This window comes from Cuculus canorus, chromosome 7 (genome assembly GCF_017976375.1).
Source record: "Cuculus canorus isolate bCucCan1 chromosome 7, bCucCan1.pri, whole genome shotgun sequence".
Classification (NCBI taxonomy): domain Eukaryota; kingdom Metazoa; phylum Chordata; class Aves; order Cuculiformes; family Cuculidae; genus Cuculus; species Cuculus canorus.
The window spans coordinates 17,715,775-17,855,028 of NC_071407.1; the positions used below are offsets into that span (position 1 = coordinate 17,715,775).

General features: G+C 39.3%; 1 protein-coding gene across 5 annotated transcripts; it reads right to left on the reverse strand.

The window, feature by feature from the left end:
• Nucleotides 1-5,032: 5,032 nt before the first annotated feature.
• On the reverse strand, nucleotides 5,033-72,700 carry PCGF5 (polycomb group ring finger 5). Of its 5 annotated transcripts, XM_054071653.1 has the most exons (11): nucleotides 71,969-72,032; nucleotides 59,162-59,279; nucleotides 39,820-40,082; nucleotides 29,477-29,573; nucleotides 25,590-25,645; nucleotides 25,405-25,464; nucleotides 21,413-21,561; nucleotides 19,966-20,064; nucleotides 18,544-18,633; nucleotides 16,577-16,636; nucleotides 5,033-14,688 (listed from the first exon to the last, which is right to left on the reverse strand). In XM_054071653.1, exons 3-11 carry the CDS (start codon nucleotides 39,929-39,931, stop codon nucleotides 14,641-14,643), a joined length of 771 nt encoding a protein of 256 aa, XP_053927628.1. In that variant the 5' UTR covers nucleotides 39,932-40,082; nucleotides 59,162-59,279; nucleotides 71,969-72,032; the 3' UTR covers nucleotides 5,033-14,640. The 5 variants fall into 5 exon arrangements, with proteins under 5 accessions (XP_053927628.1, XP_053927631.1, XP_053927630.1 ...); XM_054071656.1 differs by lacking the exons at nucleotides 59,162-59,279; nucleotides 71,969-72,032 and adding an exon at nucleotides 72,591-72,700; XM_054071655.1 differs by lacking the exon at nucleotides 59,162-59,279.
• Nucleotides 72,701-139,254: the final 66,554 nt, after the last annotated feature.

Here is a 139,254-nt window from a genome sequence, read left to right on the forward strand (position 1 = left end):
AGCTGAAGGCCACACCAAGAAGCTGCCTATCTTCTGCCATGGCTACGATACCTTTTTTTCTGTCTGTAATTGTATGGTAATTGTATGGGCTCTAGAACGCCCTTCTACTTTTTCCAAGGTGAAATTCTATAGTAACTAAACACTAGCAGTAGCTGGAACTAGGACTAAGCGTCCTAGTAGTAAAATGTAAGGACATTTAAGAGACATAACCACGTCTCATATCTGCTGGTCACTTATTTTAACCTGAGGCACAGCTTCACAGCAGTTAAGAAGATGGGCAATATTAAAAACATATTTCTTGGTGAAAGCTAATACACTTTGAAATATTTTTATATATATACCCCCCCCCCAAACATATTGTACACAACACAGCATGGTTTAAAGCTAGCCTGGCTAGCAATGACCCGAGCTAGTACCTCAGCTCAAAGCCCACAGCCTATCTGCTGCCTGTTTCCACATTCATTGCACAGAGCTGCTAATCTCTTGAGCAGTGCAGTACCAATGCAGCTGTGGTCCTTGTACTCAACTGGTTGCCTCATTGCTGCTCTGTGGGGTGCCTGTCTGCTGTTCCCCTGCACTGGCACACTCAGCAGTTTCTCCCACATGGTGCTGTCTTTGAGGCTACATCTCCAGAAAGTCTTGGCCTCACCTGCTCTCGTGCAATTGAGTGACAAGAGAACTGAATTTCTTACAGGCTATTCAATGTCAGCTTTAGCTGGTGGTCTCCTGTGACGAGCAGCAGGAGATACTGGAATACAGAAAATGACTGCACAGCCCTCTGCCATGGAAAGACAAGTAGTCTCTCCTACCACATCTGTCTGCTTCTCAAAAAACCAGCAGATACTATGAGTAACTTAAAAGAATTTAGCTTCCCCTCAGCTTCTTTTAGCAGTGATTATTGTAGCTTCCTTATGTTGGGAAATGAGCCCATATTAAGGCTCGCAGTGATAAAGCATTTTCCTACTGTTTCATGATGAAAACATTTTTCTACTCCTGATAATTTGTTTGCCATAAAATAGGCCTTGATCAGGAGCTGCAGGCAGAAATAAAGAGAGTTCTGAGGCTGAATGCAGGTGGTAAGCAGTTCACCCCATGCAGTCACTGAAAGGGTTCTCCTGGGCACTTTTCTCCAAAGCCAGAGGACAGACCTGGACAGATTTCAGGGTGAATTCTGATTTCACGTTACTGTTACCTTGAAAACTTATCTTGCAGTTGCAGCTGAATGTAGTATTACTTTCTTGCGCTAAGTTGCTCTATTCTGCTTTCACCTATGGCCATGTTGCCATGGCAAAGCCATTCCAGCATCTACATAACCTACTAAGCACTTCAGATTCCTTTGACATGGTAGTCATCTATTTTCCAGGCAATTTTCTTTTTCTAGATAGACATGGAGAACATGCTACCAGTAGGCCAATTCATATTTCCTATGAATACAGGAACAGCATCACTAAAATCCTACGTACATGTGTTGCATGTTACACACCTGAGTACTCTTTAAACACATGCCTGTTTATAGGGTCAAGCATTTACATAAAATTTCTCTGGTTTCATGCTGTCATCATGATGCAACACAATTTCTTGTGGTTTTCATAGCTACTACAGAACATTAGTTATACCAGTGTTTGGTTGAAATAAAGAAGAGTGCAGATTTTATCCTTCGTAGTACCACTTCTCTATATAAGCTATAGCGTTATTTGTTTATTTATTCTTTTATTAACACATTTTTCCACTAGCCTATCACAATGACCAAATATTTTGAGTTTACATGTCTGTGGATAAATGAAAAAAAAAAAGCCAAATTAGATAGGTAATGCTCTGAACATGCACATTCATTTCTTCAAATTATTAACTAGAGAGCTCCTAAAAAAGCATATATTCGTAATTAGAAAGACAACTTACACATTGCTTACCCTAAGCAGATTAGTAATGTTCTTCCATTTATTTCTAAGGTAGTCTGGAAGCACCTTTTCACTCTAAGAAGAAAGATTCTGGCAATTAGGAGAACATGAAAAGATTGCTGCAAATTACAGAACTATTTACCCGTACAGATCCATGCCTTTTTTTTTTTTTTTGATATTGTTCCAGAGATTTTCATTACCAGAGAACAACAATCTGAGCTGAACATTTGCAGAAACAGAACGGGTCTAGAAGAGATCTGTAAAATTGCTATTTAACATTATTCTGGATGCTGCCTGCTTCCAAGAGGTACCCATTGGTAGTATATCCCTTTCTCTTTCCTTTTTAATGGATTCAAATACATTTCAGAACTTAGAAAAAATGAAGGCTATCTAGATAGTAAATTCTGGATGCTGCTCCATAAAAAATCTATGGAGCTATTTAAAATATGCAGTATAAAACCTAAGACAGTTATATAATAAGATTTACAATAAAGAGTAAGAAATCCATTATGTTCAGCTATGCTGGCAGTTCTAGTGTACATCTAAGAAGTGCCATTTTTTGCAATACTAAAATTCTTACATCAGGGCTGGTGACAGTCAAATTGCTCACATGAACCGGATTCAACTTACTGCACTGGATTTTCTGTGGACTTAGGCAAGTAGCCTCTTCTATTACAAGTAAATAATTTATTTCTTAACATGACTCATGCATTATCTGTCTCAGAAGAGACTATTAGATCTGCTGTTCAAAGCTGGTTTTCTGCTGGGAGTTCTTCATGAGTCATCAGGTCGTTCACAAATTCAGCGTTGTAAACCAGCAAAGCACAGGAGCAGCAGTGAACTTCCTGAGCCCACTTCTTATAACCATCAGAAATGTTGGGTGCAGCTTAGGGGCATGGTGAGCACACAGAGCGCTCTATTCATGTCTGCATTACTTTTAGTAGTTAAGAGGGAGAAGCGTGGGAACAGAACACCTTTTAGAAAGCAGTCAAGACAAAATCATACCACTTTTGAGAAAGACATGGACAGAAAAATTCAAGGAAGAACACTGGCTATAAACAATCCCTGTCTATTCTACAGATGTACTAGGATATTAAAATCTGTAGAGACTACTGGCAGCAGGACTTGTCTGTGAGGGCACTGATGTATGGGGGCACATGTTGTGTGTGCATCTGCAGTAACCAAAGGATGAAACTAAATCCAAAGAATTTAAACAGTCTCCAAAACTGATAAGTATATCTTTTCTTAAGACTAGATTCACTATTGTAATTGCCTTCCACATCTATGAATGCATTCACTGTAGTTATTTGTGTACCACAGGAAAGGACAGAACTTCATCTATAAATAGTTTAGAAAAGATGAACAGAGTGTTTTTGAATATAGGAATGTTTTCTTTTCCTGTGTTAGTTTAATGGGATAGATGCCAACGCTATTATGAATTATGAATGCAGCAGTCGTCTTTCCAAATGAAGATGTTGGAAGTCTGCCACTGGAACAAGGTGCTCATATTACATATTGCCAGCAAATTTCTGTTTCTATAATGAAAACTAGATTACTAAATCACTTTTCTTCTGAAAAACATTACTCTTGCCTGTAATGATGTTGCATAGCATATTCTCCTCTAGAATAAAAGAGTAAAAAATAATCAGGATAGAAGGTAATTTGAATCACAGTTCTAGCAGAGAAATTCATATGCCGTGCCCCTGATGTAAACAGCTGTTTGCATACCACCTACCTTCCTCCTTCAATAAAACATAATCCAGATTGATGACTCATCAGGCATTTGTTACCAGTACTATGCATGTTTTTTTCCCCCCATATTTATTCTCTTTAGCTACCTGAAACAAAGTAATTCTTTAAAATAATTTAATCGTTAACATTTTATATGGAAATCTTGCTTAAGGAAACACCGCTCCCTAACTAGAATCAGAATTTTGCACTTCATTACAATTCAGTTTCTGTTCCATACAGGACACAAAAGCATTACATAAAGTTGGGGGTTTCCCCCACCAAGTGATTCTAAGGCTTAAGAACACTTACTGAAGAAGGGAAAGTATTAGTACACAACATTTGACAAATCTGGAGGTCAAATATTCAACATGAAAAGAGTTCAAAGAAAGCTAGTAAGGCTGCACTGCTTCTGCTGCACAGGTTACACAGCAGCCAGTGGTGCCACCTGACTCTGCCTCCCTATCAGCAAACGCGGTATTACTAACGAATCCCATGGAAAATGTGTTTCGTTTAATCCCAAGCACATATTGCAATATCCTATATATACCTTCATATTTTGTGTTCATAAGCAACTGTTATCGTCTTCTTCTAACACCTAGAAGAATTTTACAAGAGGATGTAAAATGCTGTTTGTCTTGGGTCCCTTTAGTTTAATCAGCAATCCTTTCTATCATTTCCAAATCTGAAACCCATCTCAGATCTCACGCAATGGTTTCACAGTAGCATCTCAGATAAAAGGCATGAGTTTTCTTGAAAAATACCTGTCATTCCATTGCTTTTCTTTGCAATAACTCAGTATACAGTAGGGAGACTGTTAGTTCACACCAAGGGCTCAATTATAAGGATATCCTCTAGATTCCACCTTGTGTGCATATTTATTTTGCATTACCTTAGGGTTAAAAAACCCGAACAACATAATAAAGGGTAATCAGAAGGCAGGTGTGCAGAACAATAAATACTACTGAAACCATATTAACTTGGGAAAAAAATCAAAAAGGGAGAGACCAAAAAGGAAAAAAAAATCTGACATGACAAAACCCAGTGAAATTAGGTTTAAAAACTTGTGGCAGAAACTCTATGGGACTGTTAAGCACTGAAATGTACATTTTAAAAAAAAGCCTCAAACACATCCACACTGTGTAACCCAACTGGTTATATTTTACAAACGTGGTGCTAAATCTGGTCAACTTTAGTGTCAGGCAGGCTTTGCATCCATGAAAATGAATGGTAATGCTCTCTAAGGCATTAACGAGAACAAACTGGGCCAAGTGAGTACCTTCTGATTTTTCTAAGACAAAAATATTACTGCATTCCATTTCCTACTCTGCATTTCTATGAGTTGACAGTACGCTTGCATGATTAAGATGCAAAGCTAGTGTTTTAACTCAAATATTGTTACAAATTAGAAAGAAGTCAGATAAAACCAGAGATTTTTTTATTGCACAAAATAAATTATATAGAAACAATGCAACAAAACAACTCGTATTGTAGGCTGCACAACAGATGTTACAACATGAATATATTTATTGCTTTGAGAAAGGAGCAATTCAGTGCTAGTAAGCAGATTAGTTATACTTCTTGCTCATCTAGATTTTTCATAAAATTAATCCAACTGGGCTAGAGGCATCTTGCAGCATACAGGTCAGACCAAATTGTCTTTTGTTATCAGCGGTTATAAAGGTGCTGTGAACATTCTTGACATTAGCATGAAGCGCTCAATTTAACATCACTGGTACTGAGCCATACAGGTAGTTACATAACTAGAAATCTCATTACATATCAGATATATTTATACACAAGAGTCTAAAAGGTCCATTTACATGAGCTGTTGTTCTAAACCAAATCTTGCTTACAAACACAGATGCAGCTTCAAACAGGCACACTTCAGTCAACACCAAGAGGCAGGACCATGGGATTTTGCTCACCCTCCCCACCCCGTGGCAGAAATAGCCCTCCCTAAGTGGAAAATCGCTCACTCGTGCTAACGCAGTAAGAAGTGTCTCATTTTTTCAAGGGCCATGCTCAACTCCAAAGGTTTTTTTGCACAGATTAAAAAAAGCATTGCTTTGGTAAGACTGGGTAAAATTTACAGTGCTTTTTAAAATACTACAAACCACAACATATTTGGTTCTTTAAAAGACGCAAGTCTGCAATACTGGTATTGCACTCATAGCTCAAATGGATTTAAGGTTTTAAAATGCGTTGTGGACCCTGAGATGTCAACCCCAAATGAATTCATACAGAAATCAGCTCTTAACAAGAACTATAAAAATGGACCATATTCAAATAATAAAACTCATCAAAACCTGATTACTTACAGTACTTTGTGAAACATGCGTACTACTGAGACTGCGGCATTACATGTATTTATAGTCTGAGTTAAATTCTCCCCTACTTTGACAATTATTGAGATATTTAGCTAGCTGAGTTTATAACACTCAATTCCACTGCTAGCATACACGCTCAGCACTGCAAAACTTATTTACTTATGGGAAGGTTAACATAATAAGATTAAATTTAAACAACATTAGCCATCATAAAAGGAGATTCAGTAAGTGAGTGGGAACTCTGGGTCATTTCAAGTTGTAGCTACAAGGATAATTAAAGAAAGTAGCTCCACTGAGGTTAAGCTGAAGAGCTTAATTCAGCACCAGGCCCACAGAGCAGATCCCTGCAGAATCCCACTGAAATCAGTAAATAGATCTTTGATTGTACACTAATAACCACAAACAAATGTGGTTGTCACTTTTTACTGTACTTCAATAAAATTCTTTGCTTTACTTTTTTTTTTTTTCTTGAAATCGTGTTAATCGACTATATTGAATCAAAATACAGTTGGGTGAGGTTTCAAATATCCACACAATATTACAAGACAGAAGTTATTCTGAATGAAATACTATTTTTATGAATGCTCAGAAACTTGCAATCATGTTTCATGCATGGACTCAAAACTAGTTTCCTTTGGAAGAAAGTAAGTATTAAACTCGACTAATCTGGCATATATTTTCACCCAGGGAACTGTTTTTTTAAAAACCGTACATAAAATTCTGTCACTATTTTATGAAGATGTTTATAATTACAATAAGATGCAACTTAATAAACAAATATACCCTAAAACATCAATTAAAACAAACATCACAAAAAATTTTTAAATTTTTTACAATTACTATGAAGTAGAAAAATGATATAAGATGGGATGAAGCTAATATCAAAGATGAAAAACAGCACCACCAGTATGTTTTGCAATTAGCTTTCCGAATGGACAGAAAATATATTATCAGTCAGATACAATTGATTAAGTTAAGGTAAGAAATGCATTTAGCCCAGCTGTACTAACTATACAGCTTCATACAGAATAAACATTCCATAAATCAATAGAAAATGCATTTAAGCACAAAAAATAAAAATACGTAAGTGATTCTCTAAGCAGCATTTTGTCTTCTTGTTTTTCAAAACATTAACATAGATAGATATCGGACTGATTAAATATCTACAAGTGCTTTTCCTTTACAAAAATACATATATTCTTATTAGTAGGATAGACTGTCATTAACAATGACCTGTGTTTTTTTCACTTCAATTTGAATGATTTATAAGCTAAATTTTACAACCACAAAAAGGTTTATTTTTAATATGATGTTATCACTTTTGACAAAAAGCTTAAAACATTTTATATTTTAAAACAAATTAGCAACATAACATCACAATATGTTCTATGAGCTCCTAAGTACTGTGAGGGCTGTTATATTAAAAACTGTTAACTACTATCAAATGCAAGGAAGCATTAGAACATTATTACTGCTCACCATAGGCTCCTTTCATATCCTAACTTGGATCACAGCTTATATAAGGACACTTAGGCCCCCTTTCCCCCAAAAAATCCATTGAGAGTAACTCCTTATAGCCTATTCAGTAGCCTGGAACATCCAACAATTCAGGCTTTGCCTTAATTTTAAAGAAGAGTAAAATATTTTCCTTTCAATAATTAAGTCTGCAATAAGGGGAAAAAATGACGTATTGCTTCATGTTTATACTGAGAAGCTTGTATTTGAGAAAAATATATGATCAGTAAGTTTTTAGAATGAAATATTATTTCAGTCAGCTAAATAATTAAATTGTCCTATTACTTTCCAGTTTAGTTAATCACTATGCTGGGAAAGGAAATATCAAGACATTTGGATTTCTTTATTCTTTCTATTTTATACTACACAAGTAAAATAATTGACTTCTGGTTAATCAATGGTGTCATGTCAAGGACAGCAACGCCATTTGCTAAAAAAATATCTATAAAATCTGTAAAACATACTTCTTATCTTCTCATTAGCCTCAAAGTCTGTCCTTTCCACCCTCCAAAATATCACTGAACTACAACTAGAAACTCCAACAGTAGCTTGGTGAATATTTTGTGCTTTGGAAGGTTTACAGGATTGACAACACACTGAAGTTGTTCATTAGTTCACAGGCCAGGTATAGCAGACACATCAGTAATGCAAACCTTTGTGCTTTTCTTTGTGAACATGAGCTGTAACTGAAAGAGCTACTCTAGGTCTGCTAACTCAGCTTTATGCTACTCCTGTTGTTTTTTTCCTTTTCTATTTTGTTGTGGAAACTGCTAGATGTGCCTAACCCTTTAGCTTGGTGACACAGGTACCACCAGTTAAGTTCAGCTTGACTGATTCCAGGTGTAACTCTTGACCACTGCACTCCAGAAAAAGCATCAGTGCCTTACTCCAAGTCAGTTTTAGGTGGTTTTACCTTTGGTATTAAATAGGTCCCTTAAAACTACTAGGCAATTAGATTATCCATAAAAATAGTTTCTTTTAAAAAAACTTCTTTTATGAACAAACTAAATATCTAACAACAAAGAGTAATTTTAAATCAATTTGTAAGTGATATTTTTTTCAGTAAAAAGGGAGCATGTTTCATTTTACCACACCAAAATTCATGAGACAACAGCAATAATGTCGACTATACTCTATATAATACTAAAGAGAATTTTAGGAGTAGAATACCATCATAAAATATGTGCCTTGCACTTTGTTAATAAACATCTTTATTACAACTTCATTTGTAATATAAACCCTCAGTCCGTTAACTAGCAGCACAAACATTTTACTGTTGCAGCAATTTTATATATTCTATAGCAACCTGCTCTCAACTCTTACCTTGCTTTCCGCTCGCTATCATAAGAAAAAAGGAAAATGCACAGTAACTACTGTCCACCTCATCCTGTCAACGGTTGTGTTACTAAACCTTGCTAGAAGCATTTCCTAAAGACTCATGTAAAATTAACTTCAAAGAAAAGTATGCCTAATGGTTTAGATAAACATGCAAAGTCAAACTAATGCCTCTCTTTGGTTAAACTTAGTAATGACAAAACCTTCCACTTGTAGACATTTTTCATTCCAGAATGCCGCCTTCATCCTGAGCCTACACAACTGTGTCTCTTTCTGTTTGCACAAAAGGAAGCCTGGGCATTTCCACCTGTCTACAGAGCTCTTTGTTCCACCGCCCCGCTCTAGAACTGTATAGATCTAAACTGCTTAACAGAGAATGAAATAACATCTTAACTGCAATAGCAAGCTACCTGAATTCAAATGATGATTTATGGCACATACCTTGAATGGAAAAATCTGTCCAGAATTCATTAATTAATCAATTTCCTATTCTAGAATCTGATCTACAGACAGTGTAGACACTAGTTTTAAAAAAAAGAAATAAAAATCAACAGCTAGATCTGCTATGAAGAGAAATACCATTATAAAAACATCTTTTGTAGAACACTCCTAGAGAAAGATGTTTCTGCTGAGGTCTGACTACTCACAAGTAATAAAACTAGTGGTAAATGAGCAGTTGCAAGCTTTTCACATTTTCTTCAGGGTGAATCAACTCCCTTGTGTCTTAGATTTAATCTTGGAACATGCTCTAGTAGGTTGCAATCCTTCCTCAAGCAACGTCTTTAGCTGCACAACTTGTGGAAGCACGACCTTGTTCAAATTGTCTCTCCAGGATTCAAAATGCAGGACTGTGAAAACTTTGCTGAAATCCATGAGAGCTGCCTGATGAACCAAACCTACGAGCCGATTCCTCTTGTGCAATTTCTCCTTTAGAACTCCTTAACATTTCTACTTGTCAGGCATAAATAGGGTGGGGTATGGGAATAGGCAACGGATGCATAAGAACCTAGAATTAATTACAGCACAGAGGGTGCTCAAAAAGACATTTTAACTGAGATAAATAATGAAACAGCATAGCATGAAGTAAAGAGTGGGGAATATCCTGCATGATATATGCATTTTCAATGGAATCAAATAGTTGTCTTCAACCTGCCTAGGTTAAGTGAAGAAACTGGACCTAGCTCTTGATTTAAGCATCTCTATGTTTATACACTTGCTGTAGATAGGCATAAAAGTCTTGATTGCCTCGTTTTTTTTCCAGGCTAAAAATTAGTTTGGGCAGTCTATGTAACTGACCAGTATTTTATGCAGCCCCTCGATCAACAGTGTTTATTTTGAGATTTAAGACTGGCTTTGAACAACTATCTGTTCTCTAGTATTTCTACCAGAAGTTTCTACCAGTATTTCTACCTGGCTGAGCTTGATGCTATTCCTTTTGTTGCAAATTTTCCCAGGAATACTTTTTCCTGGGGAGTGAATGCCTCTTGGTTTCTTCAGTAACATGAAAATATGAAAAAAAGACCAGAAGCAGAACAATACGACTTGGTGATTGGTTCAATTAAAGGATTAAACCCTGGCCTGTTTTGTTATTTCAGAAAAAAAATAAAAGAAGGAAAAATTTTTACTTTTCTCACAAAGACAAGTCTAACAATTAAACAGGAGAGGTGAGATGGAATTCTGGACCATCACTTTGTCTGCAGTGGAAAGCAAGAGCCTAGATTCTATCTAAAGGGAACATCATCAATTTCTTTTCTTCTGGAACTGCTTTTGATAACTGCAGAAGAGAAAAGTCAAGTTAAAATTGTTTAGGCGTAAGAAGAAAACAGACCAAGACCCAGAATTCAAGGGTTCCTCGTGTAGAAAATAAAATAATTTCAATATGAAAGTAATTCTTTTAGTATAGTTTCTACTGAGACAGGTTTTTAAATTTTTAAATTATCTAACAGAACACATTTCTTTCTTTGCTTGTTTCCCACGAAAGAAAGCTTCTCAATACAGCATGTTTATAAAATATTCTTGCTGAAAATAATATGGCCACAAATAAAATACAGAAGCAAATATTACCCTGCCAAATGCAAATAATGGGCTTGAAAGGTATTCTGTATTAATAATCAGGCACTTTGCTTTATATAACATTTTCAGTAAAGTCAAAATAATATTTTTAGAAGTTTTCTTTGCATAATGACTGCAAGCTAGCCAAGTACGCACAATATACTTACAGCGCTGCATACTCCTAGGACCCAAATCCTAGAAGCTTTCATATTAACAGTACCTGCTATAGTGACGAGTCACTTCGGGATTATTGTAGTAATCTTATTTGGTATTTAATCCAAATAAAGAAAACATTTACAGGACTAGGCCCTTAGCTACCAGCAGCGTGGTAATGCATGACAGAAGATACATTTCTTGATCGATCATCCAAATTCCTTATCATTTGAGATATTATAGGATCTTGCTTGTTAATTCCAGCTTACAGTTAGTTACCAGACAAACGCACCATAGAGCTATGCTTAAGAAAAGTTACCCCAGAGTTAAAAGCAGATACAAGTTTTTCACTTGGGGGCAGGATTTAAAAAAAAAAAAAAAAAAAAAAAAGCACCAAATAAGAGGCAGCAAGGTTAGGTACTAATGTGGAACTTTCTAGGTCTTACTCCTCTGCAGCTAGGTACTGCCAATACAGGAAAAACAAAGAAGCACAAAGGCAGCAACACTTATTTTATATTCCTATTCTTTACAAACATGCAGTGGTGACACTTTGTCATGTAAATGCTCAGAGGGTGCGACTGTATACAGTAATCTGCTCTAGGATGGCATATGGTGCAGTTTTAATGGAATGCTTAGGTACTCATTTCACTTGACCCCATCTTTGGCACACAGCAATCTGCACACGCATTCTTGTATTCCTATGCTGTTCAGATATTCTTAATTGGCACAAATGAATTAGATACATGTATCTGCAGACACATGGCACAAACATACGATACAGAAGAGAAACTTCCTGTAAAAGAGGCAATGCCTGTTATACAAGCTGCCCAGTTAAGATATGTATTTCACCGACACTTCACCGCTACAAAAACTATTAAAACTAAAACAGCACTCAGGTACCGTGCCATCAAATTAGAAATGCATAAAGTGTAGGTGGCTAGACCATATGCATTTAATGCCATGATTTTCAGCTGGGAACATTAAATCATTTCTGTCAGTAATTTCCATGCCTAAAATGAAGATTGCCTTCTGTAATCTGCATTAAAAAAATGCCATAAATTACACCAATGTCCAATTCTGATCAAGGAAATTCATGGTTCTCTGAATTGTGAGCACAGAAAGTCACTGAACAGTCAAATCTTCTATCAGTTTTAATTCAGAAGTGAATACAAAGTAGTCCTATTTCAGGGGGTCCTGTTAGGTGAATGCAAACTTCTGTACAAGATAATTGAAAATGGATTAAAAATGTGTTCTTTTCTTTTTAAAACAAATCTGTTCAAATTTGGTAAAATGTTAAGTGCAGCTGTTGAGAAAAAAAATTGTCCCCTGAATCAAGCAGAAATTTTGCTTAAGAGTACTGCGGTTAGTTTTGTGATAAACTGAGACATGCATTTTATCTCAAGTGATACTACATTGAAAATTCTGGTATAAAAACACGTGAAATATATAAAAACTGTAAGGTGTCATTTGTATGTGCATGTAAATATTTACAAATCATAACCTATTTCTACCGTAGAAAACAACTGTATATACACTAAAGAGAAGAATGATTTGCAATTAGAACGCATGCTCTGCTCTTCCAAGCTGCTCCATGAGGAGAACTTCTATATACACAAAGAATCTATTTTCCTCTAGCGACTCTGCAGAGAAGAGCCCTCCCTACACGGAGTATCTTTTTTTCTGTCAAGTAGCACATCACAGACTGGGTGGGCAAAGAGACGACCACCTCCTGCAGCCAGCACGTGCACCCCTTCCCGCTGCAATGCAAAACCTGTCCCTATACCAGTCAGCACACTATGCCTGCAGAAAGGAGCAGCAGCTTCCTAAACGCTTTGCTTCCCCAGGTTCATTGGCATCTGCACAATATGTGCAACCTTGACCTGCAATGGCAGGTTTCCTAAACAGACTGCTACCGACAGCATCTTTATTTCTGTGTCATATGGGCTTTGGAGTACAATGGTAGAATTCAACCCAACTATATACGGATTCCTCAAGTCATCAATGTTAGAACTCCTACTAACATTAAAGGGGCCAGATTTAATCCACAACATGCTTATTTCTCCTACAGAAACGTACTAATGTACATGAACAAAAATTTACAAAGGAGTTAGAGCCTTGCAACTAGCTGTTACACTTGATCCCAAGACAGAATTGTCACTTCGTCTTATGATTAGTTCACTCTTTAGTTATTTGGTTCCTTTTTGCTGTATGCAAAAGGCATAAGAAAGTAAATAGTTATCTACAATGCTCACAGGTGTGTATTAAGTAGAAATTACATAAAAGCACTGAACTGTAAGTATCTTCACAAAATTTGAAGTGAAAAACTCAACTGACTTTTAAGCAGAGCAAAGACAACAGAAGACTACAGAAAACATATGCATTACTATGCTCCCTGCAACATTACCAGAAACCTCAATAAACATTTTATACTAGAACCATTATGCTCGCAATACCTAAGGCAACAATCACTCTTTATCCAACACTACCAGGTCTTAGGAAAAAGAAGACCTGAACAATTATTTTGGTCAGACTGCTTATCTTCAGTATTGCATTACCTCTAATTTTATGGAAATAATTTTACGATGCGACTTTAACTAATGAACATTTCTACAGTGAATTCTAAACTCCAGATAGTCAGAAGAGATATATAATTGAATTAAAGCTATATATTGTTTTTGTCTTAGCATATTATATACCTCCAACCAATCTTTAAAGGAAATGCTTACTACAAAAGGCAATAATTATGTAAAAATTTGCGTTGGTTGTAATCTTATAGAGAAATGTAGTTGTTCCATAGACATTTACATTATTTTCAACTTCATCTTCATGAAGGCTATATTAGAGGAAATGTAATCTGACCAGAAGCCATTTTCCAAAAATAGCTTGTATCCCAAATTCCAATTTTTAGGGAAAACATAGAAAAGTGCAATCACAAAGGCTGCGATGCTTTTAAGCAATATTAGCAGAATCTCTTTAGAAGATTTAAAATTGTTGTTTTGAATTGCCACATTCTACATCTCCTGTTAAGGGTAATTAATCTTCATCCACGGCAAAAAGACTGTTACACACTCATGAGTGAGCTATACCTGGACCCATGAGAAGCTTATCAAGAGAAAGGTAGTGGCCCAATCACCACTTTTCTAAATATATTTTCTATACAAAATACTTTCAAGATATAATCCTTAGTTATTTGTACAGTACTCTATGATTTAAACAACGATATTCAGTAAAATAGTAAGTGTGTGAAACTGCAACACCAAATGGAATGAGCACTCTGCCGTTTTTTAGAGTAATCAATAGTAGGACCAGAAAAAATTTCTACCACGCAAGCAAAAATATTCCATAGCTTTTGAATCTTGACTGTACACTTCATGATTTTGGCTATGATTTGCAGCACACTCGTAAGATACACAAATATCTTATGCACATTTCAGTAGCAGAATGGCACTTGGCTTGCTCTAATAGAAACAACAGAGATGCAACTGACAATTTTAAGAAAGACAAAGTCCTTATTTGCATGCTGAAAATCTGGTTGTGTCCCCCTAATCCAGGCACATCCATTCATTGTGCAATCTGTCGATGGGTAAACAAATAGTGCAGGATTCATCTCTGGGGTCTGGCCCTTTGGTCTAACCGAAGTCAATTCTAGGTCGATACTGAAGTACCATAGGGTAAGACTAAAAACAAAAGCAAGAGAAAAACAGCAACAAAAACAGACAAGAGAATATGAAGATATAATTCATAAAAATCACAGAAAATGCAATTAAAGATTGCCTTAAGAACAGCCATATCTTATCCCTAAGATGTGTGTATATGACAACCAGTTTTATTTACACAAAATAATTCTATATATAACCAGCGAAACCCAGACCTGTACTTCAAATCTATATTTAATCTCTAAGTCAGTCAGTTGCAGTTCTTTGCCATTAAAATAAAAAACCTATAACTGCTTTTATGTATTTAATTATTTAAATGTTTTATGACATATATACTTGGAGTGCTCAAACAACCTCTCTCATTTCTGTGTTGCTGTGTTTGAGGAAAAGCAATCTCCATATACAGATGATGAATTTTGTTTGATTTTTATATATACTGGGGTTCCATGGCTACACTAGCTAATGGGAATCAGGCTACTCTGCTATTAAAAAGGAAAATAAAAGACCAACAAATCAGGTAAGTTTGCTGTCAGCTGATTTTCTGAGAGATGAAGGCTATCTTCTGCCCTAAATCCAAACTCCTCAACTTCAAACCTAGTGATAATACTTTTTTATTAGTTCTTACTATGAAAAACTGAAAGCAAATCAACAACTTGGATTCCTGAACACACAAAACTGTTGTGGAGTGGGAGGCAAGAGTATGTGGGTTTCCAGAAAGTGCTGTGGAATACATGGGCATTTCTTGCCAGAATTTCTGTTTTACTACGTCTTAATTTTTCAGTCTGCCAGCACTTCATTTAAGTCTGATGTTTTCCTCTTAATTTCAGTAGGGTACTGCATGTTTTCTGTAGCATAAAACCTAGGAAAACCTTACTGTCTCAGCAACTGTATGGTCTTAACTACCTCTCTGCCACAAGGCAGAGAAGTGTACCTAAGTTAAGTCTTTTTTAATTGCAAATTTAGAATTATAAAGAATTATTACAGAAGCTATCATTAAAACAAGAACTCTTTTACTGCATCCTTCAAATGCAATACAGATGAAATTCAGTGACTAAAAAAATAAGGATACTATTTCAGAGACCTATACAGGTTAATAAAACTTCCCATGCCACAGTAGTGAAATGATCACTGGAACTAAACATGATTGTACTTCCTTAAGATTTCCAAACTGGAGGGCAGGGAAATCAAAACAAACCTAGAAGTATTCAACAGTTGCAGGAGCATTGAGGAGAGAAGACGTGGAGCACCCTGTGTAGTCTGTATGTGCAACTAACCAACTTACATTTGTAGTATCATAAATTACTTGGTGTCTGATTTTTTGCATAGGATAGGACTGCCATATTATTTAAATGCTATTTCACATGTTCTTCACTTTGATTATATAAATTGTCTCTAAAAGTATACAAATCTAGTTGGAAGTGCACACAAGCAGAGACAGAGCAGTCACCTCACTGAAATTGCCATATAAACCAGCGAGGGGCAGTGTTTTTGCAAACAAAAATCACAAAACAGTATAAATAAAATGCACTGTGCTGGAACATTAATTGAAGCAGGTATGACTGCAGTAGGTCACTCACATCTGTAGTGGTGAGTAACCCTCTATTATTATAATTAACTTCAATTTTTTGCTCAATCAAAAAAGTTGTCCAGTCTAATGATTCTATCATTCTATGTAGTAGACAGGTATGGTTGGAGTGGATGATCCCTAAGGTCTTTTCCAACCTAATGATTCTATGATCATTTCAAACTTCTAAAGTAAGTTCTTGGAATGAACAAAAGTGCTTAGGCCTTGCTCATAGAGTTTTGGCATTTCGTAGTCACGAATTACAAAAATTCCACAACTCGGAGTACAACCGAAGTGCTGACAGGACCTTAATGACTTGTATGTACCATCGTGAGTGCCTCTTACCTGATAAAAAGTGCCATCCTGTGAGCTGACTTGCGAAGATGAGCAGTTCTGGCACCGAAACTGCGAAGGAGATGATTTTCTGATCAGATAAGAGGCATCCACAGCTGGACATACACATTCACCACTTAATGCTTTTTTTGTCTTTTTTAAATTTCCAAATGTAAAGCTTAATATTAATTTACTTATTTTAAACAGGAAAGGCTTCTCTAATGAATAAATTGATATCTTCCTGTTAGCACTCTACCTCACTTAAGGTTTACAGGTGTCCAGTAAAAGCTCATGGTGAATAGCACCAAAGATGCAGGTAATGGATTTACTTCATCTTCATCCAAAAGAAGAGATAATTAATTACTATCGCAACTTCTCTTTTATAGCAAGACCCAAAACAGTTAGGGAAAATAAAATCATAGAAGTCCAGATGTTATTTGGTTTATTACCAGCATAATGTAATTTTTACAGGCTTTATTCTGACTTCAGAGGACTGATTTAGAACTACATAAAGGAAAAGACGAACATATACCTGACTACACTACCTGTATGTAAACACAACTTACAAATTTAAACAAGAGTTCTCAACTCTTATATTCACTTAACATTAAAAACTATATTTCTGAGATGTTTGAAAATTTTTAACCAGCACAAATAATGTCCTTTTTTGTCAAAATGATAACTACTGTTGCTTCCAAACCAATGAAACTGCCAAAAGTCCATTTGTAAGCAAGGGCTGAAGGATTAAATGTCATGAAAGAATTTCATTATCACTTAAAGCTGCTGGCCTCAACATTTCCTAGTAGCATGGCCAATGCTAACAAAAATGTAAGATGGCAAATCAAACACCACTGGTTTCAAGGCAATATTGGAAAAAATACCATTTATACTTCCCTTACTGGTGCAATATCAGGATTTCAGCTATCAAATCTCAGTGCAATATTACTTTCAAATTTAATGAATACTGGCCTATACATTAAATGCCATAATTCCTATCAAAATCTATCCTTCCCCTCCTCCTCCAGATTAAGGTAAAACTACAAGAAACTTGTGAATTGTTGACTCCACAGTGCTCATAACCCTCTGTCTTCTCTGTCCATGCCCCCTGCTTTTTATTTCGAGTACTAGGAAGCTTAAAGAGTACAGTAAGTCTGGAATTTTCTACAGATCAGTACACAAACATATGTTAAGTGTTTAACCCTAGCTGCGCTCCAATATAGTCTTCACTGGTAGTGATGGACAACAAATCTGTATATACTACAAAGCAATAAACAGCAAAGAATCATCAACAGTCATGCATAAATTAAGGTATAAAAGGAAATAAAACCAGATATGACTCCTAACAAAAAAAACTTAAATATACAGGCAATATAAGGGCTACTAAATCAAACCAAATAGCAGACTGGAAAGAAACGTCTTTCAATAAAGTTAAATATTGCAATTCTAAAAGATATGCACGCAGCAAGGAAAACCCATTTAGCTGTGTTACCAGGATGTTAGTGTTACACAGCACATCTAGAAAATATGAGTGCAGTATTAAGAGAAACAACAATAAATCAATTACCTTTCTACTATAATTTTTCAGCGTCACTTTCAGTTTACTGATTGAATAAAACTTAATAAAGAACTGCTGGATACAGATTCCCAAAGCATCGTAATTCAAAAGGTCACTGAAAGCAAATTTGGAGAAAAAGAGCAAGTGCCTGGGTTTTCAGATATTCGACTTAAAACTCAGCAGAACTTGCATGTAAACTTTGTATACCTGCTATTTTTAAGCTTCAGACTCTACACAATACATGTGCTGCAGGGCTTCACTTATAGGGTTTAATAGAAGAAGTCCAGAATACATGCAAAATGTATTTCTAAACACAAGTTTTTTGAAGGGTCAGAATATATTTTGGACCAAGCTGTGAAAGTATGCATGCTCTCTATAATAAACACACCAAAACATCATTTATTAATAATGTAACAGCATTTACGTTTTCGCCTCTTAGTCTCCATCTTGTCATGTAGATGAATTCCATAGTATGATCCTTCCCCATGATCTCTCCATTGCATAGTACATCCAGCTTAAAATACAATACAACAAACAGTAAGACAAAGGGATGCAAAATTTTAACGTCTAAATGAACTTTCAAGTGAATCTCAGAGTTAATCCCTCAACTCCTATCATGACGCAAGAACTCTATCAGACATGTATATCAAACCTGTACAAACACAGTATACTGACAGTCAATTATACTGCTACTTTTAACAGGAGTATTCTATGTTGTATTTTCACTTTTGGGTTTTCAATTGAGGTGTGGACAGAAGAAAGTGTGCTAAACTAGGAAGGAAAACACTAGCAGACAAACAATCCCTGTATTTATTAACACTACATGGTATCTATTTGAAGATAAAGCCTTGTGCTGTATTTTGAAGGCCTTCTTGCTATGCGAGTGCTTTTTCAAACCCAAAGACTAAAAACAAGTACTGTAATTTTCATTTAAAAAAATATATTATAAAAATATATATTATAAACTAATTAAATATACTTTTAAAGTAACTATAAATTACAAGGAAAATGTAGTTCTAAGTATAGAAACAATTTTTTTCTTAACTGAAGGCAAAATTGGAAAAAAAAAAAAAGATCTTATTGTGAAAAATGAGTGGTTAAACTGTATTATAGCATCTTACTTCTACCATCCACTGAAAATGTTTGTAAAGTATTTCCTTACTATAGCTGGAAAAGACTATATCCCTGTGATTACAATATCCCTATCTGTATCCCTGTGAAGCGGGAAAGCAGAACCAGGAATATCACAGTTCCCAACTCCATCCTGCATCACAACTTCTATTGTGGTAGGAAGTCCCCTCAGGGAACAGTCCTGGCCAAGATGAAATCACTCATGGAGCAAGGACCCTCTCTCCAACAAATTCCACCTAATTGGAGCTAAGGCGCAAGAAAAGTATCTGCATTTTGAAAGACATGGTATTGCTCCTTACTTCTTCATAATTACTGGGTAGTTTCTCAAATCTAAAGAAAATGCAGAGTAATTTGTTGTATGTCTAGTTGATGTCTCTTTTCCCCAGTGGCTACTAGCCCAAAATTGTATTAAGTGACTTATTAGTAATTTATTTTTTTACACAAAACTACCAAAGCCTAATGTGTAACTGTTCCTTCACAAGAAAACAATAAACTGAAGTTACTGGAACTGTAGGAGTTCCTTGATTAGCAACTTCAGTCACTGTGATAAAAAGTTAACACTTCTCATTTAAGGGCAGAAAATTTAAATTGGAATATTGAACAGTACTTGGTGATTGGTCTAAAAAATTATTCCTCGAATTCAAAAGGATTACATTTCATAAAAGCCTAGTACTTTGCAGGGAAATAAACCCCAGCATTTTTCTTTCAAACTCACCTCATAAGAACTTGGAAGTTTTAATTTTAAGCTGAGAAACTTTTTGATAGTTCCCACGGTCACTCGAGTAGAACAGCGGATAAATTTCTTCATTAAACCCTAAAGCAACAGCAACAGAACAGAAAAAATACATTTTGAAGCATGTAAGCAATCTTCAGTGAAAGGACAGCTGTAATTCATACTTTTTTCATCCAGTAACCAGTTTTACTGCACTCTCCTCTAATTCACAATGGCACCACAGGTTTATTTTTGTTCACTGTTCTGCAAAATTTACAAGATGACAAAATTTACAAGATTACCATTTACAAGATGACAAACAAGTTCATCTCTGGTTAGAGAAATTTCCAAAAGATACAGAAGGGAGGAAAGAAAAAACCAAAACAAACAACACACCAAAGTCACTAAAAAACCCAGAAGAAATTAGATAATCTAAGTATCTGCGTCAGCAACACCGGTGGTCAAACAGATGTTCCACTACTTAGAATTTCTTACGCCCCTGAGAGAAAAAGGAAGTAAAAATATCCTCAGATAATCTAGGTAAAATACAGGGAAGCTCCAAAACCTGAGATGTGATCTATTCTCACAGATTCTTTGATCCAGAACCTAATAGTTTTGATTCAATAGGAAAGCTGGAAACCTGGCACACCTATGTGGTGATGGGAGATATGGATTTCTTACTGTATATAGCATAAACAAACAGTGGTCACACATACATATGTTTACTTGCACAATCAAAACTTTCTCACTGTGTAAGAACTTCCAAAATTATACATGTAACGTAGCACACAAAACATAGTGTATTATTAGACAATGGTTTTTAATGCTTTTTAATTCTTGTCGTCTTTGTAACTGAATAAAACTTTGTGAAAATCTAAGAGAATTTCTAAACACTTTCTTCTAGACTTGATACCATTACATAATCTTCCTTTCAGGAACTGAAATCAAATACCCCTAACTCTTGTCAGAGCAGTTGGTAGGTATTACTTTACACATTCTACAGATGGAAGTGACCTGTCAGGTTAACAGCTCAGAAGATCAGGATCCCGGTCATTCAGTGCACAATGTATCTGAAAAGCAGGTTTTTGCTGGCATGGTAAAAAGCAGGAATCCTGAGAGTGCGCGGCAGCTCACATACTACCCTCCTGAGTATCTCTGTGGTATGTGGTAATCAGTCCCCTAATGCAGTTATATACCATCAAGGCCGTACACTACAAAATCATAATCCACAAAAAAGAAATCCACTATCACAGACGAATTTCTGTATGGAATTGTACTTTTTACAAAGTTCCAAGATGCATTTGAATGTCTATGCAAAAGGCCTAAGTAAGTGTAAAGGGGAGGTCACCACATTAAAATTTACTGTTAATGGTTATAAAATAAGATTTGGTTCCTGTAAAATGTTAATCTGTCAACAATAACAGCATCATGGATTATCTCGACTACTCACTTTGACTACGTTATCTCCTGACTGCCCATTGTTGCGTAAACAGTCGAGGCAGATAGCAATCTGTGGGTCACTCCTGTGATAGTCTTTATCTTCTTCATTTTCATCACACTCCTCATCTACTTTGGGTTTATCAGCTTTTGGGCTCTCATCTGTAAAATATGAAGATAGTATTATTTAAGTGTAAAAATAATTAAAAGTCATAGTAACAACAAACATATTTAAAGTAATACTCCATTTTCAAGAGTATATTATTTCTTTCAATTAGACATACACAATTTTAATTCTGTGCATTCTTAAATTGATCCATTTACAAATATCTGAATATAAACTTTTACTACTGAAATTTTAATGTAATACGTAAACAACAGATTTCCAAGTGACAGAAGATATTTAGGCCGGTGGACAACTAATGGTTATGGCTGTCTATTTCTGTTTGTGTTCAGTGATCAAAACTTTGCAACTGTGTATGCATCAAGATCACACAACCATGTAAACCTACTCAGTGGTGCAGCAATTCACTGCCAAAAATAACGCCTTGAAATAGACAGTGGAATAACTAATCCCAACACTTGTGTACCAAAGTAACACGGCTAATCAATTCATATTAACAGAGTGCCACAATAACCCAGTTGAGGAAAGTCTCTGATAAGTTATCATGAAGTAAACTAAGGAAAGATAAGACTCAACTTTCATCCACTTTTTATCTGGTCATTTTAAAAAGTCCAGGTGCCTCTCTCCAGAAAGACTTTATAACTAAATTGTCATACACTTACCTTATTCCCCTTTAAAAAAGCAAAAAATATGAGAAAAGAGGAATAGTCCACTTTTTTTGGCAGAGCACGTATATTCTATACAATCACATATTCCATGTTATGTCTTTTCACTGATACTGTTACATATTCTATTGATTTTTGGTTTAAAAATCTAGCCCTGTGGAAAAGGTAACATCTCCTACAGTTTTCAAAGGTATTCGCATAGCTGAACACCTGAATACTAAGACCAGGATGTACATGTAGGGAAGGCTGCAACGTATGTAAATAACCATACAATGAATCACAAAATTGAGTCATTTTTTACAGATCTGGAATACAGTACACAATAACCCTACTTGTTTTCTTCATAACCTCAACTAATATTTGGTTAAAACAAAGGCTGCTCTCTGTTGGAATAAAACTTTATCACAAGTAACTTGAATAAACTACATTTGCACTTCCTGAAAAACTTTCAGATCTAATTCTGATGTTTTCCTACACTTACCACAAACTTTTAAAGTTTTAGAATTTGGATAGGAAGGTAGAATGAAAACTTCAACAACTATCAAACTATGCCTAAGTTTCTAGATGCAGTAATTAGTTCATTCTGTTTAGTTTACATACTCAAGATGAGTTTTAAGGTACATTCAATTACTTCTACTTCATACAAATTTGAACTATTTTATAATTGGAAAAGATTCGTCCACAAGTCCCTGCTAACTATTAATACTTTAGTTCAATGTGTATCATACACACATTCTGTTCCTATCATCTCAGTAAAGGTTTTACAGTATCAAACTACAGATTACTTTTTAGTTGCTTTTTCTGAAAGTCTAGTGAGTGAACTTCTAATCAAGCAGGGGCAGTCTACCCGCTACAAGCATTTGTCTGACGAGTCTGCCTAGGATTCACAGATTCTTCAGCCATGCAAACATATCCACAACTTTCAACAGTTATCATTGCTGAGTAATGGAGGAAGATTTAGTTATGCAGTCTGAAAAGTCTTGAAAGGCAAACCACTTAGAGAACTAGGGAAATCAGCAAATTTCCGATTATAAAATCAATCCGGAAACAGGTACACACACACACACACACAAAAGGTCTATTCTTATCAAAATTCAAATGTGCCTCCACATAAATGGCACTAGACTATTTACTAAAAAATCCTTGTAGACATTAGAATTAATGATATTTGTGCAGGCAGCCTCCAGAAATCAATGTAATGGTTTTTTAGAAGCATGTTATTAAAGTTTGATATGATAGAAGTTAAAAAAGAAAAAAAGAAAAAAAGAATAAAAAATTTTGAAGTCATCAAAATGGACACACTTCTCCACGACAAAAGCATTAAGTGAAGAACAGAAGACAGAAAGAACAAACCAACATCCTATCCACCTCCACTCATCTTTCCTTAAGGCATAAATTGGAGTCTTCTTCCCCCCCCGCCCCCCTCATCTTTCTGGCAAACTTTCCAAATTGTCTACTGCCTGTGCCTTTTTCAGCTATTCAAGTTAAACTGATCACCAGAGAGTGAGTCGGTATGAAGCTGTTTGCCCTCTTCCTTCAAACTCCTCTTTCTCCAGTTTAGACTGGGGAGGACAAATGAAGATTTTTCTCTCCATACCACATTACGTTTCCCATTATCACCCATCAGCTCTATTAACCACTCTATCAGTGGAGTCACCAATGCCCGAGATATGCTTTGTTGATCAGGGTTTTTTTTTCTTCTGATATGTGAAAATTTTAAGTCCTGGAATTTTTTTACAGATCTTAGATGCTAAGGTTAGTAACTGCGTTGTGACCTGTGGTACGAGACATAGCTAACGGACTCTTTTAAGCTAGGCTGACAATGTGATTGTAGGGCATGGTACTGACAATTAAAACAGTGCCTTCTTACTGAAATTATTTTCACCAAATAATTTATTCTCAGGCAAGATTGCTCATACTTGTTCAGGTCAGAAAGTAGTTTAAATGCTCATAGTTTGTCTCAATGAGTTGTCATGACTTTCAAATAGTTTGTAAAGCCAAATTTCCATAAGCCAAGGATTTAGTCACTAACAGAGCTAGACATCTGTAGCTACTTAAAAGCATATTTTGAGAGTTAAAGCCGTCCTCTGATTCACAAAACAATCCAATCACTCATTACACTTAATAACTGATCCCCATTAGGTTTACTATTAAATGACAGGAGGAAGGTAAGAACCAGAAGAATAAATTGGTTAAAAGTCAGTCACATTCTACAAATTTGCAATTTATGTTTTTTTTCCTATGTATGCAGAAACTAGTTTTCTAAACAGTCACATGTCTATATTTCATAAAAATATTTTCTAAAGGTTTTTAAAACTGAATAGGTATACACTACATGACATATTGTAGTAAACAAATATTTTCATCTAAACTGTTCTGCAGTTCTTCATTTAATTATGTAACAGAGAAGAACCTTGTCCCTTATAACACATGCGAAATGTAAATCAACAAAGCTAGTGAGAAAGAAAATGAAATGTTATGAATTTGAAAAGAAGGTATTATAAACAATCGAGTGCAGAAGAATATTACAAGACATTTACTTGACAGTGATCCTTTACTAAAAATAGCTAGTTCTTTAGCTGAGCCTTTCCAAAATTCTTAAAAATGCCCAAATCAAACAGGCTATGGTATCAAAACCTTGATGTCAACTTAAAGAGGCATAAAACCAGTTCAAAGTAGCCCTCGCTTAGCAATCTCAATACTGAGCTTTCAAAGTTCATGGGTCAACTACAAAAACTACAAAAAGAAAAAAAATGGAAAGAAAAAGGCATTTTGGAATCTATATAAAACAATTATTTAGCATGTGTGGAAAACTGTTTTACTACTTGTCATAACTAATTCCTGACAACCTCCTACTCGACAGCTGGTCAAATTCAGTAACAGAAAATAATCTGTAAAAAATCTCAAGTAGCTCTGCATCTTGCTGTATTAAGAAAATTAGGATTTCAAGTAGAAAATGTCATAAGTGGTGTAACTGAGACCTTTGGGAAATGCAAATAAAAGTAATGGTAAACCAGCAAATGTTTGTAAAAAAACTGATTAAAACACAAGCAGTAGTCCTTAAGGGCCCAGACTACAGCTGCATAGATTTGTTAGGAGCACTATCTTTTTAAATTCTGCAAAAACAACATACAGGCATAAGTGTTTGAAGAAAGACGGCTTAATGAGCAATGTTACTTAACGCTCAAATAACAGAAGGAAAAAAAAAATCATCACCTTGTCCATTTTCTTGAGGCTTGTTTTTCTTCCAAAATTCAATCTCTCGCTGCAGTTCCTCTAGTTAACATCAAAAAAAAACCAGTAACGTGAATTTTTAAATCAACACTACAGGTATATAATAAAAAATACCATAACCCCTCCATCAACCCAATCAGGTACCTGAAACCAAATCAGAAACTTACGTTCTCGAAGTCCAGGCACCAGCTTAAATATAATTTCCTCTAAGGTGTTATCCAGCCTTTCAAGGGGGAAAAACAAAAATTCACATGAAGAAGAAACTAGCACTTCAAATATTTTTAGCCTTAAAGCAACAAAGACTTTCGACTGATAAAGTCAATGGCATATTTTCAGTACATAGTACATTGCATAAAATCCAACTGATTTTAGCTTGAGAGACAATATGCATTAGAGCTTATCTTAAGCAACTCTCAAATGGATTTTAGAAATAACCAAGGAATGTAATTTTTAATGTATCAAGACAAAAACTGAACAGAAGAGAAAAAGCATTTTTCTCCAAAATTGTCATCATTTTTATTTGTGTTACATGCAAACAATTACATTGATAAAAAGAACAAACTGAAAAAGTAGTATCCAGTTTTAAGGTCCAGGTTGTGAGTAGTAAACATGAAAATTCTGAACGGCATTATTATGTTAAGTGTTCATATGCTTTGGTAACAAGGTTGTTATGAAAAACTTGACAGACTATTCCCTACTTACTACAACACAGACAAACCAGTCTTGGCAGATAAAGACAACCACAGAGCATCCAAACTGCTCTAGCTATACAGTTCTCAGTATGCAATCTAATTCACTTAAGCTATTTAAATCCACCATGATTTCGTCTACCAGATGACAGCCCACAGCATAGGCATATCCTCTGCTAAGCTCATATTAGTGCCCGGAATAGCTATTGCAGGTCCTTCTAGAGGATATAATGCATTTATCTTTGCTGTTGAAGCTAAAATATTTTTCTTCCCTTTTCTCTGACTTTTACCTATCCTATCCATTTAATTTATCCTCCATTTTCTAGTTCCACATCCTTGCCATATCTCACTTCTCCTCCGGCTTCCTCCATCTCTCATTCTGTTTCCTTTTCCTTCCTCTCCTCTGCCCTCTACACCTTCTCTTGTGAACTAAACTTAAATGACAGGGGAAAAAAACCAGGAAATTATAAAGATTCTCATTTTCAGATGAATCTCACAGTGTTCCTATTATCCATGCCTATTAGAACTTGAACAAAGATTTGTATTTCTGTGACATGCATCAAACTCATTCAAAATGAAACTACTTTACATAACTCCAAAGTTGATTTCAGCCATTTAATATACTTCTTGTAAAGGTGAAACCAGAACGTTCACATTTGAGACACGCGTCCTTCCACCCCTACATCTTCCAACCTCCAAACCAGAACATACTGAAAGAAAAACCAAGCATTTATGTCAGCTTTGTATAGGTTCTTTTCTCACCTCTTCTATAATACTGAATGAGCTATAAGATCAAAGCTATTCCGTGATAACGGCTCACTATCTGATGTGAAGCATATGGTCTTTTCCAGCCCTAATGATTCCATGATTCTATGGATGGAATCACAGAATCATAGAATTGCTAGGATGGAAAAGACCTTTGAGATTATACAGTCCAATATTAAATCATCTCTCTAAACACTTAATCTACCCATCTTTTAAATACCCCCAGGGTATTTTGCAACTCAAACTCAGACTCAACCACTTCCATGGGCATCCTGTTCCAGTGCCCAATAACCTTTTTGGTGAAGAAATTTTTCCTAACGTCTAACCTGAACCTCCTCTGGCACAACTTGAGGCCATTCCCTCTCATCCTATCGCCTGTCACTGGGGAGAAGGGACCAACACCCACCTCACTACAACCTCCTTTCAAGTAGTTGTAGACAGTGATAAGGTCTCTCCCCTCCTCTTCTCTAGGCTCCCCTCCTCTTCTCTAGGCTAAAGAACTCCAGTTCCCTCAGCTGCTTCTTGTAAGACTTGTTCTCCAGCCCATTCAACAGCTTCATTGCCCTTCTCTGGATACCCTTCAGGACCTCAATGTCCTCCTTTTAGTGGGGGGCCCAATGAAGACAATCACTCAGGAAAACTTGCATCCAAAGTAGCATGCTACCAAGAGAAAAGAAGAAACCTGCCTTCATGGTATAACCGATTGAGACCCAACTGAATACTGCTGGTGCAGAATTCTGCTAAATCAAGAAAGGGAATTCCAGCATTTAACACTCCCTGGATTTTTCATTTTAGAGCTCCATGTTGAATTTCACACTTAGGCTTATGATTTCAACAGACCCCAAGTGCTGCCAACTAAAAGACACATCTAAAAAACCTCACATAATTATGAAGTTATTCGGAAATGAGTTTATAAAGTAGTTTATAAACTTTATCTTAAAGACCTCCATTAACAATAATATCCTGAGTGTTCAATGTAATTCCTAAGAAAACAACTGCATTCTTGTGCAAAGATGGAGTTGGTCTCTACAGTCAGCGTATTAGACGCGTATTAACATTATGCAGGCAACATCCAAAAAAGATGATTCCCTTACACTGCTCATATGCTCTTCTGATTATTCGTTCAGCAAATGCTTAAAACTGTTTCATAAAACACAATCGGCAAACTACTAGCTAAAAGCAGTTTGTTGGCAAGTAAACTGTTTTACTCTAAAAGGAGTTTCAGGAAATAATCACAGAGAAACTAGCTTTTCCCACATTTCTGGCTTGTGCTCTCAACTTTTCTCACCCTTCTGTCATTTCCTGCTTAAAGCATATTATTATTATACTTAACATCTACTAGATGTGTCAGAAAATGCTTTTTCAACTCCTGTGAAAAGGTCCTGTCAGAATAAAAGAACTATTTCTAAAATGCTTTTGTTTTCAGCTTGTTAGTAGCCTTATGCACTCTGTATAGCATCTTCAGTTATAGCCGACACAGCACCTCAGATACTGACAGGAGGTCAGGAAAATATTTATGGTAAACATCTACATAAAGCCTTTTAGCTCTGCCCTTCCAGAAAACATTCGGATGATAAAGACTTCAGCTAATTACACTATTTTGAGTTGCTGAATTTAATCACTCTCGCCTATCCTCTTGGTGTATAACTCTTGGCATAACAGATGCACAAACATATCCATCATAAAAATCAATGCAAAAATGGCAAACTGTTGGAAACACAAGAACATACCAACCATAATAAAATAAATATCTACATCTGGAATTTAACACTGATGTGAGAAAATTTCTTCTAACATTCACAACAGTATTACAAAGTAATAATATTGGGGTAGGGATTGGTGGATGGAGGGAGTGCTGGGAGTGATGACAGGGAGTAGCTTCATTGTTTTAGGAAAACATGACTTTCTTCCACTCATGATGGTGTTATTTGGATTCTCTGCACCATACTTGTAGGATGGCTATCACCTTTCTTCCAACATAATGTCACTAAACGAAAATCCAGAACTTTAAGAAAATTAATTGTTTAAACACAGATATGTTACTGTAATATAAAAAAATGCAAACTTGCAAGAAAGGGCATTTTGAGAGTCAAATCTTTCTTTGAAGAGTGTCTTTTCTTTTGTTTGACAGCAGATTTCAATTCAGATTGGTAGACCTACACCCTGGAAAACATTGTTATTTGCATGATTCTTTTTCTACATTGCTCTAAGAAGAAGAAAATTTTGGATGCAGTTTGGAATGCCCAAGATGTCTGAAAAACTGGAACTCTATAGTTTAATTTCACATAAAGAATAAAAGGTATCTAGATAATTTGTGTCTAAGGGAGGTATTAAAATACTTATTTTTATATTCCCAGCCTTTCTGTGTCTTTCCCTTATCTTTCCTCCTTTCAGTATATCTGAAAAAACTCAATTTACAATTTATTAGGAGATGAGAAACTGACAGAACGTATGGCCAAGAACAGCTGATATAAGTATTTTAAAAATAAACAAAAAAATAATTACCTTTCAGGATAAAGATATTAGAATTACTATTAAGATTTTTCTTTAAAAACTTTTCATTGTTTCTTTTCAGGAAGTATTGCACAATATCATCTTACCTTAGCATTTCTAGTGGATTGGTCTCATGCACTTGGTTGCCACACCTGGGACAGTCATTGCTGTCTTCAAAGTGTTGAACAATACAAGTCTTACAAACTGAGGGACAAGAAAAAAAAAGAAATAAACCCAAACAACTTAGACTAAGATCTAAACACTACTGTGTGAACATGACCTAATGACACCAGCTTACCACTTTATGAATGAAAGATAAAAGAGTACTATTTTAAAGCAAATAACTACAATGCATCTCATCCACTTCTTGTTCCTCAAAGCCATAGCTCCTCTGCCAAAACACAGAGTTCAGCAGCACCAAGTTCAGCAGAACAGGTTAGACAAGCATTGCTTTAAAGTATGCAGTATTTTCACTACTTATAATTTTCCCAGCATCACAAAATTCAAACGCCATACCATGTAGCACACGTAAAGAGCAGGTTCTGAAGAAAGTGCATGCTGGGAGCTCTAGCCCAGCAGAGCCAATCATCACTTCAGATGATTTGCAAATGACTTAAGCACATTATTTGCTTTCCAACAGTGCTGCTGGCAACTGAAAATATTGTTGTAAATACATCTTGTGAAAGAAATGTTCACGGATATTGTACACTGGTTCAAAGTGGCTATGTTTCCCTTTGGATACAGCCTTCAAAAAGCAATGGTAGAACTTACAGTAAACATTCAATACTCGAATCTTATAGTGAAAAATCAGGATCTTGACTACAGCAAGCATAAACAAACCCAAAATAATAACAAGGTGAATTTAAAATCCATTAACCTGAAATTAAACTAAACAAGGTGCTACACTACTATTGCTTCCAAATGATTAATTGCAGACTGTAGATTTTACTTCCAGTAATAAGAAAATAGAAGCCAAGTTGATGAGAACAAATATACCTTCTATTATTATTACAACATTCTGAACAGAGATAAACTCTATCTTCTGTTTATTATTACTTCACCTAAACTGAAATAACAACTGCAAATTCATCAGTAAATGGACTGAAAAAATAAATGGCCTGCTGCAATTGCAATATGCTTTCTGCTGAAACACTGTAATTTCTTTCATCAATTACCTAAAGAACTAAGAGCACCTCTAAAACAATCTGCAAAATCCTAATTATATCATGATCTTTAAGGAACCTTGAAATACCTTTAACAAATGTCACCTAACAAGCAAAGCCTGCTGATATTGTGCACACATTCAACTTCCACGCAGGTGTTTTTTCCAGCATCTTTAGAGAACTAACTTAAGGACATTGACTTCATCATTTTGGTTGGAATTACAATTAACTTTCCCTTTTAAGTCTGACAGACAGACTTTGGAGCTCAGTGGCTGGCTCCAGGCGCTCTCCCCAAGCTAAATGGCTCTAGCAGAGCCGCATGCAGGGCAGATTTGAAATGATCTAGGAAAATATGCTCAGGCAGCCCACGAGTCCCGCCAAACAAGCCCAGTAATTGGGATGCAGTGCTGTCCTCTGCATGCAGGGACCCCAAAGCAGCTGAGAGCATTGAGGCTATGAGGGCATCATTCAGCTCTCCGGATATGAGTGAATTTTTTCTAATCCTCAAGTTGTGAGGTACTTAGCGCAAGAACCTGTAATCACAGAACTCTTCTTATATCACAGATTTTTATAATTTGTTAAATTACTAGACTTAATTGTTTTTTGCACATGCATTCCTTAACACTTCCACTGGGTATGTCATCTAGTTAGAGCAGCAATGTGATGTTGTGTACCTACAACATTTCTTCACTTTTCCATATAGATTTTAAAACTAATATTCCTAAAAGTAAACATCTTACTACTACGCTTACAGAACATAAAGAAGACCTCATGCCAACCCAACAGAGCATTTAAGAACATGCTTAAATTAAATCACAAGTCCTAGTAACTTTTAAAATATACATAGTTAATATTTCTCTCCTCGTTCATGTGACTGAGAATCTCCCTTAGAATTTAAAAAAAAACCCCAGAAGTTATCCTTGAACTTGAAAACACAGGAGGATTCTCAGCTCGAAGTTTTTCTTAAGCTGTAGAGACTGCATGCGTTGAACCCAGGGGCAAACATCACAAGGTGGAACTCTTCAGCTGACCGGTAGCTCCTCAGCCATCCCAGCTCCCTTTAACTATCTGAACTAACTATCCTTCTGTCACCCACCTGAAGTACAAAGCAGCACAGGGAAGCAACTGAAGGCATAGTTCAGTTCCTTTTCTAATCAAAACCCAGCCACATATACACAATGAAATAATAGGGAAGAGGCATAGACAGTAAAATATATACAAAAGTCACCTCTCCAAGAGTATCAATTACCATTCTCCTTTCAATTAGCACACTGGCAGGATAAGGGTAGGGCTTTCGGATTTCAACTAGCTATGCTAAGATTAAATAGAGGTTTCTTAAATTTCTTCACTTACCTCTACTACAGACATTTTTATCTGTATTGTTTGCTTTAGATACTAGAACAAATTCTGGGGTTTGCACTTTAAAATCCATTTTAAGGTAAAGTATATAGATAAGAATATGACATTGTTCACCAAAAGGTGTCACAAATCTGATTTGCATGTGCTCCTTTTAAATGAATAACCTGATTCTAATAACAACTTCCAGCACCTTCAGAGGTAAGAGCGTACCCTCATTTCAGGCACACAGCCCTGGAGGGGAAGTGGTGTTGGACAGTAATATAGTAATATGTAATAAACAAAAAGCCCTCTCACCTGTAGCTAGGTAACAGGGTGCACGCTTGACCCCCTGCAGTCAGAAAGTGTGACAAGTAGGTCTGAGTCACAGATGAAGAAGCAGCAGCACTTTTCTCAAAGTCAGATTTTGTCAACGGGCATTACCGTAAGACATAATGCTCTGTAAAAACATGTACTATAGAACAAAAAAAAAACCCCTACAAATGTCCAGACCTGAATTACTTGCAAGTAATAGCCACAAATGCTATTTAAGAGTGTTGAATCTGATTAGTTGCCCAAACAACATAATGTAATTATAAAAAAAAAAGCTCCAGCTAAATCCTGAGCATGCCATGTCATTTGAATGGGGAAAAAAATAACTCTGCCAATAACACTAATTAAAATGAAATTCTGATGCAGTGTTCATGAGAAAGCTAGGATGAAGTGAGCTTTACTTTCTGAAAGAGGGCATCCTGGTATCACATAATCCATTTACCTTGCTTTTCCTGAGAAGTGAAAAATGAGCATCATAAAAAGGTCCCAATCTGAACACATGACAGGAAAAATCAAGACAGAAGACCAAGTTGCACAAAACCATGCTGGAGAAGACCTTTAACTGATAGTAATATGTATCATAATCGTAGAAATATAGGAAATATTTCAAAAAGAAAACCATATGCAGACATAGTAACTAAACTGCATTTAAATTTATGTCATGCAACTCAAGAGATTTTTAGAAAGAAGGTAGTCTAGAAAAGGAAATATTTTCTTGAATGGAAGTAGGTAACATTGTTGAAAATCATACCTTCCCTGTTCATTATCACAAGAGGTGCCTTCTTATTACTTATCAAAAAAAAAAAAAATCAGGACACTTTTTGGGCATGATTCTTCCATGCTATTGAAGAAGAGCATCAGAGCAGTTAAATATAGACGCACCAGGTCTGCATGAAGTAAACCAAAGGACTAAAGAGGATTAACCTATTCAATCTGTTGTCAGATACAGTAAAAGTCTGAAAAAATGTCCTAGAATAAGCACTTCCTGGATGACTTCAACAAGAATGAAAATAACCCTGTTATGCCAAGCTTCTCAAGGAATCTGAAGTGTGCCACCTGCTATCTAACCATCCTGATATCCACACTGTGCTGAAGATGGAGGTGATACACTAACTCCATCAGGAGAGACTGCAAAGATTAGTGGTGGACGATGACAACACTTAGGAGAGCCACAAGGTTAAGAATCCTCTGCTAATCTCAGAAATTCCATTAGTTGGAAAAAGGCTAAGAAGCTAGTATGATGATGAAATTGTGAAGTAACACAGTGGCGAATAATGGCCACACTGAAATTCAGCTGAAAGTCACAGAGGAAAGTAACTTAAGGGTTTGATTTACTCTAGACCTTTTCTGACTTAACTTCAAAGAAACTTTGCTTAGGGATAACTTTTTCAATGGAGAAACACCAGTGAGACAGGGTTCCTCTTCTGCTAACTCCTATAATAAAGGAAGGGGCTGGTCTTTGATTTTTCTTCTGGTAAGCCTCCTAAAACAGCAGCATCTCTATGGAATCAGTCTTTCTAAACTCATACCAATTTTACACGATTGATATAGAATAAAAAAATCAGAAAAAGTGTATAAATGTAATTGGTATTGGTCAATATTAATTTTGGAACTGATAAGCCTAACTCCTAACCTTCTCTTATTTGGGAAATTTTTAGCAATGGAGACTCTAAGAGGATTAGCACAACGATTCTTCAGAAGGAGTACCAGAGGCTTCGTATCAGCACTATAGTGGTTTCTTTTTTATTCTGTACGCAATTAGTACTAACTTCCTTTAGAAAGTATTTCCCTGTGTTTTAAGAAAGCTACATCTGAAATTCTTTGAGGAGAATTTAATTCCCTTCACTTGCTCTTGAGATCTCTGCTCCATCCATGTCACAGAATTTCTTGATGAGATGACGACCCTTATCTGACTGCTTCCAACAAGGCTCGTTGATTTGTCTTGTAAAGATATTTGAAACTTGGCTTTGCTAGGCTTTTTTTGTTTGTTTTCCAAATTGAAGACAAATAAGACCTATCTGAGAAACAATCTGCATTTACACCTGGAAGAAATTTGAAATTATTACTGTTTAGAAGAACTCTATGCCACAGGGTAGGCAACTAACACACCTAGTCAGATGATTGACTCCCCCAAACCTCCAAACCACTAAACACTGCTAAACATAAGGTCTGCTAAAATCCACACTAATGTAACTTGAAGAAATATGTAGAATATTAACCATTCTATGGAAAGGAACTGAATTTGTCAGTCTGAACATGTGCTTCGTTCATGCCACTTTTTGAGAGAAGTCATGCCTGGTCTAAGACAAAGACTAATGATTAATGACGAGCTTAATCTCCAGTGTAAGAGGGGTCTTTGAGTAGACTATACACAAAGCATCATAAGGAATCAAAAATCTTAAGTCAGTCCTATACGGATATAGTTCCTACTCCAACAAACATACAGCTCTGGATCAAAGCTTCGTGCAGCAGCTCAAATCATGAGATCATCTCAATACCGTGAAAAAGCCCCCTTGAAATTGTAAATCAATACTGTAGTCATTTAAAACAACTTTTGCTTTTTCTCATGTAAAGCTATGGTGCTATGAGGATTTGCCTGTCAAAACTAAATGTGATTTACCAATAGCAATATAAAAGTCAAAATTACACATAAATTCTCGCACTCAAGAATAATGAACTGATATGTGATACTCCTAGTAGGAGTAGGATCATCACCCAGTATTTTCAGATATGATAGGTATAATCATCCTCTGTTATTCTTAATATAAAACAGCGAACATCTTTCAAAGCCTATCACTTTGAAGTTTTAGAGAAATGGATGTCTAAGTCTTGTGTGAAAAACATAGGGAAAAAGGGAATTTTTAAGCACAAATTTACTTCACCACTTAAGGGACAGGGGGACAAACTCAAAAACCTTTAACACTTCCAATACAGATTAACAAAATAACGTGGCTTCATTTGCTTTGCTGTAGGTCACAGTATGACAGCAAACAAGCAAAGAAAAACAGCTTAACCAAAATGTACACGGTTTGCAGAATTCTGAGGTATTTGCTATATACAAGAGTGAAATGAGGACCTCAATTTCATGGTTGCACTATGACACTTTGGATGAGCCACTATAAAAGTCAAACTCACATAAGATTATTTACTACAGCTGATAAAAGTACTTGTGTGGCATATGCTAATTGGTTGGCAAGCATAACATACCACACAATGCTATGTTTTCCAATACAGAGAGTTCACACATTCTGTACTGCATGTCATCGTATTCAAACAATAAAAGTACGTATCTTCCACGTACCTACACAACGTGTTCAATGAGAAGACTCTCCCTAGATTACTTTTAAATACTGATTAACAAGGTACCTAAATAAAACTTCATATTGTTTTTTTAAACAAAATATTCTACAAAAGAAAGCATAAATAATTAACTGTGGGACTCATCCTTTGAATTCTTCCAAGGATCTCCTCTCTCAAAGTTAATCACTCTGATCCACTGAGCAAAGGAGGGGCACAGGATAAGCACAGCTAGTGGAACATCAAACCTATCTCATTGATGAAACAGACATAACAAGGCATTTGGTACGTTTAATGAAGTGTTTAATTACCTACCTTTAACTTTCTTTAAAAGCACTTACTTTAAGGGAAAGTACCTGCATAAAACCAGGACAGAATACTTTAATATACTTACCTACCCTGCATGTGAAACTATCCCACTGTTACTTACAATCACCAGACACAGTCAGACTGGATCCCTTTCTGTTAAAAGGGAGAGGTAATTGCAGCATATGGCGATCAAGAAAGACTTTTTGGGTTGAAATCTGCTATTTCAAAGTAAGACAGATCTGCTAACCTTTAAGATCTGCTACATGCCAGGAGAAGGAGAATGAAATCAGCTCAGCTTGCTTGTCTGAGGGTGGCAAGTTTTGCTGCTGAGCACACTGCTGGCTCATATCCAGCCAGCTATTGACCAACACCCCCAGGTACTTTTCTGCTAGACAGCTTTCCAGCTATTTGTCCCCAAGCCTGTAGTGTTGCATGGGGTTGTTGTGGCCCAAGTGCAGGACCCAGCACTGAGCCTTGTTGAATCCCACACAGTTGGCCTCAGCCCATCGATCCAGCCTGTCTAGACCCCTCTGTAGAGCCTTCAAGCAGATCAACACCCCCACACAACTTGGTGTTATCTGCAAACTTACTGAGGAAGCACTCGATCCCCTCACGCAGATCACTGCTATTAACCAGAACCAAGCCCAAGACTGAGCCCTGGGGAACACCACTTGTGACGAGTCACCAAGAGCATTTAGCTCTACCACTACTCTTTGGGCCTGGCCAACCAGCCTGTGCAAGCTCTGAGCAGCTAGTTTTTTTTCCCAGGAGAATGCTGTAGGAAACAGGGTCAAAGGCTTTACTGAAGACTAGGAAGACAACATCCACAGCCTTTCCCTCATCCACTAAGTGGGTCCTGTTGTTATAGAAGGAGATCATGTTGACTAAGCAGGACCTGCCTTTCCTAAATCCAAGCTGACTGGACCTGACCACCTTATGCTCACCTTTAAGAAAGATGGGAAGGATGACCCACGTAACTATAGCTAAACAGAGCTCCACAGAAAGATGGCAGATCACATCATGTCCCTTGGAATCAGTTTCCAATCACTTAAAGGACAAAAACTTAATCATGAATAGGTGACATCAGTTTACCAAAAGTGAATCATGGCTGAGGTTAATAGGTGATCTAATAGCAGGCTATACCATTTGAATAGCAGTTACAGGAGTGAGGAAGCCCAGCTCTTCTTGATAGTGGCAAATATTATAGCAAGGAACAATGGTCACAAGTTGTTGGCTGGTAGAACATTCAGAGCAACTTCTTCACTAGGTAAATAGTGTAGCACAGGAAATGGTTACTAAGAGAGGCTGTGGAAATGCCACACTGAAATACACAACTCAACTATAAAGAGCCATGGCTTGACCTGGTACAGTGTTGGCAGCTAACCTGCCTCACAACCTCCAGATGTCACTTCCAACCAATACTTCTATGATCGTGTCAACAGATATTTTTTAGAACACTAAAGAATGTTCCTGAGGAAAGTTTATTTTTCAGGTTTTAGAAACACCCACTTTACTGAGTGAGTCATGACAGATAATGGAACATTCCCTTTATCTCACACCTAGCCTTCTTCAACCAGTAGTTCTTGAACATCCCTGACAACTGTGGAACAAACTAGAAAAAAGGTCTCAGTCTGTAAGACAAAAAACATTCTGTTGCAAGTAGCAAAAGAGAAAAGAAATACTGAATTTGCAGAATAATTAATTATTTTGCAGTAAAATAAGCACTTCCTTCCCCGCAGAGTTTGTACTGCAGACACCTAAGCCACACTTATTCTTACTGTCCAACATTTCAAAAAAATCCCCATCAGAAACAAATCTTATTAAGGAAGCACACACTCCTCAGAGCAGAACTTTACTTCTTAACTTTTTTAAGCAATATAGAAGACGTGAATTAACCACTGATTTGCTTACTATTGATCACATTAGTTCCTCTATGATCACTGGAGAACATCTTTGTCAATATATGCTTTTCATCTTGTCCGAAGTAATACAGTGTACTCCCAGTAGCTAATGATTTTATGCTGCTTCTTAAACTGTTAATATCTGCAGATTTTGATTGTTTGTACACCACCATTTTGAATTACAGCAATTAGTAGCACAAGACAAATAACAAAGGACAGTTACAACAGTTGTATCTTGTGGTAACTATTTAGATATGACTGAAGAACCATACCAGTACTTAAAAAAAGTTGAAATATTTTCCAAAAGCCGAGTTTAAAATAATTTATCACAGTGTCTTTCTGAATTCTGCCACAGAACACCTTTTCTTCTACAGACATAAGACTTCCATATCACCACTTTAATTTTTTCACTTTTCTTTCCATCATTGTAAACTTCATATTTTGGCAACTAACCTGCTTTAAAGAATCCCAACCTTCTTTCCTGCAGTTCTACTTAATGACCTAAAGATGTGGCAGCTTCTGTGAGGAGACCTGTGCAACTATACAGCAGCTCAGAAAAATTCACATGTGCTAATCTGGAGAGCAGGCACTAATAAGCTGTCTCACTGAAGTGTTCATAATCTACAAGTGAACAAAAGAAACAGATGCTGCTGAGAAAAAAGCGCTCCTTCTGCCATTATTGTTTTGTAACCGGAGTGAAAGAAAATAAACAAATAAATTACCCAAACAGAAAGATACCATAATAAAAGCAATTTTTTTTCGAGTCTGAGCTTATTTATGCTGCAACTTTTTTCCCCTCACTCCAACCTTTTAAAAGTTATTACGTTTTTTTAAACTTCAACCAAACCAAATAAATAAATAAATAAACTAACGCTCATTTCTTTCTATTTTCTTTAAAGGGAAGGATGATTTAATACTAGCTAATAGACCTCTGTTTTATTTAAAATTCTTATAAGGACCCTTCGCTTAACTTCTCTCCTCCTGAATTTAAATTTCTTTACCAAGTAACCCAAACCAGAAGAAGAATACTGCCATACTGCCACAAAATACATTGTAATCCTCAGCTGCTATTCAACTGGAAAACATCAGTTCAACATTATTTTTTCTCAAAAAAAACTAACAAAAAATAATATTATTGTAACGGTAAACAATATTATTTTTGTACTATGAACAACATATAGGAATGATATTGTTTAATTCTGTATGTGCCGGACATAACACTGCAACGTAAAAATTAACAGTGAAGATAACAACTGCAAGAACAACAGTGCACAAAAATGACAGGAAATGCTTTTATTAAAGGTTTTAAAATGGAAAATCTACTGTGCAGTTCCCCTTGCTCTTCTTTTAGAAGAGTTCAAATTTTATTTGGAAAGTTGCCAAATTCTCTACAAGGTTTGAGAAATCTCTCTTCTATCCCAGAATAAAGGTAAAAAAGTCAAGCATGTAACTAACTTAACTTGTGCAAGCGAGATGACCGAGTTTGATAGGACCATTCATACACTTTAAACAATTCACGCACACCAATGTTTCAGAAGTATCAGGAGCATAAGACAATCTGAATAATTTTTCCTGAGTCAGTTCCATTCCAAGGGACCTACTCCCTAAATGAACATTTTACCAGGTTTTGAGCATCTCTACGCATTGTGGCATGGGAACGCGTGACAGAGAGGTGCGAGCCAGCACTGACCAGCGCGGTGTGTCCATCGTGCGCACTGCCAACAGGTACAAAGGCTAAGTTTCAAAAGCATCGTTATGTTATCAAAATACCGCACCCAATTGAATGCTCTTCCTTGAGATCGGCCAGGCCACAGCCATACACGTTTGGTGCCAGAGCCGGCACAATCACCACGAGCTTAGCGGAAAGAAAAGGGGTATCTTCACTCTGTGCGTTAGGCAGAGTTGCTGTGCCCTCACGGTGACTGAGATGCAGAGCAGTATCCAGGAAACCCCATCAGAAACCGCACAGCATTTCATGCAACACTTCAGAAGTAAACAAAACCCAGCGCAGAGATCAAATCAGACCCTTCCAACCCAAACTATTCTATGACGTAACGCGCCAAGGAAGAATTATCATTCGGAAGGAGGGACATTTTGCAAAGCACTACTTACAGGTGTGGAGGCACTCGGTTACTGTGGTCGGCTTGATGAGATAGCCTTTACAGATATAACAGGTGATGTGGGGATTGAAATCTTTCACCAAGTGCTTCCTCTGAGTAGCCATTCGTGGGGCGGGAAGCGCTGGCGGGGCGCAGGTCGGAGGCGTCGCTGCCCGGGGTTCACAGCAGCGGGGCGGGCGCAGGCATCGGCTCCCGATCCCGGGGGGTCACGGGGAGGCGGCTGCGAACCGCGGCGCCCGGCGAGGCATCTCCTACCTGCAACACACGTGGGGAGAGACGCGTGTCAGCCGGGGTCCGTTTACGTAACGGCAGCGCTGCCCCCCGCCGCGGGATCGCCAGGCGGGCGGGGAGGAGCGGGGCCCCGCGCTGCCCCGGCCCCGGTACCTGGCAAGGCGAAAGAGAAAGGGAAAGGCGCGGCGCTGCCCGGCGCGGCCGGTGCGGGAGGCGGGACGGGCGCGCAGGCGCCGCTCCGGGGCGGGACCGCGGGGCGCCCTCGCCGCGTTCCCCACAGAACAACTTGTGCCGCTGCGACTCCCGCCCGGTTTCCGCAGCCTCCTCCCTTCCCAGCCTTTAAAGGGCCGGCGAAGGCGCCGCGCGGAGCGGTCCCGCGCTCGCCCTCGGCCCTGGAAACACACCCGGAAATTATCCATCACCTTAAAGCTGCTCTAAGGACATTTTTTTCAGATGCCCTATTTCTAGAAAATTTCTTCCGTGCTCCTTTTAATGCTGAAAACAAAAACATAAGGAGGCGTTTCCTACATCAGCTGCGGTTCCATCGCATCACCTGTGACCGTGCTGAGCCTTTGCTTCTCCATTCGGACTCTGAAACAAACCCTGCGGCTGCTTTGGCCCCTCCAGTGCGGTCTCCCTCTCACCCCTGGGGAAGGGCTGCAACATCAGTAAAGGCTTTAATACCTTCAGCCCACTCCTGCCCCCCATTCCTACCTCTGGACCAGCCGCCCTTCAGTAGGTCTCCCTTTACATGAATTCGATCTCCAGGTGTATTACAAACTGTTAAAGTTAGTGGGGAACACCCGATCAACCCAACCTACGAGGAATTCAACAGAATGTGCGTAATTTTTGCTAATAAAATGTTCACCTTGTATGAGATATTTCTCCACAACACGAAGAGAAGTTCATAAAGCTAAAATTCTTTCAAAGCAGCAGTAACAGAAAGTTGTGTTTTGATGGTTTTGGCCTTAATTGTTAACCTTTGCTTGCATTATTATAACATAAAGCACACACTACAGAGTCACAAGTTAGAGAACACTAAACTTGAACAGAGAAAGTAGACAACAGCGACTATATATATATCATGGGAATATTTTAATTAGTAGCCACATTCTATTAGTTTAGTAGAAGTTGACATTTTTGAGAATAAGTGGCCCCGCTTGAATGTGGTCTGGGCTCAATACAGCATTATCTAACTTATATACATGCATTTAAACCAGCAACTGCTGATGTTCTCCTGGCCGCTTCAAAATGACTATGTATTATTGGCTTAAAACTAAACCTATTCTAAGTGAGATTTCAAAGCACAGTTTATCAAGTGCCCCTATAGAAAAAAACCCAACATTCTCTAAACAAATGTAGCAGCTAGGCTCATGTTTAAACAATAATGGATACACAATGTTCTACCCAAGCACAGTATATCACTTATTACACTGTGTAGTCCATACAGTAATAATTGCACAGCAGTTGTGATACTGGCAAACACATGCAGCTGGTCTAGATTCCCACAAGCCCTACCAAAGTCCTTCTTTTAAGGAGCTACCAGGTAAATGACAGCCTATACAATTTCCTGCCTCATCTCTCCACCATGTAGGAGCTTGGTCCTGCTGGTACCAAGCTGTACCTACAAGATGTACCTCTTAACTCTCGTCGAACACGATGAAAGTTGAGGAATTCAGCACCTTTCAAAACCACAACATAGAGAACAAATGAGAAGCAGTGCAGAAGAAGCTCCCATTTCATTATCAGAAGAAAGTAGTACAATAAAAATCCTTAAATGCTTACTCCTACTTTGTATCATGATGAAGAAAATTATCTTAATAAAGGCTTATGAATTAATTATAATTTCAAAAATAGTTAACTCTTAGCATTGCATTCACCAGGTCTATTTTAATATATAGGGCCATATAGGCGATGTGAGCATTTTGACCTCCTTATAGCAGTTAACAGAAAGTTAGAGAAGAACAGTGTTTGAATGAAACAAGGTGGTTATTTTCGCATTATGAGAGAAACAGGATTAACAAAATAAACTGAGCTCATCACAATAAGTATATATTGCATATGAATGGTTGGACTCGATGATCCAAGAGGTCTTTTCCAACCTAGTCATTCTATATTAGCAACAGCAATCGTGGTACTACAGAGAAGATTACTATAGACCTCGACTCAGTGGTGAAAATACAGCTGCTGTCATTTTCCCATATTTCTTAAGCCTCTGACTTGCCTATTGACTGACTTGTTCTCAGTAGTTCTTGGAATGTCCTCTAATACAGTACTCGCTTTTTTTAGAACTAAGCTATTGTTTACATATATGAGCTCATCTACACACACAAAAAAGTAAAGACAGCTTTCTAAGTATTATCAAATTAGAGTAATAGTTTGCTGAAACCCCTGAAGAACTGGATCATCCTAACCCAAAGAAGAGTAATTCTTTACAACTTATAACAATGAAATGTATCTTTTTAAAGAAACAGCCAGGACATATAAGAACTTATGAACGCCAAGCATTTCATTAATTTTAGTCATTAATGCATCTCCAAATCTTTTTCTTAAAATACTAGTGTTTGCTGTCATTTCTCAAGTAGATTCCAGAGACAAAATAAACATTGGTCAATACAGCAAAGTTCTTAGTAACATTTGAAATGAGTGAATAATTCTGATTCTGCAAGTAGATCCATGTGAGTGCAACCTTACATCCCTATAGAGACAGACTGGAGTGTGTTTCTAGGCAAGTCTCCAACTACCTTCCAGTTATCCTAAGAGTTACTTGTAGATGGAAGAATTACTGGGACACATCTCGACTGAGAAAAAATTTTTAACAAATCCCTTCTTTTCTTAATAAACATTGTTGTGCAATCTGAATGATATTGAGAGGAAAGCCACAGCATTCACCTTTACTGAATATTGAGTCTCTAGATATCTGATGGAAATGTCATTTTATGACATTTTAAAATCTTGAAAACTTCACAGAATTGCTTAGGTTGGAAAAGACCTCCTGAGATCACCTAGTCCAACCCCTCTGGATCAAGCAGGGTCAGCCAGAGCAGACTGTCCAGGACCATGTCCAGCTGAGTTTTTAATATATCCACAAGTGGAGACTGCTAGGAATTAGACTGCTTTTAACCCCATCTCTTATTTGTGCAAATGATCTGCAATAATGCTTTGCATTTCTGATGTGAGGGCTTTTTTCATGCCCGCTGAGTTCTATATAAGATGCTGTATATTAGCACATTGTAGCACTTCTGGGATATATGCAGCATTTCTTTCTTTATGCTCACTCTTTAGGACATTCTATCATTCTATAATTCTTAGATATTCTACAATAAAGTAGCAAAGCAGGTTGCAAATGCTAACATCTGTTATTGTTGACAAATAAGTAAAATTGACAAATGCATTCAAAATACATTTAAAGAGTAAGGCAAAATTGTGTCACAAAAGCATCCCAACTTTGTTGAACTAATTTCAAGCAAATTTTAAAAAGAGAAACTGTAAAGTAAGTTCCTACAGGTTTTATAGTACTTGGCTGCTAGTAAAGGAGAGGGAATTAAATTAGCAACTCTACCAAGGGGAAGATGAGCAGATCTGTGCTGTTAAACATCTCCTTGGGGCACTGAAATACCGATCAGACATAGCGCACGCTGTCTCTTTCCAGTTTGCAAAACACAGAAAATAAGTAAGAACAAGGCCATAGCAGCGGGAGAAGGCGATCACCGCTGCAATCTGCAAGGAAAAAAATACCTCAACTGTGAAATAAAATTGACTAAAAATTGTCACTAGCACGAAGGAGACAATTTAACTTCAGCCACTCATATGCCAAGGTTGAAGTGATAAAATAACTGGCTTTGAACACTTTATTAGCTGACCATTAAACATACTGAGGGAAGATCTTGTGATCAGCTTGACATATCTTTCTGTGAATAACAGATTTAAGAACTGTGGTTACCTTCTTCAGGGGTATTGCAAATCTAAAAACACCCATCTATCACAGCACAATTCAAACTATTCATCTGAAAGGAGCTGTAGATTTGAGTGTGATGGGCATATTTTTAAAAAGTATTTTCTTTGTGTTGCTTTGATTATTTTGTCACTATTGTCTATTTTTCTTTTGAAGAATAGTTTTAATAGGCATGATTGTACACATCAGACAAAAACATGTCCAGAAACTTCCCAGAGACAGCTGGACAAACTTGTAAGATACTAGTGGCCAAATCCTCTATGCAGTTACTGTAGTGTCCCAGCTGCTAACTGTGATTAGCTGTTGCTTTCTGGTTTGTTTCTCTTTAAGTACAGTAAAGGTACAGTATAAGCTGCCATGTAACCAAGCTGATTCTTTATCTACTTGACAGTGACCTTGACATTATTTTGGCCTCAAAAGCAGTTCTTCATTATGGTATAGAGCCCTGCATTGTGCCAAAACAGTATTTTCTATTCTCATCATACGTAATTGATTTTTGGTGACAAGGCAGAGAGAGAGAGGGCTTTGAACCATCAGAGATTACTCATAGGGAGTGATGCAACAGCAGGAAGGATACAAGAGGTGCAGTCAAGAGGCTTCCATGTATCCATTTGATTCTATGCTCAGTTTCAAACCAATGATCTGCAGCGGGGACAGGAACTGTAGGTGACTAAATCACCAGTGGTATCCTCAACCCCTCCTAGTTTTGTCTTATAGCACACTGTAGTTTCTATGCAGTTTGGTCTCCTATAATACAGCGCCTTTAGTCTTTTACAGGGTATTAAAAAAATGTTCTGTGGTTTGTGGTATGTTTTGTAGGCATAATTACATAGTTGCCTGAGATTGCGGGGAACAACAGAGAATGACCAAAGTAGTCTTTTATGGTCCTATGTTTTACCTAAATTTATAGCAATTCTTTACACTTAAAGCAAGTAACGCTCACACATTTTAGTAACAGCTTAAAGAAGACACAATTTGAAACAACCCACCTTGGTTCTGAATCAGCTGCTCTCCATGCACCACAAAGATCTTGCATCCCCAGAATTACTTTTTTGGTCTCTGGCCATTTATTTTACTTCCACTGCATAGTTTATTAGACTTTCTCTGAACTCATGGAAACCACACCTGTGTTGCCATTTCTATTACTGTATAATCTCTAATACCACTTAACTACTTTACCTGTATTGCTATCTGATTACATGCTTCTGCCAGTTCAGTTTCCTTTTACTCTTCTCTCTACAATAGTATCACCTGCTTATTCTGTGGCTTTTCCAGAGAAAATCTACTTGGGAATTAATGCTATTTCAAGTCTCCCTACTACTTCACAATTTGGGGCTGGGGGGAAGAAATCAATCAGTGACAATCAGAGCCATGTTATCAAAAAAACTGTACTGGTGTAACATGCACAGGCCAGCCTGAATATGGTGCCGTCTGCACAGGCAAGACTATGTTTCCCCCACAGGTTTCCCAGATCAGCTGGTCATGGAGCAAAACTTTTGCCAAGTCTCTGTATGTAGCCTTTCAGAGAAAAAGTACCTCCATACCAGCATAATCATAGGTTTCAACTTTTCTAATCTGGTCTCAATTAATTCTATGGTTTTCCACAAGACATCCTAATAGCTATTTGCTATAATTAATTCACCCTTAAAAAAAAAAAAAGAAAAATACTTGGTTTTGTTGGCACTATATTTCTTCTTCCATTCTATACTGCATTTTATATTTTTCTTTACTCTTTTTTTTTCCCGTGAAAACATCAAAGCCACTTAGATCAATCAGATACAGCTACGCTAAACAATAGTGTGAAGTGTTTGAATAGTTTTATAGGAGTGTCATCTTTCAGTCTCTGGGAAATAGAAAACAAACTATAAGAACCCTCCAATGACTCCCACTAAAATTGTTACTAACAGATTTTGTTTCTTACAGTTGAAAACTGGCAGGAATGCAAATCAAATCATATCACACATGTCAAACAGCTTCACAATTATGCAATCAACTTGCACTGCAAATTAAAAACAAGACTTGCTACGAGATCTTAAATCAAAACAAATTTAAAACCTTAATAATCTCAGCAAAGGCAATCCTCAAGAAATGTCCCCACGCCCATTTGCTGGTTTTGCAGAACCAGCAAACAAAGAGACTTGAAGGAAATAGAAAAGTAGCAACTGGATTGCCTCATCTTTTACAAGATAAATTAATGACATTCACAATGTCTTAGGGAGTTAACTACCCTACTTCAATCGATTTTCAACAGGAGTTCTGTTTCAGCTCTCACAAGAATGAAACCTTTAACTTAGTAACACAATGTTGGATGGAGTCCATTTCATTTGGACTGCATGGGAAGACTCTCATTCATGGGAACCATCACTTTGTCTGCCAATTAAAACAGTAGCTTCATTGGAGGAAACCTAAGATAGACACTTGTAAATTTCATTTTTTACTTGCAAAATAGATAATGCTTTTTCTGGATGAATTAAGAGAAAACAGAGGCCAGCCCAAGACACATCAACCCTAGCTTCACATCGTCATATGATCTTATTTTGACAGCAATTTAGCATATACATAAAGTCAAACTCTGTGCAGCAGCATGTTCCATGTGATCCAGCCCATCCAATCATATGACCATAGTCACAGCTGAATTTGGCCTGGTTAAAAAGATGACATTATCTCCACCCTTCCCTAATATTAAGCAAAAATAGGAGCTCTTTACCTATTTTGGACATCTGTAACAGTTCACATTAATGAGAGTCACTCCAGATAACAATTTACCAAAAATATTATCTTGAGATATTAATAATTTTTACCCTATATACTAATGGGAAAAGATTAAGCAAACCAAATATTTTTCACTGATTCCTCACTCGAATAATACACCAGTTCTGGGGAAAGATAAGCTCAGGATTCTAGCCAGAAGCTATTCTGAAGTGAACAATTGCTCCTCAGCCCACAACTTGGCATCATGTGCTATTTCTGCAGTCACATTAGCTTACGAAGGTGACAGTGCTGGTTTCCCAACTTTAGTCCCCTGACTGCAGTAGATCATGAAAGTTTGTGTAAGTGGTGCCTGTGTCTGACATTATCATCACTGAGTTCTAAAGACAAACATATAAACCAAATCTCAAGTATGCAAAGAAAAGTTTGATTTTTTTTTTCCCAATTACAAAATCATGGCCTTCAAACTCTGCCTGCATGTAAACAACCTATTCTGGGTTGATATGCATTTAATCAGACTAAGCACAAAATCAATCAAAAGCTGTGAGACTATGTCTACCATCCCTGCATCTTGAGCTTCCTCTCTGTGATGTCTGGAAGTCTGCGTTCAGCATGGTGCTAATGAGACCATGTGGCTTTGAGCTGAGCATGCTATGGAAGTTTGGCGTCTCTCTTCTCGGGCTTTGGGCAGATCCTCCCACAATACAAAGAGTATACACAATCCTGCTTTGTAAAAGCTGTACTGTCTGCAGAAGTTCATTCTCACATTACTAACTTGTTGAGTCTCACCAACAAGACAGGATCATGGACTGCTTTGCTAGAAAATTCTGTAGGAAGAAAATTATGGTAAGAAATGCAGGCAATACTTCAAGAGATTACAAGCTTTTGAGTCTAAGAAATCACAGGCAAAGCCCTTCTAGAGATGCAGTTGTTTGAATAAAACAAAATAATGTCTGGTTTAGTCCTTAAACAACTAATAGCATTTACTGAAAAGGTCTGACAAATGCTCAAATTGGATCATTCTGTGGAGGGTCTTGCTTTATATTTAAAAAAATTAAATCTTTATTTCCTCTTCCAAAAAGCTGTTATGTATCAAGAATCACATTCTTGCTAAATTCATTACATTCTCCTGCATGAGTACCCATACTTAATTGGCAAGTGAAGTGTGTTTATACTTTATATTTAGGCCCCGATTATATAAATACTGTCACATTGTACTGTGTACATACATATGGAACAGTCACCTCCTTATATTTTAGAAAGGTGTATACAAGCAGAGATTGTGCATCATTGTTAACTGTTGTTTCATGCCTCACTGCTATTTCTAATCTGTATCACACAAGTTTCAACTCCTATAGTTGCCATCAAACACTAAGAGATTCTAAGAGAGGAGTGCTGTCTCAGATATAATACCTCAGCTGGCAGCTGCCTGGTATTTTTTACAGTATCAACATGTTTTTGAAAACAAACAAACAAACAAACAGAAACCCAAGACCCAAACCTTTTCACTTTCAAAATTTTTCACAACTGGTAATGAGCAGAGTTGCCTGTTAAACACATTTCAAGAAGGTTTTTCTAAAGCAGATGATAAACTATGCTAAAGGTATCATCAAATATCTGACATTTTTACATTACTACAGCCTGTACACACTTGGCATAGTTTTTTTAGATGCGACTATTTTCTTCTGCACCGCGAGAAGTTTATTTTCTAGAGGCTTAAAGCTAGAAGGTTTCACTTAGCAATTTACATAGCAAATTTCACTCCATTCCCTAATCTAATATCCTTGATAGGCTTTTAAGAATAAAGGGCATAATATTCTTAAAATTATTTCCCTTTATCACAAATGCATAGATGAGAATATGAATTTTTGACAAGGTATTTGGCTTATGGGAACTTGTTGATACACATAACACATAGCCTGCTCCTATCATCATCATGCTGTCTATTTAATAATTCGCATTTAAATACAAGACCTTAGTTGCCGCAGCTCAGTAGGAATAAAATTAAGGAGATTTACATTTTCCTGCTGAGAAATCTGCAATGCTGTCTAATGTTTTATCCTTGTGTCTTTTAAACTTGTCAGAAACACTGGTGCCATCTTAACCTTCCATCACTCAGGAACTAAGATATGTATTTTGGGGCTGTCTTCCCCTAAGCATCAACTTACCAAAATCAAGACAAAACCCATTGTTACAAAATACATCAAAAAGAGATACTTTCAGAGACTGCAAACAGAGACCGCCAATTTACACTTTCATCCGATGTATTTTAAATCTATTGTACACATTTCTTCATTGCATCTGTTGGTTTCTGCATTTGTATCACCGAAGCAAATCCCCCATCAGCTTCCTTTGTTTTTAAAAAAGATCAGTGAATAGCATAAAAATATAAGAACAGTTGAAAACGTTCAAGGTGAGGTATTGAAACTGCTTTTGGATAATCTTAGCATTCCTCATTCAGTAAGTCACTTTTTTGAGGGAGGAAAAGTCAGCTGCTCCATAGTTTGTCTGGAGTCTAGGTCCATCTGTCCAAATCTTAGAAACACAATTTTTCCTTAGTAACAAGGTCAACATTGTTAACTTCAGAGCAAACATTCTCACTCTGAACATGACATCTCAACGATGTTATTGTCCAAATCACTGGCACTGATAGAAACAAGAGCCAGTTTAAATGGTACTTTGGTGCCCAAAGAATAATAAACTTGTAACTACTTACAAGAACACTATAAGTAATCTATTTAGCATAGACAAAAGATGATGAACATCCCCACTATTTTGATAAGTGTCTCTTCTTCAAAGCCACCATACACAGTAACGCTAATCTGAAAAGATGCAAATATTGACAAGAAAAAGTGAAAGGTAACTGCTATTCTACCACATAATTTTCTCCCTCTGTTTATAATTTTATCATACAAAGTGCTTTAAGAGCCACTAAGATGATTAAGGGATCAGAGCATCTGTCATATGAGAAGAGGCTGAGAGAACTGAGGTTGTTCAGCCTTGCTCGGGGAGGTTCTTATCAATGTGTATAAATAACTGACAGGGAAAGTAAGACAGAGCAAGAGAATTCCTAGTATTGACCTGTGACAGGACAGAATGAAGTGGGCACAAATTGAAACATGGGAAATCCCATTTAAACATGTGGGGGAAAAAAAAGTCCACGGTGAGGGTGGACAGATGCTGGAATTGTTTGCTTGGTGAGGCTGTGGAGTATCCACCCTTGGCAATTTGTCTAGTTGACCCTGCTTTGAATAGAGGAGATGGACTACACAAACAGACAATGAGATGGACTGCCAGTCTCAAAAGGTTATGATCAGCAACATGAAGTGCAGCTGGAGGTTAGTCATCATTAGACTACTCCAAGGATTGATAGTGGGACCAGTACTGCTTAACTTTAATGGCCTGGTGATGGGACATAGTACACACTCAGCAACTTTTCAGATGATGCAAAACTGAGGGGAATAGTTAACACACCCGATGGTTATGCCACCACTCACGAGGACCAAAAAAGCCTTGAGAAATGGGTCTACAGGAGTCTTAGGAGTTTCAACAAAGGAAAATGCAAAGTCTTGTACTTGCAAAGAATAGCCTCCGCACCAGTACATAGTAGAGACTGACGGGCTTGAAAGCAAGTTTGTAGAAGAGGACATTGGTGTCCTGGTGGACATGAAATTAAACATGAGCTATCACTGCATCACTGCAGTAAAGGATGGTAACAACCACCTGGGCTGCATTATAAAGGGTATTACCACGGGTCAAGAGAGGGCGTGAGGTACATCTGGAATGTTATGTCCAGCTGTGGATTCCCCAGTAAAAGAGACATGAACACACTGAAGAAAGGCTAGTGAAGGGCCACAAAAATGACTTGGGGACTGGCACATCTATCACATGAGGACAGACTGAGAGAGCTGGGAGCATTTGGCCTGCAAGAAAGAAGGCTCAGGGGAGATCTTATCATTTTCTATACATTCTTGATGGAGGGTGGAAGGAGGAGTAAAGAACACTGAGTAAGCATCTCCTCAGTGGTGTCCAGTGAAAGAACAAGAGGTGCTGAACACATATTGAAACACAGGAAATTCCATTTCAATATCAGAAAAAAAAAAAGTTTGTGAGGTTGGTTGAACACTGGAATTGGTTGCCTAGAGAGGTTGTGCAATATCCATCCTTGGAGATTTTCAAAACCCGAGCAGATAAGGTCCTTAGCAACCTGCTCCAGCTGACTCTGCTTTAAGCAGGAGTAGTCGGCAAGACGATCGCCAGAGATCCTTTACAATCTCAACGATTCTGGGATTCTGTTAAACATTAATACTAACCAGAATCACTCAACAGGTTTGGAATATGCTCGCTACTTGCAGTTCTAGGCTACCTGTGAACATAAAGTGTTAGTAATTCCAGTTGAACTGTATTTGGGCTGTATGTGATGGTGAATGCTCCAGTTTTCTCTCACAGCCGTGACATTGGTTGCTGGTGAGTGTGCAGCATGGATGCTAGGGATACACTCAAGCATGCACTGGCTCTGTCACCTCCTAGTCTTCATTGTCCTGTGGGATCCACTGCGGTGAGCACCTTAACATAAACTAAACAAAAGCCACTGTTTTCTTCTTAAAGATCAGTACAGATCAGTATCATTATATCAAGCAGCAGCTTTGTGTCCATTCCCACTTTGCTCAATCAGATGCATTACTTGGCTTTTGAACATCTACAGCCCAACTCTCACACCGGAGAATATAATTTCAGAAGTGGATAATTCATGTAGGAAATGAGCTCTCTGTCAGAGGTGGTTCAGGATGAGAACGGGGGTGACTACATTTGGGTTCTGGGCTTTGTATTACCACTAACCAGTCCTAGAGAAATCTGTGCTGATCTGTATTCACTCAAGCTTTAATTATGTTTATTTCTTGCTTTTCTTAAAAAAAGCAAAGAAATCATACTTCTTGGGAATTCTGGGGCAACTGTCAACTAGTGTTCCCTAGCAAAACAGCTTTGCTGAGCAAAGCAGCCATAGAGGCACGCCTTCTGATTTTCTGTGGGTAAAGGAAGAATCTGTGTATTATGGGGCAGGAAGGGCCAAGGAAGACAGGAGGAAAAAGCTTGCTTCCACAGAAGGCATTCCATAGGTTGACTGAAGAATTCAGTAAAAGAGTAAACAAAAATCCGATCAAAATAAAATATCTTTTTTTGAAAGCAAAAAAGCAGATTACTTTTTAATCTATCTACCTCCAGTAATTATGGAAGTGAATGTACAGGATGTACATCAGCATTACCTAGCCACACAAGGGTCTGGGGCAAGCTGGATCCCATTCACTGAAAAATTCGACACTATTTTTATTGCTATTTAACAAAGCTGGCTAGATTATGCTTAGTGCAACTATATCCATTCAGCTAGCACACCTTCAGCTGCAGTGGAAACACACTCTTTGAGAGTCTGTCTGGTCTAAAGCCTCTCCAATCTAAACTGTGTGAAAAAAAAAAAAAAAAGATGCATTACTGAACCTGTTTTATACAAAGAGCAAAATATTTCTAGCTGGTTTCCTTATAAATTTCTGATGTCAGCCACACAGAGAGACACAACTGTTTGGGAATTAAACTTCCAACTCTCAAATTCCAATACAACGTGTTAATCACGTTATTCTTCATCTGAATGTTCATCTGACATGCATTTAAACCAGACACCTAATCTCTGAGGTGAGAGATTTTATTTTGAAAAAAATATTCATATTGAACACTTAACCTACATATTGCTCTTGATATGAGCTCCTGAAAGTAATCCAGATATCTGCAGTTAGCTTTAGAACAGGATTGATAAGGAATTAAAAGGTACATCTCAAACTTTCAGCATATGGAGGCAAGCATAACATCTTGCAAGCTAACATATTTGGATTCTTCAGAATTTCATACCTTACATAGAATGTGTCTGAGTATTTATAGCTATATAATCTTATACACTTACAAAATGTGAAATTGACATTGTGTTTTAATTTTATTTTTGCATTCAGTTTTAAGCAAGAGTTAATGACTCCTTAAGATGACAAAGAATGAGACCCATCAACTCATCCTTCTTTTCATATTAACAAACATCTCATGAATGTGAATATCGCTGTTTACATACCCTAATCCCACACAATACCTATATGACTTCCTGAAACAAGTTATTTTTATGCCTCTATGATGTAATTAAATGTACTTTTAGCTACATGGTGATGAAGCGGTTGTTGGTTAATACACATCTAGTATTGATAGAGTGTTTCACAGTTACACATTCATTATTAAAAAGGAAATAAAAATGCACAGTTATGCTCATTTCTAAAGCAGCAGTTAATAGTAACAATCGCTGAAACAGAAATACTGTCTCACTTTATATTTGTAATTAACTGAAAGTATTTTCGGTTGCAAATAAAAAGACCACTATTACAGATTCAAGCACATACACATATTATACTCTGCAGTGAAGTTTAAAGAGAACATCTCCATCATTGCACCCTTTGCAGCATGGCTAGAAGTGTACTTGCAAACTACTCCTATTCCACCCATGTACAAATACCACAACCTCACAATAATTAGGAAGGAAGATGTCAAATACCACCAGTGCCCACAGTGCATTAACAACTCTTAGAGAACAAAGTGCCACTCCTGCTAACACCTGTAAGCATTCCTACGTGAGAAAATTCCAGCACCTCATTGCCTAGTAAAAAATGTTCTGGAAGCACGTGGACACTACCAAGAACTGAAGTGGTTCTCTGGTTTACTGCTGTACTGCAACTCTTATTCTTGAAGCCACAAAGATTGCACTATAATCCCATGGGTGATTCATTATCTTTGGTTAATGACTCATTGAACTAATAGCATATGAGCAGAGATGAGGAAAGAATAAAATTTTCAGGCAAGATTCAAACATTGTTATGTAAAGAAAACTGCTTACAGGAGGAATGCTACACTGCTTACATCCCTACGGACTCCATGTCAACAAAAATAACAGGAACCTTTTTGCTCTATTCCCAAAACAGTAAACCTGAAAAATCTCTGTAGATTCCAGCAAAAATTTTAGTTTCACTAGAGACTAATGCCAAATATGATCCTTCAGATCTCATTTCCCTACAAAAGAAATGCATTATGGCAGACAGGAGTAGAGGAAACATAAGACATTTACACAAAACATCCAAAAGACTCCTGCACAAGAAAATAACACTCTAGTTTGAGGAAGCTGAGCATCATGCAATGCACAAAACTGTATAAGTAGCCTGTTTTCTGCAGTAAAAGGAAAGACACAGAAGACTTACCAATCTACGTACAAATCCATGTCCACAACAAACTTAAATTCTTATTTTTCAATTCGTTCAGGTCTTGACCACCTTCAGTGGGACACACTGCTTAAATACACACCTTGAGTATCTTTGATGTGTGTATTCCCTTCTCAGTTCGAGTTAGAAATAATCATAATTTCCCTCCACCGTGAGAACCATGAAATGGGCTCAAAAGCACTGAGGATATCTATAAAATACCCTCTTCTTTCTTTCTGGTAAATTTCTGTTCAGATGCTACCTATAGCTTTTGTTAGTTTAAGTCTCAAACACTTCCTAGGTCATCCTGCTAAATAACTGTGCTAGGTCTGGCTAGGATAGAGTTAACTTTCTTCGTAGCAGCTCATAAGGTGCTGTGTTTTAAGTTTCTGATCAAAACAATGCTTATAACACACTATGTTCTAGCTGTTATCTGACAGAATTTGCACAGCATCAAGGCCTCCTCTCTCTCCCGCTACCCACTGCAATGAAGATTCAGGGTGTGCAATAGGTTGGGAAAGGACACAACCAGGCAGAGGACCTGAGCTAACCAAAGAGATATTCCATGCCATATAATGTCATACTCAGCCATAAAAAGGAAAAAAAGAGGGGAAGCTACCTGTCCCAGTGCTTGGGAACTGGCTGGACATCAGTCTGCCTGTGGGAGGTGGAGAGTGATTGCATTTGCTTCACTTGCTTTGTTTTCTCTCATTTTCCACTTATCCTTCAATTATTAAATAATCACTTTCTTATATCTCAATCCGCAAGTTTTTGAGCTATTACTCTTCCTTTAATCTTCCTCTATCACACAGGAGGTCACAGAGTGAGTGACCAATCAGCTTGTAGTGCTTAGTTGCCTATGGGGGTTAACTACAAAACCAAAATAATTGACAAAATTAGTTATGTCCAACCTTTTTGTCATGTTGTCCAGTGATGTGTGAGTAGGTATTGACAGCTTATGCACACTTGTGACATGACTAAGCCTGTACTTGTATTATACCCCCATGGATACTGTCCTATTTCACCGTGTCCAGGTACAGATGTGCATTGTATGACATGACCAACACCTTTGAGCGATGGAAAGAATGTGGGGGTGGGCTGGATGCCAGATGAACTACTTACCCAGCCACCATTCAGCTTAGTCTGTAGTTTGCCTATATGTCAATCAGCTATACGGTAATAATTTTGTATAACGCTAGATATTGATTTTGTGTTGTCAACATGAATGCTTTCAACACACCTGTCCAGAAATAAACATAAGAGTCTACCAAAACATGGCCATCTACTGCACACGCTTCTCTCTTTGGGAAGAGAATATGTTAAAAGCATGATAGATGTTAGGCACATAGTTTAATACACGGCTGGAAGATGTTTGATTTATATGGCAATAAACACAGAAGTCATCAAAATAATAACATGATCTTATAACAGACAGATATTTATATCAGGATATTATTTTTACTTTTAGAATGGGAATATACCAGATACAATTGACAGTAATTTTGGGTGCCAACACACTGATACTTGCTACTTTTACTGCATTCATAGTAAAGCACCATTTGTATTACTGAATATTCTTAACGTCCTCTCACTAAGCACAAAAATGCTATGTCACATCAAAAATTAAAAAATCCTCTTAGAAGTAGATTTTCATACAGAAATTTAACTAGTAAAATAGAAATCAAAATGCACAGGCTATAGCTTAGAAGTTGTTGCAAGCAATTTTCCCTATTGACTTCAGTGGGATTTGAACCTGTGGCTTTTGACTCTTAAAACAAACACTGCATCACTGTCACACAGGTGAAAATTGCCATGAACACTGGAGTGTACAGCAGAACTTGTGTAACCCACTTGCTATAGCAAAATGAGCATATCTTCCAGGAGCTTAAAGATTACTGTACTTCTGAGGCAAGCTCTTTCTTGCACACTACTGGAATATAGCACAAAGATGACAATGTGGTTATTAACAAGGATATTTATCAATTAGAACAAAATATTTACTTGCTTATAGTGGTAAGAAAAATTCTGCCAAAATGAAGAGAAGAAATCCGAAAGATGGGAATCCTGACTTCTTAGGACTCCTAAGCATCTGCTAGCTTTATTTACACAACATAAACCCTTCTGTTACCTTAGTGAAGCCAGGGCATACAGCTCCACACAATGTTTATTTTCTCTAACCTTATTTGCAAAATAACTATGAGACCTTCACTCAAGTCTGGCTTTCTTCTTTCTGAAAGAACTCTTCTGGAACGTTGACCTTGGACCTTTCTGCACTTTATTCAGTTTGCTTTTATAATTTCTTAAAACAACACATCTTTTCTACATTTATTTTTAAAGAACATAAAAATATAAATGGAGAGGGGTTTAATACAGAACAAATAGGAAACCGTATTTTTAAAGAAAACCAAATGGCCAAGCACAGCTTACTTTGAGACCAACATGTTACACAAATACAGTACATGCTCTCCCTTGTCCTCGAGGGCCATCTTTTGCAGAGCTATAGAGCTAGCTACTGCTTTACTTTCCCTACGGTTTGTGAATACTAGCCACCACAAAGGAAGATAAAAGGTCATTTAAAATTTAAATAGCTGGGTATTTTACAAGGGACCCTGTCATGCCTTTATAAAGTGCTGACAAACCATAGTAGATATACTGTTCTTGAAAGCTCCTCATCTGCCTAGTAGCATCCTACTGCCTTCTCCATATACATGTGCTTTTACTGAATTAGCAACCTGAATTCTGGAGAATTTCAGGTAATTGCATGCAGGACATTCTCTGGCAGGGCTGTATATAATTAAACATCTAAATGTTACAGTGAAGACTGACCACACAACCTTTACTGTAATACAAATTAAGTCCAAAAGATCACTGTGATCATCTAATATGAACTGCATTAAAAAAACCCGCAAACCACAGGACTTCCCTGCATTAATTCCCACTTGATGTTCAACAGATTACTTTGACTAAATCACCCGTCTTAATTTTCAAGATCACCAGTGCCAAGGAATCTACCACAATCATTAATAGTTCCACTTAGTAAAATAATAATAATAATAAAAAAGTCCTTAGTAGTAGTGTGAACTTTTACCACCTCATTTGCAAAGCTACAGTCATTTGACTTTCTTCTAATCTGCAAGACTGAACCATCTGGTTTTGAACATCAGTTACTCTATCTCAAATTTCAATTGGTTTAACCAAAGATAATACTAAGGGGTGGCTTGATTCCTGGCTAGAAGTGCCACCTTAGTTTTACTGAGCTGTCTCTCACGCCTCCCTGAGACACAGCATGACTCCCAAGTCCTGTGTCATTTTTTCAGGTCTTCTGTATACCCTTTCCTACTTTTCTCCATCCTCCTTGAACTGCAACTACCAGAACCAAGCTCAGTATTTGAGAAGAAATTACAGCGTTAAAAAACACAGAAGCAATGTAATTCATTGAATGCTGACTATTCCCCTTACCCATTCATCCAAGACTACCTTCATTCTTTTGTCTCCCCTTGACACTGGCAGCTGATTATATCATGACCCTTCAAAATTCTTTTAGAAGTCTACTTTGTGAAGGAACAATAAGGCATTCTGTAAATAGAGCCTACAAATAGTTTCTACATAGTGATTTCTCTTTTGCTATTTATCCTGTTCTCAAATTTTATTATCTCAGATGTTCAAGAGATCCAGAATATGCCCATGGAAGTGTATGAGGCTTCTACTTGAACTCACTTAATGTCAGGGAGCTTAATTATATTTACGTAGAATATATTGATTTTAGAATTACTCACATTTTTTTTCTACTGTTCCTCTCACGAACACCTAAACAATGCATATTTACTTATACAGTTTCAAGTGAGGAAAGAGTTGGTAGGATATGAATGCCTACCCCCCATATGCATTCTGTGGCTTCCATCTCCTTTGCAATGCTTTTCTGACAGTTAAGCTGCACTCTAGTCTTAAAATTTGGATCAAAAGTCTATTGTAGGGAAATCATAACTGTATTACCTTAAGAATATTGCTAGATTATATCTCCATTTCATTTCTGCTGATGCACAGGTTCTTATTCAAGGTTTTGTGTTATCTAGTTAAACTACTTTTGTAATGAGTTTCTCCTGTCTCTGCTCCTTTCTTCTTGTGACCCTGAACACAAAACTAACAAACTTCTAACTGCAGCATTTTATATCGGCTGAAGTCAGTACTTAGCAGCAGTGAGATCGTAACTTGGATCTCAGTTCAGTGGGCGCTAAATGGGTGTTTTTATAGAACAGCACCTAGGATATGGGCCTAGAAAACATAGACGGTGATCTTCCAGTCTTCTATCTTGCAATGACAAAGGGAAATCATTTGAAATAGTACCAGACAGTCCTTCTACATAAGATTAAAATAATTAAGCCTTTTCTCTAGGATTGGGTAACCAATTCCAGCCAGTCAACTTGAAATGCAAGTATACCTGGTTTTAGCCTAACGAGCTTTTACACAGGCAAATTCTGGAAATAATTACTAGTTAAAAAAATGCAAATGTAATGCTACAGAAGTGGAAAAAGAGCAATTAAAGTTTTCTAAATTTAAATAAGCTTTTTGGGTTTTTAAATACGATTTGATTTCAAGAGAAAAACCTTTTTTCCTTGCTTCATTCAAATTCAGAATTTCCACAATAAGCATAAAAGATTCAAATTGTGGCCCTTTAAATTAGCAGGAATGCTTGCCAGTGCCTTCAGTGGGAATATGGTGTCAGAAATAGACCAAGGTTTTCTCTAGGTGAATGCATAGAAGATTTCAACATCTCCAGTATTAAGAAAATGAATTGCCTTTTGATTTCATATTGTGGAGATGGAAGAATGCATCTCAAGAGTATTTACATATGGTTTTCCTTCTGATATCTTAAAGAGGAACCAAAACATACTCAAAACGCTTTCAACAGTGGCAAAAAATTTTAATACTAGGAAGTTGTCTTGACTTTGTGGCTAGTTTTCATACAAATAAGTTTTCTTACAACAGAGTAGAAAACAGTCTGAACCCATTTAAGCATAGCTTTTCTGGTAAGAAGTAATCTTTGCCTGGCCACCACAGACTCAGTGGAACTATTTTACATGCAATATTCTATATTAAGTAAGGTTTGTCTTCCAGAACAGACAGTGACCTGAATTCCAAGAAAAATATTTAGAATTTCATACCAGAACTTGTACTCTAGATTCTTCTCCACAATCCTTCTGTGATTTCTTTTCAATGTATGCAAGTTTCTTCTTATTCTGAACTTTATCTTCTACCTGGAGTTTTGATCAGTTCCTTGTGCTTGTGAGATAAGCAGAAACATGCAAAGAAAAAAAGAGACAATGAAAAAAACCAACCCTAAGTATGAAACCTTACTATCTCAGAAACAGAAGTGTTGCAGAGAAAAACACAATCATAAGACCTAGAAACCTGCAAGTGAAAAAGAGTGCAAATGAATGTTTACACAGACAGCAACTTCAGCCCCCCAAACTGAAAATATTTAGCACCCACCTGTTCACAGAAAACAACTTTGCACTCTCAGTCATTAAGCCCAGTAGTCTCTTGTGCAGGTAATTGCAACGCAGTTCACTCATGCAGGGACCTCCTGACTATGAAGGTACTTCAAACTGTTACCCTGCAAATATACAATATGGTCTACTGCCTTTCCTCTAAAGAAGGAATACAGCCTAAACATCTCCGTCTGCATCTGTGCATGGTTCAATAAAAAGTACAAGCGGCTAAAGCAACTATTCTGTCATCATGGTTTTTTCCTATGTTAGCAGCGCTCAAAAAAGTTCTGGAGCTCCTACTCTATGCTCCGCTTCTGGGTATCCTAATCTTAATTTTAGTGCATAGTAAGACAAGAGCACCAACTGCACAGCTAACAGTTGGATTTCCCTGCCCTGCTTAGCTATATAGATTACATGGAATTACTGCTTTCTTTGGTATAGGTCCAGTGGCTGATACGCGCAGAGCTGGAGACTTCCAAGTGAGCGTTGCTCATGATAACATGATAAAGTGAGCCATGATAGAGCACCAAGTTTTTAAGGTCCTAATTAAAACCTGTGGCGCCCACAAGATACATAGAAACAAGGGATTAAAAAGCAAAGTTACTATAGTTTAGCAGCTAAGGTAACATATGCGATACAATGTAAAAGTATGCAACTCTCCTGTAAGATAACAGTCACCATCTTTCAATGCCAACACTTAACTCCTCCCTTTTACAGCCCTATCACACCAAGTTGTCTGATCCATTCTGACCTATAAAGCACTCCTGCAGCACAAGCTCCTGAGACATCTATCAGTACAGGACACTCAGCAATATTTATGCATTTCTTACTGGTAGGAAAACACAGGAATCAACATTTAGCTGTCAATCGCCACTCCAATAAGCAGGATCAGTAATATCCCACTCATTGGGGTATAAAAGAAGAGAAGGTTCTGTACTGTCTGGCTTTAAGTATTGTGGGGTTCTATCATTCTACAGCTACACTTGTTCTTTCCTGAACTCTGCCTGCCTCTTCCCAGAAACACCATATTCAGAACACACCCATAAGATCACTACCACAGCTTCCTAAATAACAGTTTGTTTGTTTTAGTAAAGTATTTTTAATGAATCTTGTTTGTTTTAGTGACAAGAAAAGTTGCAGGCTGAGTCTCCCAGCAGTGAGATAGGTCTGTGCTGTAAGCTGCCTAGAAACCATATTCTGGTGTTACCATGGCACTGAGCCACTGTTAACATACTCCGTCTTGATATTATCCTAACCATAGACAGATATCTTTTCAGTTTCTTCAAATTCAAGCCGCAGCAGCTTACATCTGCTTAAAATCACAGAGATGTGTCCCGATACATATTTAGTTTAAGGAATAAAATTGCATCTTTGTACCTTCAAGCAGCACACCCAAGTACATTATGGAAAAAAGTACCTGCATGTCTAGTGGCTCTCCCTGAACTAATTTGTCTGTTGTAGTCATTTGTCTAAATACACAACTTATAGGCAAAACCATTCTCTTATCTCCATGAAACCAAACTCAATAGAACTCCATATCTAGATGGGGCCCTCTGAAAGTAGTACAACTTCAGTAAAAATTAGCAACGTTAAAGAATGTGCGTCTTCATACACATGAATGATAACATGGATTTTAATACTATGTATGTACATTTCCTACCAAACAACTTAGTGTAACAGGCAGTTATTCTCTTTTTTTAATTCTCTGTTCTCATACAGGTGTTTGAAGTCACACACACACACGTCCACTCACTCCTGTAGTATTTCAACGCTCCCCAAAAGAATCTTCTCCACAACCTATTTAACAAGGCAACATTGCTAGCCATAACTTACAGATACAGAAACGAGAGACGTATTAGTCTATGTCCAAAGTGTTCAAAGTATTAAGGTTCAATTTTTCAGGACACTCGGGACTCTTCACGGTAAACAGCTCGGTTTCACATGATTTTAGCTGTACTGGCGATGTCAGAACACTGGCAAATTTGGCTACATGTGTCTCACAAATATTAAAAGCTGAATAGCTGTCTATGAACCCAAGACCTACATTACCTGCCCAGCATGAAAGAGTCATTTAGCACCCAAGATGGGAGATACTGGTTCTCCAAGGCAGCATTCAACCTCCCTAACCTCATACTACTCTTTGCATTCCTCTCAGCCCATTCTACACCTTGCTGTAGACAACTCCTACTGATAAATTCCTAAACACTTTACAACTGCACAGTAAACAATGGGGTGTTGGGGAGAAAGCCTTTTAAGAACAGAATTCAAGAGCACTACAATGGATAAATGATGGTCACACCAACAGCCTAAAATAAGAAATATCCTAACATTTTAACCCTAAATAGCTAAATTTTATCCAATTTAACCTAAAGTTAATACACCTTTAAACTAGCTATATCAGAAGTCTAATTTTTATAATTAACAATGCCCAAAATACTGCAAATCTACTTCAGAGTCAGTATGACTCCATGCAGTGTGGGTTGTCAGCAACTGGACTTCTGCATCCACTAAACAGACCTCACGTTTGAAAAACCAGAATCAATACTGAAAAAACAAGCACTGAAGCGAAGGGACGTTGTTTGTCTGCTGCTCTCTTTGCTATTTGTTGATAGCAGAGATAAAAGAGGCTTAGGAAGTATGCTCTCTACTGGTTTGGGATTCCTGCCCTCCTTGGAGGAGAGGACCCTTGCAGTTTTGGACCCTTACCTCCCCCTGAGTAGATAACTTCCCCCTTCCAGATAACTCGGCATCCATCTCCACATTTCCTTGTGCCTAGACTTTTCCAATGGTTTTCTGGCTTCCTTTACCCTCTGATACTTGCAAACAGAAACCACTTGTAATTCATTGCAAAGCAGTCACCTCTTCTTTCTCCTTCATGACGTCTGTGACTCTTAACAGTCACAGCAAAGCTAATCTCCTCCTTCACGATACATTGAGATTCAAGGAGGAATGAAGATAGGCAAAGTTCTACTAAACTACTTGGCTGCAGACGCTGTCTTTTGACAATTGCACCGTCAAACTCTCACCAGCCTCTTCTATGAGCATATATAGACTTAGATTTTTTTTCAAAGGCTTGTACTTTAATCAAACACTATTCTATTTTCACAAGAACAGGAAAAACTACATTCATAATACAAGGGCAATAATTAAGACCAATTTGAAGTCCTGGCTTAATGAAAAGGATACAAAAACTTGTTTAACTGGGCAAAATGACAATTTTTCCCTAATATTGTTCTTAGAATTATTTAATCACTGACAGTTTTCTAAGCAATTCAAGGCAGGGTCAATGGTAACTTAACTGTGGTAAGCACAAGCAATACTTGTGGTTAGGCTTTCCTCTATCTACAGCCATATTCACTACTGGCATAAAGTCAAATGCATCAACTGAAGTTTATATTACAGTATTTTTTATTAGCCAAGGCTGAAGTCCTAAATTATTGGTATTTTTATGGATTCTGCCTTGGATTCAGGAGATATAAGACACTTCCTTCGAAAACATACAGTAAAATTGACATGCTAAGCAGCTATCATCGCTGGTAGGGAAGACAGGAGATTTCTGTTCTGTCATCACATTATCTATCAATGTTATCACATATTATCCTGTCCAAAAAAAAGGAGGGAAACTGTAAATACAAAGGTCAAATGTTTGGCAGATTTTTGGCAAATATTCTTCATTTATCAGAGGTGCCTGAGAAATCCAGGTACAGGACAGCTAGATGGGGGAAGCAGGGAGGGTTCTCCACTTTCAAGAAAGAAGTCAGATATGGAGTCTGCCCTTAGTAGTCCAGAATCAGAAAATATCAAACTTCCTCCAGCAATTCATGCCCCTGTGACCCAAACCCACTTCTAGTTCAGCAGGCTAGTAAAGTATGCACAAAACGAAGATCAGAGATTACCTTAAATAAATACTAAAGAACTATTTTCTTAATGTTCACTGTGGTATTCATGCGGTAGTTCAGTGAATGTAATTGCCCATGTATTAGCAAGACCTGCAGGTGCCAGAATGAATTGCATGAGAATGTTTTTCATCAGAAAATCCACTTCTCACTTCTCAGTCCTGATCTCCAAGTCAAACATGGAAACAAATGTTAATAAATCTTCTAGATATGAAAAATGACAGACTTAGTGGAGAAACTGCCTCTACCACATGAAGACACTCCAAGTAAAGCATTCTGCTGGTAACAATTAATTTTCTTCCTGACCACGATGGAGCACTACTTCCCAATTCCTCCCTATATTAATATCTCCTTTGTTTTACAGGTGATAACCACACTTTTGCCTCAAATTAGGCACTTGATTGCCATAATTACAATAAACTTGTCCTAAATCTACAGTTAACTGAACAGCAGAGCTGATCTAATGGGCCAGTTGTACCAAAAAAGGGAAGCACCATTCTGGAGCTTGTTGATCCATCTGTAAATCCATTATTGCAATGGCCTATCAGAAAACTTGCCTTTATTAGTTTCTTGCCGGGTAAGTTAAAACTTAATTTATTTTGGGGTCCAATGATTGCCAAGGCTCAGAAAGCACAGGAGATAGCAGCACTTCCATCATTCAACAGCAGTGTCTATAGATGTCTTCTAAAGCCACACCCTTAGTTCAGGGTTTGCTACTATTGTTTGAGGCCTGTATGCACAATAGTTTGTGTGGTTTTCCTTATTCTATTAGTAGACGTAATAAGAGCTATTACACCTTGAGAAAACAGATATTATGGAAAACCTCCTCTGTTACAAGTTTGTCACGGATTTCATCCAGCTCCACACTGAATTCACTGGAAAAGGTCCTCTGCAATTAATGGAAATTTTGAATGGTAGACTAATTCCATGTAAATTCACATTCTAAATTTTCAGCAAGGCATACACAAAAGCTAAACATCAACAGCACATTTTAAACACTTTGTGAGGAACCAACTGTCACTCAGTAAACTATTGGAATAAATCCATTTGCATTCTGTGATCACTGTCCACACAAAACACTTGCAAATTTTGGTAAATATGTATTTGGGATAAAAGCATGAAAATTTACTTTGTCTGTGATATATCAAAAGAGTTAAGATGGAAAGCTGAAAAATATTGGTTTGATTAAGCAGCTCTTCAAAAATCACTTTGTATGCAGGGAAATTCTACAGCAAGAATCAACAAAGAGTACTTAGTCAAAATATCATTTATGTCATACAAAGGGTCTTTTGTCTCTGCCGCTTGTACCGATGATTCTTCAAAAAAGTAAACAACAATTTTATAAAACCATGGAAGAAAGAAACATCTTTAACTTCATTCAACCCACACGTTGGCTATTTAAAAGCTGATCTTCCATCTGAATAAAGAACTGTGTCTTCATTATGAAATTAATCAAGAGACCAGTATCCTACGTATTCCATTCTTCTTTTTGTGGGAGGAAGTAGATATAATTGCACTTGCTTTAATTAGCAGTGACGCTTCTCTAAGAATCACTCAAGACTTTTATCTCAAGATCAACTACTTTTTTGTGGCAGAAAGATTTTATCTGTCTGTCAGATTTGATCACTAGTAACTAGCACTGAAATCTATCTTCAGAATATTTAATTTTTAGATTCTATTACTTTCCCGTGCTTTGTTAGGACGCAAAGATTTTAATAGATATAACACAAAGCAAAAAAAAAAATCTGAAAACTTCTATCTAAGACACTTAGGTAAACACATAATGCTGGCACATTTTACATCTCTAAGAAAAGTAACAATGTCTCTCTTGGGGACTCTAAACACATACTGGGTTAATCTAATGAACAGACTTTTCAATCCAAATTGAACTAATAAGGCAATAGCATTTTACCAGTATCCTTAAAAATAAGAACCAGAAGCAGGAAGCACAATGTGATGCCTTCTGCTATTGAAAGGAACTCCACTGTCTTTTCTTTCTTCTATGTAGAGGTTCAGATTCAGGAAATTAATATCTTTTTATAGTTCACGTCATCAGTATTACATTGCATCAGCAACTGCTAAGGAGATTGGGCGTTAAGAGTTGGAGAGCTGCTTCTAGGAATCAAGCCCTGCTATTGACCAAGGCCAGTAAGCGCTATCACAGTAGTGACAAATCTAAAATAGGAATTATGACCGTACTAGTAATTTCAATCTGCAGGTACTTCTTCCCTGCATGACAAATTCACAGACTATGAAAAATGCAGTGACTAAGAGAATGCCAAGACTGGAAATTGAAACTGTTCCATAACAAGAACATTTTCATAGGTTAGGATGCTCAGTGAAAGCTACAAAACAGCTGGGGCAAAATACGTTACAGATTATGTTCTTGTCCTATATAAGGGTTTTTTTTTTTTAAAAAAAGTTCTTTACATATATTATGCCCATTTTAAAATGACTGAAAATAAAAATGAAATGTCTATATGGAGGTGAAAACATAACAATTAATCCAAGTGTGTTCTCATACATCCACACTATCCATATGAATACATACTAAAACACTTTGGTATCTTATATGATGATAGAAACTTTTTTAAAAAAGGGTTAACGCATATTAAAATGGTCCATTGTATAGTTCCAAAGAGAAATCTCAGCTGACAAACTAACTTCTGGAAATTAGTTTGTCAGCTGCAGCCACTCGGAAATATATGTTAATGTCTCATTAAAAAGTCATAAAATCATCTATATGATCATACAGCTACTAGTTCACAGTTGTTGCAAACTAAGTTGGGTATCTTCTTGTTTTGTTTTGTAAAACAGAATTCATTATTACTTACTGAAACTGCTACAGAGCAATAATATTAGTCCTAAAAAAGCAATCCATGAACACTAATACTTTTAAAGACCACTACAAAGAGAAATTAATATAAATGTACCAGGTAACACTATATAGAAAATCCATCTATTTCCTATGCTCTGATACAGTGCCAATGTGAAATCACCCTTGTAATTACAAGGTGAAGATAAATCGCCTCACTGTCATCACGTTATAACTATGGCTTTAGTTCCTCCTGGAAGAAGTCAATTGCAGCAATTTCATCTCTCTATAATCAGTGTAAGCAGCTGTGAAGGGAACCAGGATATACCAGGTTCAAAAAGAACTGTGTGATTCCCAGTCCACAGCTGAACAAACCTCTACTCAGGGTACCACAAGAAAATCACCAATAATTTATTTTTTCTTTTAAAAAAAAGCAGAACCAGAAGATACTATGAAGATTAGAATCAATTTGTCTCTTACAGAAATTCATCACATTTGAGAATTTCTGTGAGATTTTTCCCGCTGAACTATGTTAAACCAAAAGTGAAGTCTTACATTTCTTAGGGCTTAATTTCGTTGTTGGTGATGCTCATGGTCTCCCTCACTGGAGTGTCACACGAGTCACAAAGATGTGAATTTATATTTGTTATTCTCTTTCATTCACACTGTTGTCCATTTGGAAACATATTTTACTTTTAGTGTTGGTCTTTGGACAAATGTTCTACTAAACTGGCAGGAGTTGGGTTTCTTGGCTTTTTTTTTTTTTTTTTCTCTTTGCACTGGGATGGAAACACAGTAAAGATTCAGGCAAAAACATCTAAAATGAGGACTATTATTTATTACTTATTTCCATAGAGACAAGAAGCCAGATAAGCCAGGATACTGAAGTGCTGCAAATTTTACCAATACAAAACTAATGACAGTGTTCCCTGAGAGCCCATAATACAAAAACTAAGCCGTAACAGGTGAACTGAACAAGTGCACACTATGGAGTTGGGAAGATGGGAATAAGAAACTGGATGCGAACAATTCAACAGCAATTACAAACTACAACCCTCCCTGCAGGTATCAGATTCTACTCACTGATTCAGCTGCCTGCGATCCATAAGCATGGAGCTATAGATTTTTCTGAGGAAGTGGATAACTGCCAGAAAGTTGCCAAAACCAAAATATCTTTGTCAGAAAATAATTTTGTAATGCTGCCATATATGCATAGAATGAATCACACAATGAATCAGGAAGAAAACACAGCTTCAACATTTAGGTCCCAATACGATTTCTTAGTACATCTCCATGAGTGATTTAGTAAGCAGGAAGGGTTCTTTTTGATAAGGATATGCTTTGAGTAGAAGTGGTACGACTACAAAGTGGTTTCCCTCCTTGTGGAAGAAGCAATACTGAAGCTGTGCACAAGAGGTCACCAAAGGCACCCTGCTTGCAGCCTGGATAGCTGGTTCCTCAGCGCCCATTGCTCAAGGCCAGTGTGGTACACTCTCCAAAACAACTGGTGCAAACTCAACTGTCAGTGAAGATTCGATGTGCAAATGCAGTTCTCAAACCAAAACAGGTTGCAAGAGCCTGAAGCCTGGTGCCTCCCTCTTTGAGACACATGGGTCAGCAATGTAACAGTGCCCTAAGGAAGTGAGGATCCTCCCATCAACTTTTACTCTTGCCTCTAACCTCTCCTGAGAAAGTATGCCTTCTCCTCTTTTTCTAGTTAGGTCTTTTGTGAAAATAGGATTATTAAGGCATATTAGCAGGCTACTGTTTTGATTTCAGTCAAACCTCAAAACACATACAAACCAACAAAAAACAAAGCAAAAAAAAATTATACCATAACAGGAATGAAATGACCAATTCACAGAAGCAAATGGCCAGATGTTAGGAAAACTGCTGAGACATGAATGAATTCAATTATTAATAATGGGATAAATGGTTTCAGCTTTAGGTAACCAGTCAAAATTATTTGTTTCACATGTAAGAACTAGCAGTGACAGCCATTGAGACTATGGCGCTCAAGTAACACCATATATCTTTCATTCCAGAAGTGTCCTACAGTTGTCTGTAGACAATTTTTATAAGCAATGATTAAGATAGTGACAGTAACATCGATATTTCCCATATGCACACATGCAGTTAGATATACAGTCTTGTCACAGCATGGTCGAGTTTCCTGACAGTGCTACACCTGCTCTGCTCGTTAAGGGCTTCAGTCTAAAGCCTGTCAAGCTGGTACTTTTCATGGCACTACATTTACTGGAATAAATGCAAAACCAAAAACACAATAATCAGTGGAATAAGCTTCACTGCAGGAAATGTCTTAGGCGCTATCTGCCAACATTCAAGAACAGATTACCTGTAACTCTGACATACAAAGCGATGCACCTTGGTAAAGTATCAACTTTTAATAACTATTTTTTAAATATTTTAAATATTGAGACTAGCAATAGAAAGTAAACTTCTTCCCAGACAACTAATTCAGATGTTTTAACTGATGATTAGGGGAGCAAACAATCCCTGGGCCAATGTGTAGTTGGTGCAAGTTTTCAACAGTTGAAGAAAGGATTCATTTTTCCAACAGCAATATGTCTTTCTACAGGAATAGTTCAAAACTTGGCTTGAGACGGCTACATCTGTTCAGAAAGGGTCTTTAAAGCAAAAACTGTGAAAAGGGAAGAATCTATATTTTTTTTTTCCATTGCAATGTTAACCATTCATTGATAGCTGGAAGGACATCTGAAGGTGCTGTTGGCACCAGTCTTTCAGAGCACAGAATCTGCAAAACGGATGATAACTCGAACAAGTTTTTGAGCAAAGTACTAGTAATTTCAAATACACATTAACTGTATCTCTTTTTTTTCTTTCTCATAAAAGGCAGTGTAAGATTTGATATACATTCATAAATTTATCATGCTAGGCACAAAGTCTACGTATCCAAACATAGCAAAAACTGAGATACAAAGTTCAGACACTCCACTTTTATCTGCACTGCCCTCCGCTGTTCTCAAAGTTCTACATCCTACAGTAATCTGCTTACAATTCTAAAAATGGAGCTTCATACAGCAACCTTAAACCAATCCATTTTATCTCACTTTATTTTGCACATTCTGCACACTTAAGAGTGAAACCTAGAATTTTTAACTTCTACTTTGACAACTAGAGCACATAGAGAGCAGGGGGAAATGGCTAAAGCAGGCAAAGCGACGAATCAATCAACTTCCAGTATTATTTGCTTTACTGCTCTCAGCTGAGGTCTGGGCACATAGAATGCCATACCCAGTATATGTTTCTATCTTCCTTGTAAGGAAATTAAATAAAACCGATGATTGCTACTTGACTGTTGATTCAAATGCACAAACAAAATAGTATTTTGTCCTGTTTGTTAACTTGACCACCCAATATACCTAATTTAAGAGTATCTGTATTACAGCATATTCACACTCTCATGCAGTCTTAACTTGGTTTACTTCAGAATCCTGACAATGAGATGTTAAAAGCTGCATAAGGAACCCTGAAGTAACACAGGATTTCCACACTTAGGTGCTCCAATCCTATAATTAAGGCCACAAAATCATTATCGAAGTGCATCCAGTTCAAGGCAAACAAAAATCGTAACATACCCCCTCTCGCCTACAGTAATAAACACCTAAACCAACATTTCCCATAACTGATTTATTCCTCCATCCCTGTTTGAAGAACAGCTAGAGGTACAAAACATGGGCAGCAAGATAAAGGATACCTCATGTCAAAGGAGACAGAATGGTTTACCTGTAAGATGTGCAAAGATATTCATATACTTCCAGATCATAAAAACCAAGTGCTTGTATGGATAAGACACTACCTCCCTGTTGTAAACAGTGGCTTAATTTCTCGACGATGGCAGTTATGCTGAGAAAAAAAAGAGGAATTAATCTTGTAAAAGTCATTTGTTCGGCCTTTGTACAGGGAGAGACAGATGTGTCAAAAAACATGGAGGATGGAAATACCACTTCGGAACCAAGTTAGAGTTGAAAGAAAAAACATATGTAGCACTCAGCCCCAATGCCATTTAAGCCAGCAACGGGCAAGAGGATCAGGTACAGAAGTCTGTTTAGGTACAACCTGAATGTGTTTATTAAATAAAGTGGCTTAGTTTGTTTTCCAAATACATATTTATAAATTTTTACTGTAGCAGAAACTAACTATTTTTGCTTAACAAAACCAAGCAAAACAAATCCCACAATAAAGGCGTTTAGGATCTGTCTCCGGCTTCAGGGTATGGACAGCGCAATACCATTTTGGGATTTTTCTGTTTACATTTTATTTTAAGTTAATACACTTTGAGCAACATAGTTACTTAAATCTCAGCATTAACACCCCCCTTTTGAAATGTGGATAAAATAGAAGGCAGCAAGTTGATACAGAATCATAGACCGGTTTGGCTTCGAAGGGACCTTAAAGATCATCCAGTTCCAATCCCCCTGCCATAAGGCAGGGACACCTCCCACCAGACCAGGCTGCCCAAGGCCCCATCCAACCTGGCCCTGAACACCTCCAGCAATGGGGCAGTCACAATCTCCCTGGGCAACCTGTTCCAGTGTCTCACCAACTTCACTGTGAAGAATGTCTTCCTAATGTCTAGCCTAAATATTCCCCCTTCCAATTTAAAGCTATTCCCCCTCATCCTATCACTACGTGCCTTTGTAAAAATTCCCTCCCCAGCTTTCTTGTAGCCCTGTCAGGTGCTGCTCTAAGGTCTCCCCGGAGCCTTCTCCTCTCCAGGCTGAACAGCCCCAACCTTCTCAGCCTGTCCTGGCAGCGGAGATGCTCCAGCGCCCCGAACACCGTGACCATTCAATCCCTGAGCCAGGAAAACAGCAATTGAATGTTGCAAAACTTTCGCAGCTCACAAAACAGCCGCGGGAAAGCCGGTGGGTTTGCAAGCACCGTCTGTACTTCTTACACCCCATCGCGTGTCAGAAACTGACACCGACCTTCCACTGTGTACGGTAACAACCACGGCTCCCTCACGGCTGCGCGCGTGTGTGCATGAGAGATGATTCACTTGCTTCTATTCCATGGAACTGATGATTCATTCAATCGTCTCCAGATCATGTTGACACACTAACCACGCACGTAAAGAAAGCGAAAATCAAGTTCTTAAACTTTGCCATGCTCAGACATTTATTTATTTATTTTTTTTTTGAGAAACGAGAAAATGGAACGGGCGGAGCGGCAGAGGAGAGGGAGCGACGCGGGCTGCGGGGCAGGGCAGGGAGCGGTGCGGGTTGGGCGCGGAGCGGGACAGGGAGCGGCGCGGGTTCGGCGCGGGGCAGGGCAGGGAGCGGCGCGGGTTCGGCGCGGGGCAGGGCAGGGAGCGGCGCGGGTTCGGAGCGCGGCAGGGCTGGGAGCGGTGCGGGTTCGGAGCGCGGCAGGGCTGGGAGCGGTGCGGGTTCGGTGCGGGGCAGGGCAGGGAGCGCGCACACGTGCGACCCTGCGCCCCGCCCGGTGCGGGACCCGCTCCCGCCACGGCTTACATAACCGGCCGGAGCTAATCGCGGCTCATCACCCGCAGGAGTAGACGCGGCTCGGCGGGCGCCCCCGGCAGGACTGGCAGCGGCTCCCGCCGCAGCGCCCAGGAAGCCGCGAGCATCGCGGGGCGGCACCGGCCTCCCCCGCGGCGGAGCCGAGGAGAAAGTTCCTCGCCGGCCGCCGCCGCGCCTTTCGAGCCGCGTTCAACAACTTGTTCGGGCGCACGACCCCCCCCGCCCCCTCTGCCGCCCTCCTTACCTTCCCCCCCGGAGAGGCCGCGGGCAGCGGGGCGGCAGCGCGGGCGGCGCCGGCTGGGCGGGCGGGCGGGGGCGGGGCGGGCGCGCGCGCCTCGCCGGAGCGGCCGGCGGGGGCGGCTGCGGGGCGGCGCGGGGAGCGGCGCGGAGGGGAGGGGAGCGCGGCGGAGGAGTTTCCCGGGGCTTGTTTACGCATCGCCGCCCCGCGCGGCGCGCGCGCTGCGCTCTCTGATTGGACACAAACTGGGGCACGGCGCGGCGCGGCCAGAGCCGCCTCCCGGCGCCGCGCGGACCGAGCCCCCGCCGGGCTGAGGCGCCCCGCGCGCCCCCAGGGCTGCACCGCCCGCTCCGCGCCGTCCGCACCGCACAGAGCCGCGCATGCCCCGCGCCGGAGCGCGCATGCGCTGCGCCATCCGCGGGGGCGCCGCGGGGCAGAGCGCTTTGTCGGCGCCCGAGGGGGCGGCGGGGCCGTCCTGCTCCGCTGTCCCCGGGGGCCCGGTGCGTGCGCGCCCGCGGTAGCGAAGGACGGAGCGGCTGCGCCTCGGGGCCGCTCTCCGCGCCGTGCGGCCGCGTTTCTCTGCCGCTTCGCTTTCTCCGGCTCCTGCCCGAGCCCCGGCGCTGCTCACCCGTGCGCAGAGCGGCCCGTTCCGCTCCTCCGCCCCGTGTCCGCGGGGCTCCGGCCGGGCCGCGCTGCGCCTTCGCGGCTCGTTCCTGCTGCGCCAAGTGTGACTCGTACCTTATCATTCGTAAATTCCCCTGGAAGAAATAATTTTAACCGAGGAATTAACGAGAACGTGGCGCGGTCGTATGACGTTACTTATGTGTGTATTCTAATTAAGCAACTTCTCACGGTGCCTTTTGCTCCTATCCCACAGTCCTCAATGGCAACAAACGCAACGTCAAAATTTATGCCATAATTGCTCTTTGCAACAGGAATCCATAGCTTACACTCTTGCTACACACAAGAAAATACAGAAATTTCCCTGACTCATTTTCAGATAATAAGTAAGCTGCTCAATCGAGTTTTCGTGGGACTTGCTGGTAAGCAGAACCAATGGTCCCTGTAACCTGCTTCCCACGCGAAGTTTGGGATAGGGCCCCTTTCTCGAACCGTTTTCCCGCAAGCCAGTAAAGCAGTTGGCCACCAGCAGGGCTGAGCATTCACCTGCAAGTCGGTGCCTTTCATGAGCTCAACTTTAATTCTTACATGGGAAGTTGGAGAGCAGTTTTGAGGGGCTCACTTTAACCTCTCCATGATGCTTTCCAAGTAGCGTTGTGTTAGAAACAAACATTAGCTAGGGAATAGTTCTCTTGTGCCCACTTACGTGGTTTTTTTTTTCCTTTTAGCCACTTAAAGCCTTCCTGGGAGCGCCAACCGGGATATTTGACTTTAAGATGCTTTAGTGTCATCTGACCGGGTTGCAGCATCACATTTATTTAGACATCAGCGTGCACTGTCAGTAAGTGGATATTCTGAGGATTTCCCAGGCAGACTAGTGTTCATCTTGACTGTCAGGTCAGCTGTTTGTTATAATTTCGTTTGTGATAATCAGCCCGATTTGTGATATCAGAGCAGTGCACTTGACGCCTTTGAGTTTGTACGCAATGGGGGTCACACAACGCACAGAGTATTTCTAGAGATTAAAAGAAACTTCACTGAAAACAAACTAGGCTGTCTAAGCCACTGCATCAGGCTCACCAATAACACAGACATATCTGATTCTTTTTTGCCTGGTCTTATCCTTAAAGGTTGGGGGGGGGGGGGGGTGGCAAGTAAAACTTCTGGCCATAAGCTTTCATTTGCAGAAAATAAATAGAGAAAATTTGGATCTTGAAAGAACAGTGCCAGAGAGAGGGAAAGTGGTTATCACGGAGGTCTTTGTTTATCTGAAAATAGAGCAGACAGAGGACAAATTCCTTCCTGTACATGAATGTACTCGAGCACTCAATGATTTTACTGGGAATCAAATCCTGCATTACAACTTCTGTGAACTGCCATGTTTCTGAGAGGCATGATAGTACCAAGTTGTAACACCTAGAGAGAGGGCTGTTGGTAAGGAACAACTGATGTCTACGCTTGAATCATGGAAGAAACCATACCAGAAGATAAAGATACTCAAGACATTGTTACAGTCAAAGATGGAGCTGCCAGGGATGGTCTATACGTGGCAGGCCAGAGCTCAGAGCAGATTAGTTTTCTTTACTAGGACAGCAACAATATCATACAATAAAGCCAGTGCAAAATATGATTTAGTATTAAGATTGTTATCTCACCAAATGTTCTGTCTACCGAAATGATGGATGTAGGTTTCCCATTTCAATGTTTTCTTCACAGCCAATAGGGCCACAGATTTAAACATAAATACATGCATATAATTGTAAATTTAGGTGAAATCTTATCTTCTTATGTGTTTGTTTGGCTCCTAGGAGACACTGAACAGCTAGAGACTAGTAAAGTACAAGAGTTGGCACCACTACTTCTTACCATGTAAGACATAAAGGTCTAAATATGTTAAATGGCTGTGAAAACCTCTACTACAGCTTCCAGTTTCATTTTGTATCTTAGACGATAGTGGATTTTTAGTGTAAATACCTTTTACAGCTTCACAGTAGGCTTTGCATACAGCAAAAAAGGGTTTGTCTGGTTCAAAACTCAGTTTTCTAATTATATTTCTTTCACTTCCTCGGCTGACGTATTTCTGGTAGAGTGGGGAGTCTTGAACTACTCCCTGGGGCTTTCTTCTTGATCCCGAGTTTTTTAATACGTAGATGTTTCCACAAGTTGGTGGCTTTTATACGTTGTCAGTTAGCTATGATTAGAGCAACAGTCACATCTGGATCTCCTCTTCTGATGATGCAACTTTGGAAAAGTGGTATGACTGTGACACTCAAGTGTAGATTATGTGGTTGGGAAATATTTTTTTAAATTAAAAATAAGTCAAAATGTTTTACTTTTTTCTCCGTAGATACTACATTTAGGGTTTTAAGTTAACTTATAAGTCATTAGCAGATTCTGCCTGTCGAATAAACCCACATAATTTCCAGTGAATGACAAGTCATAACCTTCTGGTATATGTTTATCTTTCAGATCTCTGCCTCTCAATTTCTAACTTAATATACATAAGTCTCAGTAGGTGCCTTCCCTCTCTCCTCAGGAATATTGTCGGTGTGCGTTTTTCTATTTCCAAAGGTTAGACAGGAATTGCAATTCATGGCTTTAAAATATCTAACATTAATTATGCAGCTTTCTTATGAGCTAGGACTTCTTGCCAGAGTGAGTGATTAATTCCTCTCTCCCCTTCATCCAGAATTTGACTACTAAGCTATCTTGTTTAGCAGAACTCTATGGCACTCCATGACTACTTCCAGTTGAAAAGAGAGCATCACCACTCTTTATTTAGAACCACTGCACAATTTTAAATACTGTTTCACACTGATTTTGCCTTTCAGGCATTTCAGTTTCATTTGTTCTACACCTTACTGTGTCATATGCTCTCCATGCAAGGTTATCAACTGGTCAGCTCTAGGCACTGTAGGGTTTTAGTTTTACTGAGCACAGCTTAGTGGTAAGTCTGATTCCAGAGGATCAGTGAGACTAAATTGTGAATTCTGCTTTTAGGCGGATATTTTCAATTCGAGCATTCTTTCATTTCTGTTGTATAAATGCCAAAACACACTGACATATGAATTACACGGCAGCAAACGAGGACTCTTTTGCCTTTGGACTGGACAGAGAGAGATTTCACTCAGTTGCGGAGGGGAAGAAAGATGTGTAAAGCACCTGCTCAGCCTGGCTTCAGCTCCAGCAGGAGGAGGGGTTGCCAGATGATCTCTCTATCTTCTGTCATCTAGAATAGCTGCCTAATTATAAAGTCAGTACAGAGCCTACCACAAGAAAATTTAAGAGTTTACATTCCCCTCAGGACAATGCTGTTGAGATCAGTGGGTAAATGGCATGTTTCATATCATTTATTGGTACACTGTAAATGTGTAAATACGTGACGAACATCATCTACCTACCAGCCAGTGTCTAATACTAAAGGCAAACATCCACAGTGTTGGAGCAGAGCATAAGCACAGCTACAGCAACACAAGAGCCTAGACCCTTAACAGGGCATTCATCACTCCCACACAGTCAGCAGTCTCTCCATGGACCTGTTCTAGTGCTTTTGAGACAACTCTTGATCTTGTCTCCAGTCACACTGTTCCATAAACTTTCTCTACTTCCTTCTATTTCACGACTTTTTTTTTTTTTTTTTTTTTTTTTAAACAAAACCATGCTCTATAGTTTGGTGTTATTGTGAAGCATTTTACTTTTAACATCAGAGAAAGGTGTTTCCTGGCAGTAGTTTTAATTTTGTCATTTTATGCAATAAGAACTACGGTGAAATTACATCATATAGGAGACTGTTACAGTTTTGTAGGCAGGGTGAAATACCTGTGAGTGACTATGGGCAATCTCACTCGAAAAAGGAGAAGGGTATGGTCAGATTGTCTCCTGGTAATGAACTGTATTGTTTCCCCATAGAGCAGTTCTGCTCATAGAGATTTGCAAGAGTAGATTTCGATAAACTAAACTATTAATGTTCTGTTTGAGCGGGTTGGCAGTACAAGACTGATACCTGTGCTCAGTAATCACAGTAGCTGTTTCGGAAGAAGTCTGCCTCCTGTCAGTGAGATCAATTACTGAAGGCAGACAATCCTTTAGCAGAGCACACCAGACAGTCACTTCTGTGCTGCTGAATGGAATGAGTGAAGAAAAGGAGGCTGGCAGAGTAAAGTCTTCAGGAATGCTTTTCCTCTTCATTTACAAATGGGGAGATGATCGATCTCCTGCACCTCCCTTCTTAGCTCACAAGTCAGTTGAAAGAAGTGGGTGCTAAGGAGGATATTTGTATTTGGGTTACACATTTTTTTTCTTTAGGGTAATCAAAAAATGTTAACATGTAAACATTTTTTGGTTACCCTAAAGAAAAAAAAATTCCTGTCTTGAGTGTTTATTTTCTTTTGATGATGCTGATTTGAGCCGATGTTGAAGTGTAAGAAAGTGGGACTAGACTTCAGATGCCTAGGAACCAGGTTTTAAAATTTCTACAGTTTCTGCTGAGATACCATGAAGAGTCTTGCTGGCACCATGAACAGTAAGATAAATTAAAACTAGTCAAGTTACACCAATTTCTAAATTAGGATTCAAAGTCCTTAAGGTCACAAGTGTTACACTTACTATGTTTTTTCATGGTCCCCACTGGGACACTGTCAGCCGACAAGGGAGGGTGCCGTCCTAGACCTGCTGTTTGTGAACAGAAAAGGCCTTGTGGGGTATGTGACAGTTGGAGGACACCTGGGACAAAGCGATCATGAGATGACAGGGTTTTCAGTTCTAGGTGAGATGAAGAGGGGGGTTAGCAGAACAGTCACATTAAACTTCCAGAGGGCAGACTTTGGACTGCTCAGAATGCTGGTTGGCAAAATCCTGTGGGAGACAGTCCTTAAGGGCAAGGGAGCCCACAAGGGCTGGGCGCTCTTTAGAAGTGAAATCCTAGAAGCTCAGGAGCAAGCCATCCCCATGTTCCAGAAAAGGAGATGGTGGGGGAAAAAAACAGCTTGGTTGAGTAGGGAGATCTTGAGAGACATCAAAAAGAAGAGGAATGTCTATGACGTTGGAAGAAGGGACAGGCTTCTTGGGTGGACTACAGGGAGGAAGTGAGATCGTGCAAGGAAAAAATCAGGAGGGCTAAGGCCCAACTAAAAATCAAATTGGCTAAGTCTGTGAAAGATAATAAAAAATCTTTCTACAAATACATTAACAAGAAAAGGAGTACTAGGGAGAATATTCAGTCCCCATTGGATGTAGAAGGAACAACAGTGTCAAGGGATGAGGACAAGGCTGAGGTACTTAATGCCTTCTTTGCCTCCGTCTTTAATAGTAAGGAAAGTTGTTCCCTCTGTGTACAAACCCAGGAGTTAGAGGAGCAGAGTGAGGCTCCCATGATCCAAGAGGAGGGAGGTAGAGACCTGCTTGCCCAGCTAGACGCCCACAAGTCTATGGGGCCGGATGGGATCCACCCAAGAGTATTAAAGGAGCTGGTGGATGTCCTTTCCAAACCCCTTTCCATCATCTTCCAGCGGCTCTGGCTGACTGGGGAAGTTCCACTGGACTGGAGGTTGGCTGATGTTGTGCCTATCTACAAGAAGGATCTGCAAGGAGGATCCAGGGAACTACAGACCTGTCAGTCTGACCCCAGTGCCAGGGAAAGTCATGGAACAGGTGATCTTGAGTGCTGTCGTGAAGTACATGCAAAAGAACCGGGTGATCAGGCCTAGTTCACACGGGTTCACGAAAGGCAGGTCTTGCCAAACTAACCTGGTCACCTTCTATGAGAAAGTGACTCCACTACTGGATGAGGGAAAAGCTGTGGATGTAGTCTTCTTGGACTTCAGTAAAGCCTTTGACATAGTTTCTCACAGCATTCTGCTTCAGAAACTGTCAGCCTCTGGCCTGGACAGGTGCACACTCTCCTGGGTTGAAAACTGGTTGGATGGCCGGGCCCAGAGAGTGGTGGTAAATGGGGTTGTTTAGCCTGGAGAAGAGGAGGCTGAGGAGAGACCTTATCGCTCTCTACAACTACCTGAAAGGAGGTTGTGGAGAGGAGGGAGCTGGGCTCTTCTCCCAAGTGACAGGGGACAGGACAAGGGGGAATGGCCTCAAACTCCATCAGGGGAGGTTCAGGCTGGACATCAGGAAAAAAAAATTCACAGAAAGGGTCATTGGGCACTGTCAGAGGCTGCCTGGGGAGGGGGTTGAGTCACCTTCCCTGAAAGTGTTTAAGGGAGGGGTGGACGAGGTGCTGAGGGGCATGGTTTAGGGAGCGTTAGGAATGGTTGGACTCGATGATCCAGTGGTTCCTTTCCAACCTAGTGATTCTATGATTTGAACATGCTAGCACTAAAAGGACAAATATATTTTTAAGTTTCATTTGTATGTCAGCTAGAATGTGGGAATAGTTTTTTTTTTTTAGAAATGTAGAGAAGAAAAAATAGTTCTGCTTATGCAGTGCTTATTTTCAGTCTAGCCTGTGAACCTTGTTGGAAACAGGCAAGTTGTAGGGGGTTTATATATGTAATGTGGAGCAGATGAAGTCTCCAGGTAGATGACTAGAGCCATGGATACTGGAGTTTTCCTTTGCAATGGGATACAACAGTATAAGGAGAAAAGGAAGAAAAAGATTTGTATGGCAAATCCATCCCCTAGATCAGAGATCTTTCTTAAGTTTCTTTAAAAAGAAACATCCACTAAGAACTCTTCCCACAGGATAGAGCACAGATGGATTGAAAATTTCCCATATGAGAAGGAGCTCTTCTAATTATTAAGGTTCAACCTGTTCCTTAGTGAATACTTAGGGTGACATAGCACACAATATAATATAAAAAACCCCATATTTTTTAGCATATTTTTTAGCAGAACATATTTTATACATTTTTTTACCCCCTCTGCATGTAACTGATAGAACATCACTTGGAACACAGAAACAATCCTTATAAACTTCCTCCTAGCCATTAGGGATCCAGCAGTTTTTAATCACGAATGATTTTTAAAACTGAGCAGTCCAAACAGTTACTACTGAGAGCTTAAATTATTATTAGGCAATATACATATATTCTGTAAATGAGCCAGTGAAAGATTTACTTATCAGCCTGTAGCATACTAGTATATTTTCTTGACAAACATAGAAAAGAATTTCAACCAAAAGATAAGAAAGCAGAATTTGACAGACTGCTCTTTATCCTTCTAATCACAATGGTTAACAGGCTATTTTAGTTTATCAAATACATAAAAATTCTCCCACTATGTGAAAATTTTCACTTGTTAAATCAGGAAGAGTCTATAGCTGCAAATCCTTGCAGAAAAAATACAAGGCTTTCATAATTTGATTTTTCATGTTCAAAACCAGGTAATGCACAGTTCCATAATGGCATATTGAGCATTATTTATTTTTATCTCATTTTATTTAATGAGATGCATAATCTCTTTGTTTTTTAATTCTGCAGTTTATGGGTGAGTTTATAGAAAACAAAGTGGTTTAGTCACATGTTCAATTGTTATTTCTCTTGGCTTCACTCTGCTTAGGCGGAGCTGCCACTGTCTTGGCAGCTGGGCAACAGCTTCATGGTAGGCAATGAGAGTAATCACAGGTGGCTTTTATTTGTTCAAGGCAGACATGTCAACACCTTGGACTGCTATATTGAATACTTCAGAAAGCCTTAAATATCCTGTCCTTTCAATTAGTTTTCAGCTTTGCATGGGGAAAGCTGGCATAAGTACAGCTGCTGGGAAACACAGGGACACCCTGACATTCCTCAATAAACTGCATACAGGCAATTGTCAGTAAATTAGTCCAAGAGAGCAGGAACAGAATTGCAGAAACACTCTGCCCATCAGATTAATGAAAAGAAGTTTCTTGCCAGAGGGGTGTGCCTGAAACAACCACCTCTCACCTCTGTAAAAACTAGGGGAGGGAGGCCATACAAAAGTACTTTTCTCTTTGTGTACCCCCTTCCTGCTGTTTTAAAAAATGAATTAGTTTCTCTGTAAGCCAAAGAATTGTTTTCTGAGCAACAGTACTGTGGCCGCCTGTTCCCTACCCATTTTTGTCCTATAGATTATTGCTGTCTCTTTTCCCAATGCTCCCAGGTCCCTGTTCCCCTCCCAGCCACAGCACAAGAAGCATCACCTCTTACCCTTCTGCATCCCTTGCAACTCTCCCTCTTAGAGCTAAACACATCAGGGACTACGTGACCTTTAATAGGGGTAGCATTAATCTGGGTTGTTCTCCTCTGAGTAGTTGCTTGTTTTCACTAAGTTTCCAGGAGCTTTGTGTTCCCTAAGTCTCTCTGTGTGTTAAATACTGCTGAAACTCATCAGTAAATTCAAACACTAGGGAAGAGAAGACAGCAGGTGGACAAACTGTGGGACCGTAGGTCTTAGTACCTTCAAACACCTCAACTCAAACCAGCACAAAACAGCTGAACTCCAGTTAGTTCTAGCCTTCAGTAGTTCTCAATACTAACCCAAATAATTTCCTATAATGCTGGTTAAAACCCACAACTACGTGTTCAGTAACCTTATGATAAATATATTGGTATTTTAAGTAAAACTCAAAGTTTTTGAGGAAGAGCTTTAAGCAAAAAAGCACATCCTTAGTGAGAAATCAATGGAAGCAGGTGGGCATCTAAACCTGACATTGAATCTATTTTCACACAACCAAAACAGCCAATAGGAAGAATCCACAAGATGAATTGGTGAATCTGAAAATCTTTACACCTATAGATTTTATGTAATGGAAATTTCAAGATCTCATCTAAATTTCTGCCAAATTCAGGATCCATATGCACTGCTGTGGAGTTAATTTGAAATTGGAGTTTAAGGTGTTACTTCTTCACTGGTATATAGCATGTTCAATAAAGACAAATTCATAGTTAGAGAGATGAAAGGAGAAAGAGCAGCAGAGCATGAGGAAGCAAAGATTGGAAAGAGAAGAGCAGCAGAGAGAAAGAGGATGCACGTCAAGTGCCTGTATAATTTCTCAGCTGCACTGGCAGCTTCTCTGCCCATCACAGAGTAGCTGCAGGTAGTATCAGCAGCATGCTTTTTCATGCTGTTAGGAGACTTCATTCATAAAGTCTGGGGGGAGAAATCAAGAAAAAAATCAATGCCACTTTTTCCATCTGGTTGCCCACAAAATCACGTGAATGAAATCTGCCAATGATGCTAAACGGCTCACCAGGCTGGATGACTGTAATTACTGCCGTTCCCTTTTTCCTCCCTCTGTATTTAATTTATATTTTTTGTGCTACATTCTGTCCAGCCCCTCATATCCTTAGTTACTGATAGAAGTCACCAATTTTAAACACACTAATTAAGTGCATTATAGAGAATCATGTCAGAAAAGAGCCTTCATATTTGCTCAGATATAGATAACTGGTGGAAGAGTAAATAAAAATGTGGATGCACAAACCATCTGGTGAACTGCACAGTGAGAAGGGGGTGGGTTCTGTCTACCTAGGATGATATCCCGATTTACAGTCCTATACCCCTATTGTGATGCTCTAATTCACGGAGCCATCTTAGAAAACCAAGGAGAAAGAGAACTATTTAGATATAAATCCATGCTTTGCAGAAGGCTTTCTTTCCTTTAAAACACTGTGTTATGTCTATGTAATTTCCTAAAATAGAAGGGAAACTATCGAATACCCTTGAAACCTATATAAAAAGCCCTCAATACATTAACACTGAGATATGAAATATCTAGTTCCTGACCAATTTTCTTTTTTCCTAATTGGAATTAAATTATTTTCATAAATCCACCACACAAAATAAGCTAGTCAGACCTGCTTCAACGACTGATATACACATAAAGCTTCATCAACTGTATTTATTTATATGCAGAAATGCAATAAAGTCAGATCAAAAAAAAATCTGAAGACATAGGTAGTTTTGAATGTGGATGTTTTCAGTTTCAAATAATTTTACTAATATTTTGAGATTTGTTTTTACAGATGAAGCTGAGTAATTAATTTTGCTGTGACTGCAGCACTTCAGACTTCAGGTTTCAAAAGCTCAGACATCCCTAGCTGGGCTCTCATTCAAAATTAAAATCTTGTATGATAAAACCACATTTTAGTTGCTGTTAAAGATGAATTCTTTTAGTTGTCAAGCACCAGGCTCAAAAATGAGTCACAGAAATTGGTGAAATAAATAATAGAATAGCCATCTAAATGAGAACACACCCTGACCAGTGGTAGTCTTTAGTGAAATCTGACTGCTTATCATTTGATGTTTCAATATCTCCAAAGGCCCTCTTTCATTTTTTTTTCCTCTGGAACAGCAGTTCTTAAACCATTAGATGGAGCACCTCCCTCTTCTCTCTGCCTGGATGAGCCCCTCGGTTATATACAATCACCTCCAACGTGGCCCCTACTGTACCACGACAAGGGACTGCGAGAAACTGTAAGACTGGATGTAAAATACACCACCTCTCTTATTAGAAAAAAAAAAAATCAATTACTGGTCTTCTATTTATTATCACTTTGACTCAGGAGATTCTCTGAGTTGCAAAGCCACTTAGAGTGACAGCTGGCACTAGGTGTGTCCTTGCTGTGGTGTCGTAGCTGCCTCACTGGGTGAGGTGAAGAAAGAGGCGTACTGATGTGACAGGATACACTTACGCTGGCATTAGCTTTGCTAAGCCTGTTGGGTAGATAGAAAACTCCTGTCTCCTGCACAGGTTTTAGGCATATTTCATCAGCCCAAGTTTAATCCCTCCTGCCAGCATGCCTACTCTAATGCCATCTTTCTTTTTGGAAAATTTTCTCCGTCTTTTCTCAAGAGCTTTTACCACAGCCCTCCTAGGTAAGTAGACCTAGGGCTGTGAAGGGTGCTGGATTGTTAGCAAGAGAAGTCAGATTTCTTTATCCAAAGATCTGATGTCAGTCCCACATGATATTCGGCTAGAGAAGTGACATCATAACTGGTAGTGATTAGCTGATGTAGTTTGTACATGCTTTAAGCTTTGCCAGTTTGAATGAGCTCCAGAATCTTGCTTTGTTCTCCCTGTATCCCCAAATAAGTATTATTGCAGCACACACTACTGGCAGCCCACACCTCTCCTTTTCAGTCCCTGCAGTAGCTTCCTATTTGTTCATCTTTGCTCTATGCATGGAAATTACCTTAGCTGCCTTGCATTCATTCAGCAAAACATGGAACAAACGTTCAGTGACAGCCTGTTGCACACCAGCTCAACAATGCATAAAACAAAAGGGCTACTGATAGCTTTTGGAAATTCAGCAATTTGTATTTAAAGCGATTCAGCTTTACAGTACTGTGGCTGTTCATTCTGCAGCTAGATTTCCAGAGAAGTGCAACTTTTGATGTAAGGTGCTCCACGTTCTCCAAAAAGTCACTAAAAAGATTTTTGAAGATGCAAAAAAAAAAAAATCACCGCAATTTAAATCAGTAGTAATGATACATTTCTCTCATGGATGTGTATTTATACCTAATGAAAAGCTTTAAATGCTGTTTAAGTACTTTATTACCAGACCGTGTATGTTCTGATCATTAGTGGGACTGTGGTACTGCATTAAGGAAAGAGGTGTTTGTTCTAGAAAAACAGAACCAATTTTTAAAAATACAAATGCAGACTTGAAGATTATGTCACTTTGTTTTAGAAGGTGATCACATTTGTTAAGCACAATCTACCCCTAGTGAATCTGTGTTGGCTTTTTCCAATCACGTGCTTGAGTTGACTTGTGACAGTCACTAAGATTATTCACTCCATAACTTTCCCAGAGACTGAAGTGAGGCCAATGGGTCTATGATTGGCCGAGTCCTTCTTGGAGCCTTTCTTGTGGATGGGGATGACATCAGCCTTTTTCCAGTCTTCAAGAACATCCCTGAATCTCCACGATTTCTCAAAGACCATGGAGGCTTCTCAGCATCAGCCAGCTCTCTCGACACACAAGTGAACAGCAGCTGGGTCCTTCAATTTATACAGGTCAAACACCCTTAATAGTTTACACAAGAATTTTTCATTCACTGATCGTGGGTCTTTGTCTGCATCAACCTGGATGGTTTTGCCCATGACCTGTGGCCCAACAGCACTGGTAAAGACAGAAGTGAAGAAGGTATTGAGGACCTTTGCCTTTTCAGCATTGCTGGCAACTGGTACACCTCTCCTGTTTAATAGTTGGCCAGTATTCTCCCATTTCTGCTTGTTGTTAACATAACTGATTAATCCTTTCTTGAAGTTTTTGACATCTCTGGCTAATTGCAGTTCAAGCTGAGCTTTTGCTTTCCTAACTCCATCTCTGCATACACTGCTAATGCCCTTGTAATCTTCAAGAGGTAATGTTCTACTTTCCATCTCTAGTACATTTCCATTTTGGTTCTGAGCAGACCCAGAAGCTTGCAATTGAGCCAGTGGGGTCTCTTGCTCTGCCAACTTCCCTTGCCTTTAGATGGGATAAACTGTTTTTGTGTATCTACAAGAGTGTTCTTGAAAATCTCTCAGTACTCCCTAGCTCCCTATCCTCTGTAGAAGCTGCCTGTGGGATCCCTTCCTACCAAGCCCTGAGTGAGCTGAAGTTTGTTCTTCTAAAATCTAAAACCTTAGTCTTGGAACTGTCCTTCAGCATGCTCAGCAGTATTTCTAACTGCACAATATTATGATCATTCTAGCCATTGCTATCACTAATGGAGATATTACAAAGCAGGTTTTCTTGGTTTATGAGTAGCAAGTCCAGCAGTGCCCCAATTCCTGCTCGGCACATATGACATTTGTATGAGGAAGGAGTCCTCTTATGCATTCCAGATACTTTACGGATAACATGCAAGCTGCTGTGTGGCTCTTCCAGCAAGTGTCTGGGTAGTCACCCATAAGAACTAGGTTTTCTTGACTTAAAGCTTGCTTAAGTGACTCAAGCATTGCTTCGTTTGCCTTGTCATCTTGTTTTGGGGGTTGGTAGCAGGAGACTGTAAGGTCTCCCTTGGAGATAACCCCTTTGATTTTGACCCAGAGGCATTCAATAGGGCTTCCACGATTACCACAGCTGACTTTCACACATTCAAGGTTCTCCTTAATAGCGTGCAACTCTTCCACCTCTTCTTCTTAGTTTATCTTTATGAAACAACCTATTGCCATCCACCACGATCCTCCAGTCATGCAAGTTGTCCCCCCACATTTCAGTTATTTCTATGATATTATAGCTTTCTGACTGGGCGTGGACCACCAGTCCCTCCTGTTTGTTTCCCAAACTGCGTGCATTTGTATACATACACTCCAGGTAGTCGATCATTTGATTCTCATTTAGGGAGACAGATAGGGCACATTCTATACTGCTGTGGTTGGCCTGATTTATTCCCCAAATAGTTGTGGTGGTGCCATGAGCATTGCCTTACTGGGTCCCTCTTCCCAAGTCCTTCAGTTTAAAGCCTGCCTTAAACTGAAGATATATTTGAAGAAATACCTTCGTATATGGTTAGTCTCTAATCTTCTAAGAATATGCCAATCAGATGCAAATCTATTTCCCAACAGCATATATATCATCTTAACATAGACATCTTTCCAGGCAGTATGATTTCCCTAACTGCAAAAAATAGAAAGCTGTCCTCACAGAAGGGGGTGGAAGTAATACAACACTGCTGGAGTAATCCTATTGCAACATAGTCAAGAAGCCTTCAGACTGTAACTTGCCATTGAATCCCGATTATCACATACAGCTGGTAGCAAAGCTAATAGGGCAGCTTGAGAAATGGCCTGCTTCAGCGATTTGCCCCTCTTTACACCTGGTGCACTGGTCCTACTCTTGGAGGGACACAAGTTTTGACATCTCCTGTCCTTTGTGAACATAAAGGAGCTACACAGAGAGCAAACCCAAAACAATCTCAGGTCAACTTTCATCCATGTCAGAGATCTAAGACAAGCAAGAGATAAGTGGCAGATCTTTAAAGAGTGACTACCTGCTAAAGATAACCAGAAGAACACAAGTGACTGCTAGCTGGATGTTCTTACCTTCCATCAGAACCGTAACTGGGAGGTGGGCAACATGAAAGGGAAATGTTTTCTGTGGGCAAACATTCTTACAGTGGTAGGTGAGAACAGCAGTTTTGTTTCAGGTATAAAACATTGTAAGTATAAAACTGAATAAGTTCTCAGTTTTCCCTCTGAAGAGTTTTGCTCTACAATGAAGTAATAATAGAAACAGTAATTTTGTGTACAGAAAATAGGAAAGCTTCACACTTATAATCTCTATAACACTCTAAGACATCAAAAATGTTTAATAAGAAATATCTTTGATTTTTTTTGTCATGAAAATATATTTCACATCTCAGGAAAATAAAAACAGTAGCTCAGAATAAAATAACTGGTGGATGACTGCTTAATTTTATTCAAAACTATTGGTGTGCTGAACAGCAGAATGAGAATTCAAATAGCAATAACATGCCAAAAGGATGATTTCATTCACAGTTTCATTTATGGAAAAACAAAGCAACAATTATCCCCAGCAAGACAAAGCCAATGCACAGAGTGCAGCAAGGAGTCCATATTTCTACCTTTGTTAATCCAAGGAGAACAAGGGAAGTTTGCAAAGTGCATTCTGATCTGTCAGAAGCATTCACTTGAAAATGTTCGAGTCACTACAATGCCTGTGACCCGAAACACCTACCACTTTTTTGCTGTTTATTAAACTTCATTAGAGGTGAAAAGGCTCCATGCTGTTGCAAGGAAGGAGAGAAGGCAGCGCTAACAGGCCACTTTCCAAACAGGTTTCCCAGAAACAGAGCAATTAAACAGCCCTAGAAATGCTTTTTGTGCGCTTGTATTTCTTATGTCACAAAGTGTCAACTGAAAGCTTAATGAATCATAAAATGTGACATTTTTATGATTATTTCTTCACACCTAATCCAGGTATTTCTAAATACACAGGATATTGGTAGTGCACAGGCAGCATTTGGATCTGGCTTCCCCTTGACCAAGGTCACACATACAAAACAAATAGATCTGTGAACAGAGGAGCTAACAGAGCCTGGTTTCCTATGGATTTTATCTGTGAGCCAAGTTCACTGGTAGCAACCTAGGTGTGAATTTTAAATGAAGTTTTTCCTGGATTTGGGATACTCACAACATAGCTCCTCTTGTGTCTTGTAAAAGGCGAGTCCTCAGTAGAGGGGCTTTCCCTCTTAAAGCCTGCCTCTCTTCCTTCTGTAATGGCTCTTGATTTTCTTGAATTTATAAGCATGTAAATTGCTTGGGAGACTGCTGCTGTTCTCTAATTTGGTTAGAATTCACTCCTGGGTTAAAAAGCTGCCACAGCAGGACAGACATGCATGACCACGTCCAAGTCACATGATTTCATAAGCCTTGTTTCCTTAGAAAACCAGACAAAAAAATTCCCAGAACCACAGAAAGGAAGTTACAGAAAAAGAAAAGAGCAACTGAAACATTATATTGACAACAGCTAAAAAAGCACTACCTCCTACTCCTATCCCCAGCAAATCTACACACGTGAAAAAGTTCGAGGCAAATATCATTCACAGATAAAAACCATCTCAATTACCACAATAGATTCACTTTTTCATACGGTAAACACAACTGAGCTACCAAAGGGCATTCTTAATGTTTATAGCATCAATAAGCCAATACATCACATTAAAGCAGTGTTATCTAGTGAATGACATTTCTTATTATTAAAGCAAAAAGACATCAGCAGACATCCATCTTAATTTCTAATTTTTTTTTCAGAGAAAACTAAGTCAGGTACAAGTATTTTTGTTCAGATAAAGAGAACAATAAGTATCCAAATTCTTTAAAGTTGGGGGGGGGGTTTGTGGTTTTTTTTTTTGGTTTTGTTTTTTTTTTGTGTCTTGTAAGCCAAAAGTTTTGTTTTACACAGTATTTTTCCCTAGAAACCTGACCAAAGCAAGCTTTCAGAAAACACCTCCTTGGTTTTGCAAAAGTTCTGCTTTGGAAAACTGTCTGCTTCGATTCCCTTCAATTTCCTACCCCAAGGGCTATTTTCAGTGTTAAAAGTGAAATTGTTTAATTAAACTATTAGGGTATATAAATTCAACAAAGTGTGAAGCTCTTCTTTACAAAAATACAGTATATGTAACTTTGCTGTGACAATGTAACTTCTGCAATTTGTTTTGCTTATTTCTACTCAAGATAAGCAAGTTGTGTACTTTGCTTGCCTTATATGGAGAGTGTACGTGATTATTGCTACTCAAGATAAAGAGAGACTCTCGGCAAAATACAAGGAAAGCTTCTTAGTGGAATACAAGGTGCACATGGAAGATATGCAAGAAAAACAAGAAAAATGGACTATATAAAGGACTGCATATACGCTGAAGAGTGTGGCAGCAGTGGAGTGGAGATTTATCCCGTCACTCTGTCACCCAGCGCTGCTTTTGCTCACTTTCCACTTGCTTAATTATTAATAAAAAGGACTGATTGAAATTATTCGGCGTCCAGTCCAACGTTTATTACAATTTGGTGCCGTGACTCGGATTGGAGAATAGTGTCTCGTCGTCTCCTGGGGAGGCGCCCCGAGCACTTCTCCATTTCTCGGCCCTGGGGGCTGACGATTCACTCTCACCAATTCCGACGAACCTAAATTCTGGAAAGTGGAGCAATTGAGACCGGAAAAATCCCATAACGTTTAGTGCACTAAAGTCCGGACGAAGACGCTACGGGACAGCGTAAAGACGTGAGTACCACGAAGACGCGGGACAGCGTGGAAGCGTGAGTATCACGGATATCCGTTCGGGCGGGATTGGGTTTCCTGGAATATAACGACTGAGAGGCTCGACATACTGAGCCAAGCGAGTGCGGACCCTCTTGTACTACGTTTCCCGTATCCCGCGAGGGACCGGGCTAGGAACGAGGGGAGCGAAAGTGTGTGTGTGTGCTGATATTCCAGAAGATGGGGGCGAAGGAAAGCAAGCCTTCGACTCCCATGGGGAGGGTCCCCAAGGTCCCACAGAATACCCCTCTCGCATTCATGTTAGATAATTGGAAACAATTTCCCGGATCGGCAGGGAAGACAAAGACTAAGATGATAGAATATTGTACTAAGAAGTGGGGAGGGAAGAAAATACAGAAAAATATTACCTGGCCAATATATGGATCGGATGAAGATTGGGTTAGACAACACCTAAACCTCTGGGTGAATAGTAAAAAGACACTTAACCCAGAGGAAAGCGCATATGCTGCAGTTTGGTTAGAAAAACCTCAAACATTATTATTCCCTTTAAGGGAAGAAAAGAAAAACAAAGAGGAAGAGGAGTTTTTAGAAGAACTATTAACAAACCCTCCTCCATATACAGCGCCTGAACCGGCTATCCCAAATGCACCAGAGGGCGCTGAAGGTGCAGATATAGCTCCTGAGAGGCGAATAACTAGGAGCCAAACAAATCGAGTCCACACATACCCATTAAGGGAAGTTCCTATGGGTGGACCCCAGCCAGAAATTGGATATGTATCGATACCCTTGAATTCAAATGATGTAAGGGATTTTAAAAGAAATGAGATGGGAAGTCTATTGGATGACCCTTTAGGGGTCGCCGAAAGGCTAGACCGATTTTTGGGACCTAGCCTTTACTCATGGACTGAAATGGAGTCTATACTAAGTCAGCTATTTACAGCTGAAGAAAAAGGCATGATTAGGCGGGCAGGAATGAGAATATGGGAAGCCCAACATGCGCAGGAGCCACAAGCAGATATTAAATGGCCTCTGCAGAATCCAAATTGGAACAACCAAAACGCAGAGCACCGAGTCCATATGGGGGATTTACGAACCATGGTAATTCAAGGGATTCGTGAAGCAGTACCCCGTGGACAAAATATAAGTAAAGCATTTAATGAAAGGCAAAAGAAGGATGAAAGCCCAACCGAATGGCTGGAAAGACTAAGGAAAGCCTTGCAGCTGTATTCAGGGGCAGACCCAACGAGCCCCCTGGGACAGGCAGTTTTGAAGACCCATTTTGTGGCTAAATCTTGGGAAGATATTAGAAAGAAGCTGGAGAAAATAGAAGATTGGCAGGACAGACCCATGGATGAATTATTGAGGGAAGCTCAAAAGGTGTATGTACGAAGGGAGGACGAGACGAACAAGAGACAAATAAGAATGATGGTAGCTGCGATTAGAGAAGAAAAGAAAGGACGAGGAGGAATGGCGGAGACCAGAAAACCCCAGCGAAAAACAGAACGAAGAACAGGAAGCATGGCGGAGACCAGAAGACCCCAACGAAGAACAGAACGAAGAATAGAAGGCGGCATAGTACGGAAGGAACAAGGAAGCTGCTTTTACTGTGGGAAACGAGGGCATATCAAAAGAGATTGCCGAGAAAAGATCCGGGATGAAAGGATATTGCAAGAAGAATAGAGAAGTCAGGGGCTCTACATTATAGGGGACCGGAGTCATCAAGAGCCCTTGATAAAATTAAAAATAGGTCCCCACAAACAAGAGTTCACCTTTTTAGTAGATACCGGGGCAGAGCGATCTACGATTAAGAGCTTGCCCAAGGGATGCGCGATCTCGCATGAAAAAGTCCAAGTTATAGGGGCAAAAGGGGAGCCTTTTAAAGTAAACAAAATTAAAAATGTTATATTCGAAACAGAGAATAAATTTGGATTAGGTGAACTCTTGCTAGTCCCAGAGGCAGATTATAATTTACTGGGACGAGACTTAATTATGGAACTGCAATTAGAAATTAAAGTGGAAAATCAGAAATTGACCGTCAAAGCATATCCCCTTACGATAGAGGACAGGCAAGAAATTAATCCTGAAGTATGGTACTCTCCAGATACAGTGAGCCGATTGAATATTACACCGATAAAAATCCAAATTCAAGATCCTCAGATACCGGTGCGAATCAAACAATACCCCATTTCCATGGAAGGAAGAAGAGGACTAAAACCAGAAATAGACAGGTTACTTGCACAGGGGATTTTAGAGCCATGCATGTCCCCATTTAATACACCTATTTTGCCTGTGAAGAAACCTAATGGGAAATATCGATTAGTCCACGATTTAAGAGAAATTAATAAAAGAACAGTCACTCGATTCCCAGTGGTAGCAAACCCCTATACCTTATTAAGTAAATTGGGACCACATAAAAATTGGTACAGTGTAATTGATCTAAAAGATGCCTTCTGGGCCTGCCCATTAGCCGAAGAAAGTCGGGATTATTTCGCCTTTGAATGGGAAGATCCTGACACAGGACGAAGGCAACAACTGAGGTGGAGTGTACTCCCACAGGGGCACTCCGAAAGTCCAAATTTATTCGGCCAAATATTAGAAGAATTGTTAATGGAATATCAAGTACAACCAAATAATGTACTACTGCAATATGTGGATGATCTGTTAATAGCAGGAAGTGATAAAGAAAGTGTAAGGAAAGAAAGCATTAAACTGCTTAACTTCCTAGCACTGAAGGGACTAAAAGTCTCTGAAGAAAAATTACAATTTGTTGAAGAGAAGGTTAAATACTTGGGTCATTATTTAATTAAAGGACAGAAAATAATAGACCCGGAAAGAATTAGAGGAATCCAGGAACTAACATTACCCAAAAGCAAAAGACAAATTAGACAGGTGCTTGGCCTATTCGGATACTGTAGACAGTGGATAGAAAACTACAGTGCGAAGGTAAAATTTTTATATGAACAATTAACAAAAGACACAATACCAAAATGGACTCATGAGGATGAGAAAAATTTTGAGAAACTAAAGAGTGAATTAAGCCAAGCACCAGTTCTTAGCCTCCCAGATATTAAAAGACCGTTCCATTTATTAGTAAATATAGACAAGGGAACGGCATTCGGGGTTTTGACTCAAGAATGGGCAAACCAAAAGAAACCCATAGCATATTTATCTAAACTTTTAGATCCAGTAAGCAGAGGCTGGCCGACCTGTATACAGATCATTGTTGCTGCAGCCTTGTTATTAGAGGAAACAAATAAAATTACTTTCAATGGAGAAGTCATTTTGTACACACCCCATAATATTAAAGGGGTGTTACAACAAAAGGCAGATAAGTGGCTCACAGATAGCCGATTGTTGAAATATGAAGGGATGTTAATTGAGTCACCCAAATTATCACTAAAAACGATAGGAGCAACTAACCCAGCGGAATTCCTATATCAAGGGGAAACGAAAAATGTGCTACATGATTGTCTACAGACAATAGAAGATCAAAGTAAAATACGACCGGATTTAGAAGAAGAAGAATTAGAGGATGGAGAGATCTTGTTTATTGATGGTTCCTCTAGAGTGGTTGAGGGCAAGCGGCTGTCAGGATATGCCATAGTTAAATTAGAACAAGGAGATTTTAAAACTGTGGAATCGGGACCTTTGAATGCAACTTGGTCAGCTCAAGCATGTGAGTTGTATGCTCTATGGAAAGCATTAGAACTATTAAAAGATAAAGTAGGGACAATATATACAGATTCAAAATACGCATATGGGATAGTACATACGTTTGGGAAAATCTGGGAAGAACGGGGATTTATAAATTCACAGGGGAAGGGCTTGGTTCATTTAGAATTAATAAGACGAGTCTTAAAGTCCCTAAGAGGCCCACGAGGCATAGCAATAGTCCATATTAGAGGCCATCAGCGGGGCACAAGTTATCAAGTAAGGGGAAATAATGCGGCTGATGCGGAGGCCAAACGAGCCGCTGGAACCTATGCCACCCTGTTAATGATACAAGATCAAGTTAGCACAAATAATAAACATGAAAACTTGAGCTTTGACCAGAAAGAAAAAGAAAAACTCCGTCGGATGGGAATTAAAGAACAAAATGGGAAACAAATGTTACCTGATGGCAGAGAAGTCTTGCCTCGAGGACTAGCCAGAGAGGTAATGACAAAAATACATCAGAAAACTCACTGGGGCTCCCAAGCTTTAGTGGATCATTTTGAACAATTATACACATGCGTAGGAGCTTATAAAATAGCTAAAGCAATTACTTGGGCCTGCGAAACATGTCAGAAAGTAAACCGAAGCAGAAATAAACAAAGACAATGGGGTGGACGAAATCTGGCATATAGACCTTTTTCAAAAATACAAGTGGATTTTACAGAACTTCCTAAAGTAGGAAGATACAAATATCTTTTGGTAATAATAGACCATTTAACTCATTATATAGAGGCATTTCCCACAGGCAAGGCAACTGCCAATCAGGTAACAAAAGTACTGCTCGAACACATAATACCTCGATATGGCGTAATTGAAGTAATAGATTCAGATCGAGGACCTCACTTTACCTCAAAAATCATTAGAGAATTAACAGAATGTTTAGGAATAAAATGGGAATATCATACACCATGGCACCCACAGAGTTCTGGAAAGGTTGAAAGAATGAATGGCGAAATTAAGACAATTTTAACGAAATTAATGGTGGAGACAAAACTGTCCTGGATAAAATGTTTGCCAATGGCACTTTTAATTTTGAGAACGCGTCCCCGAACTGACTTGGGAATTTCAGCATATGAAATGGTGTATGGTATGCCCTATAATATAGAGAAACCGCAAACAAATGTTCTAGTTCAAGATCAAACTTTAGAAATGTATATCGCGCAATTGTCAAAACATAGAGAAGAATTATGGAAACGAGGGATAGTGGTACAGAGACCTCCACTAGAATTGAAAATTCATAATATAAAACCTGGAGATTGGATTTTGATCCGCACCTGGAAAGAAGAAACTTTGAAACCCAAATGGGAAGGACCTTATCTCGTTTTGCTTACCACAGAGACTGCCGTAAGGACTAGTGAACGTGGTTGGACACATGCAAGCCGGATAAAGGGACCAGTATCACCCCCACAGTGGAAAGTCATCAGCTCCCCAGGAGAGACCAAACTGGTGTTAAAACGATAGATGGACAAATAAAATGATCGGGACTTGGGACGAACATCTACCTTTCGCTACGCAGTGTGTTATAGTGTTTGCAATATCGCTTATAATGTCATTCATAGTTTATTACCTGTGGAAAATTGCTAAGTGCGGGAAAGGGATCTGCATTCATGAGTAAAGGACAATCAGATATCTGGGATAGAATTTCACTGTGGAAATTGTAAATAGAAGGTATTAACCCAGAGATAGGCCTTATATAATTGGTGGTATAAGTAATTAGGCATTAGAACAGAAGTTATTTGGGTCAACTAAACAATTACATTTGGCCATACTACGTTAAGATCTTGGTCAGTGGATTGCCACTCTCAGTGCCCAATTAAAATACAGAACGGAAATAAGAAGAGGAGAACGGCGAAACGGTAAACTCCTGCTGCCGAGAAGATGCAAAACCCTGTAGCTGGCTGCAACCCAGTTGACAGGAGAGGCAGAGGAATAAACCGAATTAAGATCTTCCTCCTCTTTGTTCTGATTAAAGGCACGGAATCAGGTAATTCACATGAACCATCTCAAGACGTATGGTCACACGGCTTCAAGAAATATACTGGGAACATGGGAGACAATCTAAAAGGTTTAAACCTGCTGACTGTAGTTATACATGGAAATCAAGTGTATACAAAACAGGAATGGAAATGGGATAAACAACAAAGAATTTGGGAACTTCAGGGAACCATAGGGGAGGAAATCAAAATAGGATGTCGAGTGACTGATGGAAATATTCAGAAGAAAGTAACCCAAATTAGTGTCTCAACCACTCCTACAGACAAACAGAAAGAAATTTGTGGTCATACAAGTAAGGTAGATTGTTGGTATAACTTTACGTTAGTACAGACTGTTACAGTAGTCTGTCTCTGGGGTCAGGGCAGTGTTGGGCTCTCATTTAAATTCCAAATAAATGCCATAGCTACCACCACCTATCCCAGCACTACTCAAACCCAAACCCAGGTCACACCAACACAAGTCACACCAACACCATTTAAACTCGAGCCACAAATCTATGAGATTGGCCCCTATATAGTGAAGAACATAGGCCAGCAACTATTGCTGTTTAATCCAGAGTGGTCTCTTAAGCGTGTAGAATTACTGATGCAAATTAATATTTCAAAGATCCAACCAGCCTGCTCACCTTTAATACAAACATCCCTTAAAGGATGGACAACCTGGTTACAAAAACAAACACCCCCCAGAGGCAGAGGCAGAGCACGAAGAGACCTAAGAGGCAGAGGCAGAGCACGAAGAGACTTAACCGGCATACTGGGAACAGGACTAGGAGTTTTAAATGGGATTGACTCAGAAATATTGGCTAACAAATTAGCCAAAGCAACTAAAGACTTGACCAAAATAAATCAACCCCTACAATCTTCCCTACTAGCACTAGGAAATAGTCAATGGCAAATCACAAAAATACTCCCGGATCTCGCAAAAACCAACGATCAAGATCATGAACTAATTTTGAATGCGCTTGGTATAGCTCAGGACAATGTGTCATTAGCTCTTAGCTGCATACAAGCTCAACTATGGATGCAATCGACAGCCTCTCTAATTATAAGAGAGGGAAATGAAGGCGTTTTTCCTATCGAAATCCGAGAAGCAGTCTGGAATAATGCTACTGAAATAGAAAGAAAACTCCAATCCTGGTGGACCTTGGTAAATTTCACCTATGATCCAATAACCACTATGGCTACTGCTTTTGTACTTACTATACGTAATGCTACAGTTTACACAATACACCCTATTATTGCATTGGGACTAAACCATGAAGGAACAGTTTTCTACCCCTCTGAACACAGGGTATGGGCTCGAATGGTAGAAGGGAAATGGCAAACAGTGAATTTAGAATCCTGCATCACACGAGAGCAACAAGGATTTATCTGTGAAAGTAATGCAATTGACGCTAAAGACATATGTCTTGATATGAATCAAGGTATTTGTCACTTCGAAATCCACCCAGACGCTACTCCAGGAACGGTACTCATATACATCGGTCAAGGTTGTGTGTGTCTAAGAACGATCTGTGCTTTTATAGTGATAGATGACAATAATATAAATATAACTGCAAAGGAACATTCTAATTTTTGTATTTGTAATTTTACTAAAATTGTAGGGTGTGATTTTTCGTATTCAGCACCAGTTGTAACGCATCAGTTAATAAAGTCCAACTATAGTTTATACCATGAACTGAAACCCACACCTATTGGAATGAACCTCACGTTAGTAAGACAATTGATAAAACATGAGGATCTAATTAAAATTTTGAAAGAACTCCAAGAGAGTGGGAAAAAGACCTTAGTCACTGTTCATCATGACACAGAAGAAATAAAAGAAGTTTTGCGAAGAGTAAAACAGGACAGTAATCATAACTGGTGGGATTCACTTTTCGGCTGGTCACCTACGGCAACTGGTATTCTGAATACGTTATGTCACCCCATAATTATTTTGTTAATCATGGTGTGTGTATGTATTATAACATCTATTATGCTACTTATTTGGAACTACAGAATACTAAAGAGGATACTAATTCTAGAGCAATTTTATTCCACCACCAGAATGTTAATGAAGAGAGAATATTAAAGAATCAGAAATAGTTTAATAAACAAAATCTTCAAAAGAAAAAGGGGGGAAATTGTTAAAAGTGAAATTGTTTAATTAAACTATTAGGGTATATAAATTCAACAAAGTGTGAAGCTCTTCTTTACAAAAATACAGTATATGTAACTTTGCTGTGACAATGTAACTTCTGCAATTTGTTTTGCTTATTTCTACTCAAGATAAGCAAGTTGTGTACTTTGCTTGCCTTATATGGAGAGTGTACGTGATTATTGCTACTCAAGATAAAGAGAGACTCTCGGCAAAATACAAGGAAAGCTTCTTAGTGGAATACAAGGTGCACACGGAAGATATGCAAGAAAAACAAGGAAAAATGGACTATATAAAGGACTGCATATACGCTGAAGAGTGTGGCAGCAGTGGAGTGGAAATTTATCCCGTCACTCTGTCACCCAGCGCTGCTTTTGCTCACTTTCCACTTGCTTAATTATTAATAAAAAGGACTGATTGAAATTATTCGGCGTCCAGTCCAACGTTTATTACATTCAGTATTTCCGAGAAGCTATTAGTCGCTTACCAAACGTGAAGGGTATTAGCTCTGCAATGAAATAGAAACAAGTCATAGGTGAGGTTCTCTCTGGACAGCTTCCTCACATGAATGACATAGGAATTACAGCACCCTGGGTATATTGATCCAACTTTGAACCAACAATTTAATCATATTTTTAAAAGAAATACATCTTTCTGATGAAAACTCTAAACGGGCATCTCTTCCACGAGAGGTGTTTACGTTGTTCTAGGAATATTTACACATGTGATAGAGGATAGAGTTGTATGGCACCAGGAAGGCATGTTTGCCTCAAATCGAGATCTCTGATGCTATTTATGTCATGACAGCCACATTTGTAGTCCTCTCCCAGCTTTACACACACCTCCCAACCTTTCTATTATCTTTCTTCCTAGCTTTAGCTCCTGCTTAGTTTTCCCCCCTCCCTTTTCTTCACTGTCTCTCGGCCACCACCATGGAGTTGGAACGACACAGAGGAGAAGAGCATTCAAAGTGCCAGGCAGCTGGTGCAGACTCTGTCAACCCTGCACTGGAACAGCAGTACTCTGCAGTGGAATCTGAGCTACTTTGTATCTCCGGAAAGAGTGACACTTGGCATTTGCATACCTGCCAGAAATTTGCATAGACTGAAAAAAGCTCATTGTTGTTTCCACGGAAGCGAGCTTAGGTGAGTGATCCTCAAAGTAAACAAATCTGCAGTTGTGGAGCCCATCCCTGCCAACTTTTACCCTTTACCTCTTTTCCCACTGCAGCTTCTGGCACGACAACCTGAGCTGCACCAGCATCACTCACTTGGATGCAGCACTGCTCGAGGGGCTCGGTTTAGGGAGGCTGTGCTAAGCACTAGTGTAGCTTAACAGGAGGTAGCGCATTTGTGAATATTTAATTTGGTAGATAGATCATATTTGCTACTGGGAGAAGAGACTATAAAAGCAAAGGTTAAGCCATCTGTATTGTCACTCAAAGGAGCAAATGACATTCTTTCCTTGTTGCAGCCTCAGTACTAACTTTAAATTCTCTTGAAGTTTGCTCCTTGCAATGTATGCTGGTTAAATTCAAGTCGCCTGTAGTATTTTTTTCAGTTTAATGAAAGACTCTTTACCTTAACAAGCAGTACAGACAGATTACTAACAGATAGATTTGTTTTTTTCCTGGGGTGAGGTGTGTAGTGTAACAGCACTATTCATCTCACCAGCTGTCTGGGTACATGTAAATAGCTGGTTGTGAGGTCTGAATTTAGAGAAGAGCCAGTAAAGTGCCAAGTTCCAAGAGTAACATGAGCGCTTGTTATAAAGGTAGCATTTCGCACAATCATGCTTTGTCTTTTTAGCAGACAAGCTGTACTAGTTGCCACGGGTTTGTTTTTCTGGTAGCCTCCTCTCCAAGGGAAACAAAATCCCCAGCAAGCAGCAGTGTCTGCTGTAATTGCTGAGAGCAGAAATAAATGAACATTCAGGACTGACCTACTAATAACCTCTCCCCTCCTTGCCCCAGCCCAGCCCATTATCTGTGTTTTGCATTAGTTCCATGAAAGCCTAAAAGTAGCCAGGCAATTTAGAAACCTGAGCAGCTGGAATTGTTTCAGTCCCTCCCCACCACCAAGGAGCTTGATCAGTCTCTGGCAGTTATACCACAGTTAAAAACAAAACTTCTTCATTCACCTGAACATGTACATTTTTCAAAATACGCACACTGGACTTGCAGTAACCTAGAAATAGCAAGGTGTTAATGCAGGCAAGAATTTTACTGCTGTCATATACAGGGAATTTGTAACTTCCTTATCAGATTTGAATTATTTTCTCATCTCTAAGTGGCAGACTGCCAGTTGCGTCTTTCTTGAACTGCTCCTTTGTATGCCAGATCCAATACAAGCATCAGTGTGCATTAATATTTCTATTTTTGCACGGAGCATCAGCTTGAAAATGACAAATATGATAGCACAAACCCAGAATTTAATAGAGGCTGATGATGATCAGAATCACATTTTTCCTGGCTAGAAGTGAAAAGATTTTGATGAGATCTAAATGTAGTAAAGTTCTTTGTCATGTGCAGCTTTGGGGATTCAGATGAGGACTGATTGGAATTTGCCCCTTTTTTCTTAATATGGGATATTAAATATCTCTGCTCAGGACTCATCTTATTTTCTTGCTAGAGGAGAACATGCTCTCAAGAGACTTGCTACATTCTCCACCTCCCCATCCCTCTCCTTGTGATTTTCTCTCAAGTTCACGTACAAAGAGTTGTCTACCATTATTCTATGATGAAACTTGTATCTCCTTCGAGATGGGAGGATACAAGCCCCCACACCTTTAAAACATAAAGGGACTCCCTCAATTCTACTTTATAGTTTAAACATTTTATACTGCAAAGGGCTCACTTTTAGCTCAAGATCCCACTATGGAAAGTTTTTCCCCATGACATTTCTCTGTTTCCATTGAACTGTAAGAAGTCAGGATTCAAATCCTTCCTCTACCCTTTTTTCTTCCTTCATTACACATCAGCAGAGCTCACAGTATAATCCAGATTAAGTGGTGTTCTTGATTCTGCCTTCATAACGAGACATTTTAAGAGACATGTGGAAGAAAGTAATTTATACTGGAGCTAAGAGGATGACAGGTAAGAGAGACAGCAAGCATGCAAAGTAAGATTTCTGCAGAAATAGATCTCTATTCTATTTAAGCCCTGGATCCTCTGTTTTGTTCTAAGTGGTGGCTAGGAGGGATATATCGTCAAAACTGGTCAGATATGCAACTGTATTTTGGGACTGTAGACCCTAATTTCTAATTGTAAGAAATTAATGTTTCAATCAGCTGTTTATTTTATTTCATACCAGAGTCAGAGGAGGAAAGATGACAATATTAATTCCTGCTGCACTCACTAAAAGCTGAGGTTGTCAGACAGGACTGACGAGCTCTTCAATTGACAGCAGGGTTGGCTCTCTTTGAGAAGATCAACCCAGTGAACAAACTCAAATCTAAAAAAGCGTGTTCAATTTAAAACCTTAACGCAGCCTCAAAAATTATACATATGCAATTATACACATAAAAATGAAAATAAAAAGTACATACATATCTATATAAACATATATATATAAAAGGTTAATTAAAACAGCTTTACACTTCACTCGGCCTTATTTAGCTGTTCTTATAGAAAATACTATGAGGAAGCAGCTGGTATTTAGCATTACAGGCAACACAACTTTGGATAGCCTGCATTTGTCTTTGATTTGTTAATCCTTAAAGAAACAGGACATGAAGAGGCACTTGTCTACGTGGCTTCCCCCACTATTCAGGGTAGATAACCCTAAACAATAACACAGCAAGAAGTAGGCTGGGTTTTACTGGCCCAAATATCTTGCCGAGATACGGTTCTCCCTCCTCAACTTTCAGGCAGACATTGCCAATACCAAAGTTCCTACTTATCCCATTGGACGGAACTTCAGGAAGGGACTGCTTTGGATGGCATTAAGCAGTCAGTCAGTCATACGATCTGCCTCAAGCTCTAAAGCAGAACTCCAAGAAAATGTTTCTGACTGCAGCAAGAGCTGCAACTCCACCATTTTTCAGAACACAAACAGCATAGCTTTTGAAGATGTTCCATGTCCAGGACACTTACCACCTCATTTTGCAGCAATATCAAGGTGCAATTCAGCTAAAGTGCCAGAACTTCTCTGTAAATACTCGGACACACACACAGTCATGCCACGGCTCTTTAAGACTTCAAGTCTGGCAGTCACAGCCCTGTTTTTGAGGTAATGCCAGAAAATGTTGTTACCGCTCCAGAGACCTGCAGTCACAGTCACACGACAGAGAAAGGTAACCTCAGCATTCATAAAGGTGTTTATTTGTCAGATATCTTAGCTCATTTCCTGCTGGATAAAAAAATATCTTCTCTCTGGAGCAAGGGTAACTGAAGCACTAGAGAAGTGAGGTGTTGATATCACACAGAAGTCTGCTACCAAAGCAGCTTTTCTGAGTCCCAAGGAGTCACTCTATTCTAGTAAGACCCTTGTCCTTTCTTTTTCATCACAAGTGGTCACACTGGTGAGTTTATTTCATGGCCACTTCATGGCTTTTCAAAACTGTCTGAAACGTACCTCAAAATTTAAAGAAAGCTTCAAAATAAGACAAATGAACAAAGCACATCAGTGTCTAACCTCTACAGCTAGAAGGCTCACACAGCTAGAAGGCTCACACAGCTAGAAGGCTCACACAGCTAGAAGGCTCACACAGCTAGAAGGCTCACACAGCTAGAAGGCTCACACAGCTAGAAGGCTCACACAGCTAGAAGGCTCACACAGCTAGAAGGCTCACACAGCTAGAAGGCTCACACAGCTAGAAGGCTCACACAGCTAGAAGGCTCACACAGCTAGAAGGCTCACACAGCTAGAAGGCTCACACAGCTAGAAGGCTCACACAGCTAGAAGGCTCACACAGCTAGAAGGCTCACACAGCTAGAAGGCTCACACAGCTAGAACGCTCACACAGCTAGAACGCTCACACAGCTAGAAGGCTCACACAGCAAGCCTCAAAGCTTATTTGAATTGTGATCTGGCTTGGGTTTGTAGTCTTTGGCTAACTGGATGTCCCCTCTTCAGTTAATAAGGCTGAATAGGAGTTCTGTACAGAATTTTCTGCCTGTTTCAAGATTTCGTTTATCTTCCTAGAATCTAAAACTGAGGAGAAGGAACCAAAGTTCTCACCTTTAAATTTTTTGGTGGTGAGAAAGTGCTAAACTGGCTGATCCGTGTTGTTTAAGAAACTTTTCACTGTCACCATGATGAGTAGGAAACAAACTTCTACTCAGACTTCAAGCAGCGGAAGTAAAGCTCTAATTAATTTCAGGGGAGCAGAGACAGTCAAGTCAGACAATTCTTCTTCAAGTTCAAAAGAAGAGACTGAAAAAGCCTTTGACTCATCTGTCATTTATGCTGCCCTAATATACATGGACTACAGAACTCCTTATGAGAGTAAACTTAGACTAAAGAGGAATTCTCCAGGCTCATTATATGGTACTTGCAAATGAGATGAAATGCTAGGTCTTTGATTTCTGGAGTTACCAAACACTGGCTCAATTCCCGACCCCCTAGCACACAGCCTGCATAACTAGGACATACACTGAGGAAATCAACACAGGATAGAGGATTTTTTTTTTTTTCTTCTTAAGAGTTCAGAGCATTACAGCCGTTCAGTAACTGCATCTCTAATAACTCTGACACATCTTTTCTCCACTGCAGTGACAAGCCTGGGTATCTATCTGCAGTGATCTACCCTTTTCTTTCCCTAGTCTTAAGAAGGCCCTATTAGTTACCTTCCAGGATGCATGGCGTGGGTCTTCCTGTGCAACAAACCAAATACATGCATGGTTTTGCCTGCATGTTCCGAGAGACAGTCAGATTTGGGAAGCTGCAAAATATATTGCATCTACCAAAAAAGATTAATATTTCATTGTCTCGGTTTTGTCTCCGACTTAAGATCCCCAAACTCTCAGCTCCCTGCTGCAACACTACATATCATCCCAGTCCCAGTGAGCATTTGTTACAGCACTGGCCAGGAGGACAAAAGCATATTCTTTAGCCCGTCTGTGGCATGGGCAAGTGCCAGAGCTATGTATCACAGGGTCAGTTAAAAGCAGTTCTTATGCACCTTGAATTTTGGTGGTAAAAAGCCAGCTAACATTACCATTCTCTTCTTATTACTGCTTAAAGGTGGATGGTGAGGAGAGGGAGAAAGGAGGCACACTCATCTAGAAGCCCTTTTCCAAAATCTTGTCATCTGAACATGGAGGATTAAATCCTCTACTAACAGATTGACATAAATCAATTTTCTTAAAACATTGTGGCTGCATTAGATCTGGCCCAGAGCTGCTTCAGTCTTCTATTGGCCATCAGATAATGTATCACTAGTTACTTTTGGCATCACTAGGGCTCCTTCATTTCATTCTGAGGAGGCAAAAACTGATACAGAGTTACATGACTGAATAAGCATCCTCCATTTGATTTCCTTCTTTGTGATCACTGAGTGCATAAGCTCTGTCTTTTTGTTAGTCATAGCAGCTCAATCTGATAAAAGACTAAATAGCAGTGTTAAGTTTTATAATTATGCAATTAAAATCAGTAGTGAAACCTTCCACAGTCTCAACAGGAAAGTCTAAAGTGATGGCTTTAGTGTTGTTCTTAAGATGTACCTCAACTACATGGTGGTTCTATTTGGGTTTGATTCCCCATCACCCCACCCCCTAAATAAACAGTGCTGGTAACGTCATCAAGGCTAGATCTGAACACTATGCTAGGAGCATACTAGACAGAAAGGGCTTTTTGCATCTCAAAACGCCTCAGAGGAGCTGGCAACTTACAGCCCAATGAGGCAGTAACCATCCTTTTAGTAAAGCCCTGCAATAGGTTCTGTAGACACCACATGGGATATCCACCGGTGGTTCAAAAGGAAAGGAAGAGAGAGGGAGAGAGCATCAGCAAGCATATCATTAGTACGATTTAAGAATGTTGTCTCTCCTGCTTTGTGGAGGAAGAATGCTCTATGGTCTAGATCTCCTGTGATGTTTTCTCTGTCACTTTTTTGTTGTTGTTTTGGTTTGTTTGGTTTTTTTTGGTTTGGATTTTTTTTTTTTTAACAGATAAGCCTCAATTCATTCCTTTAATCCACAGTGAGGAGCTACAGGCTCCTCAAAGGTAAATCACGATTAATTTTGTACTTGTTTTCTGGATTAGTAATTACCTGTGGAAGACAAACAAACCTCTCATGAATTATACATAGTTATTGGTTTGATTTCAAAAGCTCTTGACATTGAGGGTATAAGTAATCTAATTAGTCTTTTGTACAACAAACCTTTCCTTCTAATGAGGATAGTGCATTTTAATTATTGTGTTACCAAACCAGGCCACAAATTAAGTAAAGTCTGATGCAGTTGGTTGGTAACATTAACATGAAATTTTCTTTTAAGATAAGCACATTAATGGTTAAGTTTAAGGAACAGATTCTGTGTATTCCTTCATGATCTTTGCCTCCTCTTCCACAGCCAGGGATGTGAAACAAAGTGCCTTTCTGCTGAGCAGGGCAAAAAGCATCCCAGACACCTTGTACACTTACAGGATGTTGTTGCAAACTTATCTCCTAAGGACCTTTCTTCTTTAGCTTCCTAGAGGGAAAATAGTGCTAATATATCAAGCTGATTTTCATAATACTGGAGTCATCCGACTCTCCTACCTGTGAAGACTAATATACACCACCAGACACTGTTGTGGTCACAAAGAGAAGCTGACAACATCTCACTGACCTTTGACTATAGCTCACATCGTTTTCTGACATAAGTAGTTTACTACACAAGTTGGTTGCTGTGTTTTTCCTCTAAATAAAGAGCAGAATTAAAAAACCACCCTCCCCTTGTCCTTACAGTTAATACTTTCAGGGCATCTCTTACTTTTCTTTGAGGTCATAACTTATTAACAATCTAAAAATACATGTTTTGTTTCTACTGCCTACGGCAGAGAATGCATCTTGTGTCATCCTCGGCCTTGGAACTCCCCTGTGTCTCACCAGGTGCAAAGCAACTTCAATTTTATTTCCTACTGCTAAGTAGAGAGGAAAATCATTCAGTTGGCAATTGTTCATAATGCAGCTCTCTAATAAGAAGAGCCCAGAGACTATTATTTCTTGAAGATGGGGAGCTGTGAAGTTCAGGGCCAGTCTAGCAAGAGATAAGATTCATACTATGGGTTTACAACTCTAAACCGTGGGCTCAGAGACTTGACTTTTAAAAGACATTATGCTGTTTGACACAGTCCAGAGTGCTTGGACAAACTTGCATTTCGTGTCCTTCTAATCTAAGTGACCAAAGAAGAGAATGGTCAAAGCTGAAGGAAGAAGCTATATTTTCGTTGGTCAGGATCACTGTGGAGGCAGAACAGATTGTCAGGTAGAAGAGATCACAGCTTGGCATGCAACTGGATATGCTGTAAGCAGGTAACCTAAGGACAGAGCTGATGACAGAGTTTAAATTATCAGAACAGCGAAGTTAAGAGCTATTGTCTTTGACTTCATCCATGTTGCTTTTTCAACAGTTCCATATGGCAGCTTAGCATTCCGTGTCCCTTTAACATCAATGTTAAGCCTCTGCTGAGGTGCCTTTCATATAGTACTGAGTGCATTTTAGAACTTTAATTGATAAATCTAAACAAAAAGGAAACCTTCATGCAAAGATTCTTTCTGGGGAGCCTCGTAGAAGAGAAAACCTGTTCAAAAGTTTCCTTTCTGCTTTACTTATCTTTTTTTTTAAAAAGTGCTAAAATATTCTGATATGATAATATAATTCATAGGATTCCTGATTGTAAAATTCTGTGTCAGCCCAAGCTGTGATTTTAGCCTTCCTCCTGAAAGGGCAAGGCTAGAAATTAAGTATTTTAATGAATCTATTAAGTCAAACATTTCACATCCACAACTCAACATTGAAAGAAGTCTGTAGTTTTCTCACATTATCTTGTTTCACAGCAATTATCAAAATACAAGAATTATTGAATCACTTAGTTTACAAATTTGGCAGCCACACCAATGAATGCATTAAAGCAAACAACTCTTTTCTCCACCAAATACTACATAAGCATGAACTCACACATGTATGCAAGTCTCCTCTGTTGTCCCCAAAGCATTGTGAGAATGGTCTGTCGGGAAGCAAATAGCAAGTGAACTGGGGCGTGCACTGCCTGTCCCCAGCTTGCACTTTCACGAGATACCAAACTACTGTGCCACTATAGAAGAAATGGAAAAAATTATTACTTGGATCCCTGGGAACAGAAACTTCAGAGAACTAACACTTGACCTGAGCCCTGCACCTGAGCCGCATCTCCAACCAGAACCAGAGGAAAAAAAACACAATAAGGCCCAATAGGCGTGATCCTGCTTCCTCCAGATCTAGAATGGGTGCTTATTAAAACCACAAGGAATTTGATTTATTTGACTAGCATCTCTTTGGTCAGTCATCCTAGCACGCTTGCAGAAAGGAGGTGGTTTGAATTTCTGACCTCTCCCATCTTCCAGGGCCTCACAAACACTGGAAAGCTGTTTCTGGACCACAGTTAGCACCCACGCCGCACATAACTATTTTTATATTTATTTTTCCTCATATAACCAGCAGTTCTTGTTCAGCTTTCCTACACAACAGGATAGTTTGTCCTGTTACAGTGACAGGCATAAAGGGCGTATGGGGAACAGGAAGATATGCTGTCCTATACCTAGCAGGAGAGAACTGTCAGCCTGTATTGTACCCGGAAGTTTTGAACAGACATTTCTATCCCTGCCATTCTGCCCTGAGGGGAGATGGTTTTACCAGTGTTTAGACAGTACTCCTCATCCCCTTTTGAATCCTTCCTTCAAGCCTCTCTCTTGCTTTATCAGCAGCGCTGGCAGCAGTTTGGCACCTGGATATCAGGGCCATTGCCCCCATGCAGTGGTGTCTGCTCACAATCCTGGAGCCCTGGCCGCTTATCTCCCTCACCATCAGGTATCTGCATGCTTGGAGAAGCAATTCCACCTTCCTGTAGCAACGTTTGGCTTTATCCTCTGCACCCAGGCAACACCTGGTACAACTGAACCCCAGGCAGTAACACCAGCTCCAGGAACAGTAATCCCAGCCCTACTCAAGGGAAATCAGAACCTCTAACTGACCAGGCTCTTAACAGAAAGGAGCTATCTAAACCTTTAATCAAGATTTTCTTACTCCAGCTTGCAGGACTAGCAAGGGTTTGACAATAACTCAATGAACCTACATAGATCAGATAGTTGTTGAACTGGTAATTTTATTGTGGCCTCTATGTCTTCTGACAGATACTCTAATTACATGCAGTAAAGAAAAGTTTAGCTTTGACTGTTGGTCCAACGGCAACCAGGGTCAGTGACTATATGACAATTTTCAGACAAATAAACAATTAACCATTGGAATGGATAAATCGACTCTTCTGTTTCTATTTGTACCTCTTACAAAATATTTTTACTTGTGCATCTAGTGCTGGATTGTGTGGAAGAATGAAAGAAATTTGGCTTAAAAAAAGGGGGTAGGAAATTTGCAAAACTCAGATCTAAAAGAAAATTATATCGAGCATTCCTGAAGTTTCCTGTTTAAACCTTCCCTCTCCTAAACATGTGCCTTGTAGCTCTTTTCTTGTACTCTCAGCTGTATAAGCTGGTGATTGGGAGAGCAACCATGTTATTTTGAGGCAGCAGCTTTCCCGATTTCTACTGAAGTTGGCTTGGTTTGAATGCATTCCTCTTCAGCCTTTGGCATTGGTTTTAGGGGTTGAGAATGGGATGTCAGCTGGGCTGCTGTGAAATTATTTAAGTCACCTGAAATATTGCTCCTTTCTCCCTCTTCCACTTTTTTTTTGCCTTAGGTTTAAACATGATGTAAAAAATAGAATACATGACAGTACGAGGTATGTTTTGTATTAGATATCACCAACAGATGAACTCCCAGCTGTTGTGAACAACCAACATTTAGCATCATCTTTCCCAATTATCTGCTCACGCTTACAGTTTTAGTATTTGTTTTCTAAGCAGATTCTGAAATACCTAACAGTTTCCATTTTGGTGACTGTTCCTGGCATTAAGTGTAGATGCAAGGATAGCTGAAGAAAAACAAGAACAATGTAGACCAAAATTTACATAGTAGTGAATTTTAGAAGCAAAATGACTGGTCACAGAAGCCTGCTTTGCATCTTCCCTCCCGCTCCAGTTTCAGGGGATGTCAAAACAAGCCTGCAATGCTGTGATGTACTTTAGGGTGAGTTTACAGCAGAGTTATTTTTAGGGAATTGCTGTTGGGTATTAAGTGAAGTTCCCCACTCCAGCCAGTACTGGTTGCTCTACTTCAGGGAAGGGGCTGCTGTGAGTTCCAGTTCTCTCCTCGTGCTGTCCCACTTGCACTCCCAACTGCGGTTTTCTTTTTTGTGCCCTGAAACTTGTTTATAAATTTGAGATCTAATTATTCTGAACTACTCAATAAGAAGTTCGCATATCTGTCACAATGTGTGCGGGAGGAAGAGTCTTGAAATGAAAATACAGAATGGAACATGGAAATGCCATTGGATGACACAGGTTTTTTTTGTAAGGAAAGCATGGGAAAATCAGAAGCTATTTTTTTCTTGCTAGCATAACAACTGTCTCCTTCAGAAAACTACAAATGCCATGCTTGAAGTTTTGTCTTACATGGAACTAGAAGAGAAACTCTGCATCTTTGCTGTCAGCACAGGCCATGACCATGCAAATGTGTAAGTACTCTTTCTTCCAGAGTAGCCAGTGCAGATGAAACTGGGCAAAGCTACAGTCCTTCCATGACAAACTAGATCTCCTATGGCTCTACTTTCCTGCTTTATCATGCCATGATGGAGTGGTCGACACAAATCAGAGTTTTTTTCCTGTAGCCTTTATATTACAACATCTCAGGTAGAAGGCAGAGTAAACTCTGCCTCCTCACCAGCCCAGTAACTAGGATTCAGGGGGCATAATGATAACAATCCTGTTACTTGCTTGGAGGCCAATGTTGCCTGGAGGTAACTGCATTATTACTATTATTTTGAGACTATTGCAATGACTGTCCTTTGTGCATGGGAAGACAATTCCTTCCCTCACTGAAGGGAAAACCCTTTCCTCGCATTCTTTTCCACATAGCCTCCGTTGCTTAGTTTTCTTTAATTGTTTGGCAATCAGCACAAATCCATTAGAACAAGTTTACATCTATAAGTTTATGCTTGTTATTGACTTACTGGAAGGACTGAATACTAAAACAATGGGCAGACCACCATGATAACATAGTTATTTGTCTTTCTTTAGTACTCAAAAGCCTCAGCCAAAAATTTGTGTTGCAGTGCCCAAGTCCTTATTTGAGGGACTCGCTCAGCTGTCCCCTAGGTGTCATTCCTTAGAGAAGGCAGGCATTATTGTCATGTGCAGCAGGTTCAAGTGAGAGCTAATTCAACAGTCTGTATGTGGCTGTAGCTGTGTTAACAGATTGGTGCAGCAGAGGACTGTGAGACTGCACAGGAAGAAAGCGCCTATAGGGCAACAAAGGGCAGACCCCAGGGAGTCAAAGCAGTCAAACGATATTTAATTAGAGTGGCAAAAGTGTCTTTTTGGTAGTTTTTTAGCTTATCCTCCCTCTTCTCCACTAACACATACAATAAAGAATGAGGTAGATGTATGGTGCAGTCATAGCAGGAGGAGATGTGGAAAAATATTTTAGTTGTCCCCATTTTCATTTTCCCCTGTGAGCATTTTAATTCTTGCCTGCTCATTCCTGCAAGTGCATACAGTATCTTAAGTGGAACACCTGCTTATCAGTCATCTTTCTGCTCATTTATTCCGGGTTCTGAGGGAAGCAAGGCTCAAAACAAACAAACAAAACCGAAAAACCAAACACCAAACAACCCAACTGTTTTAGTTTATGGAAGGACTACTCCCTGCTGGGAACATCTCACTTCACTAAGAAGAGATCACTTTGGAGCATACCACCTCTGCGGACAGCCAAGCACATATTAGTGGAATAAGATACCTTCCTCAGTTATCTGTTCTTGCTGGAATCTCATATCAACATTTAAACAAAAAACGAATGCCAAACATCATGTGCAAATTACATTACATGCTTTTTTCTTGTCTTACTTCTTTAGAAGTATTTTTAATTAATAGAAGTAACTCCAATTGTTCATATTTTTGTATTTTATGTTTATGGCAATACTCTTCCTTTGCAGGAAAGGAAATATTGTTTGCACAGAAAGACAAAGCTATTAGAAGCAATTTATCCACATGGGCATTTATCTAGATATTCGTATGGCCCCTGGCTACGTGAATGTGCTCTTATACAATAGGATTTAGTAATCCTCAAACACATTTGACAAGTGCCAACCAAGAGCTCACTAAGCAAACTACCACACATGACAAGTCAAATATAAAATTCAAAAATAGAAATTCGGTATAAGGTTAATAAAATTTTATGAAAAAAGTTCCTGTTTTGTTACATAAATCCTGAATAGTAAAGGAACAGAGGAACCCCTTTGATAAATGGGCAAAAAAATTTCTATCTCAGAATAATTCAGTGACTCAAGAACACACCCGATGCACCACATACCCAGTTTTACAACCTTATCATATCCTTTTCTAACAAGAGCTTTGAACAGGTTTCTTCTTAGCCAGGAAAAACATCCTAATCAGTAGCTATTTGCTGTTCTGTATTCTGGTAGGGGCAAGGATTTAAGGAAGTGCAAGTTTCCATGATGAGGTAAATCTGTTTTAATGAATCAATACTTTTGTATGAAAAGCCACTATATTTAAAAAAAAAAATTCTTATCAGTTGCTCTTCCAAAGACATTGAGGGACTTTGGAGCCAGGATGTGCAGAAGGAAGCTTTGCTTTCCAGGCATCCTGCAGCAGCCGAGGTTGCTAGAGCAGCCCCTTCCTGCAGGAGGAGCTCTCTGCTCTGCAGAAAGCCCCTGTGAGATGGCGGTTGGGAGCCTTTGGGGTCCAGCTTAGAGACAGCAGCAGGGGCAAAGCCAAGGAAAGCTTCTCTGGATAATCGAAACAGAAAACTGACATGAATATAAGATAGGTAAATAACCACTAGGATGGATTCTTACCAAGACCTGAGGGACCACAGGGGAGGAAAAAAGTACCTACTTCTTCATATGTAGCTAATAGACCCAGGTTACTTGAGTTTGTGATTTTGATTTAGAGAACAGAGAAACAGAGGCGGAGAAAATATTAATATCCTGAATTGTAGCAGAGTAAGGATCAAAAAAATGGATGAATAGCTGGGTGGATGCTATCCAAAATTTACTGTAGGCAGAGGGGAAAATGGAAAGCAATCAAGTGAAATTGCCACATTTGCAGCAGCACCTAAAGCATAAGCAGTAGAGGCACAGGAGGGGAACAAGCTTATGTTGGGTGAACTTGGAGTTATTGGAAATTGGAAAACTAGAGTCTTCAGGGAAAGCTTAGCCTCAGGATTTTAAAATAAGAGCAGAAAAAAATAAAAAATCATTTGGAACAGAAGGAAAGAGAGACTGCAGCACTTTCTCTTTTCTCTTAAAGAAACAAGAAAAGCAAGGAGTAGTAAAAGCCAAGGAGTAACACTTATACATTTACATTAAGGATGAAGTTGTCTTAAAGAAAAAGAGATCATCAAAACAGAAAAAGAGCAGTTTATAGGTCATTTTCCGTGAAGATCTTAAGACCTGACATGACTCTCACTCTTTGCTTCGAACTGCAGTGTAGTTCCCAACATCCTACCCCTCTTGGGCTTTTCGATAGCTTCACATCATTACCATTAAAATTATTTCTCATCTGACCTGAAAACAAAAAGGAATGCTCTTTACTGCAACAGGAATAGTACCTCATGAAGGTTGCAGGAAGTTTTATCCCACATTACTAAAGGGCCAATCACTTGGGACAAGGATCTGAAAATTTATTATTACTCTGAAGAGCATCACAATTCTAATGTCACAGCTTATTCACTTGTAAATAGCTAGGGAGATTTATTACAAGATCATCAACGATTACTGTTGGAATCAAAGAAGTGGGTCCATAATCCAAACAGTAGTACACATTTGAAGTCTGATGTTGGCTGCTATATACTCAGCAACAATTATACTTTATTGGAGGAGTCAGGCTGTGACTTCAGTACAGCATGCTGAAAAAGCATGAGCTAAAGCAGTGAGATTTGCCCAGCTGGACATCGACCAGTAAGCTAATAAAATATAACCTGGAATCATGGGACATAAACATAAGCTAACCATTACTATGTTCATTTTATGGCAAGTTTAAATGCACAAATTTGGTTTGCTGTTAAGTGTCTCTGATCTAAGACTATTTCAAAACACTTTCTCCTAGAAAAAGTTACCATGTTTACCACTTTGCAAATCCCTGTATCCTCCAAGGTCTGAAGTCTGTCTCTTGAAAGTGAGAAAAATTGCCAAGAAGGTTTATACTAAGAGATATCAGCACAGAAAGTTTCAGACCATACAGTTGCTTACCATTTTATTAAAATTAATTTTAAAAGGTACCCTGTAAATGACATTTCCCCGTAATCCTTCCACAAGTTCAATCCTTTATTATTGTCTCAATCCTTTATTACTGTCTCTCTACCATCCACAGTGTGTCTCTGTGCTGTTCCCATTTTTCCTGCTCAACACATCTGTTCTGCACTAGGTTATTAAAACTCCTGTAATATGAGATTAAAGAAAGGAAGGAACAAGATGTTGAGTTTTTTTCATTAAAAGGAATAGACATGGGCCAAATCTGTGATGAAGACCGAGGCAAATATTTTCTGAGTTTCTGATCTTTTAATAGCCAATTGTTCAGTTTCAAATGACTCCACTTTAATAAGATGAACCATTAGGTCTTACAAACAGGCTGAGGGGAACCCATAAAATTTTTGCATCATAAGTAGCAAGATGACTTCTTTTAACTAGTGTGCTTCTTCTCTCTTCTTCCCATCCATCTTCAACACCTGCTCACCGTAGCCTTCACAGGAAAATTTTCTCCTCTCCACTTTTTCTTTTTTATGACACTAAAACCTAATTTAAAAAAAAAACATGAGTGGGTTTTTTTCAGGAAACACCACTATGTAGCAAGCCACATTGCTCATTCTTGAGTAATGCTTGAAGGTGCACTTTGTACAGCTAAGACCCTTGACACAGATCATCTCCATGTCCATCCAAGGAGCTCAAGACATCCCTGAGAAATGTCATTTAACTTCCAAGAATTATTTCAGAGCTGGATCAACTGTTATATTCTTTTTCAATTGAATTTCTAAAAAGACTGAAAAACTCGTAACGAAAGCACATTGATCCATGGAAATCTCTTTAGGTCTGTTCTGTCTAGGCTCCTACATCCAGCTTATCAGCTCAGCACCTTCCAGTCTGGCATTAGAAAATGTAACTAAGGTCTGTCACATGCTGTTCATTCCTACCCACCCTCAGGCACGTGCAGTAGAGTGTCTTGTTTTAGTAGGTTTCTTCCTCCTGAGAACATGCATTCTACTGTACATTTGTGTTGTAGGTTGGAGAATATGCACCTTGCTCTTGGAATTTGTTTTTAGAGAACTGTTTAGGTCAGAAAAGGCCTTTAAGATCACTGACTCAACCATAAACCATAACGCTGCCAAATCCATCACTAAACCATTTCTCTAAGCGCCACATCCACATGTCTTTTCAGTACCTCCAGGGGTGGTGACTCAGCCACTTCCCAGGGCAGCCTGTTTCAGTGCTTGACAGCCCTACAGCGAAGTAATTTTTCCTAATATCTAGCCTACCCTCGCCCCTTCCCCACACAAATTGAGGCCATTTCCTCTCATCCTATTGCTCGTTACTTGCGAGAAGAGGCCAAACACCACCTAACTAAAACCTTTTTTCAGGGAGTTTGAAAGCGATAAGGTCTCCCCTCAGCCTCCTTTTCTCCAGACTAGATAAGCCCAGTTGCCTCAGCTGCTCCTCATTAGACTCGTGCTCCACAGCCCCCTCACAGCTTCATTACCCTTCTCCACATGTGCTCCCGTAGCTCACTGTCTTTCTTGTACTGAGGGGCCCAAAACTGAAAACAGGATTCAAGGTGTGGCCTCACCAGCAGCTGTATAGGGGACGATCACTTCCCCGGTCCTGCTGGCCACACTATTGCTGTTACAAGCCAAAATGCTACTGGCCTTCTTTGCCACTTGGGCCCACTGCTGCCTCACATTCAGCTGGCTGTCATCAGCACCCCAGGACCTTTTCTGCTGGGCAGCTCTCCAGCCACATGTCTCCAAGCCTGTAGCATTGCATGGGGTTGTTGTGGGCCAAGTACAGGACCTGACACTGGGCCGTGTTGAGCCCCACACAGCTGGCCTCAGCCCATCGATCCAGCCTGCCCAGACCCCTCTGTAAGGTTTCCTTCCCTCAAGCAGATCGACACTCCCACACAACTTGGCGTCAATCTGCAAACTTGCTGAAGGAGCACCCGATCCCCTCTTGCAGATCATTGATAAAGATATAAAACAGAACTGGTACCAACACTGAGCCCTGGGGAAAATGACTTGTGGCCGGCTGCCAACCGGATTTAACTCTATTCACCACAACTCCCTGGGCCCAGCCATCCAGCCAGATTTTTACCCAGAAAAGAATACACCTGCCCAAGCCATGAGCTCCTAGTTTCTCCAGGAGAATGCTGCGGAAAACTCTTTTGTTGAAAGCTGCAGTGATCTCTAACTTGCAGTAGAACATGTTTCACTATCTTGGAGACTGTGCCAGGAAAGAATCATTTACTTTACAAACTTGCATGTGGAAGTGTACTTACCATGGAACCATGGTAGACCTGGAGGTTTGGCTGACAACTCACTAAGATGCCAATGGAGCAGAGGAATGAGCAATAGATTAGTTGAAAGACTAAGACAAAAATGTCTCTGTTCAGGGCTACTGTCACTAAAGGTGCTACAGGAACAGCTTCTCTGTGGTAAGACACAGGACCTACCTCTGGGCCAGCTGTTCTGGAGCCTTCAGTGCTGTGGGAGAGTGTGGATGCACAGACCCAGGCGAGCTTCACAACAGAATTGACATCCATGCAGTGCAGGGCTCAAATCAGCCAATGTACTGCTTACAGCCTTCCTGACATCTCTACTGCTTTTGAAGTCCAGGCGAACAGTGATGCTGCACAGAGCTGTCCCATATGAAATGTGTATGTGTGCGGGTGATTAGCGTACACTTTGAGGACAAAATAAGGGTATTTGCACCAGTTTCTGTCACAAAACATGGCCTCTGTTCAAATTTCGAAACGCTCAGAGGAGGAACTATTAGGAGTTTTTGATGTTAAAAATGAGGGTTTCCTTACAGAACCATCACTGTGTAAAGTGTGGGTGCAGCAAGAGGATCACTCACACCCCCAGAGTGCTGGTGTTGGAGAGATCTCACTTGCTATGAGATACTGAGATATTTTGTTCATAACAAGAGGCCTATTTAATAGGGTTGTTGTTATACCAGATAACAGAGCTAACTTCTCATCCCCAGGCATTGCTAACCAAGCTCTGTTAGAGTTTAGTGCCGCTCTGAGAAAACCAGAGTTGTTTTCCTCAGCTGGCTATGAACAGAAGTTCCTCTCCCTCTTTTACAGCTGGTTGGGATGCAGGGCCCTCCTGCTTGTGTTCTTCTCTCCTAAGCAGCTCTGCAGAGCCCAGCAGGGGCAGAACTTCAGTCTTTCTGCCCTGGGAAGCTAACACCAGCAGACCTCGACTGCTCCCCAATGGTGAGAAACGAGCATTTTCAGTGCAACAGATAAAACCCCCTTTCCTCCTCTACTTTCAGCACCTTGTCCTCACATCGAGCTAATAACAAAGTTTTCACTTGCCAAAGTGCTTCAGCTAAACCGGTTTCCCCCTCCCAAAGCCATCTGTGCTGTCTTTCTACTTCACATAGCAGCACCACAGGGCACCAGATCAACTCTGCTCTTCCAACACACCCTTTAAAAGCACCTTCCTGCAAATGATGGAATCTGTTCAATCTCCAGCTCATTTTGCTACGTCTACTCTAGCGCCTTGTAAATGGTTTTTGCCTGCTTGTTTTAGGGAAGCACATCGTCAGCTCATTCTTACGGAGCTTCTACAGATAAGCAGTATTTTGAAAAAATGATAAGAGAAGTAGCTGAATGAACATGGAATGAGATTTACCAATTTCATTTACTGCAGCAGAGCTCAACATCCCAGTCTGCTACAGAGCTTTCCATTGCAAGACCTCAAAACAGTGGTTTTGACTTACAAACAGCTGTGATAATTGAGCATTTAGAGAGCTTCATCTTCCCCTTTTGCCACAGCCTCACTCTGCAGCCTCTGGCAAGACTCTGAACTATTCCTTGTTAAGCTCTGCTTTACACATGCTTCCCTAGGAAGATGGCAGACAGAGGCATTGCTATCAGCAGAGGACGTTTTCTTCTCCTGACACTTTTAGCATGAGCCTTAAAGCAGTAAAGGCAGATCATCCTCCTCACACTTATTTCAGGAGACAATACCTGATCAATCCAAGGCTGTATTTAACATGTGTTTTTGCTTTAACAAAAACAACTCTAAAGCCATCTACTACTTGTTACCAGTGCTGCCAAGCTGAGTCACTTTCATTACTCTCTTGAAGGGTAGGTGGAAGATCACGTGGATCTTTACTGCTTCAATAAAATGAATTTTATTACAAGCTGCTGTTGCCTTTTTGTTTTCTGTTCAGCATATGCTACAGTGCCATTTGGTATGTTCATGATTAATTTATTCATTTCTGGAAAAGAGGTATTTTACTTTATAGCCTTGACATAGACACATAGCATTTCCATGAAGAAAATGGATGCGTGGGATAAAACAACTTCCAGCACTGGTCTTCTAAAGTCATTGGTTTTAATTGGAACTCACTTCTACAGAGCTGCCGTCAGAGGCACCAACAAGACAATATCTCCATCCTGAAACTACACACACTTCCTCCACAATGTTCACTGGGCAGACACCAAAATATCAGTCCAAAACCTCTGAATCTCAGACCTGCCAAGTATAAAAACAGAGCACATGTAGCTGGTGGTATGTCAGAGTTTTACTGAAAAATTGTACTTTCTTTGCAGAGAAGGAAGAATAAGGCAGGACTCATTTTGATATATGAGACCCCCTGCTCTAAGGCTGAAACTTGTTGCTTGCACCGGTTTAGCCCTGGCTGTCATCTCACCCCACTCCAGACTCTGGACCTCCCTTGCTTTGCAACAGATCATCCTGGAATAGGTAATTCTGTGATCAACAACATCCCGAGATGCTCATTTTGTGTCAGATATTACATGTCTCTATTTGACCAAGACACATACAGAGACTGACAAAAGAGGGAGGAGGGAAAGATCCCAGCAAAGAGAGATGGCATTGAACTCCTAAAGGCTCCTGCCCAGTTCTTTTATGCATCCATCAGTACAATGGTTGCATAAGAGCATGCAGTATTCCAGCTCATCATTAGCCTTTGATATACTAAGTTTAGCAGGTAAATACAGGACAAGAACTTGATCCCAGACTGAGGCAGCCTGTGTTAGGGCTGAATTCATCCACAAGGTGCCCTTGGAACCATGCCAGCTTCAAGGAGGTGAAGATGCCTGGGGCAGGCAGAGTCTAGACTCTCCAGCCCTGGGGTATGTGCAACCCTGCCAAGGCCATGCTGAGACTGTTTAATCCTATTAAAGCATAAGCTGGGAGTACACGATACTCGCTGAAGGAAAATAACTTACCTTTGTTCCCAAGATCTAAACCCCACAGCAGCAGATGCCGTGGGATAGCCCACCATTATTGATCTCTGCCGGCATGGGTCGCCAGAACAAACGCCAGAGCTAAAGTACATGCATTTCCAAAGGAGATTTGCAAATATGAGGACCCAGGTAGTCCTCCAGCTGTTGCTTTACTGGCAGACTGCAAACAGAGCCTGTACAGAGCCAGACACCAGTTGCCACTGTCCCCACACAGGCCTTCTCACTGTTAAAGTACCAAATGGAAAAAAATGGCATGTCATCATCTACCTGCCATACTGCATGTTCCTTCAGCTCTCATTGTTGCTGCGAGCTTTGCATGCACACATGGAAACAACAGGGTGAAATCTTCAGGCTGGAGTGGGGAGGATGGGGAAGAGGTAATTCTACAAGTCAGAATATATATCTGGTCAGGAACAGTAATCATTTATCAAAGGTAGAAAAAGCTCTAAGAAAACGGGCTGTACAAATTCATCCAGGTATTTTTCATGTGTGGAAGGTGCAGGAATTCCATAACACAGGTAGAGACCTCTTTGCAGCATCCAGCTCAAGCATGGGATTCAAGATTTCCAGTGGTTTTAACTGTCCTGAGCATCAGTAAGTTTAACAGGGTAAATTAAATAACTAAAAAAAAAAAGGAGAAATTTTCCCCTTCCAGAACTGCTTATTTTTAAGATACTTGTGCTGCAGTGCAGCACATGGGGTTGATTAGAGATCACCTTACCAAGGAAGCGATGAAATCAGCATTGTTACTTTTATTCATTCCACCTATAATGAGTTGAAGCAATTCCTCCCACTCTCATGCCATTCAGACAGACACAGTTGTGTGTATCCAGGTAACCATTGCTGGCACCGCAGAGCTCGCTGCAGATGTGTGCCCAGGGACACATGTCCCAGGAGCTCACAAAAGGACCAAAAAGGAAGGTGCCAACCTTTCTGAAGTAGTAGCACACCTGAACCTACAGAAGCCAGCATGCTTGTTTGCCCATCCTCCCCAGAGAAGGCTGGTGAGGGTGTGCAGATACCGGACTACTTTGTGTGTGCGTAGATGTAAAGCAGAACGCCACAAAAAAATCCACCCAAAACAAAACAAAAAAAAAGCAACAAAACCAAAGATAAGCAGAAAGACAACAGGAACAAGAAGAAGGCAGACTTGCATGCAACAAAGAATTAAATGTTTTTCATTCCTTCATGCATATTTCCTGCCTTCTCTGCATCCCCAAGTACTAGAGCATCTCCTCCCTGTCTTCTGATGGCAAAAGCCTGTCCCCCAGTAATAACCATAAAACCTGTTATTTAAAGAGACTGCCATCTGATCCTGCTTCCCTCTCCTCTGTTTAACTGAGCTGTTATGCGCCCCTCTCCCTTTATGCTTGCCTCAGGTAACTTCCCTCTAGATCCTCACTAAGAGTATTAATTCACTGTGCTGCTGAATAAGTGATCACCACCTTCCTGTACTATCTGCACCCACTGACAGCTTACATAAACAAAATGGAAGCCCCCCAATCTCTATATCCAGCAATTTGGTGTCTTTTAAAAAAGAAGTGGCACTGTCTGAAACAAAACACAAAGATAATCTCATTTTTTGCTACAAAAGATAAGATTACACAACACTTGCCCCACACAGCGAGTGTCTTTTTCAGAGCCCGCGTAGTCAGTTATTTCTTAAGAAGGTGCTTAACATGCTCTCCAAGGCAGTATTCATACTATCCCACATATCCTTGTGGTTGCTATGGAAATCATTCCTCCCTAAGCCAATGTGCAAATGCAGGTCTCATTGCCGAGCACAGAGGCTAAAGGTGTGCATGAGTCAAACTATTTGCCACACATCATTCCTCTGCAGCCTCACTGCCGCTGAGGGACAGAGGGGAAGAAACAATTAGTGTCTGTAATGAGAGAACCTGTAACAAGGAGCTCTGGAGACAGTTAGCAGGGTATTAGAAATACTAGACAGTCACAGGAAAGCTCTGGCTGAAAACTGTAGCCAAGCACTATTTAGTCATCCAGCTCACCTGCTCCAGCTGCCACAGAAAGGGACAGGATTCAGGGACACGAAATATTATGCAAAGCATCACTCACAATGTTTTTAAACATGCAAGGAGGAAAAGTAAGTTGCAATGCACCATCGTAAAGGCAAGACAGACAACAGTATCCTGCCCTGACTGTAGATCTGTAGCGACACAAAAAGGCTGACGATAACATTGAGCTTTTGACAAGGACTTGCTGTTGTCTACAGAGCGCAGAGACTGCGGAGCTGCCTAGAGAGCCATCTGACTTTAGAGAAGCAGCAAAACCAAAAGGGAAATACACCTACAAAAGTCAAGCCCCTCTGCATTTGCTGTGTTTGGCAACTCTTTTAAATGTGTTCTTCTTGCTCCTTGAGACCCATGAATAAGAACTAAGGTGTATATTGGACCAATATTAGTCAAAATACAGCTTGATGTCACAGCAGATACTTTTCAGTGACAACCTCTGCTGTCTCACAATGTAAGAAAGGACCCTGATGCCTCCAGGACTCGTTGACCATTTACTATCAGTGGAGATGACCTTAGAGCAGAAGCCACGTGCAGCCAGCGGCAGAGCTCCTCCACACCTCACTCTGGACAGACATGAGCCCCTCTATGTACATGGGGGTTTGAGTGAAAGTTTCAGCTTCCAGAGCAGACAAGAATATCGCGCATACATTTCTTTCTCTCTTCCCTAAGGTCCTTAGTATTGCTATTCATAGATACATTGTAGTATGTCCCAAAGCAGCTCCCATGCCTTGGTAGTTTCCTAGTTCAGTGTCCTACCGGCAGAGTCATAAAAAAAACCCAAAACACCAAACACGAGCTCATTTTTCTCTACCCCACTGAAAAAACTGCTCCTGCAGAAGGTCAGCAAGTGGTCCATCACACAGACTGAAGGTCCCTATTCACATCTTAGCCCCTTTCTCACTGCTCTTACAGAAACACAGGTCTCATATCCATCCTCTTCTCTTATTTATCTTCTGTCCTAGGAATTAGGGAACTCTTAAAAGCATCGCAAGTAGCTTAGAGTTACAGATCCACAGAAGTTCACGAAGTTTTATCTGACTTTTTTTTTTTTTTTTCTTTTTTGAGTCAGTCACCTCAGGCAAAGGCAGCAAGTTAAAGAACAGAATAGAAACATCCAAACAAAATCTGAACACCTACACAACATCGCAGATCACACAGGTAAATATCTCAAAGCACAACTCCTTTGAGACACCATTACATACAACAATTAAACACAACCACAGTAAACAGGCTACAGCACACTACTGTAAAACAAGTAAGCAGATCTCTCTTAACTGTATCCCAAAATAAAGGTAACACTTACTTCAGCCTGAAAGGAGACTGCTATCACTGAAAGTTGCTCTGCTTTACTCTACTCCAGCTTGCTTTCCAACATGAGGGTGGTCTGGTCTCCTCTCTTCTCTTATTAGCTATCTGCCAGGAGGTCAGCTGGTCAGTGGTCCTTAGTAGAAACACCTGCTAGTGCAGCACATCTTGTTGGCAGTGTGCAGGTACAGCTGTGAATTAAAACAAAACACCACAGTTAATGATTCTTGACAAGGTTTGTTGTATTCTAATTATCTCTGAGCCATAATAGATATTTTTATGTTATTTTTTCTAGTTAAAAACAGCTGCATTCAGACTTGACCAATACCATTCTAGTATTCTAATAAACTGTTATGCCATTTTATGAAAATACAATGCTATGCAAATAACAGTGTTTCCATTTGCGTTAAGAAGATATGGTATGAATGTGAATAAATTACATTAAATCATGCTGTCATAGAGAAGTATATTGTGTTTTATAAGTACCTACCTTATGTAAATTAATACCACATAATTCTGCAGCCCTGTGTTTAGATGTCTTTTGTGTCGCGTATGATCACATCTACTATTCCTCAAATGCTTCCAAATATCTGAGTGGGAGTTGAAGTATACAACTGACATAAGAAAATAAAGGGTTTTATTTCAGGAACATGTTAGTATGCTAGAATATAGTATTGGGGATTAGAAGTTATGGATTAGAGAGTCATTGACTTGTTAGAAAGGCTATAAAAGAAACAGGAAAGGAATAGTTGAGGAATAGCAAAGAGCAATGCATATGTTTACATTTATTATAATTAATGACCATTCTTTTTATTTTTAGCATAATGGTATTCATGATGAATCATGTTGTGAGAGTAAATTTAAGAAATGTAATTGTGAGTGGTTTTGGTACGATCTGTTTGACATTCAAAAATGCAGACACAATACCACCATGACTGGGAATGATTCTTCTCATAAAGCAAGCCAAAAACCTGAGATCCTCTATAAATCTAAATTCTGAGCAAGTTTATGAATTTCTAACCCATTAGGGGTATTTTTTCCTTCCCAGACACATAATTTCAAGTAAATTGCTTGTTTGTTGGCATCCAATTGAGAGGGTCATCTTGAGCTAAAACACTCCTTAAAAATATTTTATACTCTCCTGTAAAAGTTGTAAGAAAATTTAGAAATCCTGAACAATTAAGCTATAGATTGACTTCAATAGTTTCTAAGATAGTTTCTTCAGCAACAGAAACCCGAATCAACACCCAAGTCAAACTCAGAGACAAAATTCTTGCACAGATTAAGAAACCTTACGCTTTGCAGGAATTGTTTCTTTGTGAAATAAAAGATCAAATTAGTACATGAAGAGAGAATGCACATCTAAGAGAAGCATCAGAGACAGAAGAGGCATTATTGACTCAAGGTTGAGCTAACTTTTAGTTTTCCCTTGGGACAAACACTTTTTCTGCTTTGCATCAGAAAATGCTCATTCAGCTATGGCAAAACTGTTTTAAAAGGACTTTTCTTGCTCATCTCTCAATCTCACTGCACCTTAATTTATGTGTGTAATGACAGGGGAACACAAAACATACTTGCCAGTGCAAAATTCTAGAATTAAACTACAAGGAAGAAGAAGGGCTTGCCAGTATTTGAGGAACAGGATCCTGTGCATCACCCTCTGTACGGGGAGCACCCTAACGTACCAAAAGCTCTCAGCTCCAATCAACTCCCCCAGGAGTCTGGTGGCTCAGCACTAAGCAGGAAATATTAGCATGTTTCAGGATGAGGCTATTTCTATACTTGATAACAAACATTGCTGTGCCTCTTTACACTGATACTATACACATAAGTATACTCTAGTAAATCTTATCATTGACACATCAGACCAAAGTGCTGCTCTCTTGGCTGAGCAGTATGCAACTTGGCTTCACGACACCAGCAACACACCCTGAGTTACAGATATAGGAAGGATATTTTCATCTGACTAGACTGTTAGTGAAACCAAATGCTATTCAGCTTTCTCCACCACTCCCCTTTGTTGCTGGATTTATTTTGTGAGAACATTTGTCCTGTAAACAAGAACAAAATCATGTGGCTGTTCTTGCCATTTTAAAAATAATCCCAGAAGGTTTTAAAGGTTGATAGTATATAATACAATGTCCTGTCCTTTCACAGGAGCAGAATTGGGTTCTAACATAACTTTGTACAAAGTAGAGAAAGCAAACGAATGTTTCATTCTCTTGTATATGAGCCTTTGGCCCTGAGTTCAAAACTCAGCTATCAACTCTAGATATAGAGTTGGAGAAAGCCAGACAATCATATACATTTATCAGATGTGCCAGTTCTACTGATTTGGGATGGCAATATGCAACGTACCACTTCAAGAGGAAACCTTCCAATTATTTGGCTGCTGAACATCAGGAAATCCCAGCCAAGTAGTTGCTGTGCACAAAATGGAGTTGTTCCAAATATTTTCACTAAGTCCAGAATGTCCAGGATGTGTCTGAATGTGATATATATAATCAGGTCAACTGTGCCACACACTTGTGTTTGGACTGAAGTGATTTGAAGGCACTGGGGCTCACGTGTAACTCACTGGGGCGTAAAAGGACACATTTGCTGGTGTAGTGTTTGTCCCTAACAGGTCCAATATGTGGGATACATTGCACTTTCTGGTCACTGGGCTGTACTGGCATCCCTACACACTGTAGTAGTTCTTCTGTGTGCTTTACAGCTCATCTAGCTGTTTGTGGCATCTCACTGCATCTTAACAAAATTATTAGTAACAAAAATTGTATTTTTGTAAGATATCAGAATTCCTGGATTTGGAATACTAATTGATTCATGGAAATATTTCTCAGATTGTTTCTACAATGTTAATCAGTAGAAAGCCATATTCTTCCCAGAATACTGATTCAGGATTACTTGAAGAAAGGCATTTCAGAGCATTCCAGCAGAACCATCACTTTGGTTAGCAGCACCTCATACTCTTCATTCATCAACAGAATAAATCTTTCTTGTGTTTTCTCCAGGTGGTCCCAAACACAAGTACAAAAGGCTGCGGTAGGAAGCACAGACTTGCAGGCACTCTGGAACAGGACATGCTCGTCCGTTGTCCTGCTGTAACCTGGAATCAAACCTGACTTAAATGCAAGTCATGGACACAGCTACTACTGTTACACTTCTTCTCTTGCAGTGAGGCATCAGTGGCAGATACCTGATTTTGGTATATCTATACCGTCAGAAAGGTATAGAACTCGATACAAAGGAGGCATCAGCAGGGATCACAACTTAAACGCTCCATAACAGGAGTTCCTGGTCTAGGAGCGTGGCTCCAGATGCTGTTAGGATGACAACTCAGTATCCCAGCCACAGTGGGGAATACACATTTGTCCCCATGTGACATGAAAGATGACACTGTCCACAGCACACAATTTTAGCCACTAGACATTTGTTATGAATACCTAGCAGCTGCAGCTGGGAATAGTTTCTAGTGTGAAGGGCTTGCATTCCCTGTATAGCCAGAGTAGAAGGGAGTCAGCAGCTGCTGATGTTATTAGCCCTTAGCCAAAACTTTTGAGAGCTTCTAACCCCACATGTTTTCCCTTGAGTTAGTGGCTCCATCAGCATGCAGCTGCATAGGTGGTCTTGCACTTGCTCTGGTAGGGAAATCTGTTTGGAACTTCATTTTGAGCTCCTTGGAGTAGCTGAGTTTGTCCACTTCTGACTAGTGCTTCTAAATAGACTCTTTTCCTCACTTGGGACCATTATGTCATTTTTTTTAAAAAGCAGCTATTCCTTTTCACCTCTCAGGCTCAAGTACTCTTAATGAGGCAGGAAGTATGTTAAACTTGAAGAGTTCCCTGCACTAGTCCAGCCTAGCAATAATCTCACAAATAGCTGTCCTTGCAAACTGGGAAGACATGACTGTGGAAATTCATCCATGATTAGAACAAGAATCACCTGATGAACTTTTCAGAGTGGCTGTTCCCATTTCTCCCCTGTGAGCAGTATTGGTATTAATAACTTGTTCCTGCCAGCTGGAAATTCTTGTGATTGTTTGTGTTTAGTTGACTTTAGACAAATACTGTCCTGAGAGAGAGGTGAAAAGCCTTGACGAACTTCAACATGGTGATGTTTGTGGTCCTTTTATTGCATCTAGCAATGCCTTCTATACTCATGCTTTGATTCCTGTGACAGTTCTTCATGAGCCATCTCACTGGCTAAGGCACACAGCCAGCAGGATATGAATGAGATAAATTTGCTGTGTGCTGGTCAAAGAGAGGGTGAAATCGTTGTTTGACATCTTCAGTGAACTGGGACAACCAAGGTCAAATCCACTATAACTATAGCACAAACTTCTGTGAAGAAGCTGAAAGTAGCACTTATTTTGTGGTTGCTGGGTTTTCAAAAGGCACTGTAGACTAATCTACGATTTTGGTATTTCTGCTTTTAACTGATGGTGCTCTACCTAGCAATGGAATAGCTCTAGGGCTTCCTTCATTGATGTCATCTCCACCTTGGACACATTAGCTTCAGCCCGCTGGTTTTAGCCAGTTTGAGATGAGAGCTGATTATGGGGAAGACTTCAGACTCATCTACGGTATCTCAAGAGACAGTAGCATTTAGGCCATAGCCTTCAACTCCTATAAATTATGAACTGAAGAGCTTACTCCCTGGAAAGAGAAATAGAATATCCTGATAGATAATCTAAAAGTAAAACTTACCAGTTCATTCCAAAAACTTTGAATTACTTGCTTGAGTGAAATGCTGGAAGTATAATAATTAAAAATGAGTTTAAATGTCCAACCAAATATGTGTGTAAATTCTGGGTTTGAAGTAGCTCTTAAATAAGGTATTTTTTACTACCTTGTCAAGTAAAGAATTATAGTTCCTTCTAAAAGGTCTAAAGCCATTAGACATTCAGTATCGATGGCATAATAACGCAAGATAAAACACAGGTTATTCCTGGGATAACACTTTTCTCTGCAGTGGAGGTCTTGTTATATTTCAATAGCTATATCTCATTAATTAACTTTAACATTTTATAGACTCTATACATAGATTGAATTTATATAATTTGTGCCTGTGGCTATTTCTGCCAAGACAAAATAGGCAGATCCTTACACCGCGATTAGTGGTCTATATTTCAAATGTCTGTCAGCAGGTGGTCAAAACCATCACCTCATAAATGAACAAATCTGCCCTTATTACTAACTTTTGCACAAGTACACAATTTGCGATTTGCAACTCATGATAACCATAGAATCAAATAAATCCCTGTGTGCAGTGTGGTCTTCCCCTACCTAATTCTCTCAGCTAGCGGCAAGTGTGTATGTCCTATCCTTATGTGTTCCCAAGGCCTCTGGGTAAAGTTACACTGCTCGTCGGTGCAGCAAATATGGGGAAGCACTGGGGTAAAATCTGCCGCCATGTGTTATGGCTCTGAGGCTGTATGACCCCATCATGCCTTCACCAGTAACGAGGCTCCCTGCCTTAAGCTCACAGCATGCATGGCTAATGTGGCGACTGTTGGAGGACCCTGCATCCACATGGGCAGCGAGCCTGTCCCCAGGTTACCCCAGTGTGTGACTGGACTGATCTCCCCCAGGGATGGGCCTGCAGGGTTCCAAATACAGATGCAGGGGAAAATTACTGAAAAGAACCTTTCAGCACAAAAAATAACTCATATAAACAAACCTAAGAGGCATGTGGTGGTCTGTCTGAAAGCATGCTTTTAAAGGAAGACTACCAAAGAATTAGGAACTGACACCTGGCAGAAGAAAAGACATTTAGCAGGAGTTGTTAAAAAAACAAGCATCTCTTGAAATAGATTTTATTCCCTAGCAGTTTTGGGGGGAATGTCAGTCCAGATTTGAGTTCAGCCTGGAAATAAACATATGATCATTTAATGATGAACAGTGCATGTCTTCAAAACAAAAGTCAACAGAACATAGAATAAGCTTGCATCAAAAAGTTTTATGTCAAAAAATGCTGTGATAATTGATGTATCTGCCCTAAAGGAAATGCACACGTAAAAGAAAGTACTCATTAAGCTACTCATTATTGGTTTTGGAGGCTTTTTTTTTCAATACAAGATTATATCTGCTGAGGTTGGATCTTCCATCATTCTATTTTCTCAAGCTCTATTTTCTTGCCAAACTCTCATGTTGCCTGGTTTCATATGTTTTGAAAAGGCAACTGATCGTGCTCAGTAGTGGGCCTGGTTCTTCCTCAAACAAATGTCTGTGTTGAAAGGACAGGATGAGGTTGGTAATCCAGAATATGTGGAGTGGCATTTGGCCCTTAAATCATAGAATCACCAGGTTGGAAAGGACCCACTGGATCATGGAGTCCAACTATTCCTATCACTCCCCTAAACCATGTCCCTAAGCAATTCATCGGCCCGTTCCTTGAACAACTCCAGAGAAGGTGACTCCACCACCTCCCTGGGCAGCCTCTGCCAGTGCCCGATGACTCTTTCTGTGAAGAATTTTTTTTCTGATCTGAAAAGGCAGTCTCTAACACAAAGAAAATGAGAGGCGACTGTTCTGCGACACATGAAGTACACCTCTTCCTCTGCCTCTTGAACTGTTAATGTGGTCTGAAGCCACACATAAGTGCCTTCCATGGAAAAGCCACCTGACTGAAAAGCAGGTGAACAAAGTGAATCACCTGTTGTCACATGTTCCAGCCTTGACTAAGCCTCTAGCACTGATAAGAAACGGGAACAATCATGTGAGATAACAGTGCCAAAGATGAAACAGAAGTTCAAATGCCTTGTTTTTACAAAATCTGGGCAACACCACCTATTTTTATGAAGTTTTAACTGATTCACCTGCAATGATGCAATAATAGTTTTAAATAACTTCCTAGGGATAAACACTGTCTTGTCACTAGGATAGTGAGGAGACTTTGTTGAATTTGAAAATCTAATGTGTATACTTCGTTACCCACCTGCATTTTATATCTCTGGAAAGAACTTATGTTACCATTGAATGGGAGAAAGAACTCCTGAATAGCAGTGCTCTTTAAGCTGAGCCAATAGACACATCTTTGTATGGTGATTCACTATGGGGACCTGAGGAGCAAGAAGTCAGAGTCCGAAACAACACATCGGTCTGCCTGACACTGGTGTCCCAGGGACAGCGATATCCATCATGACTAGATCAATATGGTGCAGTGATTTATCTTAGTCATAGAATTGCTTAGATATTCATCTGTTCAGTTATGTATTTACAGGTTTATGCTTTAAAATGAAATCTATAGAGTCACATGGACTCTTTCCATCCAACTATAATTTAGTTATGAACATGGAGGCACACTCAGACCAAGAACCTGCAAGTTACCACATTCTGTTTCCAAGTCAGCACCTAAGTCCCTCACTATTTCTGACAGTTAAGGAATCGCTAAGTTCACTGTGCTTGGTTTTTATTTTCAGTAAGAAATGGGTATGTTAGTCTCTGAATGTATTAGCCACGTTTTTCAGAAATGTACTTTTCACTGCAGCCAAGTCGATGGCTTTGGGATGGTCTAGCAATGCAAAATATAGGAGTAAGGAAGACAAATACTTCACTGCAAGTACAGAATGACTATTGGATTGCTTTAAAATTGTACTGCCCACTTGCCTTGGCATTTACAGGTGGCAGAGGTTCCACCATTTTCCAGCTTTTAGTTTGAGGTTCAAAACTTTCCCTCTTAATGTTATAAAAATGTCATAGAGATGTTACAGTAACACTATCACTCTGTGAAAGCTACCACCACATGTCCCTGCCATTATTCTTAGACAATAACAAGGAAGAAAATGTTTATCTTTTCACCATATTCTGAAGGCTCCATTAATACAGAGAACTGAGATTTTCTTGAGTAGCATGTTGATTAATGAACATGTGAAACAAAGTAGAAAGAAAACATACACTTGAAAGGACTATTCATGTATGTGTGAGTGCCTTTAACTCCCACGGAAACAAATGGGAGATGCACATGCAAATAAAAGGAAGAATACATTCACTGTGCTGGATGGAAAAAGGCCAGCCTGGAACAGAGTGGAACGCACAGGAGGGGTTTAAAGAAGGATTACAGATGCCTGTGGCAAATGCTTTCAATAAATTACAGTTAGATCAAAGAAAAATAGAATGCTTTGATAAGAGATTAACAAGTGCCATTCTCAAATGTACAGTTGTAATTAAAAAAAAAAAAAGTACATTTTAACCCCTTACTCAAGGTATTGTTTTTTTTCTAGTTCAACTTTTGAACAACTTCTGGCACCCAGGGATAAAGACAGCTTTTGCAATGTCTTCATTCTGTTACAACCAGCCACCCAATAAACATGCAATCATTATTTTCATGCATGCACCAAGTGTTTAGATATTGGACATATACTTGGAGAGTTGGAGATGGTGTCAATCTTAGAAAGACTAGGTGACATGCTACAGCAAAATGGGAAAGAAATAATCAGATAGCAAGGCTGCTGCTTTCTTTGATTTGCTAGCTATTAACCCACTTGTAATAAAGACAATAAAAGTAAAATTGGATTTGATTTCACCTGATTTCTAGAATGGGTTCTTGCCCTAGAACATAATAAACACATGTAGACTACTGCTTATGCAGCTCCATAAAAAAAGAGTAGTTCTTTGAATGGTCAGCATAAGATGGAACAGTAAAGTCATAAGTTACTACAAATGTGAATATTTGTCTGTCATCTGATATGAAACGTGAAGGTTGATTCTTTTTTTCTTAACTTACAGCTAGTGTGGGAAGATGCATTCCGACTGTTCCCTTTCAGCATCAGAAAAGCAGGCAACCCAATACAAGTTCTTCAGTGGCTCTGAGACTGCAGAAGTATTTGTAGGTGCTTGATACTAACTTCAGAGCAGAAAGGGTAGGACTTCTCTGAAGCTAAGCACTTTAATGCTGCAGTTGCCTAGAAAATCTTTCGTTGGAAAAATCACCTTCACATGACTACTCCTCATTTCTGAAAAAATTCTTTAGACAGTAAAAGTCAAATCTGGCACTGCAGCCTGATGATTTCATATCTGGGAACTGCTTCAACTACATGTTTTTCATCTGAAGGTAAAATCTACCATTTTCTCCCACTAGTTCCTGACTGTGCAAATTATAAGCAGAAAACCTGCTGCACTTGCAAAGCGCATTCAGTAGTCGATTTGACTTTCTCAATCAACTAGCACTGATAGTTCTAATATTTCACTTGGAATTAATTCATTTGGTTAAACATGCAGGAGGTCTGCTTCATAGTTCTATGGGTTCCTGTGAATGACACTGTAATGCTTTGAGACCTCATTCTACGAAGTATTCGTTTCTGATGAGAAGATGTTTTCATGAAGAGCATGCAGGGCTCTTTCTCCCTTAAAAATCTTCAGTGAAAGCAGCATCATTTCTAAAATCATCAGCACTAACCTATACAACTCTCCATGAAATCTGAGGCATTAAGCTGAGGGAAGCATGGATGCTTGCTTTTGGGAATAATTCTTCAAGTTTTACTAGAGGTAGTAGCCCAAATTCAGTGTTCAAAGTCCCTGTGTTTGTGCTTCTGGGACAGAAGCTGCACATGGAAGTAGCCCTCAAAAATTAAATGACCATTTTAGGATGTAGCATAAACCAAAAGTGTTCTTATTGCTGGGTAGATGTTCAAAGCATCTGGCAGTGCTCTATTGGGGTCTTTTTTGAATATATTTTTTCTCTTGTTCCTGATTTATTAATTGACTGACTTTTGATCAAAGCAACAATTCTTATATCTTTCATCTGTGCAGGTCTCTGTGTCACCTGGTAGGAATTTCTGGTAGAAGGTGGCAAACAGCATATACCTTTCAAGGGAATATTTTTTCCCTCTCCAAAGAGGGGGAAAAAAATTCTTGTGATTTCTGTGCTCAAACATTTAGAGATGAAATGGTGAGAATAACTACAACTTCATCTGTACCCAGCTACAAACTCAGCAGTTTATCATGCCAAGCAAGCATGTGAAAATATAAGAGGTTGACTGTGACCATGAGTTTGACCTTTGACAAACAAGGCTCAAGAGCGTTGAAAAGGAGAGAAAATGTTTTTCTACACCTATTTGGGCTGGAAGTCAGTCTGAGGTGTCCTATCCTTCCTCATTTCGTGAAAGCTGGGAGCCCAATAGAATTTAGAGAGACATGTAACGTTTCAGCATTTTTCTTCCACTTTCTCCTAAAGCTAAGAATTGCGGAAAGACACATGAAGGAAACAAATTAACCAGCCAAAACAAAATAACAAACTGCAGTTCCTTAGCAAAGGTCTGGTGATGTCTTATTTCCAGACCAGTTCATCTACTCGCGCTGCTAGGTGGGAAAGCAGCGCTTTTTCCTCTCCTCCTCATGCAATATGTTACAAAAGCATAAGGTTACTCAACAGAATTGAGTGGCCACTCACTTGAAATAAAGACAACACAGTGGACTGAATCAGAGTGTCAGAGAAGGCAGAGAAGTTCTGTTCAGATGGGAACATCACTGAATGTATTCACTTCTGCGGTCACCTAGCAAGAATCCTTGGCTGTCTGAAAAGATGGGCGTAGATAAATTAGAATGACCTTCGGTGCTCCCAATTTCTTGTTGTTTTTCTTTTTTTTTTTTAGCTTGTATGCATCAGAAAAAGGAAAATATGTGTCTGTTTTTACCCTTCTTCACCATGAAATTCTGTGTTTCATTTGGATTAATGCTGTCCTGTATCCTTTCCCCCAATGCCTTGAGGAGGAAAGAAGGCTCTCCTTGGTGTTTCTGTCATGTTATAGCGAGAACAGCCTAACCCTACATTGGCTTTGTACACAGATGGTCTAAAAAAACATTAAAAAACATTCATCATACAAGATTTCTTCAAGGGTACGCGAGTTAGGTATGCTTAGTATAGCCTCAGCAAGAACTGGCTAGTCACAGCCTAGTCAACTTTCTAGCTCCTTAATTTGGGTAATAACAGATTTTTTTTGAGGAGAAAGGATACCCCATGGTCTCTTTATCCAACTGGCTCTGGTATGAAGATGCCTTTGCTGAAACAAAATAGCTATGAGGGAAAGTATTTGTATTTTCTCTTGTGAAGTAACAACTTACTATAAATAGTGCCTGCTGATGAATACATGGCAGTTTGCAGGCCCAGAGAAACCAATTTAGATCATTCACACCTCCTTCCTCCTTTTTCATCCATTCCTTGCATTTTCTCCTGAAGTAAAACAGAATACAGAAATCCTGTGCCAAAATGTCACAAAAGACTCTCATAAAACTTCTGCGCGTTTCAGAAGAGCACAAGGTTTTCTCCAAGTTCATCATGTGACTCAAATTTGCCTCTGATTATCATACTTGAGAAGAAAACGTGGATTCAGGGAGGAGTTTTTTTGGTTGTTTGGGTTTTAATTACTCTCTTCTCTAAAATTAAACTTAAATTGCATTTTTTGTATATGCACTGTACCTATAACGAATTGATAAGAAAGAGAAAATCGTTTTTTCCAGCTGTGTTTGCAGTCACAGAAATACTTACACTCTAGCCACAAGAGGATGGTCAACATAATATGATGTAACGTCATTCCAAAGTTGCATCAATGCTTTTCCACCCTCACTGGCATTATCACAATCAAAGGAGATAATTTGTTAAAAATAGCTTGGATACAAATCCATAGTATCTCACTGCCAATGAAATTTCATCTTATGAAGGGGGGGGAAGCTTTTCAGCAAATTTATTGTGAAACAGATTTATGCATTTACATTTTAATTGCAATATGTCAAAAGAAAAAATACATTAAAGGGTTGGGTTTTTTTCAAGGTAATAGTGATTTTTAAAATCTCCTCAACCTGTATATAACATTATAGAGGATATAGTTTCAATAAATGAGAGAGAGAGAGGCTGCTATGTCTCCATGCACATATTATGCCAGTATTGTGACATGCTATTGTGTTGCTAAGATTACAAAATCAATGTTCTCTGAAAACATACTCATATTTTAAGCAAAATCCATCTGATTCTTTCTTACCTCAATCCCCTCAGTTCTCTTTTATTCACAAGGTACAGAATCCTCCCTGATGTAGAGCATTCACTTGGGTTGCATCTAAAGCCCTCGCAGGCCAGTCTCAGTGCCAGTAAAGGAGAGAAGTTCCCTTCTGTTTTATCTTAGCTCCCAAGATATTTCAGCTGGCTGAAAATGATGAAAAAGAACTAAAGGCAGGCTGACCCAATGCAGTTCTGGGAATCACAGAATCATAGAATCACCAGGTTGGAAAGGACCCACTGGATCATCAAGTCCAACCATTCCTAACACTCCCTTAAACCATGTCCCTAAGCACTTCATCCACCCGTTCCTTAAACATGTGACTCCATGTAAAAGGTGACTCCACCACCTCCCTGGGCAGCCCGATGACTCCTTCTGTGAAGAATTTTTTTCTGATATCCAGTCTGAACCTCCCCTGGCGGAGCTTGAGGCCATTCCCCTTTGTCCTGTCCTCAGTCACTTGGGAGAAGAGCCCAGCTCCCTCCTCTCCACAACCTCCTTTCAGGTAGTTGTAGAGAGCAATAAGGTCTCCCCTCAGCCTCCTCTTCTCCAGGCTAAACAACCCCAGCTCTGTCAGCCGCTCCTCATAAGACTTGTTCTCCAGCCCCCTCACCAGCTTTGTTGCTCTTCTCTGGACACGCTCCAGAGCCTCAACATCCTTCTTGTGGTGAGGGGCCCAGAACTGAACACAGTACTCAAGGTGCAGTCTCAGGGGGAAAGGTTAACCAAAGCTTTGTCAAGAAAGAATCAATCATATTACATGGGACAAGCCATGTGGCTGGATGCAAAGCAAATCTTTTTAAACAAGACTTTCCACAGTGTGAAAGATCTGGTTGAGAGTAGCATACACATTAATGCAGTTTACTTGGGTCTTGCCAAAGCATTTCAGTTCATGACATATGTTGGTATGATTAAAAAGCAGGCATTATATAGAATTAAAAAAATGCACTTTGGAAAAGTAGAAGCTGGCTCAGTGACAGATTGCAAAGTGGTGAGAGTATCGAGTGGAACTGTTTCTAGCAGATTCCCACAAGGATCAGTTCCTGGTACAACATCGCTCTGTATTTTCATCACATGTCCAAACAATGATGTAAAATCAGTGCCAAGATGGTCAGGACTGGAGCACTTACCATGTAAAAAGCAGCTGCGTGAACTGGACTTGCTCAGGCTGGAGAAGACCAGGTTTCAGAGGAACTAGAAGCATCCTATAAGAAGGTGACTAAGACAGCAGAGCCAGGCTCTTTACAGATGTTTACGGGAAGAGAAGGAGAGACTATTATCATAAATTGAAACAGGAAACGCTTCAACTCTATGTAAGGAAAAAAAAAAAACACTATGAGGATACTCAGGCATTGGATCGGGATGGCCAGGAAGGTTATGAAACCCCTGTCCTTGGAGGCTTTCAAGATCTGACTCACTGAAGCCCAGAGCAACTTTACCCGAATGCCATTTTGACCTTGTTTTGAGCAGAAACTTGGAATAGATGTCCTCTCGAGGTGCTTCCTGTTACTGCATCTTATGACTGTAACTTAGTCAATTCCACCTGGAGAGAGATTTGGGGACCCCATTAGATAACTTCTTCAACATGGGCTGTAATGTAACACTATGGGGAAAAGAAAGGATGGGTATGATTTGGCCACTGCTGGTAAGCAGCCCTGCACAAAACTTGCCACCTTCGCAGAGTGGAATTCCCAAAATTGAAGCAGCCAGTTGGCAGCAACCAACACTCCTTTCTGAATAGTCCATGAATTTTGGCACTGCTGCCTGATGGAACCCTCCTGTGTATCCTCAGCTGCTACTTTTGCTATGTATGTTGAGCAAAGAACAGCCAGGACATGGATTTTTTCTGCATAAATACGGAACAGTCCTGCACATGCTAAGCAACATTTCATAGGGATGTTTGTATCACCCAAAACTATAGCATTCCCTTACATTTACAGAGCAAAAAGGCATTGCACTACTGGGGTGAAAGGGGACACTTGGGAACAATCAGGCAAAACTATAGCAATGTGAAATGCAAAATAAAAATAAAGTTAAAAAATGTCACAGTTCTCTGGAGCGAAGCTGAATTCTTCCTTGCTGACAGTCAAAACAACTGGCTATGCTTTACTGCAGAGCAGTTGGCCAGCATAGATACATGCTAGATCATGACTCAAGCTATCAGGCATGCTCTCCCCGTAAGGATAACAACTTCTACCGCAGTTCTCTACTTGAAGAACTTTTCTTTTCCTGTCTGACTTGGAGGTGTTGTGGAGTGTTTAGGAGTGGCAGAAACCTATTAAACAACTCCACCATTTTCACACAAACGCCCTTTTGCAGCAGCTGAGGGAATATTGTATTTCCCTGACCACACAAACGTGTAGTCAGAGGTTACCTGAACAGAGCATAGGCACAGGTGTGCTGGAGGACCAAGACTTTGACCTATATTACTGATCAGGAAGGCCAAGTAGCCACTACATAAAACCATTTGACCACAGATATTGGCCCTTTCTGCTGCTGCACTTGCTTAACTGAAATCCATTAAGGTGAATTAGCCAGATACATGCGGAGTACAAATGTCATCATGATAAATCTCAAAGACTCAGATAAATTCACATCCCTTGTTTTTAAATAGAAATGACTGTATTTATTTTTTGATTATGTGAAATCCCCAACCGTAATGTCATTTGAGGAGAGTATTTTTAAAGCCCTACAGTAAGTGATGCAACTATTGACTCATTGCTGAATTGGATTTTGACACCAAAGGACTGTGCTGACCAGATCTGCAACCTGCTATGACTTCTGCTAAGACTATGACTTCTTTGATTCTTTGATAACAGCTGACTTGAAGAAATGAAATTATAGCCTCATCTTTAATTTAATAATTTCTTGTATTCTATTTTTGTACTTAAAACTAACTTTACATTCCTAGGTGAAATAGGTTTGGTGTTTTTTTCCCCTAAGGACACAATGTGTTTCTCTTTATCAGCTTTATACACAAAAATATGCATTGATAAGAAGTCCTCAGGTGATGCTGCAATTCTGTGATCACAGAAAAAGCAGACATCTCTCTCTCTCTCTCTCTCAATATATATGTGTATATATATATATATATAATTTATCTCACTATGTTCAAAAAGTTTGAGCACGAGTGGTATAATTTGCATATTGTAGTTAACTCATACCCAAACTGCTTTTTGAGAGGCAATATAAAAAATTATATATTAGACAAGTAAAAGTGTTTCTTGCCTTTTATGGAAAACAAACAGCTAAAAAAGAGGAGGAGAGAAATACAGTTCTTGCAATATACTGTTATTTACTGCTGTGTTGCATGTGGATGCTAACACATACTGAGAAATAAACACGCTGTTACACACCAACAGATCACTCATCCAGGAGGAGAAAGGTATGGGTTACTACTTCTTACACGTACCTTGGGTATGAACGTATCCTTGACTACACACATGGAACATAGTTTGCTGGATTAACACCCTCTTAGGTGTGTAACCTCTCCCCAGCAACTCATTTTCTCACACTTTTACTTATTTAGCAGCAGGAGACAGACAGAGACAGCCAGGCACAATGGCATTCCATAGGAAAACATCTTCAGATGCAAGGACAGAGCCAAGGGCAGAGTGCTGGAAAATGTAAGATAACCGAGTACAGCAGTGACGGCATTGAAAACATGATGGTAATACACTTGACAGGAGGTGGCAAATATCATCTGTATCACACATAATGCTTTCACTCTACTATTAAACTCTTTAAAACATTAATTACAAAAGATCTTTACGTTATTCTTTTGACAGCAGGGAACACAGTATGCCATACAGCTTTCTCTCTGTCATGCTGATCCTACTGCCTTTTGTGTTTTTCTCAGTGAAGATTTTTAGGACAATATCGGATTGCTTTACACCTTGCAGGTCATTGCTCTGTGCTTATGCTCTAGCAGAGTGGCAAAAGTTTTTCAGATTCCCGTTACACATCTCCCACTGAACATTTGCTATAACCATCTTTACAAGAAATCACTTGTTGAAAGGTTATTAAGTGTTTACAGTCTAACACAAGGTTGCAAGCTCATTATACAACTTCCCCCCTCCACTATCAAGCAATAGTGACACGCATCCGGGCCGAGGGTCTTAGCTGATATGAATCAGTGCATTTCTACTATTTCAGTAGTGTTACTTTGATTTACATGACATATTGCTTAAAAGCATTTACCATTAGGTTAATGTAGATTCCAGCCTTTGGTTAAAGAGGGTTTCTGTGTGCCACCTTTTCACACAGAAAGTCCGGATATTCAGAGAAGATTATTTTCTATTCTTTATTATTCTTTTAGTCATTAAGGACAGGATGTTTTAAAGATAATTACTGAATTATCTCTCAGTAAACTGAGAGAGGTTGGTAGCACTTATGATGTGAGAAGCAGGTTTATGTTTCCCCTCACAGCACTGAGGTTTACTGTAAAGCTGCTCTGGCTGTGGATTTATGTACCATCAGCAGAGGAAGATCTACCCACTTAAACCTTCCCGCTTAGGTTTTGCTGAGTCAGTTTTCTATATTAGGCTGTTTAAAAACAAAAAAAGGAAAGTAAAATAAAACTTCAAAGTAAGCTTCAAACACAGTGAGGGCAGAGGTAGTTCACAGCTTCTGAAAGTATTTTTCTCTTTAAAGCAATCCCCTATGTTTCTCGTCAGGTCTCCACTGTGGTCTGCTTCCACTAAACCAAAAGCAGTCTTTGCAGCCACCTTGCTAGGGCTGTAGATTTCAAGAAAATCTCCCAAATAAGCATCACAGAACAAACCAGACTGAGATAAGTTGTTGCTGCATGTTTGTAAACAAGAAAAAGCCAAACCGATCTTCCTCCTATCATAGAAACATGTAGCAGGAGTACAAAACTGCTGTGAAATAAAGCCCAGCAGCGTTATTCAGGACATACCACTCTGGGGGCATGATATTCTGGCTGTACTTAGGTTTGGAAAAAAATGTTCTGAAAGGTTCTCTTGCTGCCACATACTCTATTTTAGTTCTGGGGCTCATCCTCTAATGTCATATATATTCTGAGGAGTAAAGGAACCACCTGATGTCCAGCTTCATTTCACAGAAAGGGAGGGCATAGGTATGATGGGCACTAGAAGACAAGTTTGGGTGTACTCAGATTACTGGGGGATAGTTCAGAGGAGAGACACCTTGAAAGGTCAGTGTGAGGAACACAGCATACTAATGATGCTAATGATATAAACAACATCAAAGATAGTTAGAACTTGATTTGGTGAAGCACTTACGTACATGTTGTGCTTGAGGCACCTGAGCCATTTGTTGTACATATCATACTTGAAGCACCTGAGCTGCTGTATTCATTTCAGCCAGGTGACCTGGGTGCCTACAACCAGGCTTATACCTCACCAGAGAGGAGTTCCAAGAATTGCAGCATGTTAGAACTGATTTTTCTTGGCAATTCTCCACATTATTTAAATGCAAAGATTAGTGCATCTTCCTTTTATAAAATTGTATTCTGTTGGTGTTCATTCTCCTGCTTTCACGCTGTGCTGATCCATGCACAAGAAAAGCTTTTCCAAAGGACCTAATAACTCCTTTTCCCCAAAACACATACATCGTCTGTACATATTTGTCTGTATCCCATCTTACCTCTAAAGTGAACAAATCACTTCTGTGCTCCTATTCGCTTATATCCAAAATGAAAATATTGCCTGAGAAAACAGCATTAATTTTAGGGTTTTTCTGGCATAACAGGACACAGTTTACATTCTGCTTATGATCACTGACAAAGTCTGAGAAAAACGCAAAGCTTGCTGTTTTGAGATCTTACACTGATTGTAACTTACCATGTCATAGGCTCTTTTAGCACTAGAGACATCATTCTGGCTTAGTAATCTCTTCAGAGAATTCCTTCCAACAAATATAGAAGACTGCCATCATGATGAGAAAAATCCTTTCCCCTAAAACTGCTTATCATCCAACAATAAATAGCAGTGAGGAGAATGGCTTTCTGAGACTCAAGGGGTCATAATCCGTTTATCAGGAAGATATTACTTCAAGTATCGTACATAAGCCACTCACCCTTTCCTGTGTCTTACAGTCATCTGAATGTCAGTGTGGTTTTTT

Coding starts and splice junctions, on each gene's coding strand:
- PCGF5 (XM_054071656.1), bottom strand. CDS start 39,931: ATGGCTACTCAGAGGAAGCACTTGGTGAAAGATTTCAATCCCCACATC. Junction 21,562..25,404: donor GCCTCAAGAAAATGGACAAG/GTGATGATTTTT, acceptor CATATTTTACAG/ATGAGAGCCCAAAAGCTGAT. Junction 20,065..21,412: donor CAGGAGATAACGTAGTCAAA/GTGAGTAGTCGA, acceptor CTGTTGCTTTAG/GGTTTAATGAAGAAATTTAT.